General features: G+C 41.5%; 9 protein-coding genes and 1 long non-coding RNA gene across 18 annotated transcripts; 5 read left to right on the top strand and 5 right to left on the bottom strand.

The window, feature by feature from the left end:
* Nucleotides 1-1,184: 1,184 nt before the first annotated feature.
* abcg4a (ATP-binding cassette, sub-family G (WHITE), member 4a) lies at nt 1,185-16,767 on the bottom strand. Its single transcript, XM_046411708.1, has 16 exons — nt 16,611-16,767; nt 15,984-16,516; nt 13,945-14,182; nt 9,433-9,550; nt 9,181-9,313; nt 9,054-9,104; nt 8,401-8,546; nt 8,167-8,290; nt 7,836-7,950; nt 7,618-7,757; nt 5,960-6,058; nt 5,660-5,828; nt 5,454-5,554; nt 5,196-5,354; nt 4,396-4,514; nt 1,185-4,249 (listed from the first exon to the last, which is right to left on the bottom strand). The coding sequence occupies exons 3-16, from the start codon at nt 14,171-14,173 to the stop codon at nt 4,024-4,026; spliced, it is 1,929 nt and encodes a 642-aa protein (XP_046267664.1). The 5' UTR covers nt 14,174-14,182; nt 15,984-16,516; nt 16,611-16,767; the 3' UTR covers nt 1,185-4,023.
* Nucleotides 16,768-22,495: 5,728 nt separating this feature from the next.
* LOC124070850 (histone H4 transcription factor) lies at nt 22,496-26,689 on the bottom strand. The gene is made up of 9 exons (XM_046411129.1): nt 26,207-26,689; nt 25,560-25,786; nt 25,150-25,261; nt 24,840-24,992; nt 24,649-24,726; nt 23,903-24,023; nt 23,652-23,790; nt 23,439-23,563; nt 22,496-23,341 (listed from the first exon to the last, which is right to left on the bottom strand). Exons 1-9 carry the CDS (start codon nt 26,364-26,366, stop codon nt 23,047-23,049), a joined length of 1,410 nt encoding a protein of 469 aa, XP_046267085.1. The 5' UTR covers nt 26,367-26,689; the 3' UTR covers nt 22,496-23,046.
* Nucleotides 26,690-27,408: 719 nt separating this feature from the next.
* dpagt1 (dolichyl-phosphate (UDP-N-acetylglucosamine) N-acetylglucosaminephosphotransferase 1 (GlcNAc-1-P transferase)) lies at nt 27,409-31,458 on the bottom strand. The gene is made up of 9 exons (XM_046411130.1): nt 30,990-31,458; nt 30,717-30,837; nt 30,418-30,631; nt 30,003-30,149; nt 29,663-29,747; nt 29,391-29,579; nt 29,187-29,274; nt 28,545-28,700; nt 27,409-28,454 (listed from the first exon to the last, which is right to left on the bottom strand). Exons 1-9 carry the CDS (start codon nt 31,142-31,144, stop codon nt 28,389-28,391), a joined length of 1,221 nt encoding a protein of 406 aa, XP_046267086.1. The 5' UTR covers nt 31,145-31,458; the 3' UTR covers nt 27,409-28,388.
* A 509-nt stretch (nt 31,459-31,967) lies between these two features.
* Nucleotides 31,968-49,848, top strand: c2cd2l (c2cd2 like). 2 transcript variants are annotated; one of them, XM_046410770.1, is made up of 15 exons: nt 31,968-32,395; nt 32,698-33,147; nt 42,169-42,264; nt 42,509-42,628; nt 43,220-43,330; nt 43,956-44,069; nt 44,194-44,281; nt 44,369-44,501; nt 44,935-44,999; nt 45,250-45,371; nt 45,870-46,041; nt 46,161-46,253; nt 46,630-46,724; nt 47,321-47,534; nt 47,988-49,848. In XM_046410770.1, the coding sequence occupies exons 2-15, from the start codon at nt 32,782-32,784 to the stop codon at nt 48,239-48,241; spliced, it is 2,043 nt and encodes a 680-aa protein (XP_046266726.1). In that variant the 5' UTR covers nt 31,968-32,395; nt 32,698-32,781; the 3' UTR covers nt 48,242-49,848. The 2 variants fall into 2 exon arrangements, with proteins under 2 accessions (XP_046266726.1, XP_046266725.1); XM_046410769.1 differs by having other exon boundaries at nt 31,973-32,395; nt 46,591-46,724.
* A 521-nt stretch (nt 49,849-50,369) lies between these two features.
* LOC124070667 (histone H2AX) lies at nt 50,370-51,019 on the top strand. The gene has a single exon (XM_046410771.1). The coding sequence runs from the start codon at nt 50,453-50,455 to the stop codon at nt 50,879-50,881; it is 429 nt and encodes a 142-aa protein (XP_046266727.1). The 5' UTR covers nt 50,370-50,452; the 3' UTR covers nt 50,882-51,019.
* A 2,651-nt stretch (nt 51,020-53,670) lies between these two features.
* Nucleotides 53,671-81,668, top strand: phldb1a (pleckstrin homology-like domain, family B, member 1a). Of its 8 annotated transcripts, none has more exons than XM_046411009.1 (24): nt 53,671-54,037; nt 59,091-59,189; nt 59,836-59,959; nt 60,944-61,114; nt 62,566-62,685; nt 63,627-64,711; nt 67,350-67,586; nt 67,663-67,794; nt 67,895-68,032; nt 68,610-68,738; nt 69,639-69,794; nt 69,920-70,030; nt 70,143-70,232; nt 70,916-71,038; nt 71,178-71,339; nt 71,542-71,682; nt 72,841-72,948; nt 73,056-73,134; nt 73,397-73,541; nt 73,726-73,816; nt 75,333-75,479; nt 76,495-76,714; nt 80,061-80,146; nt 80,727-81,668. In XM_046411009.1, exons 2-24 carry the CDS (start codon nt 59,130-59,132, stop codon nt 80,865-80,867), a joined length of 3,996 nt encoding a protein of 1,331 aa, XP_046266965.1. In that variant the 5' UTR covers nt 53,671-54,037; nt 59,091-59,129; the 3' UTR covers nt 80,868-81,668. The 8 variants fall into 8 exon arrangements, with proteins under 8 accessions (XP_046266965.1, XP_046266963.1, XP_046266968.1 ...); XM_046411007.1 differs by lacking the exon at nt 53,671-54,037 and adding an exon at nt 54,608-55,246; XM_046411008.1 differs by lacking the exon at nt 53,671-54,037 and adding an exon at nt 55,275-57,218.
* LOC124070787 lies at nt 74,876-77,523 on the bottom strand. Its single transcript, XR_006845241.1, has 3 exons — nt 77,399-77,523; nt 77,004-77,089; nt 74,876-76,603 (listed from the first exon to the last, which is right to left on the bottom strand). It is a non-coding gene; the product is annotated as an uncharacterized LOC124070787 (long non-coding RNA).
* A 5,861-nt stretch (nt 81,669-87,529) lies between the features above and the next one.
* On the top strand, nt 87,530-92,712 carry atf5a (activating transcription factor 5a). Its single transcript, XM_046411643.1, has 4 exons — nt 87,530-87,788; nt 88,760-89,008; nt 89,308-90,496; nt 90,593-92,712. The coding sequence occupies exons 2-4, from the start codon at nt 88,867-88,869 to the stop codon at nt 90,777-90,779; spliced, it is 1,518 nt and encodes a 505-aa protein (XP_046267599.1). The 5' UTR covers nt 87,530-87,788; nt 88,760-88,866; the 3' UTR covers nt 90,780-92,712.
* Nucleotides 92,713-93,448: 736 nt separating this feature from the next.
* Nucleotides 93,449-99,860, bottom strand: stk36 (serine/threonine kinase 36 (fused homolog, Drosophila)). The gene is made up of 20 exons (XM_046411540.1): nt 99,311-99,860; nt 99,078-99,218; nt 98,894-98,971; nt 98,669-98,799; nt 98,329-98,578; nt 97,950-98,043; nt 97,649-97,836; nt 97,417-97,565; nt 97,244-97,328; nt 96,950-97,081; nt 96,671-96,847; nt 96,495-96,586; nt 96,335-96,398; nt 96,137-96,247; nt 95,973-96,047; nt 95,788-95,893; nt 95,570-95,696; nt 95,278-95,458; nt 94,153-95,067; nt 93,449-93,819 (listed from the first exon to the last, which is right to left on the bottom strand). The coding sequence occupies exons 1-20, from the start codon at nt 99,392-99,394 to the stop codon at nt 93,715-93,717; spliced, it is 3,285 nt and encodes a 1,094-aa protein (XP_046267496.1). The 5' UTR covers nt 99,395-99,860; the 3' UTR covers nt 93,449-93,714.
* Nucleotides 99,861-100,623: 763 nt separating this feature from the next.
* adamts15a (ADAM metallopeptidase with thrombospondin type 1 motif, 15a) lies at nt 100,624-113,245 on the top strand. The gene is made up of 8 exons (XM_046411338.1): nt 100,624-101,970; nt 106,168-106,300; nt 106,421-106,588; nt 108,849-109,132; nt 109,241-109,418; nt 109,518-109,690; nt 110,269-110,444; nt 110,583-113,245. Exons 1-8 carry the CDS (start codon nt 101,035-101,037, stop codon nt 111,373-111,375), a joined length of 2,841 nt encoding a protein of 946 aa, XP_046267294.1. The 5' UTR covers nt 100,624-101,034; the 3' UTR covers nt 111,376-113,245.
* The last annotated feature ends 960 nt before the right edge of the window (nt 113,246-114,205 follow it).

Genomic DNA, 114,205 nt, shown 5'->3' with positions numbered 1-114,205 from the left:
AGATGTTCGTTCTACTGTACTTTATCTGAGTCTGAATCAACTGTATGTTCAAATACATAATGAATTCATATTTCATGTTTTCATTTTGCCCCACTGACTCTTATGTTAGAGCTGCTACAACAACCTTATTATCTATTTTTCTCACATATTCAACAGGCAACCATGAAAGCAGCTAACATCCCAGGTCTGAAACTGAATTTCTTAATTTGACCCAGTCTAGCTACCTGTCTTCTTCTATCCAGGGAGAGGATTGAGTGCAGCAGTGTGACTGAGGCAACAAGTTCAAGTCTTTGTGATAGTCTCAGTGCCTTTTCTTCAGTCACCTGCTGTCAGCTTTTGGCGAGACATGTCATGTAATGATGAATAACTTGCTTTGCCTCTCTGAAGGAGAAGAGCTGCTTTTAGTGCAATCTTACATTTTACTGGTGAAAACTGAGAAATATAATATGATTTACAGGGGGTTTTAAAACTGAGATCAAGTTAACAGTAATTTAGATAATGGATTATGATTGCAGTTAAATACATTGTGATATTATTTTTTGGCCAGATCACCCATCCCTGTAAGTAAGTAATGTGAACCAGCAACAATGATTGTTTCAGCAAATCATCTCACTAACCAAGGGCAAAGGTTATAAATGATCTTTATTATAATCCTTGGAGCAGCGTTCAGTATACAGAACTTGCATTTTTTGAGTTGATAAACCATTTAGTTTATTGTAAATGATAAACAAATCATATCAGATCAAAAAAATGACAACAGCCTTGATTTACTAATTTTCAATCTGACAATTCTAGCTTCCTGTAGGGATAGTCTGATCATTATTATTATTATTATTATTATTATTATTATTGTTATTTACCATGCATGATAGAGTGCACTTAAGTCAGGTGGCAAACAGGTGAAATAGGGACAAAAATGAAAGTGTCAAAGAGAGTGAGAAAAACTCATTTGATTTGAACGTGCACTCATCAGCTGTGTCTCGCACAATCACTTCCAGAATACTGTTTCCACATGATCACATTTGATTAAGATTAAATTATGTTGAGCTAGATTGTATCTCTGAGCACTGATCACTTTTCTGACCTGGAAGGGCCACTGAAACAAAACAAACAAACAAAAACAAAGCATGAATGAAAATCCAAAAATCAGGATGAATCATCCCATTGTGTTTGAACAGGTTGAATTCCTGCAAACATTGTGGACATCTTTTCAGAGCACTTTCTTTGGTCAGATCTTTGACATTTTTTAAAACATAATCTCGCTGAGAAGTGCACTCACTGTTTTTCACATTTTGTAAGTAGAGAAGGGATGATTTGTTTTCTTCTTTGGTACCACAGGCCTTTAGACTTCAGGATGAGACTTTCCCAGAGTGGCTAATGACTTCAGTGCTGCTAATTATCCCTGCTTTTCTCCAGGGTTGAAACTGTTTCTTTTCTGCAGTTAAGCTTCTTTTTCCACATCTTCTTCTACTTTTTAATCATAATACATCCTACCCGCAGGCCTGCTATGAATTTCTGGCTTTTTGATGTCATTTGGGGAAGGCTAAAACACATATCTGTCATACTGACATTATGCAACATTTTTCCCGTGCTGCACAATTGCCTGCACCCACCAATTAACTTGACAGGATCTGACTTCAAAATAGCAACATCTGCCCGGTGGCTTAAGCTTATCCAGCATCCATCTTTAAGAGGGTCATGTGGTAAACATGTCCATTAAATTAGTCTGTGTTTCTGAACAACTGAAATAAAAAGATGAGAAAAAAAAAAGAAACTGAATGCAGCATCACATTTCCCTTCATACCTTTGGATGGTTATTGCACATGATAAAACTGGTAGTAACAAAAGGATCAAGTTCTTAATATAAAACATATAAAGTGACTTATTATCACAGCAGGAGGTATAACAATGAAACATCACAATGCTGACTATTGCTATTAATGACAGAATCCAAACCTCCATCAGTGATTACTGATCTGCTGTCTGGTCCAGTTTGTTCTTAAAGAGAGCGTCAGTCTCTTTAGCTACGCAATGATACATTTGGTTGTTTTTTTCTTGCCTTCTTCCATCTGCAATTTTCACACCTTTTACCTTCGCACTGATTCTTTCTTTTTATATCCACATCAGTGACGCACTCAATTCCAGATCTTCTAAAAATGTTCAGCAGAAAGAAGAGGGTTCACATCTTCTCAAACATGGCAGGATGCATACGTTTGGATGAGAAAATAAAATTGTTATGCCTTACTCTGAAATTTAATATTTCATAAATTTCATTCCTTAAGTGAACATGCAATGTTCGGTTGCTGTTTTCCCCTTATACTTTCGAGCAGAACTCATGACATTGATTAAAAAAAAATCAAATACAAATAAAAATTGTTTAAATACGAATAAATAAAAAGAGAATAAACTTACATTGAAAAGTGCAAATATACATCTTGTTTACAGCATGACATATTCACTGTACAATCATTGATTATATACTCACATTATTTTATGCAATATAATGAGGATTACTAAGTAGCATAGATTGAGTAAGAAATATGTCATAGCATGTCTATTGGAAAATCTTTGCGTTGCCCTGTGAGGAGAGGTTCTTCTAAACATTTCCAGTGGTGAATTTGTGTGCTTGCTTGTGTGTGTGTGTGTGTGTTTGTGTGTATGTCTGTCATGTACCTGTGTGTGTGTGTGTGTGAGAACCTGCATGGATGTTGACATAAAGTGTATGTGCAAACAGTTAAGCAGAAAAAAACTCAAATCATTCTAGTTCAGAGGCACAAAAACTGCCCAGCCTGCATTTCAAGTATCTAGCATTGTTTTGGACAACTCACATCTGTCACACATCAGCAAAGCAGAGAGAAAGAGAAGAAGAGAAAAAAGGATATTTCCTTTTTGTAGCTCAGGGAGGAGGCAGCTAAAGAGGCATACAACCAGTGGAAACAAGCAGTTCGAAGAATCGTGTCAAAAGAGAGACACCTATTAGACAAACATTACTTTCACTAACTATAGAATGGGCTATTGCACATCACCTAAAACACTCTCGTTGTAATCAGTACAATTAAGGCAGCCCTCAGCATCAGGCTGTTAACAGCAGTCACACTTGCTTTCACATTGTGCTCCCAGTTCACTGAATGCTTCCTCATGTATGGCAGAAACAAACATATAATAAGGAGCAAGTTTAGGAATCGTAGGCTCTTCTCGCAATGTGAAACCATATCAGTCTTTTTTTTTGACATTTTTACAAACATTTCATCCTTTTCTTCTGCCACCTTCAGTGGTATGGAAAAATGATCCACACTGGAGAAGGAAAGTGATCAAAGTCATCCAATGGCAGTTGTTGTTTTTTAAGGATGTTGTCTGTAAAGGAAAGTCATCATGTTCAGCGTCTTGGTAAGAGTCCCCAATGAGATGATCCTACAGGAGAGTGAAAAGCCACACAAAGGTTTTGTGGCACTAAAAGCTTCCACTTTTCCTGATGGCAATAAGAGTTTATCCATCTTGAAATATTGTCCCTGGGGCATCTTGATGGGTGCTTACCAAGTGAGTGTTTAACAGTGTGGACCTTGGATGACCTTAGTAAACACCGAATTTAGTGTGGCTCTGTATAAACCCAGATACTTTCTTATTTTATTTGGAAATCAGTAGAAATCCAAATGTCTCACTTTAAAGAAACATGCTTTCTGTTACTTTGTTGGGTGCTCTGTTTCTGTATAATGCAGATACACAATATTTCTGGAAGGTAATGGTGATAGTAATAGCAATATCCTCCAGGAGACAGGACTACTTATAATGGGCAGGGAGTAGAACAACTCTCCACAATCTCTTTCCTTTTTCTTCAACAACAAACCATTTTAAGGTAATATTATACTGTACAGTTTGGGTAATGGTGCTTTCTGATGATTTTATGTGTATGCCTTTTTACATGATGTGAAATAGAGACTGAGAAGACTAAATGTTCACATACTAACTCACACTGCCAGGATATGTGTGTGCGTCCAGATCCATCAGTGGCTTCTTCTGGATGGCTCAACGCTCTGACTTGACTTTGTAACGCAGAACTAGGTAAGTAGCCAGCCTGAGGATCAGGAAGAAAACCCCCAGCACCATGAAGTCCACATAAAGCTTTGCATCCTCCACATCCAGCAGCTGCAGGACCTCCTCTGGCTTCTGAAACTTACACACAAGGCCTGGACACTCCAGCTCTGACCGGTTCATCCCGTAGATAGAGAGTATCACTCCCTCAAAGCCGTACCTGAAAGGGAACACTGTATGAACCCAGGCTTATTTAAAGAAAATCATTTCATATAGAAAGCCTACAAATGGCTACAATACATTTTGCAAAAGTCTAAAAATAGTGGTTGAACTATCCTAGAAACTGGTATTGCACATAGACAGTACCTGACATAGGAAACGTAGGAGCTCCACTGTAGGTATTTGGGAATGGTGTCAAAATTGACAAAGAAGCCAGAGAAGAGGAGTACAGGTATGGCTGTGACTGGACCCACGAAAGTTGCCACCTGTGGAACAAATGAACACTATTCAGTTAAAAAAAACTGTCTCAAAGATTTTCAAAGATGATGATGATGGACAGCAGTTTAGGTGAATGGGTCGAAATCAATGCAACAGAACCAGATATGTTGTCTTTTGTATTCCACACATTCTTCCTTCTGGTGCCTACGTTACCCACAATGCAACACATTCACTGCCAGAGATTCTAGTGTGTTATGGTGGCGGTAGCCTCAAGCTGTTAGCATCAAGCATATGAGTGGACTACAGAGATCTGGTAAGATCATTTGGTTCTAACCTCACATCGATCTTAAGTTAAAATAACAGAACATTGTTGGGATTGGCAATTATAATGTAATTACATAATTTCAAATTGTACTCAATAACACTGCTCATTACTGGAATTACATTACTAAGTGAACAATGCTGCTCTAAACCCCTAGATTTTCTTTTCTCTATTTTCAGTATGTTTGCACTTGAAGTTTCAAATCTGCTCATTGCACTTGTATAATTTGCTTATTTGACCGTAATTGGCCAACAAACTGTTAGTTGTGATGTCTGTTGACACATCTTAAACTTAATGAACAGATGAATGTGAAAACTTCTAGTGTCAAACTCTGCACATACATCATTCAGCACAGTAAGGGAGCACCCAGTTGGCCAAAGAAAATAAAAAGCCCAGGTTTGCCTACCTGCAGAGACGTGGATGCAGCACCTATAAGCAGACCTAAGGACTGGGCTACCAGAGCCGTGGACGTGGACAAGGCCATAAAGAGCAGGTAGCGACCTGCCTCTGGTGGCTGTTCAGTCATCCAGTACACTATACTACAGTACATGATTGGACAAATCACCTGTAAAAGAGTTTTGTAGTAATGTTAATTTGAAACATACTGTGTGATATATTGTATGTATTTTTGCAATCTTTATGTGCTCAATTATTCAAACAATACCTGGAACGGTACATCTGCCATGGTTTTGGCCAGGTAATAGGCCTTCAGGCTGTACCAGTAGTTCAAATGTTCCCTTATAAAGACGGACATCTCCAGAGGAACTGTGAAACAACAGCAGTGTTAAACAGTCTGCATTTCGACACAAACGAACAACAAAAAAAAAACAAGTCAGTGTTTCTAATTTCTGACTAGATTCTACATCTTACAGGTTAGGATGGTGGGCATCAGGGCAGCAAACATGAGGAACAGCATGGAGAAAAAGAGAAAGCCAGTGTTGTTGAAGACCTTGCTGGCATCATTTCCAATATTGAGATAAAGCAGGCCAATAAGCACTCCAATAAACAGATGGGACATCACCCTGAGGTGGGTCAGCACCTTGAAAACACACAAAGTAAACACAACTCAAAAACCTTTCATTGACATCAAGAATCAAGTTAATCATTTTCATAATAGGTCTTTTGTCTATCATAATTCAGGAGGGATAGTTCATAGAGTAAATGTTTTACCATGTCCCTGCATATCGTAATGAAGGTCCTTTTAAAGAGGATGCAGAACTGTGTGAATGTACTGGTGGCAAAACTATGCTTCTCAAGGGTTCCTGTGTCCTGTGGAGAAAATCAGGAAGAGCAAAAACTTAGTTAATTAATCCTAAACTATGTTCTGTTGTAAATAAAACTTTAATTGTCAACAGAGTAACTGGCAACTGTTGCTCACTATTTATTTTGTTTGCTGTAGTTATATTTAGCTGCAGCTTTGTACTGTTCACCAAGTTAACCATGGAGCTAGTAGTCCTATAGCTGATCGGATTGTGCCTGGACAGCACCTCTGATCATTGGAGGGGTGGGGGTGGGGTGGGGGTTGTTGCTACTGGCTGCCTCCCAGTAAACACAACTGGGACTGCACACACCCTCCAAAACGCAATGACAGGGGATACCATACAGAGGTGATATACAGTTTCTCCAGCGAGGATTATGACTTAGGAGACTGGAAGATATGACAGGCAGGGACAGGAGAAGGGCAGAGCAGCAGAGAATCAAAATGGTTTTTAAAGGTAGTTGCTTTTATTAAACTAAAATTCTAATCATTATATCCTACAAATTACACCTTTAAATCATGTAATGAAAGAAAAAGTTAGCGGTTAGGACACATTAGCCAAAAAATTAAGACAAATCAAGATGATCATGGACTAATAGGAAGAATAGAAGACACCATAATCTCTTTTTCTATGGTAAAGGTTAGTGGCTGATGGTTACACAGACCAGCCCAGAAGAAAACAGAAAGGGCAACAAAAAAAATCAATGAATAGATAAAACGTTTAAAGAGTAGAAGGGCAAAACTGCATCATGCACCATGTAGGAGTAACGATGGCGAGAGCTCCCGGTGGTTTACATTTACAGTTTTAGCATTTTGCTGATGCCCTTATGAAAAACACCTTATGACGCTGAAAAAGAGAGCGAGCGGAAGCTAAAGAGACAGACAGATCGATCTGGAGGAGAGGTGAAACAGGCAAAATAAATAATATTGTGGATAAGAAATGTAACGCAGTTCACAGTGTGTTAAATTTTGGGGTAGTTTAGGTCAGAATGGACGCAATGCATGAGAACATTTATCACCCCTACCACACTGACAAAGCAGATTTGTAATATACCACTTTTTCATGTGAATAAGGAGGTCTCTTTCTGATTAATGAATGTGGTCAGTTCATCAAAAACCAGGGAAGTGAACTGATGAAATCTGTAATTTCCTGTCATCAAATCTCTGAGATCAGTAAAGACAGATATTTTCAGTGTTCTGTGGTTATAGAGGTTGCATGTTTTCATTATTATATGTGGGGCTATGTCATCTGTAAATTAGGGCTGTGCCGAATGGAGGTTTTTTTTAATGTTCAAAGGCTCTATCAAGGTTTTCAAATGACGCTTTGAACGTCTGTCATCATATTTTATTACTTTGTCGCCCTGTAATATTTAAAAATCTTTAAACAAAATCCTCAGTTTGAAAAAAAGTGACTAATCAGATTAAATGAGTTAGGAAGGCATGCACAGACTGGAGCACAGACTAGAATGTCAAAGTCATAAATGAAGCTTCAAACTATTCAGTACAGCCCTACTGTAAAGATAAAGACATATAGCTGTGGTGCTGTGGAGAAAGGGCTGGTGTCACTCACACTGTGACATTGAGAAGGACAGGAGGAGTCACTTTTGTCTCTGGAGTTCTTCTTGCTCTCCTCTGAACACAGTCCACCCTGGACAGCCTCAAATAATACTGGATTCAGGTCCCCATACTCCCCTGACGCTACCTCAATGACTGGAGAGAGACGGGACAAGCTTGTAAGAACAAAAACACCAGACTCACATATGCATTTACCTGGAGGAGTTGACTTACTGAAATCAGCAGGATTGTGATATGTTGGGCAGTGAAGGCCCAGGTTCTTCAGATACGGGATGAGGTACGGGACTGTACCCTTGTATATGCACTGACCCTGACTGAGGATATACAGCTGGTGGAGGAACACAGGTACAGAATAATCAACATATTTTCCAACACACTGACTTTCTGAATAATATATGAACAACGACAGAACAACAGGCCTGCATATCGACTGCTGCACTGCTTGTAAGCTGGATAAAATAAATCATGCAACCTGTAATGCCCCGGTCTGAACTGCGGCTAATGGAAGGCTGGACGTGTCCAGCACTTTCAGTACTCAAGTTACCTTATCAAACATCTCAAAGAGCTTAGCGCTGGGCTGATGAATGGTGCAGATGATTGTCCGTCCTCCCTGAGCCAGAGACTTCATGAGGGAAACGACCTGGAAGCAGGACGCACTGTCCAAACCACTGGGATGGGACACAAGGTGAGACATCAAAAACGGGAGAGACAGACGCACTTGTTAATCTGGATTTCTGTTGAGACTACACAGGCTCAAACTTGGTTAGTAATATCCAACCTGGTGGGCTCATCAAAGAACATGACAGGAGGGTTGTTGACCAGCTCGAGGGCAATGGCCAGTCTTTTACACTGACCCCCAGAGAGACAGCTGGTGCGTGTCTGAGCACATTCCAGAAGACCCAGTGCAGTCAGGATCTCATCCACCTTAGACACAAACAAGAAAGAACGAGGGTACTTAATGACACACGTAGCAGACTATAGGGGTGGGAAACATGGAGAAAATCTTGTATTATGTATGTGTGACCGTATTATGTTGTGATGCAGAACAGTTTGACCTGGCTGCAGGGCATCAACCAGGATCATGTGACATGAAGGACTGTTTAGTTAGCTGGAACATGTCATGAACTTGTCTGCAGCCAGCTTCACTTGGTGTAATAGTTTTGTTTTTTGTTTTAAATGTATGTATTTGATTAATTCAATTAGTTTCCTGAAAAAAAAAACAGGGTTTGCATTGTTACATTCATTCAAAAATATTGTTAAGTTAATTTTAACTTAAAAAGTGCTGCTCATTAATATTCAAAGGATAATGCTGTGATATAAATAGCATGTGAATCACTGATGTGAGACAGATTTATATTGTCTTGCCCATCTTTGGCTGAAAAATAATGCAGCACAGAAAGATTGCAATTTAATCACTATATTGTGACTTACAAGTTCTTTTTTGACCTGAATACTTTCATTCAGCTTCAGATTGGCAGAAACCTGAAAGACAGACAAAAGTAAGCAATTATTATCTAATATTAGAATTAAATTTTTTTCATTTTACAGATGACCTCACCATCATGGCCTCTCTCGCAGTGAGGTGTGGCAGCAGCATGTCATCCTGCATGATGTAGCAGGACATCTTCCTGAAGGTCCTCAGGTCCCTCGGTCGACCGTTTACCATTATCTGGCCCTTCATGCCCGTCTCCCTGTTTCCCAGCAGAAAACCAAATGACACTGTGGCCATTTTCTAAGTAGTAAATTCAACCAAAAATATGATCTTATACAAGCAGTTTAGGAGCCTGTACAAACCTCGTGCACATCTCACCTGTAACCTGCTAGAATATTCATCAGAGTGGATTTCCCGGCTCCTGAAGGACCCATGATGCCAATCAGCTCTCTGCTGTTGAATCTCCCAGACAGACACTTGAGGAGAGCTTTATAACCTGACAAAGAGGCAGAGTTGTTTTTTATAGAGATGCAATTCTTATCGATCATTCTCAGACATTTTACTGCAAAGCTTACATCTGAATATTAGGAATTGTCAATTAATGAATTGTATCTACAATTAACAGCCTTTTGTCTTTTTTTTATATATAAAACTCAGGTTCAGGTCACATTGTCCACCAGTAACATTCAGTAAGAGCAATGCTTCATGTCAAGAGAAGAAATGACTGGTTAAAAAATGTAACATGCACAGTGAGCAAAGACAGAAAGAGAATAATTTCAAAGTTAGGTTTAACTTCAAAATGAATCTTGTCTGAAATCAATGTAGAGTTGACTATGAACAATAAAAATGTAAAAAGATGTTAAAAGAGCGAAAGGGGAGCTGGGCATTAGTGGCTTCATTTACAAAAATGTTGTGAAATTCATCCTTGAACTCTCTCATCTCATCATTTCTGATAGTAAATAAGAACCCTTTTTAGAGTTTAAGCACCTGTGATCTATACATCTCAATTCAAATTGAGAGTTCACTGTGAAAGGAATAAATGATGCATTGTGTCCAAAAAAATATAAGTCGGCTAATTCCTCACACATTTGAGTGATAATTACTATATAATGCATTAGGTGAGGACTTTGGTTTTAAGATCATTTCTACATCAAAATAAGGTTTTATAAATATTTACTTGCTATACGGCAGTAAGGAGTGCAGTAAAACACTACTGTAAATGCACACACACACACAAACACCATTAAAAAAAAAGATATAGAAGATCATGACCCCCTCAGTGGCGCCAACAGAAAAGCCACACTTGTTACTCTCTGGTATATGCTTTAAAAATGGTTGTAGTGGTGTGGCTGGCCTGCTAATGAGGACCCTTTTTCATGATGCACTTTCTAACCATTGTGGTCCTCAAAAGAACAGTGTAAACGGTGAAACAAAACATAGATATATAGATTAAAACATAGATAGATAGATTCTGAAAGCTTCCTGTTATGGAAAGTTAAAAATGGGCTGCAAGTTTCCTGCCTTATCGTCACCCCTGTCTCCCTCACCTCACCCATGTCTCCACTGCCTGCAGGTCTGCTTCTACCCATCACGAGCTGTATAATTAGGGTCTTAGCAGAGCAGCCAGCCCTCTTCTGCCCTCCCTCCATGAGTAAAGTAGCCTAATGGCTGTGCCCCCTCCTCCTCACATAGTGTTATTACATCAGGGGCCTCCACTCAGACAGAAGAACAGCCTGCTGTCAGTGTAGCAGCCCCGCTCTGGCATGTGGTGCATACTGATGATCTAAGTCGGTGCTGTAGGTTGCATAAAATAATGGTCTTATTTGTGCGAGGCTGGGTGATCATGATGTGTCTCATGATCACCCAGTCAGCTCATGAGAGCCACAGAGTACATAGCTCAGCTCACTGTCCAGTCCCACCCCCACAAAGACATACTGACTTAAAGGGTTAGGTCAGATTTTTTGATTTGGGGTTGTATGAGGTTCTTATCAATAGTGAGTGTATTACCTACAGTAAATGGCAAACAGCAAGCCACCAGAGAGGGAGGAGGAGGAATACAGGACTTCTGGTGTAGGACACTAGGCTATGCACCGCTGTGGGCAGTGACAGCAATAAAACATATTTTAACATCTAAAATAAAATCAGTATCAGAATATCAGTTTAAGTATTTGCTGTATTTAGCGAGTGAGACTTCTCACTGCTTTACCTTGTGCTCAGACAGAAGCTGACGTCAAACTTAAGCCATTATATCTCGCTCTGCAAAGCCAACAGGCCCCTTTGACCCAATAGAAATTTTGCCTCACAGAATACAGGAGTTGCCACGATCTGTTAGTTTGCTTGTATTTTTGTGTGACTTACTTGTCTTAGCACGTTTGTTCAGATATATACTGACCGTTAAACAGCACGCGGCAGGATACAATTCCAGTCTGATATCACATACTGTTTTTTTTACGTGTCACAGTTGAGATAGGGTCATCACATGCCTCAGATTGTCTATCTTCTAAACCCAAGATTTTCCTTATTTTTAAACTTGTAGATGCTGACTCAAGTGATCTCAGATTTTTCAGACTTCATGCTCTTTCCTCTGGTGACATTTCCTTAAATATCCAAGCTATGGAATTTCACATACACAAAAATAAAAATGAAGGTGTGAAAGAACCAAAATGAAACAATAATATAAGATAATTTTGCAGTGGTACAGTATCCACAGATAGTACTCAGACTAGACATGGATGGCTACCATTCTTAAAATGACAAATACATGGTGTGCTGCTTTGACTTTTGTTTAATTTTTATCTGTCCATGTAGTCTACAATATAAAGGATAAGTGGGCAAATACAAGACTGCTACACATCACCGTGAGCTGCATGCAGAGTATTTCTTTTCAGATCTGATGCATTTTCATTACCATTCTGCAAGAAAATGACAAAATGTTTCTTTGCATCACAGTCTTAAACTGGAGTGATTCTGTTCATATTAATGCATTTCAAAGGGAGCAAAGCCTAAGCAGCACAGAGCATGTTAAGTAAAAGATGTGATTTCACCTGTGATTTTCACCACACTCCTCTTCCTCCTCAAAACCTCACATCATCCGCACAGGTGCAGAGATGCAGATGCAGTAAATAACAAAACATAGAGCTGAAATCACCTGGAGACATATAAATATTTTCCTGCTCTCATTTCCTCTCTCCCTCCCTCCCTCCCTCTTCCTGGCCTTCCCCTTTCACGGCAGGGCTAGTGTTTCACCAGGAGAATACCTCAACAGGAGGAGAATACCCTCAGTATGAAAGCAGGACACGGCAGCATCATCCTAACGTGGATAAATAGACATCCTCACCAGGAGTGCCTACAATAACAAATGTGAACAGAGAGCAGCTCATACATCACTAAACCTCCCTAAAGCCTTTTTTAATAAAAGGTACAACTCTATATTTATTGTGTTTACAGTGTCTTCCTCTTGTTAATCTCTTCCTGTTCATAACAGATGTTTTAAGGAGTGACTCATAAGCAGCACGCTAGTGACTCAGAGACAAAAATCACATTAAATTAAAAATGACATCACGCATTTAAGGCTCATGGTTCATGCTGTACGTCATCCTCTATAACAGCTGTGTAAGTTTCTATTATTGAGCAAACGTGACATAAAATTTTGTGCTTTTTTCCGAAGAGAAGTAATCAGTGCATACAAAACCACACTGCAGAACAAAAGCCCTAAGCTACTGCGTGATTACACCTGTTTTACAGCTTTGATCAAGCAGAAAGGGGCTGCAGAGAATCAGCTCTGAGCTTAGCTCGTTAAATGAGACACAAACACTGACAAGCCCCTCAGAATGAACTACAGTTAGGTGTGGCTTTTTATTCTGTGTGAGTGACAGCGGTAATTAGAAAGGCAGAGAGGGAGTACAAGCAGTAGGATGTATATGACGAGAGCTTTGCTGAGATTGGAAGCAGAAAAAAATGGCAGGCGAGCCTCTTTGTGAAAGGCACCGTTCAAATAGTAAAAGCTGAGACACTTCCTGTTCACACATCATCAGTCTGATGAGCTGAGGCAGGCACCCCGAACAGGCAACACAAACAAAAGCAGAAACCACAGGTTTGGTTTTAACGAGGCTACAAAGGGAAAACATGTGCATCAGTGCAACAAACAAAAGCTGGTTTACTGACCACTGCTCAAAAGCCTTGGGCTGCTCCTCTTTCTAGCTGTGATCTTGATGTAAACTATCCATGCACTCAGGCTTTCCAATGGAACAGCAAACTCTCCTCTGCCAAGCTTTCATAATATACATCAATATTACACAAGACAACCAGCAATGCATCATGTATGACCTGTCCTTCTATGTGGACAATGTAAATAAAAGATCTCTCTAACGTTCCCACCCTGCTGAACGTATAGAACATTACACAAGCAGCTAAACAGAACAGTTTGCAGAGGGCGGGCAAGCAGAGATGACTGAAGGTTGGAGGATCATCAATAATAAGGGTGGTGAGTTTAAATGCTGTCCATATTTCATCAGCAGATCAATCGTGGGTCTGACTCACTGCCACCGCCTATCGTCAGACAACACAGGGAAAAGAGAGGCAAGCAGTGTGCCAGCCGGTGAGCGTAAATTATTTACCATGTCTAAACTCTGCTGAGCGCAGCAAAGCTAACAGGCACACTGCCGGCTACAACACGGTGAAAATGTCTGTGTGAGGACTGGGCTGGGCTACATGTGTCGGAACAGTGGAGCAAGGCCAGAAAGACAAACCAACACTGAGGGGAAAATACTGTCTTAAATGTCAAACAGGGCTTCTAATGGCCTCCCTTGAAATTTCTACACTATTGATCGTCATGGGTGGTGCTGGCTTGCTCATCTAACATGGTTACTATGTGAACTGAGCTTGCAGTACCTCTCCTCCTCCACCAGGGACCCTCACGGATGGTGTACGAAAGCTCATTGAACTCCAGGTCCACAGCAGAGCGGCGTGGGAGGTGGGAGAAACGCTGAGCCTCAGTAATGTGGTTCTCCACTTTCTTCAAGTGGGTGAGCAGTGGCGCCTCTTGAGGTCCTCCACCAGGGAGTTTGGTCTCCTCCATGGGGATGCTGACCTGGCCCTGCTCCAATGTCCTCTCAGCCATGCTGAAAGGCTGCAAAAGAGGACAGGAATGTTAGGTTCTCAGGCTTAATCAATCCCTCCTGCTTTGAAAGACGAAGTGTGCAGTCCTGCCTCATATCCAGATGTTTTTATATATGAAAAAACTCACATACTGATTATTTTCCACTCAAGAAATTCATCAGTGTAAATAATTTCCTTAGAGATCTGAAACAAAAATCGGCCCATAATCAACAGAAACATTTCATTGATTGATCCCTTTGTCTTCTAGTTGACTGACTGACTGACTGATATGCCTCTATAGAAAACTGTTGGCTCAGCAGTTGTGTGGACAAAAAGGTGTGTCATAGGAATGACTTTAGGATGACTCCAGACATCCTAAAACTAGGTGCTGCACATAATCTGATTATAGTGTATTTTATGGAGCAGCTGGTTGAGAGGAATAAGATTCTGAGTGTGAGCAGTCAGGATCTGGTTTCAGCCCAGCAGCACACTTATACTGCTGATTCACATAAATTTCCTCCTAGACTAAGTGTCTGTTAAACAACATAGAGGCTGCTGATCCATTAGCTTCCCAATAATCTGAAACTGAAACGACACATGTTCTCCCTAATATCAGCATACTGGAGATGTCAATACATGTGATGTCTTCAGAATATAATTCAATAAATTAGTAAGATAAAAATCAACAGTTCTTCAACAAATAAATAGTCCAGATCTGAATGACATAAAGAGGATTAAGAGTATGATTTAAATGAGTTTTCTAAAGTTAATCAGGTGGCCTATTTCAGATTCAAGCTGTAAATAAAGCTCAGCGTTTATGGATGGTCATGTTTAAATGCTGCAGGAAAATTAATGGGATGTGTGTTTTAGTGTTGGTTCAACGTGAGTAGCTGGAAAGGTGATAATAGAACACATCTAATATACTAAACCACATGATTCTGTCAAAATACTATTTTAAATAAAATGCACACATATTCCAGAAATTGGCATAGAAATCACTCGAACACATTTTTGATTTAAACAGATAAAAGACGTAAACAGCACATGGTGACACACAGATACACACAAATAAACAGTGACACACAGATACACACACATAAACAGTCTGTTTGTGTCTGCCTCTCCCAATCATAACATGTGTGGACACAACACCACCGTATGTAAGCATCCTGCACTATCATGCAGTCATGTAGTACTCTGCACCTACCGTCTACTCCCCATGACCTACTGTACGTGTAGTAAAATATCCCCATGTGAAGAGGACCAGCAGGAAAGCTGACCATGACTTCTATTGACCACCCCACCATTAGTGACTTTCCATTACCAGCCTACATATAAGCTCTGTAAAACACTGACAAGCTTTAATGGCCTCTTAGTCAGATGAAGGCCTCCATGTTCTGTCATGTGTGGCCCCAAAGCCTGGACACGTGAGCCACACACACACACACACACACACACACACTCCGAGCTACAGTAAAAGTCTCCTACAGGGATGAAATATGGTTATTAAATGTATCTATATGGCTTTGCAGTGGTGGGGTGATTCTGTACTCTACTCTATAAAATGACCTGTCGGTGATGAGGGATGCTCCCAGCTTTTCAGAAAGCACCTGTTAACAACAAACTGATGAGAGTGAAAACATGCATTCAGGCTGGAAAAAGACAGAGCAGTGGTGAAGTGACTTTTATTTTTAATGCTGATGAGTCATAAATTAGTGTGTTCTGAGGACACATCGACAGTAACATAGCTTTAGCAGCCAGTCCTGTGCCGCTGTATGTTGCATTGCACACACACACACGCACACACATGCACACTCATTCATTGCACATACTTATTACTGTGTGTTGAAATGACCAGGTGAGCAGCTCCGTCCTGCTTCTCCTCTCTGGCTGAGAGCAACAGTGCTCAGTTGATGCCTTCAGACAAAACAGCACAATCCCTCCACATCAGAGGGTTCCCCAAACAGTCCCAGACAGCTAGAACAAAAGAAAAGAGGAAAAAGAAAGAGAGAGAAAAAAGAAAGGAAAAAAACCTCCAAGATGCTCACGGTGCGCCACAGTCCTGGAAAAATCCGGATGGGTTCAGAGGCATATGAAAGGACGGAGCTATGTTCCCCTCATCAATATCTCTCGGGGTGCGGCGCACATCGTCCCGCATCCACTACAGCAGCTCCTGTGATTAAAATCATGTCCGGCCTCAAACTATGACTGCATCCCAGAGAATCATCAGGGGAACAGGATGCCTGTCATGTTTTGCTTTCTCTCGGTATTCCCTTCATGAAATCCATCCGTCCCGAGCTCACGTCGAAACACTCACACACATCCTCAGCAGCAGTGGTGATGACGATCTTTCAGTGCATGACATCTGGAAAGAGACAGAAAAAGGCAAACAGTGCTGCAGATGCTTCAGCGGCAGCAGCAGCAGCAGCTCGATAAAGCAGCCGACGTTTCCCTCTTACCGCTTAGTGCGTCTGTGTGTACGCATGCCGGTCTGGGATACAGGGCGTTGCTGACAGGATGCTACTGGAGGGGGGAAAGATACTGTTTCTGGCTTTTATTGTTTCCTCCTAATCCTCATCCTAACCAGATGTCTTAGAATGAATAAAGTCTCACAAGAAACGGTGAATACAGATTATTTTGTAAAGGCACCATAATAGTAGATAATATATGCACTTTGCGTCCACGTAAAGACGTTTTATTAGGGTGATTAAAGGACATAAAGTTGGAATAACTTCACAGTAAATTAAATTTAGTCTATTCTGGGCAGAATCTGGACCGTCGTCTCTGAGGAAGTAAGAGAAATTGCAATGACCCAGTGGAATCAGGATAAAACGCTGTGAATAAGAGTTGTTTTCATTTCTCATTTTGCCACATAATTCTCAAAAAGATAATCACTTCGGGCTACATCGCTGTCTGGGCTCTGTTGTTGACAGTCTGTAAACATGGGGGAGGTTTAGGTGAGATTTTAGGCCCCGCTGTCCCTTTAAAGTCCGCACCTGCGCAGCTGCCTGGTGCTGATGCTGCAGTGCCTGGGTTATTTTCGGTAAAACAGCCTAGGTTACTCGCGTTCAAGCGGGCCCCACATGCCTTACATCACCCCTGAGAGGAAATCAAAACCATTTTTAGCCAATCGCACCTGCCTCTTAATCAGACCAATTTTAAGAGCTCCCACGTCGCCATATGAACGGTTTCAGTACAGCAAACTATCTCTCTCTCTCTCTCTCTCCCTCTCTCGCTGTGTGTGTGTGTGTGTGTGATTTGCCTGCTTGTAGCTGCTACTATTATCAACCAGGACCATAATCATAGACATGTAACACACGTAAACCTGACTCCACCACGCTGATTGCAGAGCTCATTTATGAGTGGGCCTTCAAATCTGCTCAGGTTTGCATCATGTTGTCAGTCACACAGGCAGCCTATTTTTTTTTCTATAACTCAGTGTCAGTCTGATTGAGACAAATTGATATCCAAAATAAAGATGAATGCTTTGTTATATGGCTTCAGTAAATGCATGGCCGTGCTCAAGCCTGACTTATAAGACCACTACAGAGGTGCTGCTTCAAACTATTTTTCCACTTCAAAGGTCAAATCCTGATTGTATAAAGCAATATTTGACTTGGGGAAGGAGGGATGGCCTTTCTTACATTCTCTGTAAAGTTGAATTAAGTTTGCATACATAAATTATCAAAAAACCACCAACCATTCTCATTCACGCCTTCTGAGAAACCACAAGGCAGGCCATTAATCAACTAAATGATCATGGAGTCGCTTCAGAGATAACAGTGCTTTTCTGTTCATAAATCACACATTAACAGTGACTGACTGCTACGTGTGAAATAAGAGCAAACACTCATGTTAGTTTTAGGTTCAGCCTGTGATGGTGGATATTTAAACAAGTCTTTGCATTGTTACGCGATGACTGCAGGAGTGAAGGTATTCTAAGACTAATGAGGGTTAGGCACACTATAAGTACTGAGCTGATGTGTTTTTAGACGGAGGAGAACAGATTGTACATGATGGCACTAAGAACAGCTGCCCTCCACTTTGTGGCCTTTCTTCTGTTGTTGACCCAAAGAGCTTCGACAGACACAGGTATATATTTAAGAAAATATGAAAACACACTCTTTAATGACTCACTTTTTTACAGCTGTGTGTAACATTGCGTGCAGGACCAAAGACTCTTCCTGTGAAACTGTCTGTGGAGAATGACCTGTCAAACATGGCTCCCGAGTCCTACTCCAGCTCTGTGGTGGAGGGAGGTGTGCTGCTGGGCGCTCTGAGGAGACTGCAGGAAACACAGCACGACTTCAAGTAAGACCACCCATGACATCCCCTTTCATACGCCGGCATGGCATCTTTTATTCTTAAATGTGGCTCTGCTGTTCCTGCTGCATATTTAAGCTGGTGACAGCTGGTCTGATTCTGTGGTTCTTGCCAGGTTCACAGTGAAGGAGGACCCAGACTTTGGCCCATTCCTGGACAGTGTGAATGGAATAGCTGGGAATGAGCGTGAGCACACATACTGGGAGATCCTGTCGGAAACCTCGGGAGAGTACCACAGACTCGATGTGGGTGAGTATTCTCCTTGGAGTTTCAGCACAGCATATCTGAGGGAGTCTTAATGAGCTGTAATGAGGCAGGAGAATTGACCGTCTTTTCACTTATTGCCTCTGGATGTCCTTTAGTGTGATTATTCTAAAATCTTATTGTTGTGATGGCATTAGTTACTCTGGGTCTTAAATATATTTGACATGGTTTCCATCGCTCATGAGCTGAAATACAAGATTAAAGTCAGTACATTTGATTATTTTAGAGTGTCTTCTAATTGCTATTACTGAAAAAACATGTCAACTTAGCTGCAGAACTGCACATTGTGTTTATGAACTAATATGTCAGAGTTCCTGACCTAAATTGTCCCTTTTTGTAGGACTTGGCTGCTACAAACCTAAAGCAAACGAACACATCATCCTCAGGTTCAGCACTCGGCCATGACAGTGATGAATGAACTGAGGTGTTCAGCTGTGATTCTTCAGGATCAGATGTGGCAGAGAATCAACCTATATTTTATTTTTTTCACTTGTGGTTGTGTCTGGATTATCGCATTTACTGTGCAGTGCAAAGTGGTGCTAAATGTAGTGAGAATAAACAAAACAGCAACATCTAGTGGCTTCCAGGAGCAGTTTCATTTATCAAATCAAAGCCAGGGAGTCCGTGCATCAAAATTGACAAACTCCACCTAACTGGCTCGCAAAATATCAAACATATGACCAAAATCATCACATGGTGACGCTGATTGAAAAATAAACATGACATCTATGCAAATTTTGTGACTGCAACAAGTATTTTGAAGACCACACAGACAACGAGGGCAGAGAGGTGGAGTAACACTTGGATGTGAGATGCAGACAAATGCTGTGAGTGGCGTTTTTAAAGTCTGCTGGATGAACTGGGTGTCTGCAATAGAGTGTATGAATGCTTTGACTTCACATGGGGGCAGGAGTATCTTTTTCATCTTTTCAAATGCCAGAAATACCAGACATCACATAAACGTTTATACAGTCAATCTACATAAATGTTGGATTTCACAAGAAAATGAGATGTTTTGTGCCATTTTTCACGATAAATAAATTATGGATAAAAAGCATGCATAGCCTAACCCCTTTAAAAACAATCTGCTTGTAAGGTCTGGGACCGTCTGTGTGTTCACTGTGACCTCTGAGTTCCTTGACCAGCGCTCCTCCCTTTGTAACAAGATTAAGGTTTCATCTCTGATTGCAAGACAGATGGACTGAGAGGAGCAGCAACGAGGCGAGGCAGAGACTTTAATCTCTGTTCTTTTCCGCTCTCCTTGTCTATATTTGAATTTCTTCCTTTCTCTTTGAGACACAAATATGCTTACAGACACACATACATGAGATGGTAATATTGTGACATGAAATTACAGCACCAAGTTAATTCAGCCAACCAGAGAATGCTATGAAATACTGCCCTGTGAACAACTTTTTAACAACAGACCTCAACCAGCTGGCAATTCAGGTTCAACTTTTTATTTTAGGTACTTCAAAGTATTATTTGTAATATTATTTACTAACATGACCTCTCAGACTGAGTAAAATTCAATCCTGATCCTGTTGCCCCATCACACAGATTGACTGAATTTATCTGTTTCTGTTTTGTTTTTAATTCACCACTGACTCAGAGGAACGTGAATCTGAGGCACTGAAATCTTCCTGTCAGAGAGTAAACTCCTACTGTATATGTAAAAGCCATGAAGACACTGCTGGCTGCGGTGTACAGGCGGTCTGTGAATTTCCTCTTCATGTGGTGTCTCACTGCACTGTCGACTTAGCGTTTTCTCCATGTGTTAGCCTGTAGGTGCAAAAAATAAAAGGACAAAAAAGTTCTTTGTATGGACAACAGTATTACAGATGTCCTTCAGTTATGCTTGACAGTTTTGCTGGTAAGTGACTCATGACATGAAAAAGCGCAGTCACAAATGCAAGGGACACACTGTGTAAAGAACCGCTTCCAGCCAGTCTCTTTCTTCCTACAGTTGTCTATCCGAGTGCAACCTTGTTTAGGTGGGCCGAAGTAGCTCTTGTTTGTGCAAGTGGAGTTGCATGTCCCATTGAGCTCCCTCTCACTGACTTCAACGCGTCCCCGCTGACACATTCCTATAAAACAGGTAGAAAGAAATCATGCAATAAGCTACAGGGACAATAAGGGATCGTAAAACTTTGGGTCATTGTGGTCAGCGTTGACTCACGGAGACAGATAGGTTTTGGGGTCCACAGGCCATTAGGCTGGCAAGTTCGGGTAGGGTTTCCCACCAGCATGAAACCAGAGCGACAGGTGTACCTCACCAAAGAGCCGACCCACCAGTCATTACCATACACTGCTCCATTATAGTCCACGTCTGGCCTCCCACAGTTCACTGCCATGCGAGGCAAGGGAAATGCCAAAGCAAATCATGACTGAAGCTCCACAAGTTGATCAGACAGGTTGACTTCAGTTGTTCTGTCCGATGTTGCTGTTGTTATGGTGGGCTTACCTCTGCACAGGGACTTGTAGCCCAACCAGCAGCAGCTCGAGTCTCCACAGCGATCTCTTCTCAGCTCCTGGTGTTGAGCCTTACAGCCACCTAAACACAAGGGCGCTGACCCGGACCAATAGACATCATCTATGAGATCTGGTTGGGGAATCCATTCTGTCTCACCTACAGTAAAACAATTTTATTAGCTCTGTCATACAACACAACTGGACAAATCACAAACATGCATATAATTAAAAAAAAAAAAAAAAAAACCTGGAAATACTTTGAGGCTTCAGGGCTAAGATGAAGAAATATGTCATTGTTCCGTAAGAAATCAGTGCATTTAGCTCTGTCCCACGGCTTAGAGACCAGGGCATGATTTAAATATCACATTACACTGGCATTGTAGGAGGTCTTACCACTACCTTCGTCCTCTCCAATCCACCCAGGAAACTGAGAAACCGTTCTTTGGAAGGACCCAAACAGCAGTAGTTGCAGCAGATATAACCTCACGGTGCTCATCTTCTGATGCAGTCAGTGTCTGTGATGAACTAAAGATGGATCTGGGAATGGAGTCTAAGTCATATTGCTATCGAACAACATTCTATGCATCCTCATATTTGAAAAGTCAACAGACACGAAGCCACTAGAGGCCGTCCCTGTAGAGATAAGTTCGCTGACTACACAATGAAGTGACAGAGAGCGGAAACACTTACACTAAGCTGTGTGCCGCCTAATCTTCTACACACAGCTAATGCCACTGCGTGCTGCAACTGGACGCACCACTTTGGCAACACTTTGTCATGATTCAAGTCACCTGATCACAAGAGCTTTTAATAAGATCAACACAACATGAGGATGAGAACATCACATTGTATTGTGAGGTGTAAGACTAAGCAGTAACTGTGCTGTCAATTTGCCATCAAAGTACTGATTGTATCTGCTAGAATCAAAAATATAAATAATATACACATTTTTAGGATGAGAATAATAAAAAAAAAAAGTCTCATTCACTTCATTAGCTTAAATTAAACAATTTAGTTCCATCCCCTAACCATAGTTGGTCTACTGAGAGCTCAGTCAATACATTTTATATAATAACGGATCTATTCTAGTACAGCCTGATACAATCAAGCCGCAGTGGAAGTTACCCTCAGCAGGGGGCGCCATAACAGAAGTACAGACTGTAGAGATCTGTAACTCTTCAGAAATAAATTCAAAATAAACTGCAAATTCCTCTCCTAATGACCTGTTAAAAGTAACAATGCTTAAATTTGTGCAGTATTAATATTAAAGACAAAAAAAAATACATTTTGAAAATTGTGACATTTTGTCATGTTTATTGCACAGCCAAAAAAATACACACTCTCTGAGCTAATAAGGTAAAGGCCTCTTTGCTGGATTCCACGTTTGGTGGAATGTTTAATACACCAATTTGATGGACTCGTGCTGAGGCATTTCTGAAGTTGACAGATTTCCCATCTAAAAGAGACTGACTACTCACTATGTAGTGCAGCATCAGTATCCATCCAACTCTCTGAAGACATCACAGTAAAAGATACAATGAAGTGAAAATAATCTAAAAATACTGGTGAATAATTGCAAACAAAACAAATTAAAACTAGTTTATTACCTAATATAGGCTCAACATGGATCATGATGGAGTACACGTACATTCAATTAGACATTAATTTCTTATTAAGTCTAAAGTTCTTCATATGTTTGTCATGTGTCTGTGAAACAGCACAGCTGGTTACAGAAAGTCCGGTCATGTGTCGGATGCGAAGGCAAAGTCAATCCATCTGCATTCCTTGCCGCTGAGCAGCATCCTGGAGTTGCTGCATGACAGATTCCTTCACTGTTTACGACAAACCTCCACTGAGAACGTACAACATGCCCTCTTCCTGACTGCCCTCCTCAGTACTGATGGTTGGTTCCTCAGCCCTCTGCTCCTCCAGCAGCACTCCTCTCAGTTCTACCTGCAGCTCAGAAGGTGCTGCTCCCGCAGATTGTTCCTCCAGCTCCTGGCCCTCAGTCTGGTCGTCATCCTCGTCTGCTTGCCTATTTTGTCTTTCCCTCATGAGCTGCTCTGTCAGTTCCACACTCTCATAGCGAATCAGCTGCAGCCGTAAGAAGCCGTCCTCATGCTCCTTGTACCTGACAGAGTGATGAAGAGGCCATCAGTGCTGGCACACCCCACCGCATCTCAAATTCAGCATTACTGGACTGAAATATTTACCAATATAAGAAATACCTGAATCTGGGGTGTCCAGAGGGCCATTTGAATTGGTGCTTTTTGTGCAGATGAACAGTTAAGCTGTTGCCCCTGGTGAAGCACTTATCACAAACATGGCACTTGTAGCGAGCTGCAAAATTCCCCTGATTATGGAAAGGAAACGTTAGAGAATGATAAACGATTCCATACTGGAGTGCAAATAAACATTAATTTAAAAGATTCCACTTTCACCTCATGCTCTCTTTTGTGGTGAATCTTCATAGTGCAAAGGGTACGAGCAGTGAAGCTGCAGCCAGGAACGTCACAGTGAAAGGCTGGCTCGCTGCTGTGGGTATCCAGGTGTTTGCGCAAGTCAATCATATTTTTACACCTGCAAATACAAAATCAAGTGTGGAGGTATGAAGAAAAGAATAACGCAACGCGAGTGTTTTTAAACAGCTTAATCTCATTTTGCATTGATGCGGTCTCTGAGAACGTTGTACCTGTATTCACAGTATTCGCAGCTGTATGGCTTCTCGTTACTGTGGCGGAACTTAATGTGGTTGCGCAGTGAAGATGGTGATGGACATGTCATGTCACACAGCGGGCACTTGTAGTGGCTCACTGTAACATAGAGAAAAAGACAAATCAGAGACAGGATTAACTTGTCTAATAATAATGCAGAGCTGTCTGTTGTCAACAGGATTACCCCATCAAAATGTATCATACAGTCACAAACTGACTTCCTAAAGGCTCCCTTTTTGCTTGTGTTAAGTAAAGAAATCCTGGCGACATATTATTTTAAAACTAGACAGCGTTGCTAAATAACACAGACTTGTCACAAAGGTTTCTGTCCATTATGAAGAGCTCATAGAGATGCAGGGGTCTAAAGAGTTGAGACCCAGTTACTTATGTTTATGAGTACACAAACACACCTGCGCAGAAGCTCAGCTGGCAGTGTGTGAGTGTATGTGGGTGGGTACAAACTTGTAAAGAACAATTTGGAACCAAATGTTCACATGGAAGGAATAGCTACTTTATCAGTTCACAAATGTCACTTTGTATGGGTATTAGCTGAAACCAGTGTCTACCTGGCAGGTAAAATCTAAAAATATAAGGCACAGTTTACAAAATGGTTGTACATGATATAAATTATGCATGATTTGAAGCTATTTGGCTCAAAATACCAGAAAGATCAGTATGGACTAACAACTAGTAACGCTGATAGCATGATGGCGGCGGGACTGACCATGGGTTCTCATGTGGTCTCTCAGTAGCCGTTCCGTTGCAAAACGCTTAGAACAGTGAGAGCACTGGAACCTCTGACCTACACCACACATAGACACAAAGCAAAAAATGACTCAATGATAAAAATTTGACATTAAAAATGTTAAAAACATTGTTATTATCATTCCTGTCAAAATTCAGATACGTTTTTACCTTCCATGGCGTTCTGGCGTATGATGTGGTCAAACAGCTTCGTGTTGTTGGCGTACATCCCCCCACAGCCTGGACATGCCACTACCTTCTCCTGGGTGTGGCTACGCAGGTGCTCCCGCAACTTAGGACGTCCCTTAGCAGTGGCTTCACAATCTGTAAAGTGACTGAACTTAAACTCAAGAATCCTACATTCTTTGCACTGAGCATAAAACATACCCAGCATTTTAAACTTCTTCTTTGTTGTATAACCTTCAGTCGCACTGATATTTCTGTGCTATAATCTCGAGATGAATCATGTTAAATAGCATACCTTTCCATCCACAGCGCACTGGGAATTCACAGTCTCCTGCTGGTATCTCCAATAACAAGCTATGCATCTCAACATGGCGGTAGAACCACTCCGGGTTTTCAAATGGTGGTTGCTTGAAAGAAGAAGAATATAGCCATAAATATTTAGAGTTCAACGAGGCAAAGTTTAAACTGTACTTCACGGATGCTTGAAAGGAAGTTAAGTTCAACCGTGTGTACATGGAGTTCAAGTCACTGTTGCTTAGTTTCTAAATCTAACTATTATAACATGTCAATTTATCAAAGCAACGTAGGCTATGATTAAAAACTGAGGAGATGTTGTTATCTGCATGCATGAGAGGTTTCATGGATGTAGGCTGGTGCTAAGAGATGTCTTTGCCTTCCACACACCACACCTTCTGCCAAGCTTACCTCACATTCGCTCCAAAGGCAGACAAAATTGTCTGGGATTTCAGGGATGCTGTTGCGGTTGTGGTAGCCGATGGAGCAGGTGCCAAGTTCTGGCTGGGCGTTAAGCACCTGTTGACCCAGCTGCTTCAGCTTCGTATGGTAACAGTGAAAGAACAAATGTCTTCGCAACTCTTCAGGACCCTCCACAGAGCAGAAACCGCAGTCTCTCCAAAGACAGTTTCTCTCCTCTTTGCACAAAGAATAGAGTTTGAATTAGCTGGTGTTATCTTTAGAATATGCATATTTTCTTTATTATCAGTCAATTAAAAACACTTCAACACACTGGATGTAAAATAAGGGAATAACAATTAGAAGTAGCTGTAAATCCTTGGTAATAAATGATGCCGTGCCTGGACTGCAGACATCTTCACTTCTTTCTTGGTCTAACTGCTGACTAAGGAACATTGTGTTTATTGTTGTATTTGTTTATCAATATGTTTAGATACTTTCTATTTATGTATGTCAATGTCCTCCTACTTCCAGGCTCGCTGTAATGTCCGAAGTTATTCTTTCTTTCCACATAACTAGCTGCATCTCTTAAAAGAAACACACTGGGTTAGATGAGCCACTAGCTTATTCTTCGAAGCATAATACTAAAAACTCCTCACCTTCTGCTTCTTCTTCGTCTTCCTCCGCCATGTTCAAAGCATTAAGGTGACCCTCTGCATGCTTGCAGAACATCTCCATCCGACTGAACGACTCCTGACACGAACCCCATTCACACTCCAGTTTAAGTATTTTCTTATGGATCCGTTTGTTAGGCGGCATTTTTCTGTGTCAGAGGTGAGCTAAATGTTGCGTGGTTTAAATAGACTGAAACGTCAACCCACGTCTGACCATCACCTGGCATGAGCAAGCTATTAGCTTACACAGGGTGCTGGTTGCTAAACGTGAGCAGGGTGTCTAAAATAGAGCTTTATAAATAATTTTCCCGGACCAACTTGACAGACGAAAAAACATAAAAAAAAAACACAACCTCAGCTGAGTAGGAGCTTCAATACAATAGCTTGCTATTTAAATGCAATGACATGATGTAAACACGGGAGTTCTATGGGCAGTCACAAGAGCGCGGGCTGTGTGCACCACCAAAGTCTCCCCAGAAACAACGCTTATTTCAACAGGTCCGGATGTAACATGTTCCGTCTCAAACCTTTTTGATTTCATGTATTATTATTATTATTATTATTATTATTAGATATTTGACTGTCATGGCTTAGGATAATCAAAGTAGATAAGCGAATTACGCCAATATTATACTTCAGTGTAATTTTGAAGTACGTGTACTTTAGTTGAGTATTTTAATTTCTATACTATATTGTACTGTATATATACACGCATATATAATCACATATACGACATCTCAGAGGCAAATTTGGTATATTTACTCTACTTCATACATTGAGTGTTAGTAGTCATTTGGCTGTTGAAGTTACAGTTTGTAGATTATGATTTTAAAAACAAAATATCTTAAGTTTATGCAGCATATAGTAGCATGGTACAGCTTAACTGATATTTGATTTTTAAGGCTGGCACTGATATTTCATTATTTAAAAAAACGTGATAACAACATCAGCCGCTATTCTTATATATAAGAGGGATTTTTCGAAAAGATCCTCAAGGATTTTGACTAACAAAGAATTGTAATTATATTAATTTCTCCACCGATTTCAAATGTGTTGACAAACTTATAAATTAATACGGATAAATCTGTGACCATTTAGCTGGTTTTCCTGTATTTATACATATAATGAGGGTATGCATAAAGAATGAACACTTTAACCATTGCAGTAATAACAACATTTGTGCAATATTATCTTTTAATTATCTTTATTTCTCAATTTGAGCTTTCCATCTCAACACTGAACAGTTTTTCACTTGTAGCTACATTCCTAAACAAAACAGTCCAGTGCCACTTGAGTTCACATTGTCTCACCTGCTGAATCCTTTAGGGAAAAATATATATGCATCCAGTAATAAGAAAGGTATTACTCAATGTCAATCAATTTTCAACCTTCACCTTCCATAGACCTTAATTTGCCTTTATAACAATCCAGATACTATAATCTCTTTTCATCTTTTTATCATCTTTCTATTTACCTGTCTCCACCCAATCCCCTCCTGTGATAGTCTTCAGTCTAAGCTCCTTATGTTTTTGCTACTTTTCTTCACAGTCACCATTCTGTGTGCGTTTGTTGAAAGGTAAAAAATAAAAACCCACAAACAAAGAAAGATACGAACCCATCTTGCATGGCTTGATAGTTATGAGTGGGTACATTTTTCCTTCAGCAACAGATTCAAACATTGGGCCACTGTGTGGATATTTCTAGATTTTAGGGCACTTCTACATCCATAACTCTGTGATCTGGTAGTAACAATTTAGTAGCAGTCAACCAGTGATGCTAACTGCCCTGAGCCCACTTACTACATTTTCCTTAAAAAAAAAACAAAAAAAAAAACAAGTATAAAAATATACTTTCAGGGAGGACGCACAAGATGACTAAGACCCAGTCACTATTTCCCACTTGTAATTACTGAAACCATCAGAATAACCAACACTACATCTGTCAGATCCTTAGTCATTTATGTTTGTATATGAAAGTGCTCTACAAAGTGGACTCTAGCTTTGAGCCTAGCACTGGGTCTTTACTGCATGTGGAGCCTGAGGCAGAAAAGTAACAGCGAGGTAACGGACTCTTTTAAAGGCAGATAAACTGTGAGCCTGTAAAATAGTTCCACAACAGTGTCATGTTGTCTCAGTCAGTCATTCTCTCCTGTCTCCTGACGAGCTGTCTAGACGTCGTAGAAGAGACGCACCAGATGATAACGGATGCCGAAAGCCACTGCACTGCCCATCAGCTGAGGGAGACATAGAAATAAGAATCCAGTGAATATGAAATATTCATATATTTTCCATGTTGTTGGGGTACAGCGGGTGCTTTGCTATACCTGTATGATGAGCATGATGACTGTGAGGTTTCTCTCATGGATGGGACCAAGAAATTTCAGGACAAGATTTATTAAGGTCATGTTGTTGCACTCAATAAATTCATCATCTCCCTCCTGGCCTCTTCGCACCTCTAGCAGTTTCAATAACTCGGCCACCTGTTGAGGATTAAAGGCATTAATGTTATAAACTAATAAACACAGTTTGAAGCCTGCCACTGGTCTACCTCATATATATATATATATATGTTTACCCACCAAGAAAAGTCCTCAGTACAAGCACTTTTTTAATATGTGACCTAGTTTGAATTGTACGAAATCATTCCTCACTTCAGTTTTTTTCAGTGATTTAAATAGTAACATAATGAAGTGAAACAGAATGGCAGCTCTGTCTGATAAGCTAAATAATCAATAGGAGAATTCAAATTTCATCAGGAGATAAATGTATTGAGGGTCCTGTGATTGGATTTCCTGATAAACATTTTAAATTAAATATCTTTGAGTTTCTGACTATTGGTCAGCTATAACAAACAATCTAAAATGTTGACCGACAGGCATTTTCTACTATTTTCTAACTCAATCAGGCAAAACAAACAAATAAAAAAAACAAAACAAAAACACATGCCTGAAGTGTAAGAGCTTTACCGTCATAATGATGTGTCCTAATTTAGAGAGGTCCTTTCTTTTGAATTTAGAATAGCTCATCCCCAGTTTGCCCGTGCCTGGATTCAGCCTTTCATCAGCAGTGACAGTGTGAAAAAACAAAAAAGAAGAAAGACAGAGTATATAAATCAGTATGAACGATCAATTAAAAAGGTGTCACAAACAATTTTGAAGGTTGCAGGTTACCTGGGCAGTCGGTGTCTGGGACAGGGGATGATATGAAAAAGCTGAGGCAAGGAGTAGACAAAGTTCACCACTTGAGGAATGAAGAACAACAGCATTGTTTTGCTGAAGTGTCCCAGGATTCCAACCACAGCAAATGTCATCCCAGCAAAGTAGCAGAAGGTATCTCCCACAAACACAGATGAGGGGTACCTGTGACAAAAATAGGTGGGAAGTTGACAGAACACAGGTGCACTGGCACATCATTGCATAAACCTGCCTCAGGTTTAACTTACCAGTTGTGGTAAAAAAGTGCTAACGTGGTGAAGAAGAATGGTATCATGAAGTAGAGGGAGAAAACATGGTCATCACGATAATCTCCTGAAAGATTATATAAAATGACAAACCAAATGTCAGATAATACATGTTAAGCATTGTGCTCGTTTTGAGGAATTTGAGAAAACAGAAAACAGCCACACTGTAAAAGTTTTAAATCATACAATATCACTTGCAATTTAAAAAAAAAATGTGGCACAATCATTTCACACTTTAGTCCACATCCAATACACTCAGGACTTGCAGTGTCCAGGGTGTGATCTCGAACACTGACAGTGACAAAGGAAACCAGCCACACACCACTGAGCTCCAGCAGGTTGAAGACGATGATGGAGCCGGAGATAAACAGGGCTTGACCTGACTCGATGCCATTGATGCCTGCGAGGATGTTGATGGCATTTGTGCAAAATACTGCAAGCATTCCCATGTAGACATAGTACAGGATACCTGCAGAAGACCATAAAATACACAGATCAGATTCCATAACTTCGGACAACTGCTTCATTTTTTTTTTGAGGAAGATTCATGTTTCATTTTAAGCAGCTCCCAAATGAAAATCAGTAGAAAGAGCCCAGAAAAAGACCATATTAGAGGGATTACATATCCCATCAGAGCTGGTAACATCTATCCCCCAGGTAGAGCTTGAGCATATAACTGGATGCATATAGATGGATGTCTGGGCTACCTTGCTGCTACCAGGACAAAATCAACTCACCCAGATCCAAATGCAGCCCAAGCAGGACTCTGAAAGGCTTGGGCACCACGATGACCGTGTTGCCAAAGTTGGTAAAATAGACCATGAGCAGCGGTAGGGAAGCCATGGTGGGAAGCAGGAGCTTGTGCCTCCATCGCAAGTTCAGCACATCATCAGCAAAGCCAAGGAAGATCATGCAGCAGATGGCCAGAAGTGCACCAATCAGCTGTACAAACTGAGCAGAAACAACAACAACTCGGAGAGTGAGGCTTCAGATTTGAGAGAAACACACAGGTTTACTTCCACATAAATGGACTCACCTCATCATGTGGAAAACCCATGCATTGATCCCCTACAAAGCAGCTGAGGAAAGGCACTGGGATAAAGCAAAAGAGGATGATGAGGAAGACCGTCCCACTGATGACCCCTTGGGACTCGGGGCTGCAAAGAGGTGTGACCAGGAAGAGAAACATGGCGATAATTAAGGCAGGAAGGAGCAACATCTTACTTACAAACAAGACATATTTTACCTAACATAACTTAATGGCCAAACGGAAGCACGTAATCACAAGATAGATAGGAAAATGACTCACACTTCCTTTTTGGTTGTTTTGTTTAGGTCCATTCCGTACAATCTCGCTGCGATGAAATGGTCTTTGAAAGCAGGAATGAGTTTCAGTGTAGCCATGCAGCCGAGTGCAGACATGAACCAGTTAATCACCAACGGCAGGACGGGAACTGGCGACATGTTTTCAGGCGTTTTGGTGGGGCTGCGTCTGACAGATCAAATCACGCTCCAAGCTAATATGACGTTCCCCCTTCAGTCGATCGATGAACGAGCTTTGGCTGCCTTTAGCTGAGGTAAACACATGTCATACCGCCATTTTAGAACAAACTACGCGAATCTGGTGTCAGAGAAAAACAAACCCACTCGTCACAATAGTCATCCATAACATCTTTCATTAAGGGTTAAGGGTGCCATTATCTGTTCACTGCCTGGCTGTGTTAACTCCACGTCTGATATCAGTTTAACCGTGAAGTGCCAGGGGTTAAGAGAAGGTTGTATTTCCGGAAAGACTCTTCGGAATAAAATGTTACGTAAAAGCTTCTTATTATTTGCTGGGATTGAAACAATGGTTGTATTCAAGGAAAATCTTAAGTGAATATCATTTGTTGTCCTTTAAAAAAATATACCTTTGCTCTGTTTTCTGAACTTTCTAACAAGACATGGCTGCAAGATTATGTAATAATGCAGGGCCCGGCTGATATTGCACTTGTGAATATGTGATGCTGGAAAATCAGAAACAAATTATCAGGTAATAAAAACGTTTTTTTTTTTTTTTTTTTTAAGTTTATGAGCAGGCGGGTTTTCATGTACAAGGAATTCACCTTGTACATGAAAAAAAATGATAAAATCACTGCAAAGGTCAGTAAACAAAAACATAAAATAGTGTTTATAACGAAGAGGATGGAGTGTGCAAAATATTAAGGAATGTGCAAATATTCACAGGCTATGGTATAAACAATATGTAAAATGTGCAGATAATAACCTGACACACAATGGGAACCAGGGGCTGATGCGTAGTAAGGTACCAAATGTGTTCAGGGTTCTATTTGAGTATTTTGCTTTTATTTTGAAATCCTGACATTTCACTTCCTATTTGCCGTTGCTGTCCTCCCCTGCAGCGCCTCCTGTAGGCCGCCGATGTTGTTTGTCAAATCATCGCTGGGGAGAGGTAACAGAGGCAGCAAGGTACGAGCAGCGGAGATTTTAAACATGCGGGAGCCTGTAACGCACTAACGGGGAGCAGACGGCTTGTTTTTGAGTCGATAAATGACGGCAGCCAGACAGCAGTCCGCACGCCGCTGATGACTCGGAGATGGGACAAACACATTTGTTGTTGGCAGCACTGCTCATCGCCACGAATCCAGTTTCATGTTACAGATGCCTTGCTTTGGATTACCTGCAACCTGCAGCTCCCACCGCTTAAGTTGAACGGTAGGTTGGCATGAAGCTACGATTGATAATCGGAGTTTGTTCCGTTAACGTGCGCTGCATCGTCCCCTTTGCTAATGCACGATTCCCTCTCGGATATCTACGCAACGTTACCGCGGTGTCAGTGCATGGACTCATGCTTCACATCGCATGTGATGTTTACGTGATTTAAAACAACCAAATTAAACTAATGCGGCCATAGTATAGCCACCATCTCTGTTTATCCGCTGTGTATTCCTCAGTTGTAATAACTTATAAGCACGGCTTGACTCAAGATGACTGAAACTGACTGCTGCCACTCACAGGCTAAAGGGAGCTGATCTGCCCTGACGGACAGTCCTGGTATTTCCATCTGGACTTGGTGATATGAGAGGCTCCGGGAGACGGTGATGGAGCTCCAGGAGTTGGGCTGGCTGTGTCTGGTGGGTCTCTTCCTAGCCTCCTTGCTCATTGTGCTGGGATGGCTGATCCAGTATTCGCTGGCACTACTGCGACTGCGGCGAGCCAGGAAGACAGCCGAGCGGGGCGGGAGAGACGCAGCCTGGCCGCAGCTCTCCCTCACGCTGCCCCGCCAGAGCCTGGCTGGGGGCGTGTGGGGCTTCCTGCTGAAGCTCCGCTCGGGCCGGGGTGGAGGATCTGCATCTGAGGCTGGGGTCAAAGGCTTGCTGACCTCCCTGTTCTCCTTCAGGTCCATCAGGGAACACTGGCAGAGAAGCTGGGTCAAAGCTCTGAATGAGCAAGCCTGCAGGCATGGGGTAAGTTGTTAATGTGATATCTTGGATAGGAGGAGGTGTAGCTCAAATCATACTGCAAAGGAGGACCTGAGTAAACACGATGGCAGCCTGTAGAAGAGCACGCCTAAGGTTACTCCACTAATCAGAGGCATGAATAGTTAAGGACAGGCTGATGCAGTTGGTGTGCCTATGTGTGCTGGAAGTGTGTGTGTGTGGGCAGGGAGGTGGAGGTGTGGGAGTTTGAGTGTCTAATCGAGGATGGAGTGGATGGGAGGGCAGAGCCTTGCGTAACAGCTTTGAATCAATGCACAGAAGAGCAAAGAGGCAAGACCAGTCAGCGTAGCCACCCTATGAACACCCACCCACACTTCATAAAAATAGCCTGCTGCCCCGGCCTGTGGGGGGAAATGGATGCGTTCGATCTCAGTGGGAAGAGAACAGAGGAGTCGATGTCTCACCTTGCAGCTCAAAACCTAAGGCAAAGTCAATCAGGTTGTTTTAACATAAATATTTTGCACATTTACACATAAATATCGGGTTCTGTAGAGAGTTGGTGCTCTGGCGCGTGTTAGAGGCTTATCTTAAATTCCTAAAGGTCTACCTGCTTTTAAAATAGTTTCTTTTGATCTGTGTGAATCAAAGTCTGCCACACAGTCAGATGTTTCCTATGAGCACTGGATGATAAGATGGATCCTGGACCTCCCACCTGGGAACCATGTGTGTGTGTGCTGTATGAGAGATGAGTTGGCGGGGAGTTTAAAGGGGTCAGATCAATCAAGCGTGCACAACAAACAGCACTTGAACCCGATTCATAGAGCGTCACCCCCACCTTGGCTGACTGAACGTCTCCCCTTCAGATGTTCAACTAAACAGACATACTGCGAGTGTTTAAAACAATAACTTTTCGAGAGGCTCCCCTAACAAATAAAGGTGTTTTGTGTGGTGTAATGCGTATCAGTCGAACATACTTCATAGAGATAACATTTTATTTGATGTTCTTAATTGTGATTTTCATACATACTATGATGCATGTATTGGAAAAATATTGTTGTTAATGTCATGATTATGAGTTAAACCTTTTCATCTGGCTCTACTAATCATAAACAAAGCGCTTAAAGGAATACTTTTTAGAGACGGACATTTTAGAGATGCTGTTAATAGATTTTTTTTTTTTTTAACCCTTTGGACAAAGCAGGCCTGTTTTTTTTGAATTTTTCCAGCCTTTATGCTAACTGCCTGCTGGCTCTAGCTTCATATATTGACTACAAATATGGTAGTGGTTTCAACTGTCTCATCTAAAACAAGAAAAATAGGCCTAAGCATACACTACATAAACTAAAGTATTGGGACAAATGACCATTACATCAACAGGGACTTTAATGACATTGCATTCTAAATGCACAGACAGCTTTGAAACCAACAGCTTCCCATCTTCTGGGAAGGTTTTTCACAAGCTGTTGCAGTGTTTCTGAGGGATTGTTTGCCCATTCATGCAGTAGAGCATTTGTGAGGTCAGACACTGATGTTGGACCAAAAGGTCTGGCTCTCAGTCTCTGTTCCAGTTCATCCCAAAGGTGTTGGGTGGGGTTGAGGTCAGGGCTCTGTGTGGGCCAGTCAAGTTCTTCCACACTAAATTCATCCAACCATGTCTTTATGGAGCTTTGCTTTGTGCACTGGGGCACAGTCATGCTGGAATAGAAAAGGGCCTTCAATAAACTGTTGGCATAAAGTTGGCAGCATAGCATTGTCCAAAATGTCTCGGTACTCTGAAAAACAGCCGCATCCCAACACTTTGTCTATATAGTATATGTCCAAAATGTCAGATTATTCCTGCAAAGTCCAACAGTGTTTGTGTTGGGCTTTAGGTCTTGATTAAAATGACAATGTCTTCAAGAAGAAGGATACATGATGGTCTGAAAACATTACTGTGATATATAAACTCTATATAACTGATGGTCAAAAGAGTACAAACTAGCCTTAAAGGAGCTCACAGAGATTTGGAGACTACAGTTGCTTCATGTTCATGTTTCCTCATGTGAACCCTTTCTTATTCTAAGGTTCTGTATGTATTTTCTCTGCATACCTTTTTGTATGCAGTGTTAAGCCTGCCGAGCTTATCTGTTTTCATCAAAGTGCTCATGATTCTTGCCGGGGTAAGAAGAGGTCAGAGCAATGTCATTTTGGAACAGCCTCTCTTTAATATATGATAGTAAACTGCAGTTTGCCAGTTTAGTTATCTTACAGTGACCTAATTAGTTGATCAACTGTGACCTTCATTGCTCTCAGTTATCACGAAACTCCACGACATTGGAATGAGCCTTGGGTGAACATAAGGAGTGTTTAATGAGCGTTAGATGAGTGGAGTCTCAAGTTAAGCTTGTTATTTGTCATATAAAGGCCTGTATTTGACAACTGCGCCGTATATGTCTTGCCAACCACCATGAAAAATAAATCACAATATGAGCTGTAGTTTAAATAGCCTTTTGGCTACAGGCAGAAATTGGATGAACCCCTGCTTTTCAGGGGTTGTGCTTTTTAAAAAGGAGGTTTATGTAGGTATGGAATCTTCATGGTTCTCCGTGGGTTTGATCTTTGGTGACTGTATGACCTTTAAGCTTATTAAATGCTTTAAAAGCCCAGAAGATACAAGACTTTTACTCGGCATTGACAAGGCATATGATGTTTACTGTAAGATAACTCTCCAGACTGGGTACAGGCGTCAGTGGAGGAGGCGACAGAGACAAGCTGTCCATGTCTGTTTGTCCATGTGGTGTTTAGTTTGTGAACTGAGGTTGTAAGCCAAATCTTCCCTGTGCTCAGCCATCACCATGAAAATATCTGTTAGTCGTTGTGTCTGCGTGCAGAACAGTCTGTTTTTCTAAATGTGTCTGGGAGAAATGTAAATCATTTAGAGTTTGTTAATGAAACGTGATACTGAGATAACAAATTGCAATCATAGCATGTTAAGTAGATATGCTTCAAGGACTTGTGTTTGTCTTGTAGTTTAACATGCTTGTTCTCCATGTTGTCCTTTTACTGACAGAAGCATCAGTGAGAAATTAAGTATTTGTAATATTACAATGGTCAGTCATCTGTGTGCTTTTGTCACACAGGCTCAGAGTTGTAACGCTTCTGTATTTTCTGGCTTTTCAACTCCTCCCTGTTGTCTGTTGTGGAAAAAAATGGCTGTGGGTGCTTGTGGCAAGTATTAAGTGGCCACAAGCGAGTCATGTCGCATTCTTTGCCTCTCGCATACAGTAAGCACCTGCCACCTGCCAGGCATGTTGCTGTGGCCACTTCGAAAACAGAAACTGGAGCAACCGTCCACACCCTGGTCGCCAAACACTCACGTTCTCCTCTGACTTGTATTTCATTAATTGTGTTTCTACATCAAGCAAAACTTGAGCTTCCCTGGAGGAACACAGCGTGATGAAGATAGGGCTTCAGTGTCATCATGTGGGGATTAACTCAAATCCTTTATAGCATTAACCTAAGTACCTCTGCGGCATTTAAGATTGATGCTGACAGAGGTCTTTAAATAATTATGTTTTATTCAAAACAAAGGCAAGTTGAGTGAGTCTGTGTGGAAAGTTCTCACTGTGGGCCCCATTTGGTTTGGTCTAGTATAAAAATAGCTTGTGTACTGTTTATGTTATTCATCTGTTACCACCACAAACAGCAAGTCTGTTTCTGTCCAAAGATAATTAAAAACCTGCCTCAAGTAGTAACCTTTGGTTGTAGCCCTAATTATATATATAACATCACATCAATTTCTCAGTTGATTTTTTTGTATTTTTTTATGTGACATTTTATCACAATATTGTGATTAAACATGATATATATATACATTATATATGTATATATATATATATATGGGTGGATAGTACGGAAGGCTGTCGTTTTTACATTTTTGGCTTCCCTAGCTTTCCATAGATTAGGTGCTCATGTGAGACCTCTAACATTTTGCTTAAAGACTAGTGAAGTGAAGGATGTAGCACTCTGCCATGCGCTTCCTGGCTCTTTTCTCATCATCTGTAGCAATAAACCCACATCATCACACACTTTTTGTTTTCGCTCATTATGAAGACTGCTCACATGTCAGTGGTTCACTGTCTGCAGTTTTCAAAAACACGCATTTCAGAAGTGTGGTTTGGCTTTCCCCATCGATATTCTGTTCACTGCAGCAGACAGTGACGTAATAGTGATGTGGGACCCTGTGAACACTGCTAGCTTACAGCTGATGTTGTCTCACCAATTCTGAGCATCATCAGTATCATCATGTGCCCTCGTTTCCCTGAGGGGAAATCCGACTCTGTTGAAGTCCACTATTCAAAACAGCAGGACAAGATTAAAAACTGCCTCGGGAGGCTGACTGCTAACAGGGAGGTTAGTAGGTGTTTCATAGAAGTAGTGAACAACAGCAAATGGCACAAACTAAATACATCACTGTTTGCGTTTGTAGAGACAGGGGACAAGGTCTTAGTGACAATGGTCCATTCAGCTGCAGATATTTTGTCAAGAGTTGTGTATTTTTATCCCCGCAACTTGAAGTCCAACATGGCAGCGGAGATGATGAGAGACTCAGGCTGCCTTTCTTATAAATTGGAGGAGACGTCTGCAACCCCAGGCTGAAAGGCAGAGTCTGTGAGCACTGGCCATGTGTTGTAGCTGAGTTCTTCACACTTTTGAAGACATGTCAAGTCTACCTCCGCTCTAATGAAGATGACTTACAGGGTTGTTAAGCAGACCCCGCTTCTCACTCTTCCTGTGTCCCTGTAATCCAGGGATTTGGTCTGAGGCTTCATCACAGCTGTTTATATGCAGCAGTGTCAACAGAAGGACGTCCATGTGCTGCATAAACACTCAAATACATATGTGTGTGTGTGTGTGTGTGTGAGTGTGAGAAAACTGACATTCAATTGATGGTGATTTCCGTGGAGTGTCCAGTTGATTTGATTTGATTTATTTTACACCCTTAAACATTTTATTAGATATATTTAAGTGTGATAATGATTTATTGATTTACGTTCAAAGGTTACAAACCATTAGTGTGGTTTGTACACTGCGTTTCCAGTCAAATATGAGCAGATTAAACAGAGAAATTAAAGAATCTGTTTGGCAGCATAAAAAGCAACTCCTGCACCTTTGGACAGTAATCCCATGATGCAGCTCGTTTCATGACTCAGTTGTTTATCCAGCGAAAATGTCTGTCTGCTGAAGTATTACTGCAGAAGCCTCTGGATGTAATCTTGCCTTGGCAGGAGCACTTGATATGGAACTATTCAGATGTCTTTGCCTGCATTAGATTGTGGAGGAGGCTTAGAGGACCGCGCTGGTTGGCTTCTTCAGAAATGAAGATCATAATGGTATTGTCAGACTGCGTGTGCATCTGCAGCTGACACATGATGCCAAGCCATCGTCACTGGGCTCAGTGGGTGGAAGAGGAGGACTAATAGGGCGTACGAGTGTGCATCTGCAGGGAAGGAAGTTCCCTGTCCATTCAAGATGTGCAATTATAAAGAGGCTGGTGATTATCTTGAGGCCACGGTTCACTTCTCCTCTCCCTGACTCTGAGCTGCCGGTAGATGAGCAATGTCCTGTGATTATGCTCAAGTAGATTTCCTCTTAACGACGGGGAACGTTAAGCACTCAGCACTCATGCTTGCTGTGATTGTACAGGAAACTAACCTCACTCACTGCAGCTGGTGAAATTCTAATTTACCAGACCAGTTTACTTTAACCAAAAAATTTAAATTGATTTTATAATCTTTAAATGTCTGATATTAATTTACAAGAAGACTCTTGACTCAGCAGTTGACATGGAGACACACATCAGGCATTATTCTAGTATTAAATAGTACCTGAACAAGTTATGAAGTGAAATTAAATCCAAAATATGTAGTATCGAAGCTTGCAGTCTTGTTCCATGCTATTGTAGTTTTAATGTACTATATTTGACAGATTATATTTGGAAGTTAGACCATTTCTCAAAACATTATAATAAATATCAAATAGAATATAAAAAATCAGCATGCCTGTTCAAAGTCAAATCTAGTAATGTGCAGTTAATGGCTGATGGGTTGATTGGTCAGAAGATATCAGCAGAGTTTAACGTCATTATAGAGACTAAATGCTAACATGCTTACAGTGACGCTGCTAACTTGCTGTTAAATGTTCACAGTTTTATTTTAGATGGTTATCATGCTAAGTTTGCTTTACCAGAAATGTTTTACTTTGTCATTCAAATGTAGCACAAATCAGCGAGGTTATGTGAAGTTCGGAAACAGAAGGTAGAGGACATTGATATAGATATCTACGATTTGCCTGAAAAGTAGATTGTCGACGTCTTCAGGACTGATCATGATTTAAAATAATTAGATCTTTCACCCCTATATGAATGTAAATGCTTGATTTTTAAGTAAAAAAACCATAAAAACAACATTGGAAATCGCTTGTCCTACACCACCTTTTTGTAGCCTGAACCTCAGAAACTCACCACAAAAGGAAAAGGCAGCAAAGGGTCAACAAAAGCCACAGGGTGAGTGTATTTCTGGTTGACCCACATGCTTTTCAGAGGCGTTTTGCCAGCCAGACCCAAAGGGGGCAACACTGACAAACCTGAAGTGACACCATGGATGTCCTCGGGAGCTGTCTCTCTCCAGAAATACTCTCCACATAAGCACATACAGTTGAACAGTGGTGGCTCACAAGGACAAATCCATGGTTATGCTCCCAGCTTTGCCCTCTCCATGACAAAATGAGCTCTGTAGCCTCTGCCAGGAGGATACACAACACCACAGAGCGCCAGATGCTTACCTAAGAAGCTAATGGATGTGAAATGTCTGAGTAAACTGCCTTGGAAGGAGTGGAAAACCATGAACATATGACCAGTTACATATTCTATGAGTTACCTTAAAGATTTAAATATTTTCCGGTCATATTTCATTTACGGGACATGACAGACCTAAAAGCATGGCGATGGCTGTGCTGATCTGGACAGATTTCTAAGCACGCATGCTTCTAGCATTGTGGTAAACCCCAAATCATAATGGGATGATAGTCCGGCCCACAAAGTGATTCTTAACAGGAAATTGTATCAACACCTCCTGGCAGACACAACTACAAGACTGAAAAACTGACAACCCAGCCTTCTCTCAGGCATGCGAAATTTTGATCGACTCATATGGCGAGACTGTGCAGCTGTGTGTCCTAAAGTAATTGGCAAAAATATAACGTTGTCAGTTTCATTTTGTCATGGATTAGCATGCTTGACATAAAAAACCTGAATCTGTGCTGTAAATGTGCCAAAATTGTCATGCTGGAGCCATGGTGGTTAAAACAAGCCAAATAAGTGCAACATCCCTGGCTTGAGTCCACCCACAGACATTTATGGATATCATGCACATAAATTGTATGTAATATACAAATATTTGTGTATATATACACAACTATATTTTTATAAGTGATGGTAATGCCTGGATATCTACAATATTAGATGCATAAGAAAGGCAAAATGCAGTAAAAAAAAAACTAAAAATGTATGCATGTGTATGCTGTTTTGCTATAAATTTTATTTGCTAAAAATATTTTTGCAGATTGTAGTCGTCCCGAACATTTATGACATTTATGAGAATTTGCTGACAATAGTGTACTGACTCTAATTACTCATTACTCTCATTTCAAACATGCCAGTGGGTGCTTGACTGCAGTGACACAAACTTTCGGCAGCGCACGTCTATGAGCCACAAACAATCAGAAGCTCGTGATTAACGGGTTTATCTAAAGCCCTCGCAATCTGAAATACATCACATCATATTTGTTCTGCACTTTGGATGTAATGAACGGTTGGGTGACTGACCAGTTTTTGAGGCTCCATTCAACCGAAGTAAACACAGCCGGTTGTACGCTGTAGTCATGTGACTGCGGTGTTGGTCCACGGAACCTATGTAAGCTTGCAGCACTGCACTTGGCTTCCTGCCCTCCTGGCTGGAACAGACACACACACACACACACACACACACACATTCTGCAAACTTTGTTGTATCATCCACCCACCTCTGCCCCGCCTCCAGTGTTGCATTTGATAGAGGTTGGACTTGAACCTGGAGGAACATATGCCCTGACAATGGGGGATTTGTTTTCTCTCACTTGCATCTCCTGAGCCAGTTAAAGCAGTCTATTGAAACAGATCCTCTGGCACACTCACACTATGATAGTAGGCCACTGGTGTTGCCACGGTTCTGGTGAATGTTTTCTTACAACCGAGATACTAATTCCTCTTGTTAGGAGTGTCTTCCAAGTTGGAAATTCATGCAGTAAAAGCTGCTCTGCTGTAGGCATGACTAAGCACTGACTGATGCAACCTTCATAATGGAGGCCATTATGAGTGTGAGACACAGTGTGCACTCAGCAGCCTCATACTGAGAGGGAATCCGCTGCTTCTGCGTTATTGCAAAAGCTCATGTTAACTTGAAAGTACTCCTTTTCACCCTATGGTCAGACATATGCTGCCATATTTTTTTTTTGCCAGTATCTTCAGGCACTGTTCATCTGAGTGCACAAATCCACAGAGCCTGGAATTAACCTCGTGTTTGCTGGCAACAGCATCTTTATCAGGGCTGTACACATTACAAGAGTCTGTTTACTGATACATGTAAATTTTGTGCATTCGACTTAACAGTCTCTCCTTGTAATGGTGAACCTTTAATATAATCACATATTGGTAATCTTGACTGGATCACAAAACTGACCTAAAAGAACATTTCTGCTTCTGAAAAGACTGTGAGAGTCCTGTGTGTCAGTGTAATGATGTTTTTTTAATGGTTGTACTCCGCGAAAAGCATGCAAATGATCATATCATCATCATGTGTGACGACGAAAGATCATCATCAAGCTCTTCACCATCTGATATCCAACATGCTTAAAATTCCTGACACAGGCTACATCACTGGAACACAAATTTCTCATTTCATCCCCAGTTCCCTCTCCTCTTTCTCTTATGTAATATTTAGGACATTTGCTCTCTTCCTCTGTCTCTCTCAGAGCTCCATCCAGATCACTTTTGACAGCAGTCTTCAGTTAACTGCTGCTTCTGCAATAGATAGTGTGACCTGCACTGACCAAACACCACATCGAATGGTAGGTAATCTTTGTTGTCCATTTTCATTACAACTGCAGGGATTAACTTCTGAAGCAGACGTCTTTAGCCAGTCAACCATTATATTTTAATTGGAGCAACACATGACAAAAAAAATTCCTGGACCAAATTTTTGTGTCAACTCAACTGAGATAAAGATGGAGACGTGGATTTTAACAAGCAAAGATAAAGTTAGTTTTCTCCCACTTCATCATCATCCCTCATCAACCTCTTCTTGTTAAACAGGTTTTACACTGTAAATGTTGGGTGGACACAGTGACATTTCCTGTGACGGTCACCCGGCAGTCACCCGCTGCTGTTTCCATGGACACCTATCAGATCACTATACCACCTATGGTGACAAAGGTACAAAAGCACACCTGGAATTTTACACAGTTTGTAGCAGACCACTAAAACAAATTCAGTGCATATTCAAAAGTGTAAATTTACATGCACATGTACTCTGCCATCGCTTCACTCAATGTGAAGTCTTAGTTTATTTTCAATGCAGTTCAATTCAGTTTATTTATATAACGCCAAATCACAGCAAAAGTTATCTCATGACACTTTCCAGTTGGAGCAGCTCTAAACCAAACTCTTTAATTTAGTTTTTAGTGAAGAGAAAACCAACAAAATCCCCCTCTTGTTTCCTGTCTGAGTGATGAGAGGATAATCATGCTGGAATTGTGTCTTTTCATTTCTCTCTTTAGCATTATGAGAATCTTTCATTGTTGCATGGGAGTGAAGCGTCCCAGCATTTTCTTTTATCATAAAACAGCAACCCTCCTGTTTCTCTGCCAAATAATATTGCATGTTGTTTTATAATGTAAAATGAAACTAAATTAAATCCTTACAATAATACTCATGATGCTCTGTTACTTACGTCTGTTAACCTGCTGTCTGCCTCTATGCCTCCATATGTTTACCAAACGTGCTCCACCTGTCTGTCTCCATCAGGTGGTGGTGTATCTGGAGGAGGTGGAGGACGAGGGTCTGCTGATTTCCTGGACTCTTTCCAAGCAGCCGTCGTTTACTCTTACCGTGTCTCCTTGCAAGCTGCAGAGACAGGTGAGAGCGTTGGAAATTGATAGCGCTGATATGATATGCCTCATGCAGTCAGCAGAGGCCTCAGATCAGACACTGTTTAGAGTTTACAGACTGAAAGGTTGCATATGTTTGAAAATGGAAGCACACATTATGCAGTGTTGTCTGGGACATACTTAATATATCAACGTGTGATGTTTTCCATGTGAGTCACTTTGCACCACATTAATCTCAACGTGACTAATTAAGGAAATGTTCTTGTTTCATAAATGTGCATGTCATTACTACCTTTTGTCTGAGATGGTAACAAATTAAGGAAGAAACAAATGTTGAGCTCAACAAAGTGCTTTCACTGCTGAGCAGCTCTCATGTATCCATTGAATCTGAAAACAAGAATATAAATGTCAAAATATTTATATTTTGTTGTCAAGGCAATTTGAAATTCTGTTTGAGAAAATTAAGTGGCTTTTAGATTAAAGCAACAGTGGAAAAAAATATTTTCTGTTTGTTTTTCTTGGATATTATTAGAAGCAAGAAGATATCAGGCATAAACAGTTACTAAAATCCCCATTTTGTGTCTAGAATTCAATTTGTTAATCCCCTCACCCACAATACATATTGGTTTATCAATTGCTTTTTTTCTTCTTAGGGCACTGAGAGTGAAGCAGACCTGGACATGATTAAAGGACTGATAGAGGATACTCTGTTCAGCACTCAGCCAGCCATGGTTCTCAACCTCAAGACTTCTGCCTCCAGTCCTTTGGTTAGAAGTATTCAGAAACATTCAAAGGATGCATTTCCTGAAAGAACTGAATTGCTATGGCGGTATGAAAGATCCTGTGCCTTAGCTGATTTTGCTGTTGAACCTTCTTTGTGCACACTCCCAGGCCCCCATGGACCATCTATCAGTAGGACTGAACTCCGTACTCCAGAGACGACTACTGCTTCGGCAGCTCAGGGCAACATTAAGTAAAGGTCAGATATTTTCCCTTGGCATCAGATCATTTCCATCAGACTTTCTGCCGAATGCTGAGGTCTCACTGGGTCGCTCTGTGTTGGCAGGTCAGTGGTCCAGGTCAGGGGAGCTGTGCTGTGTCCTGAGCCTGGACCAACCCTCCACAGAGAGGACAACCCGTTTCCTGTCTGTGCTCAGCAACGCCAACGCCCCACTGGAATGGAGTGAAGAAATTACTTTGTAAGCTTTGTATCTGCAGTGTCATGATTTTGTACGTTCGTGTCGGCATTAAAGGCCCCGAAGCTGTATTGTCTCAGTTGGCTTCAGGTGCTTAGGGAAATCATTCACAACTTCTGTTCACCAATCAGGATTCAGCAACATTTGAATCAGAATCTGATGACGGTTGGTTGTTTCATCAGATCTGATCAAACCACACCGACGCAGTCATGGTTAAGCCAATTATCTGTTCTTCATAAATAATAACTTTAGCACTTGCTTATATAACAATGAATATTAGTTGTTACAGATTTACAGATAAGATTTGAAGCCAAGTTTTTACTGCTTTTAAAAGAAAAGAAACTTATGAAAGAAGCTGCATTATTTTGTTTAATGTATTTTTTGCATTGTTGGGTTTCACTTTGATTCTAACACAGTTGTTTGCTGTGTGTTGAAGGGAGCTGGGTCTCGAAACCAAAGAGCTGAGAATCAGACTTCTGGAGCGGAACGGCAAAAGGGAACGTAAGGCTCTACTCAGAAGCAATTTACTACTGGCTGCTGTTCAGAAACCTGATCAGCAGGAATGTTTTGACTGCTTAAGCAAAATCATCGATGCCTAAAATGCACTGTTGGCAGGCTCACTGGAATGGCCTTTGTTAACGTTTTTGGGATGTACAACCTGCTCCTGTCCTGCCTCAGAAGAACATTTAAGAAACAGCTTTCATCCTATTTGTACAAATGTGTGAATACATTTTGTTTTAAATCTGGATAGAATTCCTGCCTGGCCACGCCTCCATCACTTTGGATCCCCGGTGCAAAGTTCCTACTGGGCAATTTATACTGTCAATAAGCCCCGGCCACGGCCTGGCACCAAATGCTACCGTCACAGCAGAGGTGAGTGTCAAGATGTAGTGCATTTTTGTAAAGTAACTACAGTCTCTCTCACAGTCATTCTCATGCTTTGAGTGTGCAGTTACATGACTGTTTATTATCTAACGTCGAGCAAGCTGGAATAAAACAAAGAATCGCAGCAACAGTAGAGGGAGTGTTGTGTAATAGTACATTATCAGGCCTGATTTCAGTCAACTTGTTGTCTTTTTTTCCCCTTCTTTCCATCACATATTCCATCAAAGACAGTGTAAACAACTGCTTTATCTCTGCAGGCTAATGTTTCATATTGATAATTCCCTTTTGTCTGCATTCATCTGATTATCTGTCTGACTTTGTCCCTGCAGGTCCACGTCTGTTGAAACAAAGTGTGCACCTCTTTAATAAAGTGCACTCTTGTATTTGTAATCTAATGAAGATCCCACCCCCCACACATTTGCACATTTTATTAACTAAATGAAAAATGAATTTATAGTATTTTTCTTTTCTTCTTTACTTCTCCAGCTGCTGTACTTGGAAACAGAGGAGCCTCGCAGTGCCCACAATGCTTTGCCTCTTCGCTCCTCTCTCACCCCCACCAAGAAAGTCGATGTGGACCGAACCATCATGCCAGACGGAACCATTGTCACCACTGTCACGACCGTCCAGTCTCGACTGAAACTGGAACGCAGTCCAGGTAAATTTGCAGAGTAAAGTATCACACTGTGCCAGGTGGGTGTGCAGCAAAGCATAAAGGGATACTGTGACAATATTAACACTGGCTTAAAATAGTTGTGATGCTGTGATGCCTTTCAGGTGATTCCCCTTTGTGTTCACCGTCTAAAGTGGAGGTGACTGAGAAGAAGCCCACTGTCCTGTCAGATGACAGAGACAGCCCCAACTCCAGCAGTGAGTTTAGACCGAAAGGCCAGACGTTGTTTTACATAAGAGATGCAAAGTAGGATAAGTAGGACACGAGATGAGAGGAATGCACTTTTCACTACATGTCATGCTGTCTCTGTGCAGATACCTCTGTTCAAAAACTTATGTTTTCTAAGACGTTTTCACGTGTAAAATGACTGGTAAACATGAAAGACAATATCTGATCTTTTTGTATTGAACTATTTACATATGATTCCTCTTAGACATTAAAATAATGTTCTTTTCAGTTTAATACAGTAGCTTTTTGTATATTTCTATATTAGAGTGCTGAGCTACATACTATATATGTGTTTCTGTTGCTCAGAGAGCAGCCGCCTCTCTAATGGCCTGGATCCTGTTGCAGAGACGGCCATTCGGCAGCTGACCGAGTCTGCCTCCAAAGCAGCCCGGAAGACACCAACAAAAAGGAGCACACTGATCATCTCAGGAGTGTCAAAGGTCAGAGAAGAGAAACAGTGTCAAATGTAGTGGCTTGTTGAAATTGTACCATCACTGGTTAAACAAAACAAAGATGATGAGCCTTTATTTAAGCCCGATGGATTTCAAAGCTTCATTTTCAGTCAGTTAGATGTCAGTTACCTGCAGAGATTTTTCAGCTATTTCAACTTGGTTTCATTTTTTGATGATTTATATTCATGAATCATCAACAAAAACCTCCTTTGAAAGAATCTAAAATACAATGACCTGGAGCCAGACGAAATGACTTTGGTCTAAATTTAGTCCATAGTCACAGCCCCCCCCCATTGGGACCACATTATGGCAGAATAAGAGTCTTCTGACCTCATTTTGGCCTGAAAGTCTTTAGAAATTAATTCACTGCAATAACCTACACTGGAAACCTGGCACAAAGGTCCCTTGAATATGTGAATAAGTGTCATGATGTTAAAAGTGTAAGAATGAAGGCTGATAAAGTGTGTATTTTCACAGTTAAAGTCTCACTTCCATTAGTCTTTCTATGTCCAGTATAACCCATTAATTAATTGCATTAACAGCTGCAAAAGAACATAATGTGATTGATATCTCATACTCATCAGGTTCCGCTCTCAGAAGATGACTGCGCCGTATCAAGCGGCTATGCTGCAGCCATGGACGCTGCCATGCATGGCAACCATTACGGCATGGGCCATCACCGGGACCCAGAGGAGACCACACCCTCCGACGTGTCGGAGCGTCCATCTGTGGACGATGTGGAGTCAGACACAGGTTCCACTGGTGCCTTGGAAACCCGCAGCCTCAAGGACCATAAAGGTAACACAGCAGCACGAGTTAATTGCTTGGTGTAATACCCTGTGCTTTTTAGCAATTCAGATGGTTTTTTTCTGCAGATTGTTTGATGTCACTTCTCTCTCTATCATTGAAACAAACATTAAGGACTAGATATAGATTCTTTTAAGCAGTACAGTATATTTCACATGCAAACATGTTTTTATATCCTTACATCAAAACTGCAAAGAACGTATAACATGACTGACTTTAAAGTGCTGCTACTGCCCTCTAGAGGCCATCTTGCAGCATACACTTAAGAGACAAGAGCAGTTCTGAATGAATGAGTACTAATTTCATTTTGATATGAGAGCTATGAATCAATTCACAAAACCAGTAGTTGGGTGTCTTATCTAACTGGTTAGTGTTCAGCAAGGTCCCAATTCTGTAATGATGCATTGGCACTTAAATACATTAATGTATGTCTGCCTCCTGTAGTGGGCTTTCTACAGAGCGGCTCCAAGCTGCTGTTCCGAAGAAGACATCGAGAGAAGGAGTCCTGCCTCAGCCAATCCCACGAAGACATCTCCAACATGGGCAATAACTTTGCTGCTGCTGCTGCAAACAGCAGCCGTAAAAAATCTGGCAGCTTCTCTCGGCGTCTCATCAAGCGCTTCTCTTTCCGCTCATCAGGCAAATCAAAAGGCAAAGCCAGTGCTACCAACGGAGGAGCAAGCTCAATGGATAACTGATTATCACAAGAGTAGGACATGGGCCATCCTGTCTTTAACAGAATGCCTCCATTACTACTGTCAGAAGAACAACTAAACCAGTCTTTGACAGGCTGACCACCCCAGGTGGGTTGTCACCTGTACATTTTGAAAGGAGGATACCTCTGGCAGGGCTTTTTCCTCTGGAGAGAAAGTTTTGCACCTTCAGGACAGAAGTCATGTTTAATCACATCACTGAAATTAAAATGTGATGATGAAATCTGTTTCTTTTGAGGAGAATTCTGCTGCTCAGTGAGAAGGTGGTTGAACAAAGTGAATGAAACATCTCGTGCCCTGTTTAAACACAAACTACAGTGGGAGTGTTTGATTTTTCCCAGTGGTGGTAATACTGTTATACTATTTAATGATGTAAATGCCAGAATGATGCTATTGGTTGTACTTTAGATTTATTCTTTTTTTTAATTCCTTGGTTGTATAAAGATAATTTATTATTATGTGGTTCTTATGAAATAAGTGCTATTTATTTTACCCCCCCAAAAACAACTCATCATAGTGGCATTACACTGTAAAATAGAGACATTGCCGTGTGTTTTTCATGCAAACATAAATTTAAACACATAGTTTAAGTAAGTTAACAAAAATCCGTCTTAATCTAGCTGTATGTATGTTGTTCAATGTTGTATCTTAAATAAGATGCAGGACAGATAATATATTTATTGTACTTTTTTGTAAAGGTACTTTCTGTGGAATATCCCAGTGCATTTTTAGTTTACTTTTGGAACTTCATCCAGTCTGGATCTCTTTCCGACTTCTTCAAGTCAGGCAGTGACTTTAAACTTTTTAAACTCTGATATTTTTCTGTAAGAAACCTAATTTCCTGCTCGCTTCTTGCCTCCTGTGTACTCTATTTAAGTCAAACATACATCTAAAACACATTATTGAGACTTCAGCCGATGCTCCTGTTCATTATTGCAATAACTATATATCATGTAAAATGCCTTGCACAGGTTGCAGGTAAAATCATTTGCAGGAAATACTACAGTGTGATCAGTTCACAATCATGTTAAGTGATCCTCTGCTGAGGCATCGCAAGCAACCAGATTGTCGAAGATTAAGACGACGTGAATAAAGTTGACACACTCAGGGGGACTAGAAGCGAAATTTCTAGTAGCAACTACAGATATGAGGAAACCTGCTGCGTCCTACAAAAGTAAGCAGCGCCAGTATGTAAAAATGTACATACAGTTTTTGGTCATTTTATGTTTTGTCAGAGAAAATGAAATATCTTGTAACTGACTGCATTAATTATGGGATTTCAGAACAACCAAATTAAATGATTTTGATTACATTTCAGGTTTATCTTTATGAATAAAAGAAGAGCTATTTAAAGGGATCACAGAGGTGGAGCCACTTCTATCAAAATGACTCGTGTAGACATACCATGTGCTTTAATCCAAACCAAGTCAAAATACTGGAAAAATGATCAAAGTCACTTCATTGTCTAAAGGCACATTATAAATGGCTGGAATGTGAAACAGCTCAATGGCTGCAAAGTTTAATATATATGATTTCTGTTGGTATATTTGAAATGTTTAATTTATTGCAAATAAATTATTTTTGAAGCATCACTTTCAAGTCTGTACCTGATTCTGAAATAATTTTGACCATTTTATTTATGTTTTAATAGGTGACATTTTTCAATCACCCTGCGCCTATGTAGAACTACTCAGGTTAATGTGAGCCCTCCTTTGTAATTGTCTAAAAGGCGAGTGAGTCTCTTTGTATCGCTCTTTTGGGTTTCATTATTCATGCAGACCTTTCTGATGAGAACAACCAACGTGAAGAAATTCCGCATTTCATTTGGACACCCAAACGCGCCAAAAACTTGAAGCAAGAGGGAAGACACTCGATTGGTCCTATCTGTCCGCCTCTTCACATAAGACCCACTCACGTCGAACAGAGAATGCTACAGCCAATCACCTTTGTCTCGTCTGTAGAACCCATCCTGATTGGTTTGATCCAGAACAGTTTACACCAATAGCCACTGACTTCCTGTCCCCTTTGGCTTCTCAAAGCTAATCGTATTCGGCTATTTTATTTGCAACAGCCAGTCACATCTTAGGGCGGGACAAAACGGAGGGTTTATATCCAGGTCGTGTAAGTGTTTTTCATCATTGCTTGCAAACCGACGATTACGTTATTTGCATCGAAAGATAAATTCAACAACCAACAATGTCTGGAAGAGGCAAAACCGGAGGAAAGGCCCGCGCAAAGGCCAAGACCCGCAGCTCCCGCGCCGGTCTGCAGTTCCCTGTTGGCCGTGTTCACCGTCTCCTCCGCAAAGGTAATTACGCTGAGAGAGTTGGTGCTGGAGCCCCCGTGTACCTGGCTGCCGTCCTGGAGTACCTGACTGCTGAGATCTTGGAGTTGGCTGGTAACGCCGCCAGGGACAACAAGAAGACCCGTATCATTCCTCGTCACCTCCAGCTGGCTGTGCGCAACGACGAGGAGCTGAACAAACTGCTCGGAGGTGTGACCATCGCCCAGGGTGGTGTGTTGCCCAACATCCAGGCCGTCCTGCTGCCCAAGAAAACCGGCCAAACTGCACCGAGTTCCGGCAAGGCGGGAAAGAAGGCCTCCTCTCAGTCTCAGGAGTATTAGCTTGTTGGCTAATAACTTTACCACAAAGGCCCTTTTAAGGGCCACCCATCTCATTGAAAGAGCAACGTCCTTTGTTTGTTGCTATCATCATGTTTGACTTTTCGCATTGTTAATTTAATAAACGCTTGTTTTTGCTAACGTGGTCATCACTATTTGTTGTTCAGTTAATGCTAGGCCAGCTGAGGCTACTTGCTAATTTTGCGGAGAAAGTTTGCTAGTCATCAGCATAATCCGTTAGCTGATGAGTTAATGCATTTTGGCTAACCTTACGGCATTCCTGGACCTCCACAGGCTGCGCTTCCCCTTTTAAAATGTGGTTGCTTCGTAATATAATGGGGTTGCCACACTGGTGCTACCATTCAGCATGCTGTTTTAGGGCTAGTGAGGAAATCCCCAGTATGATTGGCCGAGTAATTAACCTCGACATGTCAATGCACGGCACATTGTTATTTCATTCAAATTAAACGCTAACCATATACTCCAGTACGTGGCATTTGACATATTCTGCATAAACGCATTATGGGGGTTTTAGTTGAAGGACTTTGTAGTCCCTCCAAACTGCTCCCAGTTTAAGAACACATTGTTTAAACTATTTTAGTAGTCTCACAAAGGTTTCAAGATGGTCACAATATTCAATGTTATTTTAGAAATGCTAGAGGTACCTCTAGTCTTAGGGAGTTTGTGACATCTTGAATTAATTAGAGGAACCCTACAAACTACAGCCTGCAAAATGATCACAAAGGCTGACTCAGCACCTTCCTAAAATGATCACAATAACTGAATCGAGCCCCCATGTAAGTAGGATTTGTTACACTGTTGTTGTATTAGACTGCATTAGTGTTAATTAAAAAGACACTCCCTATTGAAAGTAAGGTGACGTACAGGCTCAGACCGGCTTGTATAGTTAGGGCCACACACTTTGAACGGTCTAAATTCGTTAAAACAGCTGTGCTCAGGAAAACATGCCCCATTTTGAGTGTTTTTGCATCTGTGTGGTTAACGGCTGTATAACATACCAACGGTTCTGTGAGCTGCAGGTGTGTCCTTGTTACATATACATACAAGAATGTCATCACAAAATGTCATCTGGTCCAATATATGTGGCTCCAGTGCAGTGGATGTGCCATTGTGAATTAACTTAATCCTGCATAATGTCTTCTAATTCTAAATATATCAATTAAATTAATACAATATGTGCTATTTAATCATTAAATTAAACAAAAGCTTTTCTGTTATATGAGACAAAGGCCATCAGTCTGTAGCAGCATTTGGCCATGTGAGCCATTTTTGGTAGGGCATTAACCATGCACATTAACCATTTTCTACCTTTAAGTTGACAGTTAGTTCTCATAATGTAAAATGTGCACTAGTATTGTGGAGAGATTAAGGATAAAGCACTCTGTCCAGTCTGAAAGGGATGTGGCTTATTTAAACCAGGATCAGCGCAAACCCCAAAACCTCAGCTTTCCCAATAAAGTCCAAGCTGGAAAGAATCTGTCCACCATAGCAAGCCAAATCTCTGCATCGCACACTTCAGAGATATACTGTACATGGCTTATGATACCTTGCTTGTTAGCTCCACAGTGCAGTGATTGGACTGTAGACACATGGAAGCATCCTGGGGAAAAAAAAGCAACAGCACCACTGAAGTGGTCTCAAATATGTCCAGTCCTTTTGACTAGAATATCTTTTTCCTTCAAAATGCCTGCTATGTCACTGCACTTTTCAGTTGCTCTTTTCATATAACAAATACAGTTTATTCATAGTAAAATTATAGTATGTAGTTGCACCTAATCACACAGTGCTAACACATGTCAGAACAGCTGTGATAATAAAGGTGCACTTCACTGACTTTGCCGCTAGGGGTCATTTGTTTCATGTCTGAAAATGTAGGGTGTGTGTTTTCATTTAGTAACGATAGATAACAGCTCATTGAGCATATTTTTCCAACAGACATGAAAGTAATGCACCCTCAAAATAATATCAAAAAGAGACTGAATGAATGAAAAACAGAATGTGTCGTGCTGGGGATGAAAAATTAAGAGCCATCCAACCTCATAATTCTACATGTTGGAGCCATAAGAGGTTCATCTGCTGAGGATTACATCACTGTTACATCTGTACATCCCAGACATGTGCACTTAAAATCACCCCTATCCTCTCCGTTGCAGGAGGAGAGCATGCAGATATTTCTGTCTGCTCCGCCTGTTTTATTAGTGGCAAAAGCAGCATGAGGCTGAACCAAGCCCAGGACAGGCTGAACCAATTACTCAAGTCTTGACAACGTGTCCAACACCAACATCCAGGCTAAAAATTCCACTCTGAGGGGAAAAACCTGAATATCCATTGGCTGTGATAACTATAATTTCCTGGCTGGCACTCTGTCAAGTGCTTTAAATTTTAAATGTTTGTGAACACTGCGATAGGCAGTTTTTTTAGTTTACAGTTTGATTTTTCTGTGGCTGCACAGTGTTTTTACATTGTCATTTTCATGCATGCACTGCATGTCGCATGTGTGTGTTCAATCAGCGATGGGTTAAATGCAGAGAAGAATTCTGGTGTATGTAAAAATATACTGACAAATAAAGTTGTTTTTTTTTTTGAAGATGTAAAGCCACTGAAATCATTGCCATGAGGGAAAGTATGTGTGTGAAATGTCACTTGTGTTTCTCTGAAAGTGTAAACAAAATGGGTATCCCAGTCTAATCCTTCATTAGTTTGAAATCATACTTTTTCCATATTTTGTTTACTATAGCTTGGTGAAACAACAAATGGAAAAAAATATACGTAGCTCATGGATACTAAAACGAAAGATTGTTTGAGTTACTAAATAAGCACTGGGTTTTGTCTGTACATGTAGGAACATCCAGAGATCTAGAGAGCAAATCTGTCTTGTGTGAATCACAGAGCAATGTGAGATACAAAGGCATGATAAGTGGGGAGAGAAAAAGGACTGGAAAGAGGGGTGGACCCAGCGTAAAGATGTATGTGGATGCACTGAATGTTTTACTATTCCAACAGCACTGACCGGCTGACAGCATATTTCCATCCTGGCGCAGAGAAATGGGAGACCTTTCTTGTGAAGAGTTTGGAAGATGTTTTTAATCTTTGGACTGAATCATTCCACAGACAAGAAGATGTTCCTGGCCAGCTCTGGTAATGAGAAACAAAAATATTTGCTTGTGCTTGATGGTGTGTGTGTGTGTGTGTGTGTGTGTGTTGAGAGAAAGAATAAGTGAGAGCCAGATAGAGGGAGATAATGAGGCTATTGTGGCAGTTTACACTCATGGTGTACAGCCTAATTTGACCCAGTGATTTCTCACTCACAGTGCACTATGTGTGTGAGATTTTACACGCTTTCATTATCATTTTTGTCATCATTTATCATTGTCTTCATGCCCATTTATAACAAATAATGCAGAGCAGTCAGAGCAGGTGGAAGTCATCTGGTTTCACAGAGAGCCCGGGCTGTGAATGGACACTTTTATTGGCGTGTGAGATCAGGCTGCCTCTGGGACTCATTTGGTTAGTTATGTATTTTGTTGAAATTACCAGCTGATGAAGTGTTTTCCTGTTAGGAGCAGGAGGTGCACAAGTGTCTGAGTGAGTATATTTTTAACATCAAAATGCCAAAAAGCTTCCAGTGTGGTGAATGTTTGAGTGACTGGGACGAACAGGTAAAACTTCATTACAACCAGTTTGCATTTTAAATTTGTATTCACTCAATGCACATGAGTGAATGCGTATTTGAGACACTGAGCCAACTGGGCAGATGTTCAAAAGGAAACAGCACATCTGTTTGGTGGGAGACTCCGAATAAGGGTTTGGGAATATCAGCAGCTTCCTGTTGTTGTTCTTCTTCAGGCGGTCTGGTTCATTTGGGCTTGTGGCTTATTTGGCTGATCACATGAAGTAAGCTGGTACTTTCTGTACTTTGTGATGATTGTTGCAATATGTGGGTGTCATACCAAGCAGAGCAAATCAGAAAATTTAAATAGGATTCATGTGTGCCACAGACATGAGTTAGTTACAAAAATACGACTGTGTTATCCCTGCAACTATGTGAGTCTTCTCTGTAGATGTTGATAATCTGTGTAACCCATCTGGGAATCAGTCGTTTATCTCTTCCGCCCTCAGGACGAGGGTCTGTCTCGTCTTGAGTTGAGTGTCTCATGCAGAATTCCTCAAACAGAAGGTCGAGGTTAGGGTAAAGGTGATGTTTTGGCCTGTCAAACTTAGTGGAAGGAGCAGGATTTGTGCACAGCCCGAGAGGAAGTGCTGACTGTAGTACCTGACTTAACATACGAGAAGGAAGTGGAAAGCTGTTCCTCATCAGACTCCCACGCAGTCCTCAGCTGCATGGAGGTAAACTGCTTCTATCTGTCTTACTGTTTTCTGCTCAAGCATTTTTATACCTTTTGCCTGCCTTCACCTGTCTACTGTCAGGTCGTGTCGAGACATCTGCTCCACAGGTCAGATTAGACAGTATGGAACAGTGTGTATCTACAGGGCACAAAAGCAACCTGAACCTTTCACCAGACACATAACTCAAGGCCTGGAAGAAATTGTCTTCCAGTAGCGCTGAACATTTATCATCCTCCCTCAACGATCATAACCTGTTCGAATGCTGAGGCATCTCTCCAGTCAGTTCAAGTTTAAAACCAAGACCACGTACAGGGAAAACAACATTGCATTAGGTCATTGTATTGGCTAGCAATCAACATCAGAAGGCAAATAGACATTAATATTCATTCTTATTCCATCTGGCTTATTTTGTTCAGTTCAACTGTCCAGTCCAATGTGTTAGAAGTTGGAGGCAAAATTTAAAAGAAAATAATTTCTCATAGATTTAACAACCTCTTTCACAAATCTCTGTCTTAATATCTAAACGCTATCCAAGGGCACTTCGATTTGCTTGAAATACTTGAAGAAGCCTCTTGGATGAGAGGTGAAAACGTCTTCAGGCAAGTCCAGTTGCTTTCGGATAGAGTTTAGATATACTATGACCTGGGCGACTGAGAATCTTTTCACCGAAATATTACTACACACAGTGTTAATAATCTTTTAAGTCACAACCTTAATGCTAATGCTAATGCTACTGGACTGGTAAAAAGCAGCATCCTTATTTTTCAGCCTCACTCGTGCATTTGCTCCAGTTGATAACGTAAAATGTGACACAACAATAAGATCAAAATCATCAATATGTTGAATTATGTGCTTTTGTAAACTAGATTTTGGCCTGGACACTCATCATATTTTATTCTGTTACTTAGTTTGCAGAAGCTGGAGTGACTAATCTACACACAAAATCACTATTTAAAGGACATTCTGCAACTTTTTTGTGCCCTCAGCTGTAACTTCCACATCACGGATGAGAGGGCGACTGACTCAGAGCATCAGCCCTCTCTGCAGACTTTGCTCCGAGTCCATCTGGTTACTTAGCTGCCTCTGTTTGTTTGTTTTCATTTTCCTTAGTGACTCATCATCTGCTTCATTTCCTCCATCTCCTCTCTGGCCCCCGACCATGGGAAAAGCCTTGAGAGATCAATAGCAGAGTCTTTCTCCCACTCTCTTTCACTCTCTCTGACTCTGGGCCATATCGTTCCTGTGAGACGGCTGGAAAGATGGCTCACATGTGTTTGCGCTCTTCCTGTGGAACATAGTGTTTCTCTATCTCATCATCGTTGATGTATCAAGCACAGTGGATACATTATAGTCCACCATGCTTAGTCATATTCTCATAAATTGTTGGTCAGCAGTTTTCCAGAGTGGAAATACCCACTCTACAGTTTACATCAGTGGCACAGAGCTCAGAGCAGGAAGTTCCACCTCCTACTCCTACACCATGTTTTATTTCCTCCTAGGATCAGACTGTCAACACCTGCTTTACCAATACACAATGCTGAGGAGACTCACTGCACTGCAGGGCTTAGTTTGCAGCCTCCTCTGATCAACAGGTGTGGTCCATCTGATATCCAAATCAATGGAAACCCTGCAGGAGCCAATGCATCTCAGAGACTGTCTGAGGATCTGAACTTTGACCCAGCGTTTTTAAAACCGGAGTTGAAGTTCTTTCCTCCTAGAGTTTATTTTCTAAATGGGAAAAAAATGCCGATGCTGTTTCCCCCTCTGCTGCAAGTTGTGGATGTAACTCTGCACCGAGATGGGGAGGAGAAGGGGTTGGGAGGAGGGAAATAGCAGAGCAGCCCAGAGAGTGAATGAAAACAGGTAGGAGCAAGACATAAACAACAATGTGGACACTGCTCTATGGATTAACAAACTTCAGACAAACTCATGGATGTAGCTGTTGTCTGGACTCGCTAAGAATAGAGAAATGGTAAGAGCTGCATGTCTCCATGAAGTGAGGGAACTGTTGACTGTGTTTGTTTTTATTGTGTTTTCTTTATGTGAGGCACTTTGTAACTCTGTGTTTTAAACAGTGCTGTAGAGATAAAAACTTACTTACTTACTTCAATTTTATTCATCATTTTAAATGTACATTTTTCTTTGTCAGTGTTCACTCTCAGCAGAAATCATTTCTCTTTAAAAGTAGAAGCCCAGACTGTGTGGCTGGTGGTGTCTATTTTCAGAAGCTCATGGCAACTATGAAGGGCATAACTGCCCCCATAATGACAGGTTACTGTGGAAGGCCCTGCATTTGTGAGCTTTAAAACTGTTCTCCGGCCTGGGTGTGTACACTAAATCACTGAGGTTTGTGGGAGTAGGACCATGTGTGTGCATGTGTGTGTGTGAGTGAGTCAGACAGCCAGAGACACATTACCCTGCCCACTCTCCTGTCCTGTGTCTGAGTGCGTGGCTCAAAGAGGGCCAGTGTTGACAGTCAGTGGGCTGACAGCGGAGGCGAGAGGGGTCCAGTGTCAGCGCTGAACAGAGGGGACGGTGTGTTCTCCACGTCACTGGGTCCTCTGAGACTCACACACTGGATGTGATTGTCAGATATGTGCGATTTCACCCAGCGGCTTTGTCTGGAGTGACATCAGATGCTGATAGAACGCCCTCTTGTCTTACTTGCGGCTAAACTTGGAGCACAAGCAGTCATGGATGGTTTTTGGCTATTTTTGCAAGAATTTTAAATGATCAGTGATGTCAGCATGGAATGACAAAGAGCTCAAGCGTCATGTGTTGGTGTATGAATGGGCTGATGCTTTCATTTCCTGCTTCAAACAGTGGTGAGAAATTAAAGGAAAAAGAAATAAATAATGAGAAATGGTTTGAGGGTAAAAATAACTGACTGACTATTTTTGACAGACTGACAGCTCTGTCCAACAACATAAAAATAATAAATGAGGGAATATCTTTTAGAAAGTTGGTGTTAATCCCTCCGGTATGGTTTCAAAATTATAACCACTAAAACTTATTGAGACACTACATCGGTTAGTTCCTTAATGAGCCGAAATTAATGAATTAATGGAAATGTGCACCTCAACAGTCAGACATGACATGCAGTAATGTAAGCTTGGTCTGTGGTAGACAAATAATACAGATAGTATGCAATTGTGTCTATTTCCATTTTGCATGGAATGCTAAGCTGACACTTAATTGTTGCCAGGACAAGAGGCTCATGTGGGTGTTAGTGAAAGACATGCATAGCAGCTTTTAACAGAAAAATATGGTGAGTCATCTGTGCTGCTTATGAGTCTGTGTGTGATTGTTTGAGGTCTGTCTGGTCCTCGCAGACTGTTGTTTCCCTCTTGTCTGATGTGAGCGCTGATGAGCACACAGCTGGATCTAATCTGCAGCATCTGTCTGCAAACATTGAGTTTGTTTGTGTTTGTGTTTGTAAGACCTGTGTGTGAGTCACAGTGAGTCATGAAGGAATCTTGATCTAACCTCTAATTTGCACACCACCTGCAGAGCTCATTCACACCTTATGCTCCATCTCAGAAGTACATTTCTGATAACAAATGCTTGTTGTCAAATGTGTAAAATCAGTCATCTTCCTTACACTGGCATAACTCAATGGCAGCTTTCTTGATGGATTGCTTTGTGTCACTAGTTCTGAACAGACAATTACCCACTATAATAGTTTGGTCACATGGGCTTAGAAGTGGGCCAGAAGGTTTCTAAGGAAAGCACTGTTCACATTGTAGTACAACTGTAGTAGCAGTATTCCCAGAGTCCCATTCATGCCCTGCTGCTCCCTCCTTCCCTCTCTCTCTCTCTCTCTCTGTGTGTGTGTTTGCTTCAGGATCTTCATGTGTCAGATAATTCTGACAGTACAGCCGACATGGAGCGCATGAGCAGGAATAAAGTGGAACATGAGCGTCAGACACATCAGGTCTTACAGGTGAGTTATTCACTCATTTCTTAGATCAGAGTCAAGGACCGTTTACAGCCGATTCAACTGGTATGCTAAATCATGTGAAACTGACTTACTTGCGATCAGTATCAGCTGTGAGTCAGTGTTACGCAACCTAAGTGAGAAGTGAACGATTTTTGTAAAAATTTAAGATTATTTCTATGATCTGTGTCTCTGATATGGAGTCTAATTTCTCTGTTCCTTGTTATTTTTTACAAGTCTGGTTTTGAATCAAATGCTGAATAATTAATTAAAATCATACCATGTTCAGTCTTCCAGCTGTAGACAGACAATTGGGTTGTACATGAGGTTATTTCCAAGATCAAAATCTGGATGTTTTCAGAACTGGCCTCTCCATCCCAGTGTTGGTTCATCAGATTAACATATTCTGTCTTTTCTCTGTTTTCCTAATTTGTGTATCTTATTCAGTTGTTAAAGTTCAAGTTCATAAACTGGACTTAGTGTTTGAGCATTTTAACATTTATCTTTTGCTGTTTAATTATTCCTTCATGGGTTTTCACTGATACCCAATTCACCTGGTGTTCAGACTCTGTAGTGCAACTTCACAGTCTTAGTGACTTAATGGTGTCAGGATGGTGGATTGACTTTGTTACCACTGATTATGTTTTGACAGAGCACTCCTTTAGACCTGATTGAAACAGGCAAGTCCCTGAAAGTCCAGGCAGAGCGCCCCCACCTGGTTAGTTTGGGAAGTGGACGCTTGAGCACTGCCATCACTTTGCTGCCACTACTGGAAGGTGAAGACCTTTGTGTGTGTGTGTGTGTGTGTGTGTGGGTGGGTTTGTTCAAATGTAAAATACATTGTGCTCATCACAGAGCAATAACTGAAAACGATATGTGTGTGCACACCAAAGTTATGCAGTACTTATTTAAAGATATTTTTTTGCTCTTGTTGAATGGACCCTTTCAAACCTCATTAATAGCTTGCTGAATAGCCTGATGCAGTCCATTACCATAATTAAGCTAATATGACCAGAAAAGATGACATAATCATACACTTAAACATTGTATAAGTCCAGACATCTCTGTACTGACTGTAGGATCTGTAATCCATGCTATTGTCAGTGAAGACACTGCCATAAGCAGATTTTTTGAGTCAGTTATTCTTTAATAAGTGAGAGGCACGACTTGTCTCGAGTGATGTAGTGACAAAAACTGATGACACATTACCTTCTAACCGTGTTGTTGTTTCTCATTATGTGCCTCAGTTGTGGCTGTTCCCTTGTCTGTGATTTTCTTCCACCATCTGCCTTCCACTGAGTCTAGACGCCGCAGAGAGGGTGTGAACGTAGCGCTCCAGAGAAAAGCCTTCTGGGATTTTCTTTGTGCTCCATCTTGTCTGGGCCATCACATAAGATTAAATAGCACATGTGTTTGTGTGGAGTTAAATCTTATGCACTCAGGCACTCATATAAATATAACTGATAATCAAATTACAACACATTAACTATTTAATGTGTTGTAATTTGGTGGTGGTTATGTTAATTCTCTTTGACAAGATGCCTTTCATCTGCCAGTGTATCTCTTGAGACTGACATCTTCTGTTCAGCATGAAATCACATGCTGACTTTGCTTGTGAATCTGCCCACATGGCCTTGACCTCTGAGATGACACCGGTCACCTCTGGCTTTGAACCACAACCTAAGAATACTTCACAGATATATCCTCTGGTCCACACGAATCTCCTGTAACTGAAGCTGAGGAAATGTTTGTCATTGCAGGGAGAACCACGCTGGGCAGCGAGGGGACAGATATTCCTCTGCAGGGCCACGGCATTGCAGCTAAGCACTGCTACATTGAAAACAAAGCAGGCAGCATCACCTTGTACCCATGTGGAAACCAGTGCTCTGTAGATGGGCTTCCCATCAGCAAACCATATCGCCTGACACAAGGTAGACCTGTCGCAGGATTAAATGACTGCTGTAATATTATTATTGGTTTTAACTGTCTCATTTTCTTCTTTGCAAATGATTATAAGTGAGAAGGACATTAATGCTTATACGTGACATGCAAGTGAGATTGACACTGCTGATCAGCCAGCTGGTTGGTCCACCATTTGTTGAGACATCACTGGGTCAAAATTCAAATGCGCCCGTCCATCACTTTAGTTTATTACTTAATACCTGCAAAACTAATTGACGCTGATGCTGACATTCCCATCAGCCTCAACTGTGTGTGATGTTTAGAGCTTGTTTGTGGTCAACATTGCACCTGTTTGGCGTCAGCATGATGTACACTGATTATCTGTGAAATCACACTGATGTATACTCAGCAGATTAAAATGCTAAATGTAGTGCAGTATTACATACACTTGCATAAACCAACTTTACACAAACAAAACAGTCAAAAGAGTCCCATGTTTTTCCACTAACACGCATACTTACCATAAAAAAGGCATAAGAGTCCCACCCCCTTCAGTCCCCTCTCCATGGGATCCCAGCCAGCAGCTACACCAGAATGTCATTTGAAGCCGGGTGATCAGCCGGTGTGTGTGTGTGGAGGCAGCAGCTGCTGAACAAGAATACTTCAGGCTTTGCCTCATTCAAGGGACGCGTCAAGAAATCCTGAATAATACAACTCTGGAAGGGAGGAAACTGCTTCATGTATATCATAAGGAACAATGCCACAGCCACATGGACCTTTGACTTGACTTTGAAGGATGAAGTAAATATTAAACCCCCTTTGGAATATCCATAACTGGAAACATAAATTCAGCGTGTGACTCTCAGGGAACATATCAGGAATTCTCAAAAGCCACCGGAAATGCAGGGAAAGAACAACGAGTTGATTTCATTTACTGGTTAATTACATGTGAGTTAGTCAGTTCATTTATGTCAGTCAATACACTCCCTACTGTTTAGGAGACTGAGTACTGCCACGACACATATAACCACGAGTAGGTTTGTTTAGCTCTTTGCCACATCTGTTTCACACTTTACAATTCCTGTTTCTTCTCTCGTGATTGACTACTGCTTGCTGTCAGTCTTCACATTATTTTATTCATTTAACTACATGCCACAAGCTGAAATGTGGTTTACTTTCAATGTTAAGATAAATCTCACAAAACAATTGTTTGATAGACGTTAAGAATTTAATGCAGTTCACCAGGATGGCTTTGCAAATTGTTTGCAAAGACACGGCACATGTAATATAGCCTGTGCAATCTAGTAACTGCAGCCATTATAGACCTGTTAGGTAAGCCACTGAAAAAGTGATTTTGTGTCACATTTTAACTAGAATTAGTTGAATGGTTTACAGTTAGTAATGCTTAAATTTGAACAAAGCAAAACAACACTGAATCAGCAATAATTTATGGTTGGTCCACGGTCTTCTCTCCTGGCAGGGTGCATGCTGTGTTTTGGCCAGTCTGCCTTTTTCCGCTTCAACCATCCTGAGGAGGCCCTGCGGATGAAGAGCATGCTGCCTGGAGGAGCAAACACCACAAGAACTCAACATCCAACAGGTAAAGATCCTGCTTTGATAATTCTGCAACACCCCAGATTGTAGTGAAAAACACACAGTTCATGCTCATACTCACTGCATACAGAAATAAGCTGGTCAGTGACAACTGTGTATATGAAGGCTGTACAGTTTCCTCGAGTGTTGTGGACAGAGCAAATGCTTTTGCTGATGACATTTAGTCACAGTCACAGTAAAGTTTGACTGAAATACTGGCCAACATCCTTGACTGGATGCAGAAATAGCTTGTATAGGACTAATTATCTGTGGCCTACATTGTGATCTGGTTCATTTAAATCTGTGGTTTTTGCTCAAGGTGTGACCCCATTGTGATAGAGCATTGTTGTAACATTTTCTTTTCACAGTTACAGTGAGATAATGTTATTTTATCCCTGCCCATTGCTTGCTGTGACTGTTGCCTTTTGATGTTCATGATATTTTGAATCCATTCTCCTCTGACCTTACTGGTTTGGCTGTCTGTGCCTGAACAGTACAGTGAGAGCCACCACACCCTACCCAGTGTGTATGGCCCACTCTTTCCTGACCAGGCCCTGATTTCATCAGCTCTGAATGAGGTACGCGACAGCAGCTTTTATATTTAGCAGCTCCAGATCCCTGGAGGATTACAACAGAACAGAGGAGCAAAACATCCCTCATACAGGAGAACATGGGCCCCAAGACATGTTTCACTATTTAAAGTGAGCCACAGAGACACTGTGTGTGAATATGCTGTCAAAAACATGTTCAAGCGTGTGTATTTTTCTTTTTATGGGTCTACAGCACTGACCTGAGGTGTGGTGGTGGACAAAGATGACAAAGATGACACAGGACAGATCCCTCCCACTGTGTTTGTTTGTGTGTGTTTTTGCAACTGTCTTTTCAAGTGTCGACGTCCTTAATTCAGCAGGAATGCTCATGCCCAAGTGTTTCTGTCTTCCTTTGCAGACTCCTACAGAGCCCAGAACGGGAACCATCAGTCCCTTTCGAGAAATGGCAAAACCAAAATCAACAACATAGAAATCTCATCATCCTCAGTATCTGGTAAACAGCTTATTCATCAGCCCGCTCATCCAAACATGCTCAATGGAAAAAACGGCTCCATGACACAGGACTCTATTTACGAAAACAGCAGCAGCTTTCTAGGCAAGAGCCTCGGTAGCAAAACCCCTCCAGTACCTGCCAGGTCCACTCATACCAACCGCTCTCCTATTCCCCATCCACGGACGTCACTCTCTGTGGCCTCAAGCAGTTCTAGTGGTGGTCAGACAGCCAAGGAGAGCCCGAGGCTTCCTAGGAACAGAAGAGCAGAGCCCACGTCAGGCCTCACACTGCCTAGCGGGGGGTCGGGACAGGGCACAGAAAACTCTAACCTAAGCCGCAAACAATCCCCCATCAAATTTTCCCCGACAGCTCCATCTAGCCCTCGAGTGAGAGGTTCTTCCCTACAGAAGAGATCCCCCAGTCCTTTGAGAAATCAGCCCCTGTCTCATGGAGATGTCCCTCAAAGGATCAGGACTCCAGAGCCAATAGGTTCCAACAGAGAACCTCCTAATCTCAGCTCTTACGCCTCCAACAAAGGGACTCCAGGATCACACTGCTTGGCTTTCTCTCTCAACTCACAGGGCCTCACTGTTAAACCTGTCCCCAACAGCCCCCAGCGCCCCCACAAGCTCATAGCTCCTTCAAAAGCAGAAGCCATAAGGGCACAGTCTGCCCAAAGTCCGTCATCAGTCTCTGAGGTGGAGAAGGATCTTGGAGGTAGGCAGTTAAGGCCTGGCCCTGGTTGTTCCATCATGCCAGGTCTGGATTCTCTATCTGGGTTGTCTCCTCCTGCTAGCCCTCATAGCCAAAAAAAGCCCAACTGCATGACAGTGTCAGGATCTTCCAGCAAGGAACAGAGTCTTACAAAACCATATACTCGGGAACGCAAAAACAGCATCTCCGAGATCAGTGACAACGAGAATGATTTGCTGGAATACCACCGCTGGCAGAGAGAGGAGAGGCTGCGTGAACAGGAAATGGAGAAACTGGTAAGTGATCAGCACTCAAGATATAATTTCACAATAGATACGGCAGGAGAAAATTCAGTATCATAGGTTCACACCAAATAAGGATGATGATGTGAACTTCACTCAAGAACTCGTAAAGAAAACATTTGTCCTTTACGGCTTTTTGTTTAGTCTATGTCCTGTGTAAGGGTGGGATCTGTATATATCTGCAATAATCAGTATACACTAAGTCAAGTTAACCATCTCTTGGTTGGGGCTCCATAATTAATGGACAGGCATGAGATTATCAAACTTGGCAAGACAAATGCTATAGAGTCGATGAACACCATGATTTTAAAGAACATGAAGTGGAGAATGTTAGCATGGCAGACATCGTGTCTGCATTCAGATATCTTGTCTAAATCTCTTGGCATACAGCCACCAGCTCATCTCCCCAGAGCATTACTGGCATCGTCAGCCCACGTGGCCTGAGTAACACGGGGTGAACATTCTTCCACCGGTCTTAAGGTCCAGAGTGGAAGGCGTGGCTGGTTACTGCTCATGACTATATTTATCAAAAGGACGAGTGGCTTTTACTTTCAAAGCTGCTTCTGCTTTCTTATTTGTACCAGCGCTAGATCATAGACTGCATACTTGTTATCCATCCTCAGTCCACACCCATTAGCCCTCCCCTTGACCGCCATTCTTCAGCCCCCACCGTAGGTTGCCTCTGACAGCTGAAGGGATGATAAGAAGAGGAGGGGGTGGGGTAATTCCTGACCGTCTACAGACTATTTCAGGAACCAAAAGGTTTCTGGTAACAAATAAGAGAGTTACTGACAACGTGCATGCAAGTGGGAATAGTTTGACTGCTGAGGATACAGTATGTTCATGTTGCATGTTTGTGTAGGCAGTGTAAGTCATTAACCCTGCAGATAATGGTCCAAGGATGTGTTGAGTGTTTTTGCTTGTGATCAGTATCACAAAGAAAATGATTTAACATTTAGGTTTAATTTTTTTTCTGTAAAACATAGCAATGTTGTGCTATGTTGTTGGCACTTGGAAAATACAGAATGATGATAATACAGTTTAGCTAATATGTTTAAGCAGTAAAATACACATAGGACACACACACACACACACACGCATGACATAGATAACCAACAGGTGAAAAACCTCAGTAAACACATTGGCATCCACATTAGTTTGACATCTGTTTCACATTTGACTTTTTATTCTTCTCGTCTTTCTCTCAGCAAGATATATGAAGCATATTTTCCAAAATGTAGAACTATTACCATACAATGTAAGGGGTCCTGGATTAGTAGTCTTGAAACTCCATCATATGACAGCACCTCTATACTTCCTGTTATTTCTGCTACAGTTATGTTTAAAAGATGCATATTCCCACACAAGGTAGTTTTAATGACAAAGCAGCTGGCATCTGGTGAGCTATGTTTGAGGTCCTGGACTAGCTCAACTTGCCGTTACAGCAGCCTTGAAAGAAGCTCACAAAAGTGATAAATTGTGGACATACAGATGAGAGACAAAGAGAGGATTTCCTGTCACTGAAATGAATGCCCTACATGTGGCACAGCGCTCGCTTGGCACAGTTGGCACAACTATGCAGGACTTTTTTCTTTTATCTCACTTCACTGAACCCACCTGGATGTTTCTGCACTTTAAAAACCCAGGACAAACTTTATCGCTCAGGAAAAATAAAGGGCAGAGCAAGAGAGGAAGAAGTAATAGAAAAGTTATTTTTAGCGTCAGTTTCACTGGGAAAAGGCCAAACTACTTTTTTGCAACCGAGTATGGATGGTTTTGTAGGGATTTGGGTTAATTTAGAAGATTTCTATGGAGTTACATGAAAAAAAATTGTAATTAAACTGCCACATTTCAGAAATAATGAGATAGAGGAGTTTAATTTGGTATTACAGTATGTTGATTCTCCAGGTGGCTCAGTTAAATATGGTTCACAAAGGGACATTCCTCATTTTCATGAAGGATTGAATTGTGCAGCTGTAAACAACTGCCTATAAATTACAGTTACAGTCAATGCTCATGATAGAATTACTGTATAATTTAAATACAAGGCAAACGTAGACTGGTGATTGTAGAAACAACAATACCGCAGCGAGAAACACACAGGGTACAATTGTTCTTGGCCTTGCCAGACTCCTACTTAATGTTCCATATTCTGCACTTTTATCTGGGCAGATTAAAGCAAGCCTCCCAGATTTGGAGTGATGGGACACAACAGACTGGCCACAAACTAGAAGCAAGTGTTGTATCAAAAAATACAGGACACGATAAAGAAAATTAAAGAAGAAGAACGAATGAATCTGAAAAAGAGCAACGTTTAAAGCCGACCGTAGACAGTAGTAGTCAGCAAATAAATCTCGTCTTATGTCTCTCATTTACAGTTATCATAGTCTGTCAGATTCTGTTTTTGTAAACAGCTCTATCTCTGACGGGTTTTACTATGAACCCCCCTCCTGAGAGACAAACTACATCAGCTTCTGCCTTCCTGCTATCAGGTTACAGTTGTCTCATGCCAGTGCCTGGCTGAAGGACAGCTGCCTAAGTGGGACAATGTCACACAAGGACACTTGAAGCCGATCTGCAATACGATCTATAATGTAGAACAATGTGTTTACATGTCACGTCTCTGCTATAGGAGCGCCAGAGGCTGGAGACCATCCTCAACCTTTGTGCAGAGTATAATGATGAGGACAGCGCCGTGGATCTGGCTGAAGTGGTGAGGAGTGGGCTGATAGGGGGCCCTACGGGATCCTACTTGGACACAGGAGGGGGGATGTCTCTTCAGGGACTAGACAGACCCCAGAGGGCCAAAGAGAATGATGAGGAAACCCAGAGAGAGGAGTCCAGTAGCACAGAGAGCACACATCAAGAGGTAATAAACACTTCATGTTGTCTGTGTTTTCCTCAGATTATGAACCTTTTCAGAAAGTGCTTTCATCTGCCCTCAGTGTGATGAGCCGTTAGCCGGTCAGGAGCAGGTTTACCTGGAGGAGGAGAGGAGCAGAATCTTGGCCAGGGTTGATGACTTGAAGCAAAGAGTTAGTGAACTGGAGCTGCAGCTACAAGAGACCAAACAGGAGGTCAACACACACACCAGCAGATAGTGTTGATGAAATATGATATTTTAGCTTGTGTGTTCTCTCTGTGGTTAACAGACTCTGACTCCATATTTGTCTCCAGGTGGAGATGGAGCAGGCTCTGCTGCAGGCGGAGAGACAAGCAGAGCAGGAACAGGTGGAGGCTGAAAATGAAATCATCTCCCAGCTGCAGCTCAAACTCAGCCAGCTGGACAAGGCCACCCAGAAAGAGAAAGACAAGGTGAGCGCTCAGGACAAAACCATGTGAAGCAGCAAATGCTGTCAGTTTGTTCAGAGCTACTGCACGTGAAGGTTGGACATGTTCCCACATATAAAAGCTCACTCTTCAACAGTTTAGATGTACAGTATCTGTAGAGCCTGGACTGACTTGCACTGCTCATGTATTAGCTGTTTGTTCTTAAACTCAAAGCACAAACTGTCTTCACACTGAAATTTCCATCAGCTCTTGTGTTTAAAAAGACAAAAACACCTTTTAGCTGGATGTGACCAGCACTAAAACGTTGAGTCAGATATGCATATACACCACCTTTAGATTTTTCGACGAAATGTGTCCCACACCTAACTCTGCTGCCAACCTAACCTCTGCTTCACTTCTCTAATACTTTAACTGCATCAGCCTTTTAGCTATAAAGCTTTGGTTGCATGGATTTGAGTTGTCTGTGATTTTTTTGTTTTGTTTTTGTTTCTCCATGGGTTGGTGTGTGTGTGTGTGTGTGTGTGTGTGTGTGTGTGTGCGTGTGCGCGCATGAACGTGTACCCAATTGTGCGTACATGTGTGTGTTTTTATGTGTTTTTAGGGGAGGGCTAATGTGTCGGCTGAGCGGAAGGTCCTGGAAAAGCAGAGGAATGAGTACAATGAGCTGAAGAGGCAGTTTGATAAGTGCCCCTTGTCTCTAAGGGAACAGTTACAGGAGCAGCTCAGCAGGGTCAGTGTTCTCACGCAGCCCACTGGCTGGCAACAGTGAGTTATAACAAATACCACAGTACTGTATGATCTGCAAAGAAACGGCTGCGAGCGTGACCCTGAATCTGTTTTGAGCCACTCATAGATCTGCAGACTGCGCATTTCCTCTTTTTCTGCTGTCGCCCTTCATTATCTAAACATAAGATATATTGTGTCAGTGCCATTTGTAAGTGTGACTAAACAGTCACCAAGGCTTCTGCTGCTCCAGCAGCAATTTTTAAACTGCTGCTTAATCTCTGCTATTCCCTCATTCTGGATGCCTGAAATGGCAAATGCAAATAGTAATAATAAATAATGACATTAACAGCTTTGCTCTAAAATTTGCATGCCTTTTACCACAAATAACTAAATGTACACCCACACAGTTAATGTTTATAGGCAGAGCACTGTCAGTTTTGACTGTATGATATTTTGGCTATTTCATCAGGGACATTAAAGGATAAGGCTGGTGTTTGAGTTTGAGTCTTATTTTGAACAAAGTTATAAATAAAACAAAGTTATATAATAAAACCACCAAAGCCAACAATGTCTCTCACCTCTCCAGCCCCATCTGTGGAAGCATCATTTGTAACCAAAAAGGGAAATCTTCAAATTTAGGTCACAATTGCACAATTGTTTTTAGTAAATGTTACTCAGAGTAAACAGTGCATTTGTGTGGGGACTATTTTCAAGCCCTGGGGAGTATTTATAACAGCTGTTCCTGTGTTCATCATAAGGAAGAACGTGTCATTTGAGGGAACAAATATATCAAGTTTTGGTGTTTACATGGGATTTTGTTAATAACAGGAGAAATATCAAATACAGTCAAATACTTTACCTCTTACCACCACAATAACCTGCATGTATATCTGTCTGCGGACAGAAAACTGAAGCTCTGGAAGTTGGGACCAAGCAGTTTGAGGAGCTGGAGTTTTGCCAGCTGGAGGAGGAGAGCAGTCTGGAGGAGAAGAAGGAGACTCAGAGCTCGCAGCTTTTCCAAGAACAAGCCGAATATCACTGCAGAGTGGCAAAGAGGAAGGTGTGCATGCGTGTATAACAGAAAACGCATATATTTGTGTGTGTGTGTGTGTGTGAAAAATATGATGGATGACAGGAGATCATGTGCCAGCATGACATGACTAAATTGTGCATGTTGATTTGCAGGAGAAGATGGGTGCTCTGGAAGCTCAGGTGAAGCAGTTGGGTTTACAGGCAGCTCGAGACTGTGAGAAGATGGCTAAAGACAGGACACTGACTCTGCAGCTGGTGCACGAGGTCTGTCTTTAGCTGTTAGTAACTGCCTATACAGGAGGCATGTGTTTAATTAAGTGATGCATGGCATGCCCGTGGTTATGACAAGTATGTGTATGTTGGTTCTGCCTTTAAGGAGTTAGAAAGGTTGTGTGCCCTGGAGAAGAGGTACCTCACTGTGACTGGAGGGAGGAACTTCCCAAAGCCCGACAGCAGCATGAAAGAGGTGAGGAGGATGAGACGTGGTGTCACAACCTGAGGAATAGTGAAAACTTCCTTCCAAGCAGATTTTTTTTAACTTAGATGAACTTTTTGAACAGGATTTTCTTCATATCAGTGAACCTGACCTTGTTTATGAGGACGGTCCTCCTCATAGCCCCTGTCTCTCCTCTGCCTCCTTCTCCTCCTCTCACTTGCCCTCCCCTGAACTCCTTCCTGTTAGGCTACAAGAGGTAAATCTCAATGAAATCCTTTTTCTAACAAAACCTAATGAATCCTTAATGCCTGTGGTGAAGTTCCTACAATAAGAAATCTGGGGAATGATGGCGTGTTAGCAAATACTGACAAACATGAGCAAGTTTGCAGCGTGTATGTTGGTAGGTCACGTTTTTGCCTTTCTGTAGATATGTTTGTTTGAGGTTTGTACATTCCCCAGATTTTATAGTTATACTATCTATATCTGTAGCATTTGTGGAGAATTGTCCATAATCCGATGAAAAAAAATACACAGAAGACAACCTGCGGGGTGTTTAAACCACAAAGAGACTGTAATCCATACCAGTTTCAAAACATAGATCCAGTGTGTTGTGTTGCCCACATGTTTGCTTTGGGCATCCTTGCATGACTTTTGTAAGTGTTGACTATTGCAATCTTCAGCTTCCTTATCCCTGTGTTTGGCTGTTGATGTAGGAGTACCTCAGGCTCTCTGATGTCTATAAGATGTATGGAAATGCTTCCATGCAGCCTCGCTCTTCTTCCCCTGCTGCTCTCCACTGCCTCTCCCTCGCTGTAGCTCCAACTCTGCCGTGTGAGGTAGACACCCTGCCTGCTCTCTGCCATACTCTCTCATATGTTTCTCTGACGGCTTCTTAACTTCCTTCTCCACTTTATTCTCTCTCCCTGTCCTGTAAATGTCTCTGTGTGTCTTGTTTACCTGTGTATCCGTGTGAAGGAGTACATCACAGTCAGTCAGTTAAGCCAGATCTTTGGGATGCAGAGAATTGATCGCTCCTCTTCCGCCTCTATTCCATCATTCCAACTCTCCTCCTCCTCCCAATCCACCTTGTCATGCCACACTACAGCATGTGGTCCTTCCACCTTTCTCTCTGCACAGGTTTGTTGTTGTTCCCTAATTGGCAGAGTCCCATTTTGGTAACTGACAACACCATTTCAGTGTTTTGTTCTACTGGAAAACTGTGATTTCCAAAGCAGCTTGATTTTGCTACGAGAATGTATTTCTGCTTGTGGCTTCTGTCACTGATGCTGGTGCTGTACTGGCTCCCTCTCCTTTGGCTGGATGCTTTTCATCACCTCAGAGTCAGCCTGAGCTGCGCAGGAATGCAATGCCGCCTATTAACCTTGAGCGCTGGTACCAGGACATCATGGCTGCCGGAGAGCCTGAGTCATGTCCACCACCACTGCCTGCAAAGTCTTTTTCCACACGCCGACAGGGGCAGGTAAATTCTCAGTTCTTTCTCCCTCGCTGCTTTGTGTTATGTTGAATTCAGTATCTTGCTTGCTAAAGGGCACTTTAAGCAGGCCAGATGTACTGCCAACACACTGTCTCAGTCTCAAACTGCAGAATCTCTATATGACCCTCTCAAAAGCCACTCAACTATCCATATTCCTATGACTAGGAGTCCCTCTAGTGGACAAAAGGTGGGATAGTCTGTGAAACCTTTCCTGCTGCCAACCATTTGTAATAAACCGGAGAGTCAGACTGAGATAAGACTATATACATATGGAGCTTTGGGATCATATTTAAATAAAAATATAGCTTCAAAGGCATCATAATCTAGTTCATTTGTTCAGATGAGTTAGTTTTCAATAGTCAGACTTTATGTACTTCTGAGTGTGCAGAGGTGGAAGAAAAACTTATGACTTTCTCTTGAGTAAAAGCACTAAAGTTTTAACATGAAAATGTACTAAAGTAAAAGTACTCATTTTGTATCTGGTAAAGCTGGAGCTAAATGTAGTTACTTTGTTTTGTGAATTTCCCCCAGGGATCAATAAAGTTGGGCGGCACGGTGGTGCAGTGGTTAGCACTGTCGCCTCATAGCAAGAGGGTTCCAGGTTCGAATCCCGGTCTGGGCCCTTCTATGTGGAGTTTGCATGTTCTCCCTGTGCCTGCGTGGGTTTTCTCCGGGTACTCCGGCTTCCTCCCACAATACCAAAAACATGCACATTAGATTAATTGGCTACTCTAAATTGCCCCTAGGTGTGAGTGTGAGAGTGTGTGGTTGTCTGTCTTTGTGTGTTGGCCCTGCAATTGACTGGCGACCAGTCCAGGCTGTACCCCGCCTCTCGCCCGTAGTCAGCTGGGATAGGCTCCAGCTCCCCCGCGACCCTGACGGATAAGCGGTATAGAAAATGGATGGATGGATGGATCAATAAAGTCATATAAGTCATTTAGTGATTTTATTTTGTACTATTAATCTGAATTTGCAAAATAGCAAGTAACTAATATTATAAAATAAATGTAGTGGAGTAAAGGTCTAAATGAGCCGAAAATGGAAAGGACCTCAAAACTACTTCTTCATCTTCCCTACACAGGAAGAAAAGAGTGTAGAAGAGAGGAACGTGATGAATTAATGATCTGATCCTTCTTCTCTCAGCTATTGAAATCCAAATCAGATGGTGAAGTTGGACTGGCAGCATCATGCAGCACTGCAGCCATGACACCTTCTAGTGGTGTTGCTCATGACAAAAATGCATCCACCAAGGTGAGCATATCTCTCACTATCTATCTATCTATCTATCTATCTATCTATCTATCTATCTATCTATGTAAACACATGTGTGTGTGTGATACTTATTATGTACTTTTCAGGGGTTACAGTTAATGCTGAGGGAGATGTCAAACCCATTAGACATGGACTCCAGGAGGCAGTTGGCCCTGCAGAGTAAAGGTACTGGAGTCACATCTCACATGCTGAACATACTGGTGGCAGGCATTCCCAACTTTTAAACAGATCAAAGTCTACAAAGGAGAGATGTGGTCACATATTGTGGAGCATGGGGGAAGACTACAGACTCTTTAAAGTCTATGGGTCAGCTCTGTTTTGGTGATCTGATCTAATTCAAATCAACTCGTAGCAATGACCTGGCACTATCAATAGAGGGCACTGTAAGCCTGTGACAGCTGTCTCTGCTCGCTGTCTGACTGCACAGATCTGTCTCCCACCATCCATCACTCCATCCTGCACCATCAGTCGCCACCGAGTGGCAGCCAAGCGTACGACACCCTCAGCCTGGAGAGCTCAGACAGCATGGAGACCAGTGTCTCCACCGGCAACTCCGCCTGTACCCCAGAAAGGTGAGAGACTAGCGCTGTTTCCATGGGAACACTCAAGTCTGCCCCGTCTCTCAGGAGAGGGGTCACTAGACTCTGTTCAGTTTACTGCTCTTCATGAAGCCTTTGTCTTCATATCCTGTTTTCAGTGTTTGGTTTCCAAGCGTCTGTTGGTTTATCACACGCTCCTTTCCTCTGTGTGTTGTAGCGCCTGTGGGTTAGAGGCCCAGAGGATAGAAGAGATGGAGAAGATGCTGAAGGAGGCGCAGCAGGAGAAAGCCAGGCTGATTGAGACCCGAGTGAGTTCCCAGGTTTAGCGCTGCAGAGTTTTGACTTTACTGGACGTCAGTTATCACCACTTATCCCATCACTTCATTTACGGTTTCAAGTAAAGTCAATTATTGAAAACAGTTGAGTGCCCGAAAATTATAATAACTACATTAATCATAATCAACTAATTATTCCACCAGTTTTCAAGCAAACATGACAAAAAAAAATCACATTTGAAATGAGTTGGTTTCTGTGTCATGACATTGAGCTGAATATCTTTGGGCTTGTTGGCTGAATAAAACAAGCACGAAGAGAATACTTAGCATATTGATCAATAATGAAAACAATGATCACTTACATTCATAGTTTCAAGTGGAAGACCAGAAGGTATCTGGAATAACGAATGCTGTTGTTAGAACTGGGCAATATGGATAAATTCACACAATATAATTTTGTTATGATATGACTAATGTATGAAAATCACATACAATCCTGATTCCAAAATAGATAGGAACTGTGTAAAATGTAAATAATAATAAAAAAAATCTCAAATGAGCTGTGTTTACCAACGGCAGTGTTCCAAAGTGTTCCTGAACCCTTATAATAACCTTCCCATGAAGTACAATCACATATTTGTCAAAGCGGTGAAACTCGCCCCATCCTCGCCTGTGAACGACTGAAGCTTTCGAGGACGTCCCTTTCATACGCAGCCATGATCCCATCACCTGTTACCGATGACCCTGTTTTCCTATTGAATGTTCCAAATGTGTATTTAGAGCAGTACACAACTTTTCCAGTCTTTTGCTGTCCCTGTCAACTTTTTGGAAATGTGTTGCTTTCAGGAAATTCAGGACAAACATATATTTAAGCAAATCAATGAAGTTGATGAGGTAAATAATTAAATATATTGTCTTTGTACAGCTTTTAATGGAGTATATGTCTAACAGATTTATCACTTTTTTTTGGAATCGAGGTTGTATGAAATAATCACAGTCGATGCTCAGTGCAATAGACATTCAAAAGTTACAGTGCTATACATTTCATCAGAAAAAAACTTAACAAATGCAATAATAATAAAAAAAAAATCAGTCTTTAATTTGCACCACACATTTTGTAAAGCAGTAATGATATGATTACATACAGCTTCCACTGAACGTTGATGAACGGTAGCTTTGAAATATCACAGTATGTCATTCTCAAAGTGATCACTCAGCTCAGAGGTGGTGAAATGAACTTTGTTTACCTTTGTATCATTTCTACATGCTGAAACAAAGTAGACCTGTATGTAAGTATCTGAAAGCTGCAAAGGATCATTTTACATCAGCAAAGCTTGCCCTTCTATATACAGACTTAAGGGATATATTTTACAAAACCCTGGATTGGGACTTGAATTCTCCTGTGCCTCTTCTGACAGTCGTTCACTTTGTATTGCAATATTTGCCTAAAATTTACATATTGTCCCCGTCTCACTTTTTCCCCCTGTCTTATTTTTTTTTCCTCTCTTCTCTCCATCTGTTCCTCTGTCTCCTCTCCCGACGCTCCCAGGAGAGGGAGGTGCAGGCTCGGCGGCAGATGTTGGAGGAGGAGCGGAGGAGGCGAGAGGAGGCCGAGAGGAGGCTTCAGGATGAGACGGCCCACAGGCAGAGGCTGGTGGAGGAGGAGGTGAAGATGAGAGAGAAACACTTCTCCCAGGTCAGTGGAGCAGCGGGAGGAGACGGGCGGCGGGAAGAAGAGAGAGGAGGAGGGAGGAGGGAGGAGGGGACGGGAGACTTGGGGGAGAGGATGAGAGGCGAGACACTAAAGAGAGGCTGGGTATATGGGAAGATCAAAGATTGCCAGGAAAGGGAGAGAAAGGGGAGACAACAGATAGGAGAGTGGAGAGGGTGAGAGGAAGAACAGAGAGAAAATGGATGGGGGGGTTGTACAAAATATATAATGTACACATAATTAAAGCTTTAATCTTGACTGAGTGTATTTAATTAGTAGTTCTCTGTGGTATGAGCACTGCAAGCAAACAAACACCATCAAATATCAAATAACAGACACACCTTGTTCCACTTATCTTCAGAGTTGTCTTTGTTCTTGAGTCCGACATAAGCTGTTGTAGTCAATATTTTTTAATGAACCTAATGTACAATTTTTAACCCAACTCATTTCCCCACAGCTCAAAAGAGCCTGCTAGTGTCTTTTAGCTCATCGTTTTGGTTTTACTGATGCAGTTTTACTGTTTTGGTTTGCTCTCGTTAGCGTCATTTTCAGCTTCCGCATTCAAAACCCAACACACACTGCCTGCTCAGCACCAAACTGCAGACAAAGCTGGCGACCATAACTCCAAATGACAGCATGTGTTGCTTTGTGACAAATGTTTGCATGCTTGTCTCCACTGCTCCCAGGTAGCCAAACACACAAAAATGATTGCAGGTTTAAGTCACAAAAATTCAGAATTGAGATCTGATTTGACTTGAGATTTGAAATCAGAAGTCTCATGTTTTAAAACATAAATTAAAATACGTCAGACAGGTCTTGTATATCCTCACATGTTAATTTTTTATACGGGCTACAGGTATAAAACACAAAACTGCAGTCTGAAACATCTGAATCTTAACTTGGCCCAGAAAACTTAAAACAGCCCTTCTGTTTCCCCCCACGTCTTTCTCACTGCACTTGGTTAGCGGCATTGAAGCTGTATGAAACTGTTTCTTCACAGGCCCGTCCAATGACGCGCTATCTGCCGAACCGTAAAGAGGAGTTTGACTTGCGTGCCCACGTGGAGTCGTCTGGACACAGCATAGACACCTGCCCCTATGTCATCCTCACTGAAAAGATGTGCAAGGGACACCTGGTAAAGATGGGTGGCAAAATCAAATCGTGGAAGAAACGCTGGTTCGTTTTTGACCGTCTCAAGAGGAACTTCTCTTACTACGTGGGTGAGGATACAGCGACATTTCATGCATGATACGAAGGATTATTGGTTCATCTGCTGCCTGAGCTTTCACTACTCAGAAAGTCTTACTGATTTTCCAGAGAGACCAGAAGATAAATCACAAGTTTGCATGATGATTCAGTCACACACAGACACAAATTAAAACAATCCTCAGTTGTTTGAACTGAAAAATCTTGTGGACTTCAGTTTATATGTAATGTAAAAATACATTCTGAGGTGAGTGCCTGGTTCGGAAAACATTAATTAAAGTTCAACATTTGCAAATTTATTACCAAGACAAGTGAAGAAGGCAGGTGCTCACTCAGTTTCACATGCAACAAGGCCAGGGATCCTCAAGGTGCTCTCGAACGTGAATAAACTGATCACAGAAAAAAAAATGTTCTTCAGAGCAATGAGAAGAATTGTGTGATCCTTCATTGATTAAAATGCAGAAGAGTTTACAGGTTCTCCATCAAGGCAATCACAGTAAACTCACATATTTAAACCTGGTGCTCTAAATAGACGGACAAATACAGACAACAGATATCACAATGACGTTAGACTGAAAGATCGACTGAAAGATCCCTCAAAGTCCCGTCTATGTGTGCCATTAAAAAAGGTTATGTTTATAAATCGGGTTCATAAACTGTTTCCTCATTCATAGCCAGATAAGGCCTCCATTACTCACCTTCTCTCTCATCTTTCAGTCGTACTTGGTATGTCCACTATAAAAACATTTACTGTGACCGGTGAGGCGATACACTACACATGTGGTGTTTAACCAGATGTCTTTCTAGTAGGTTTGGAGCAGCTGACTGCGCTCTGTGGACTTGGCTTTCTTTAGAGCCACAAACACTACATCTCAAAGTCCATTTCAAAATTTGTTAATTTGTAAATAGAGAGCAACTTAAGTAGTAAAACTTTTCTTATGCCTAAGAAGTCTCAAGTTACAGCTTGTGTTATGTCTACTCAATGGCTGGACTTCACAGGATGAAGGACTAATAGCAGTACTAACCTTTTGGATTCACTATAAAGGATCCTGTTGGGTTCAAGTTCTCCTTGTCCAATTTAAGTCTCAAACTTCATGAGCTTCAGATTAAATGAAGCCAATGTGCTGTCATAAGAATCTGCTCGTATATTAATTCAGAAGTTATAAAAGTTGATGTACACCAGGCTTAGACCTGATTTATTCAGCCCAGCCGACAGCAGTGCTGAAGTTGTTCTGAAGAGTGCACCCCTCGCTCTCTTTGTTGTGTTTTTCAGTAAAACTCGACTTTTGTCCAAGCCAGCATCATTCATCTGGAACCAACAAAGGGGCTAACAAATTAAAGCTGCGCTAAGTGTGATTTTCCGCCTTGTGCTTGTGTGTTAGAGCCAAAGTCAGTTCATAATTCACGTCTATCAGACTGTCCCCTGACTTTGAAACCAGAACAGTTTTCTGAATAATAGAGTGTGTTTTTGGGACATTATTTTACAATCAAGTTCAAAATAGAATCCAAGGATATTTTCATTACTGTCGCCTCTGTTCTCTTTGCTCTTCTCTCTCCACTCACTTGCCTAGCCTTTTCACCCTCTTACTCCTGACGAAGATGATGATGATGATGGTGATGAAATAAGATGCAATACTTTCTCAAGATGTGTTTTTCTCGGGGAGGAGGCTAGCTCCTGGCTTGTTCGTGACTAATAAAACGAAACTCACATTTCAAAAACATTTATCTCATTACTAAGCAGATTTGACTTATGGAAAAAGAAAAGCAAGAGAAAGTGTCAGACGTATTTTAAAGACCTTTAATTGTTGCTGGATGTTTGTTTCTTAGCCGGGCGCTCCAGCGTAATCACTTCAAACTGATTTTATTTGAAGACAACTAATCTTAGTTGTGAGAAAAGTCTCCTCTACACTTAAACGCCTGTAGTTTAGCCCCAAAGAAACCCGTCAGTCCAACCACTGTGTCCGCTGAGCTTCATCCACAGGTTTCCCTAACTACCAAGCACCTCAGTGGGGAGTGACTTTAAAAGGCTTAAGGATACTCTGTGAATAGAGAAGAGCAATCGAAAAGACCGGACAGAAGGTCTGACCTGCCTGAGGGGAAATGTAGACCTGAAAGCTCAAATCTCATACACAAAATAGAGGCATTTCTTTTTAAGATTTACAGCAGATCTCAAGAAGTGAACCTCGCTGGCAGGGAAAAGACTAAAAAACCACAGAGGCAAAGTACAACTGAAGAAAACAAGTCAAATTAATAGGGTGCTAAAGACTTCAGGCATAGCTCGAAATAGACTTGCACTTTTAATTAACTTTTCCTCTGACACAGTGCTGCTCATACCTATTCATGGGTTATGTGTTGCTGGGAAAAAGAGTTAACACCTTTCTTCTTGTTTTTGTGTCTGTTCTCTCCATCTGTATTTAAGTTCATATTTTTTACTTCCTCTACAAACTTATTTTTATGACAGGATCTGATCTTTTGTGCAAACTACCAAGATTAAGAATAGTTTTAATTAATATAAAAAATATAACAAATTCTAAGTAAGCTAATTACGTTATAACTAACAATCCACTCAAGTATATCTGATATTCACCGCTGAATTGTTTTCATTCAAGTTGTCCCTCATAGAAGAGGCAGACCACAGTTTGTCTCAAAGTATTTGGCTCAAGAAGGACATTTAAGACAAATGATGGTGAATCACATATTTTCATTAGAATATAAAATGAATCTTTGATGGTTTTGAAGCGGTGCTAGTAAAATTAATTTGCAATTTGTGACATCATTTTGGCCAAGCTTCCTGAGGAAAAGTATATTTTGTCTGCGTGGTTTGTTTACAAGTCAAGTCTCAGGTCCTTTGAATGTACAACTTTTACTTTGCCTGATCCTTCGTCCACATGGATTTCTGCTCAGACTCAATAACTGACTAGTTATGGGTTTTACATTTTCTGTGTTTCACAAAAAAATATTCTTATATCGTTTTCGGCAATATTTATTTCTAATATTTCTATATTTTAGGAGTATAAAGACATTTGCTTTCACTGTTTATTTTGATGTTTCAAATTCATCTCTGTTTGCTCATATTTCAGGGAAAAATGACTCAAATGTGATTGAGAATGTAAGACCACATGTTTTGAGACAGAAAAGTATCTCTGCTGTACTTCTCTACAGGTGTGACCCTGGGCCCAAGACTCATATTTTAAAAAACTGTCTGTTATTATTTGACCAAAAACAAACATGAAATGTTTCCCCACATCACTGGCTGATTGTGCCGTCTCCTGCTCGGGCTGACAGAGGTCTTGCATCAGTAGGAGACATAATGTAATGTATCTTAATATGTTTTTTTTTTTTTTCTGTTTCTCCTCTCAGACAAGCATGAGACCAAGCTGAAAGGACTCATTTACTTTCAGGCGATAGAGGAGGTTTATTACGATCACCTTCGCAGCGCCACCAAGGTAACCTTTTCATTCAAAACTTCAACTGTGATTTTATAACCCTATTTTGCATGGCTGTTTCTCATTTTTTTACTTTATCAATAAATATAGTGAAATAAAATCTGAAGATTTTAATTCCAAAATGTTATGTATTTACATTGAAAAAAAATGTGTTCAGTATTTCAAAATGCTGATTCTATATTTAATAAAGAACATTTATAAGTAATGAGCTTGATTTGCTCTAACAATTTCCCATAATAAACTTCATTTCAGCAAGTGTACTTTTATTTGAAATGATACATTATACTCATCTTGGAACAGAGCAACATCTTTGCAGTCACTCACATTTTATTTTACCTGAAAACATTGTCACAAGTGATGCTGTAAACGCGCTGCTGTCAAATTGGGTGTCGATGTTACAGGAGAGTGGGACTACTTTCAATTGGAAATATTGGACTGGACTCTTGTTTTTTCTTCTTTTGAATTTTGGAGTCTGTTATCTGTTCTTTTGTGTTGACAAATTTCTGAGGAAAAAGATGCAACAGGTGCAGCTTGCAGCCTTTGGAATAAAAAGTCTCCCCCTCTTCCTGTAATCCTCCAGAGCCCCAACCCATCTTTGACCTTCTGCGTGAAAACCCACGACCGCCTCTACTACATGGTGGCCCCGTCCCCGGAGGCCATGAGGATCTGGATGGATGTCATAGTAACGGGTGCCGAGGGGTACACGCAGTTCATGAGCTGAGGGACCACTGGGTGACAGATTTGGAGGATGACATCCAGACTCCTGCTCCCGGACGGAGGCAGAGCTGGAGTGGAAAACACACAGCCTGATGGTGTCTGTAACGGATGGACATTTGAAGAGATAAATAATCTGAGGCTCTTGTAAAACGCCCGATGCCTTTGAGCAAATGAGGGTTTAGTCATGACAAAGGTGCATTTGTATTTACCTGTAAGGTGCTGCCAGAAGGAAAACACTTTGAGCAACCTGCCAACGGACCTATGGGGAGTTCTCAACTAATCACCTTCTGTCACCTAAACGATAACAGCGATAACATCATTTCTGAGGTTTCAGGACGAACACTTACTTCATATAAGCTCAAACTGTTCCCACCAGTGAAGTCGATCTATGCATGCAGTGTTATCACTCTAACCAATGCCTCTGCTTTTTTCCCCCTTTTTTGATACATTTGTACTTCTTGGATGACAAAATAATCTCATAACATTTCGCTAAGAAATAAACACAATTTAGCTGCAAATATTCTAAAATATTTTAAAATATGTTACTTATTCAATGAAACATTACTTGGTGCCAAATACTTTATGTAATGTTTTGCCAGATTTTTACAAAACAGATGTCAACATCGCTCTATATATTGTTCCAAGGGCTTTTCATTCAGGCAAATAGTAATATGGTATGTTTGTATATCACCTGAATATGTCAAAGAAAACCTTCTATTAACATTTTAACAAAACTCATAAATTATATCCTTATAATGATATTGTAAAACTACCATGTACATCTAATAAATAAATATATGATGCATCTGTGGGTGTGTTTGTCTGATAAACTGGTTTGTTGCTGACAAATTGGCTTAACTGAGGACATTCAGATACAAACCAGCTCTTGCTTCCATAATTAGTGTTTTTGGGAAACAAGTTGTTAATTACCAGCTTTCTTTAAATAATCTCACATGCCCTAATGAGCTCCTAGAGTCCCCATTTAAATGAGAGCACACAATAGGTGTCTCCTTTAAGACATTTCTCTATTTACATGAGAGTAGTCAGGTGGTTTAATTAGTTAATTGTCTCATTAAATTTGGTTAACTACAGAAGTACTGGAAATCTCCATGTATGTACTCCTGGCACACTGTAATTAATTATATGGTTTGCCCTGCACTAGGTGGGCCATATGAAAATAGGAAACATGAAGTGAAATTACATGCAACTTAACATGTATGATTCAACATCGAGAAATTTGAAATCATGTTACAAAAAAAAAAAAAAAAAGATGCCTCACAAAAAACCCCATAAACAAGTTCTTGCACGAATTTTGCCATAAAAAGATATTCACATGTCGTGTCTTTGCTCATGCTCCTGGTTTAAATTGGTGAGAGAGAAGCACGCATGCAGATAGATGATAATTTATGACTGGGCTGCGTGATTAATTCATAGCAGGGATCAGTGGAATGTTTAACAGACATGTAGGTAATCATGGAAACACACCTTACCCCTGAGAGGTACCGATTAGATTCAGCACTTGAAAAATTTCATTTTTAATTCAACGGTTTGAAATGAATAACATGTAATGTATGTTTAGTGATGTCTTTTAAAGGGAACATCCAGTTCATCATCTATCAGTTCAGTACAGGTGAAGGTAGAAGACTTTTTCTGTTTGCAGCGTCAATAACAATGTTCGCGTTTCTCGGACTTTGGGAGGAATTTTCACACACCATGCCATTCTGCATCTTTGTAGTCTCTGGTGTGCTTACTGAATAATAAACAGATCTTTGGTGGGGGGCAGTGTGAGCTCATTTCAATGGTGATGAGTGTGAGTGACACACAGACTTATTGTTGGTGAAATATTAATGAGCCAAGGGTGATCTCTCCTCACTTTCACACACGCAGACTGGCCTTTTCCCCGAGCTTTTAGACAGTCGGGCTGCAAATTAACACAAATCTCACATGCATTTTGTCATTACTGATGGGAGATATTAACCTTGTCTGAAAACAACCTTAAAAAATTCTGATGAAATGGAGATATCGCTCGGCTAAGAGGGCGAGTTTATCATCACATGTCAAAGACTTCCACCCAGACATCCTTCGTAACATTTCAGGGCTAGACATTTATAAGTTTTCATATCCACATGTGAGTTCAGCGTAATTTAGAAGATTAAAGAGAAATATCTCCTGCCCAACCCCGAACATGCCCACACACACACATACACACACACACACACACACTCAGGCGTAGCAGATGAAAGAAACTTTCACTAAATGCATCTGATACACCAGTGAAAGTTCTACTCTTAATGTTTACCTCTTGGAACAAATCATCTTCGCTCTCTTTGAAGGCAATTTAATGTGACAGCCGTTAATTCAAAATAGGGTACACAATATATACAAATCATTAAATTACAATACAAGAAACATGTTTTTGGATGTCATGGCAAGCGCAACAACGCTATCTGAAAAACATCCAGAGGGAAAAATAAGGAGAAGCTCCAACGCTGACCTAATGAGGCAAAGACAAAGATTGTGAAAAACCACAACTGCACCCCAATGTGGGAGATTATTCTGTTTTGTTTTGTTTTTGTTTTGCTTTTTTTTTTATCAGCCACGAATGTGAAGTACTTTCAAATATCATTTCTATGTGAAAACTTGCATATATGCATGTGTTTAGTCCTAGTATGCTATAATGAAAGAAAGCAGTTGATCATTACTAAACTGTAATGTTTATCTGTTTCATGACCATTCTGAGGAACACTGCAGGGGGACTCAGGCCATGAGCTTCAGTTTTGATTTAATAGTCAAATACCAAAAAGTAACAGTGAATAAGAGGATCACCTACATGACTTTCACTGTGACATGACTGATGAATGATGAGGAATAAAAATGTCTTGTTATTGGGCAGTAAAGCCTCATATTTTAAACTGACAGACTTTGAGAGATGAATTAACCTTCAGAATTTAAAGTTCAGCTTTAATGTGGAATAAAGTTGAGTGACTGTTGGGTTTCTCTCCGATGGGTGAACAGTGTGAACTGTTGTGAGCATGATGCATGCGGCCTGAATGAACACTGGCTGTGTAAAACTCAAGAGGTGACAGACGTTGAGCCTCTGAAGTTTAGATGGCTTTGCGGGGAGGGATTTCACACCCTGAGTGCTGTGAATGACACCGAGCAACCATTTGGGACCTGTTTGTTTAAAGAGCTAGAAATTTGAAAAGCACAGTCAATGGGCGAAAAGCAAGTTCGAGTTAAATCTGTGACCCTCGACTATTAATCTCGGCTGTTCTGCTGTTGTTGTTGTCTTTACCTTGTCTGTTTTTTGTTTATTTTTAACTCTGTGAGTTTTTCCTCCCACACATTGATTTTTCCATCCACATGAAGTTCCATCGGAATGAGGTAAAGTTTGACAATATGCAGCTCCGTTTGTTTCGTGGGGCTGAGCTTTGTGAAGCACGCACACCTTCATTCAAGATGCCTTTAGGAGTTACAGCTAGTTAGCAGTCATCCCCTAAAAGCTGAGACATCCCACAGGAGGACAAAACAGATGCTGTAGTCCTTTACAAACACCTCTAATTTACCATGAAGTCCTTGAGGAATAGTAAATAAACATAAACCTATGACTGACTAAATCAGATCTGTCATAGCTGAATGCAAATTAAGTTAGCCTAGATAACATTCATGAATGAAAATTTTATGATGCTTGTCACTTTTTTGAGACTTGATTAATTGTTTTCATGCCAAACATGGAAACAAATGAGGGTTATTTGTAGGCTGCACACACACACAAAAACACCCACAAATCCCCTCTGAGAGGCTTCCATTCACAAGTTGTAACTGAATTCCATGTTTTCATCGTATGTTCAAAGAGGGGCAAAAGTTGAGGACAATAAATTCAGAGAGAGATGATGATGAAATGATGGTGTAACCCCAACTAACGTGCCATACGTGCACTTGGCATGCAGCATCCACATTTCTGACTTCTGGGCTCATACACAATATTCAGACAATGAATGTGGATATCAACTGGTGGACAGCTCGCTATGGGAAATCATGATAAATATCTCAAATATATCTGAAGTGCAGTTTGACTCAAAGTTTGATAGCCTTCCCTTGAGTTGTTACATTTGGTTGTTTTGTTTAATCAACCTGGAAAATTTGGATTATCAGGATTTGACTCAGAGACACTGAGCCCATTGGATTATCCAAAGCAAGAGGGAGAATTAAACTTATTCTGTGCTGTAATTTACACATTTTACATCTTTTCCTAAATAATGACAAAAGAAATTGCACTTAATAATAGAGACAACAGGGAAAGCAGCCGTGCTGTCATGAACACCTTGGATTTCTCTCATGATGCGCAAACAGGAAGCCCTCAGTGGGCCAATTAATACAGACAGAGAGAGCAGTCAGCGATTTCCTGGGAGACCCTCTAACTTCAGCAGCTACTATCTCAATCTGGTCTCCATTACAGCCACATTTATCTAGATTGCATCAGGTTGCCTTTCTACAAATCTCTCAAAACTCCACTCACATGGCAGCTACCACTCAGTGGGCATTTTGCTGAATTGCTCCACTGTAACGGGGCTGTCCCTTTAAATGACTCAGATTAACACAGATAGACTTGTGTATGTCAGAGTCCTGCCCAGAATATTTTAATACGATGTACAGACACACACAGTTTGTGTAGATTAACTGTATTCAAAGAGATGATTGCCTTTGTGTAGAACTAGTCACACTGCATCCGTTCAGGATATTGTGATTAAGTGCAATCGATTCAAGTTGGATGTTTCCTAACTTTTAATCAATGCACAGACATGCTGCTCAGTGGACGAATTTGTTAGAGGCTAAACGCCAGTGTTTCGTCAATATGCAAATTCAGCAGAAGTGGAAATAAGTCCATTGGTTTTTGGCAAAATGATAATGTCACAGAGATGCAACTCAGCAAATCAGATGGAGGAATGTTTGGACAAGGAGGGGTGCAGAAACAGAGGTGAGGTTGAAGAAAAAGAAAAACAGTACAGGTATGAAGGGAGAGAGAGAGAGAGAGAGAGAGAGAGAGAGAGAGAGATGCAAATCCCATGGCAACAGCAACCAGACAACAAGTCTAAAATAGGGGGCAGTGTCCGCTATTACTATAGCAACAGGAGAACAGCGCATTCACTCAGTGCTGGGATTTGCTGAAAGGAGAAAAACAAAGATTTATTCCTCACGTAATTGTTATTGACAGTCTTTACACGTAAATTAATTTGGTTCTGACAGCTGTGTCTAACTAAATTAGCCACGAAAATAAGTATTCTCACAGTATATTAGGATAACAGTCAACAACAAATATTGAATAATTCATCCCTCATTATTCACTTACTGACTGTCGTTTCATCAGTCAATGCCCTTGTGATGTTGATAGCTATATGAGCTGACACATACTGATTAAATAAGACAAAAAAAGAATATGAACCCTTGACTTAGAATAATTAGGCCGCAATAGAGTAACTGTAGAATAATAACACAGGGATACTGTATGCCTTTGATGAAAGTAAGTCTAGTAATAAATCACACACACTGTCATTTAGTTGTCTTAGAATGTCTGATGAGTCAAGACTTGATGAACACAAGCTGTTCTATTTTGGCAGTATATTAATGAGCTTGGTAAAACCGAAATAGAAAATGTCTAAGCTTTTCTCAGCTTTGAAAGCAGCAGCACTGTTATCCACGCCCGGTTTGTTTACCTGAAACATGTGCAGAGTCTGCATTGCAGGAAAAAAAAAGATAACAACACAATGATGCTTTGCCTTGCCTACCATCGACCAATCAAATTCCACATGTATCCGATCCCAACCAATGACAGAACGGCTGTCTGAGCACACGCAGCCAATCGCTATGAGTGTGGACCACTGATGCAACGGAGATGCAACAGACTTGTACTGAACAACAAAGTGCGCTGTTAACCATATAGTCCCTCTCCAAAACAATACCATGCTATGTGGTAAGGTACAGTCCCCCAGCTGTAGGCCTGCTGTTGTGTGTTTGAGTGCTGTGTTCACGTACATCAAGCCCTTATGTTATCGAGCTCAGAAACTACAGGCACTGCCCCATCTCTATAGCAACAGTGGGCTACACGCAAAACAATGGCTAGTGTAATGTGATTACTTTTAGGATTACTGTAGAGATATAAACACTTAAACGAGTCGGAACCACTTGATGTTTTCCTCACGTTTTGAACTTTCACGGTTGCATTTTATTTTTAACAACAATTAGCATTTGGCCTCTGCCCATAGGTTATTTCCTTAAGATTTTACAGCTTGGTTACGATAAATTTGAACCACCCCCCCCCCATTCTTCTTTCCAAGGGAAGTTACCTGCCGTACACGGCATTTTCAACAACATTTTTGTTTCGTAAACAGTGTTAGATTTGCTTGCCTTATTTATCCTTTCAGGCTTCCTTTTCACAGTAAATATTTGTAAATACTTACTTCTGAATTTGAAATAATTTGCACTTCGTATGAGAGCAGTACTGCAAGAAATTACAGCTAAACATAACGTAACACATTAAGTGATGATAATATTTTTGAAAGAAGCATAAAGAAACGACTAACTTATTTTTATAACATCCAGCAACGGTAATAAACTTGTGGGATGTCCTTCAGTATGAAGCGACGGGCGGGGGCGGAGGGATCTTCACTCAGTAGCGCGGTTTGTCCTGGTGACGCAGTTGGTTGCTAGGTGTGAGTGAACTGATGCTTTCTCGCAATTAAGCAGCCTCCTCAGTTTACAGGTCGACCACAACAAAGCAACAACTCGCCCTCTTTGCGCTGTTCCGGATATTCCGAGCTCAAATATGGCTCTTTAAATTCGTTAAGTTGTCGGACCCGTAAAGAAGTCGTGCTTTGCTTTAGCAACGCACCCCCAAGTGCTCTACATTTTTCTCTGCAATAATGGAGTAAGTCAGACTCTCTCTACTCGCTGTCCATGCAGTTGTGTCAAGTTTGTAGTGTGTGCTCTTTGGGTTATTACTAATCCGTTTGTGTGTCACAAGTAGTTGCAGTTGCGGAGTGGTCCGTTTCTTGGCTGTTTTATCTGCTTTATGCAATTTCTTCTATTTCTCGTCTATGTCTCTTCATGAAGACAATATGTCTAAGTAGTTCATGTTTGTCTAATGACGTGCCTTCCGGGGTTTTGGTTGTTTTTCTTTGCTGTGATAACAGTAAGTAGCGGAATTAATATCAGATAATATCAGAGCTGAGTTAGCCAACCATATGATAGGTAAGATGGTAATTACAGTTCATGTAAACATATAGACACTACGCTGTTTTAGCTGTACATGTTACAGTATCATATTTCTGTCACTTTCAGCTGTATGACTGCCATGTTCTTATTTACCACATCACCTAAACTGCTTAAGTGATCAAAGAGAGGTGATTAAAAGGAACAAGCGATTGGAAGCAGCTGATTTGCATTAATGCGATTTAACGATCAGGGTGTCTCTAGAGTTACTTCTTGACAACAGTTGGGCGGCAGACAGCGTCACTTGGTCCCACGTGTTTTCAGGACGCCAAGTGCATTTTGCTTTGAGGCAGGTCAAAGCCCAGAGGACGCAACTCTCACTGACTGGGGCTTGGCCTTTGAAGTAGTTGATCTGCAATGCTGTTTTACAAAGCTGATGTTTCTATTGTATAGACCTATTGATATATGATTAAAGATGCATGTTTAGGAGAGTTAATTGCATATTGCTCAAAACCCCACGATACTTACATGATAACTTGCAGGTGTAGCAACCATCAACAGACTGAGTCATGTTGAGAAACTTGCTGAGGACAGCAAGAGTGATATTCCTGATTCCCATCAGTCAACTGAATAAGTTACATCCACGTAGCAGCACTTTTCTCATCCTTGTTTCTGTTTACCCTCTAGGTTTCATTATGCTCACCCAGCCCTGCTCTCTGTGGCCCATCTGTCAGACCCTTCTTGCTTTCAGCATATGTTTGGACTTGGACTGAATCAAAGCACCAACAGACAAAATGATGGCAACATCAGCTCCTGTTTGGAAGAGTCTTCGTGTCTGCCCGGCAGACCCCCTCGCTCTCTCTCACCCACAGGCTAACCACAGCCAATCACAGGGGTGCAGGGGGGAGGTGTCAGAGGAGAGTCAGCACTTAATTGGTGAGTTGCAGCGAGTACGCTTTTTTATATTTTTCCCCATTTCAGGTGGGCTCGGCACTGCAGCACATTCGTCCTTCTTGAACAGTAAGTAAAAACTAGCTACGTCTAATATTCTGATATGTTACAACTATATTTAGTAAAAATCTGGCTTTGCATTTACTGTTGTTGTTCAGATTATGCCTTTAGAGAGGTGCTACGTGCGATGCTGGATGATTTCTATAACGTTTGCATGAGTGTCATTTGGCAGTAATATTTTCCCCCAGTATGTGACTATTGCCTTTATTTCCTCTTTTCAATAGGTGATGGTCTTACTGACTGGATGACGGAAGAAGTGGATTTCTCCTCGTACCTCCCAAACCCTCCTTCCCCTCCCTCCTCCACCAATGCCTCCCTTCCCCCTTCACCCCTTCAGAATGATATCCAGGTGCCCTCTGACTTGGAGGTCATGACCTCTCTGCTGCAAGAGGAACTCGCCCAACTAGAGGACTACTTCCTGTCTGAACCACTGCCAGATAAAGGGCAGAGGCTGGGAAAATGCGACAGGGGTCCACTGCCGGCGGGTCCTCAGCCGTTCAGTCAGCTGCCATACGCATCATACTCTACATCCAACCAATCGGAATCCAGCCCCCTCCTTGTTACCCTGGCAACGGGAGAACTGGACCTGCTGAGTATCTGTGGTGGGCCCATTGGGCGATCCAAAATTCCAAGACACGCCCCATACAGCTGCAGTCGCCCCAGTGGGTGTGGTAGGAAAAGAGTTCCTGATGGCATGAGGTTTACCGAAGGGTACGATAACAGTTTGTTGAGTTCCAAAGGCAGTAACTCAGGTAACTCAGTGGTGACCCTCACCACTAACTATGGCTGTGTAGAGGACGAGCAGGTGGTAGGGAAAAGCTACTGTCTGGGTAGCGCAGTTGAGGTCAGAAGATGCGCGGTTCTACCAAAAGAAGAGAAAAATTGCTGTTTCAGTCAAGATGTCATAGGTGGTACGAAGGTTGTTGGTGGTGGATTTGGCTTTGGTGGATCACTTGAGGTCCCACATAAGAAAGAGGATTTGCTAATGTATAGCATGAGGGATGTCAGCGGAGGCACCGGTAACAACGAGCTGCTGAATAGTATCAAAACTAGTGTGGAGGTAACAAAAGCCAGTGTTTCTTGGAAATCAGAGAGCGGCGAGGGTTGTTACCTTCCAGCAACACCACAGTCTGAGGCCTATCATAGCTTCTTCGGCAACATCAACGAACAGGTGAAATCAGAGAGTCTGCAGATAGGGCAGCATGATCTACATTGTAATTTCCTTGAGGATCAGGGTGCAGAGTGTCTTCTTATGGCTAGGGAGAGTCTGAACTTGGAGTCTTCAGGGCGCAGACAAGCATGCAGGCTGAAGGACGAGCACTGTGCTTTAAAATACGAAGTGGACATCATTCCAGCTGAAGGTGGCGAGCGCAAACAGAAGAAGAGAGATCAGAACAAAACTGCTGCTCACAGGTAACGTTGAGATTGTGCTTGATGGTGTAAATTTTGACATAACTTGACAGGCAAAGATCTTTACTTTTCATTGTTTTATTCTTTTCTTAAATGCAGGTATCGCCAGCGAAAAAGGGCGGAGCTAGATTCTTTGGAGGAGCAGTTGCATTGCCTTGAAGGGAGGAACCGGGAGCTCCGCGACAAGGCAGAGTCTGTAGAACGCGAAATTCAGTACGTCAAAGACCTACTGATTGAAGTTTACAAGGCCCGTAGCCAAAGGCACAAGCAGGACACAACAGCATAACACCAAGCTTCTGCAAGTACAACGTAACAGGGCGTAACAGGGCGTAACAGGGAAGATGTGTGTGTGTCTTTAAAACTGTTTAGTTTTTTTTTTTTGTTAGTTTTTTTTTCATGGCAGGTGGGGTAAGTGCATGCTTTGCTAATGTGAATTGTTTTTTATATTTTAAATCAACACTCTGTCCAATGCTTCCATTGCTTTCGCACTCTGATCACTTGAGCCTGCACTGTGGCATTGCGATGCTTTAAATGACAATCATTTTTAACAGATCTCGCACTGCGTGAATCTACTAATTGAAATAGGGTTATTTATTCAGAAGTAATGTTATTCATTATGCAGGACTAATATTTTTAGTAGCCTTACATTGAAATTGATGTCAGCAATAGAAGTTTGTTTTTTTTTTTCTGTTTGAAATTTTTATTTTTCCACGTGTCAACATTTTCAGTAGTTGCAGTAGTCAAATATTTTATTGATGTCAACAAGCGGAACGGCGTCATTACATTTTGAACACATCTTTCAAACCAAATACTTTTCTAGAATAATTTCTAGCCTCCCTTGATCAGCGAATGATATTTTGAATTCTATGAATATTTAAAAATATTAGAACTGCAGTTGAAGTTGACTTTCACAACTGCCGAAAGAACCGCCAATATACAGAGGAGCTCTCCATCATCAGCTTTGGGAAAGATTTACTATTTCTACAATTTTTTTATTGTCACTTTTTTTTGTTGTTGTTTTGACAAAGCTTTTGATTGACTTCAAGTCTGATGCAGGTGTAACATAACACTCATAACAGTTGATGGGATTCAGTTGGTATGTTTTGAGCATTTGTTACTTTTTTTTTTCCTTTTTGCCAAAAGTCAAGCATAAATGTTTTGCTCAGCTTTGCTTGAAACGACACTTTGTCTCAATTTACCTTTGTCTTATTTTCCTGATAGTTGAATTACTTTTAATATAACAAATCATCAATTCCTGTCCAGCAGTGACTGCAAATAATGTCCAAATTATACATTCTGTGACCAAAAGAGAAATAATCATCTGTTTTGAAGGTGGAAAGTGATATTTTATTGTATTTAAGGCAATTTTGAAAATTGTTTTCTGTTGACTAATGCAAATTATACAATCTACTTAGCAGCTCAGGATATGCAGTTTGTCCTCCAGTCCTACGAATGGTAGTCACATTTCTGTCCTTCGTTTCTTGTGGGAAAGATTTCACTGCTATTGACATACAGATTTTCCTAATGTAAAAAGAAAAAGTTTCCTTAGGCTACTGTACAAATATTGTATCTAGTGGAGCTTTAGCTGCATGTTTTTCCATAATTATACTCTCACTCTCTTGGAATAGAAAATGTAGGATTTCAGAAACAAGCTGGAGAATCTTTCTCTAAACTGCTTGTTAAGGCAATAAGTTTTATAGGCCTCTGGCTGATCTGCACTAATTTGTAACAACTTTTGTATGTTCAGGGAGTGGAGTGTGTTAGCCTTTTCTTTGTAGAAAATTAACAGAAAAAGTCTCATTAGATTATTTGTTGAGGCTCTTGCAGGTTTAGCTTTGGTGTAAACGGATAAGGTCGAAATTATTTTCCAATTCACGTGTTGCTAAAGAAGTGACCACCACCGTTACTGTTAAACATGCCTACACCGACGATAGATTTTTTTCTATGCATATTTATTTCAAGACAATCTCGGCTGTGAGCGCTGACTTATAGACATTTATTTATAATGTTTTCTCAGTTTGAAGAAGAAGAAAGTCATGTCACGTTGTTTGACCCCCTGCGGTGTACTATCAGCTCCGATTGTTCAAACCAAAAATGTGTGATGACGGAACATTATAACGCTTTGTGATTTGAAGTTAGTTTAATCATATATGCATATTTCCTTTGTGTGAAGTCGGCTTTTTTTCCCTTTAAAAAAAAATAAAGTGTTTCATCAACTCAACAAGTCTGTTGTGATTATCCGAGATTTTCTCTCCGACATGGAGAACTGAATGGAAACGACCCCCCTCCTCCTGCATCGACTGTCATAACAACCAAAAATTACAACCCGCTGTCTGATTAAAAACAAATCCTGCTTTCCTTAGCGCAGGCTAATAAAATTCTTATTTCCGTTTGATAAAGTGGAAACCTTCGGGGCCTGATGGACGCCAACAATCGCTGCTGTGTGATCCGAGCGAGCGGCCCTGACACTGAAGAGGAATAAAAACTTGTTTCTATCATCAGTCCGTCTTGTTTCGTGGATCTTAACATGGAAAATGAATCATTTTAAAAAGAATTCGTTAAGTCGACGTCCAGCCTTCCGAAAAATGTTTGCATTGGCCCGACAGTTCAATAGATCAAGTCACATTTTATTTGTGCTGTCTAAAATGGAAAAACAACAAAACAAAATAAAAAACCAAAAACAACAAAAAACAACCTGCAACTTGCCTCAAAGAGCTTTAAACCAGTTTAACACACGACACTATTTATTATTACTTTATCGATTTGGATAAAAAAAAGAACAAAACAACCAAAACGTGCGCTGCTGTGACGGCAAAGACAACAGTTAATTATCAATTTTTATCTATTATTATTTATATCAAATATCCATGATTATTATTGGGGAGTGGGTAACCTAACAAGAATCGTCAGAGTGGTTTTCTTCTTATGAAACTGCTGTAATGAAGAGAAGCATCGACATCGTGTAACTACAGACTCTTTTATTTTAACGCAAACAAACACAATATGCAGCCAAGATATTCATTAAGAAAAAGCCAATTTTTATTTTCAACATTTTCATTCCATGTGTTAGCCTCAACTAATCTTACATCAAAGACAAACAAAAAAATAGAGAATATGGTTATTGGCTGTAGTCGACAACCACACTGTTTAAGACACTTGGAAGCAGTACAACAAAGTAAGATGTGATAAGAATTAAATCCACCTGGCATTTAAACCTCCCATCACTCCTCACACAGCTGTCCAATGAGCTGATGATAGTCACACTGTGGAGGCGCACGTTGCGAAGCCTCTAGAAGTTTCTCACTGGCATCGAGGGATTTCAGGACCTTGACACAATGGAAAAGAAAATTATAAACTTTAAATCATTGTAATGGTGGCTACAGTGTGAAAACACATAAAGAGGTATGACTCACTGAGAAATGCTTCTTTTTGTCCAATCCATAGAAGAATATGTAATGAATTAGAACGAATTCGTATTAAGGAATGAAAGAGCTAAAGGATATAGTACTGATTAAGAGGGAAGTCAAGGATGCATTAAAAGGGATTTGGAAACGTTTTCTTGCACAAAGAAATTAATATCACACCAAATTCAGAAAACAGCAATACACTCATTGTAATGTTGACATCTATCCTCCTGTAAACTAAATTCATTTCGTTACCTGACGTATTACGTCCTGTCTGCTGTACAGGCACAGGGTTTCTATGGCAGCTCGTCTCACTGCATTGTGGGAGTCTGTGCACGCAGCTCTCAGAAGTAAGTCGGACACGTCTTCCTCCAACAATAAGGACACAGCACCGTCAACATTTACCAGGTTTCCCAGGGCTGCACAACAGTGGCGACGTGTGAGGGCGTCGGGGTCAGTGATCAGAGATGCCAGCATTGCTACTGTCCTCCTGGCCTCCTGTATCCACCCCTGCTCATTGTCCTCTCCCCGTTCTACTATAGTAGCCAAATCTCCTGCCGTCTCAGTGTGTGAACACTTGTGTTTATTTTGTTCTTTCTCTTTGCCCCACCCTGTAGTGTCACTGCCCTTTCCATTGGACCTACCTGTTTCAAACCCTGCCCCTGCTGCAAAATATCCCAGCCAGTTCCCGACTGCCCTGCAAGCCATCCTCCGGACAGGCATGTTAGAATCATGGAGACAGTCTATCAAGTTTTTGAAAATGTCAGGTTGCAGGGTATGTTGCGTAGGAGGCCTGAATGGATCTAAATTACCCAAAAGTCTGCATGCAGCAGCCCTGATCTGGTCGTGAGAGTGAGTCAGCACCTGTTGCAGCACTGAAGCTTCCAGGTGAAGCTGAAGTTGGGAATGCCGTGGGGAACAACGGGATAACTGGGACATAACATTTAGGAGCTCCACGGCAGAATCCCACAACATGTCTAGCTGCAGCAACTTGGACAGCAGAGAGCTGGCGGTTCTGGTCTGTGGAGTCTGGCTGTTTCTGGGTGGTGCGAAAAAACCACAAGGGGCTTTTCTGAGGTGTGAACAGGAACCCTCGGGGTCGCACAGGAGCAAACGGCTCAGCAGGGAGAGAGGCAGCTCCAGTAACGGGGGAGGAAAAGTTTGAATTACCTGCCAAAGCACAAAAAAAAAAATCATCTAGACAACCTGTCACAGATCAAACAGCTGACAACAAACAACACAATGCTCTCTCTCTCAAGAGACATTAAGATGTACAGTTGTGTGTGCCTGATGTGAGCCTGTTTCAAGAATTATCCCATGTTGCATCACAGAATTATGTTTGTCAGTGAGGTCTTTATCGTAGAATGGGAAGGCCCTAACCTGCATGAGGCTCGCCACAACACCACAACTGTCATACAACTGTAAGATTGTGGACAATGTGTGTGAAGGCAGGTCCAGGGCAAACGGAAAGCACAACAAGTGGCAGCTCAATGCAGACACGCTGTCGTGACTCACATCCACCTCGAGTCTCTCAGGACTGCCTGCAGCAAACAAATGAAGACTGTGGGGTATAAAAGATGTTTTTGTTAGCTCCAGGCATAGTAGCTGTGCTGCTCTAAGAATGATGGCACAAATAAGACACTAAGTAAACTAAGGAAACTTGAACACCAACCAGTCAGTGCCCAGCAGCTGGCCAAGTGTGTACACACATTTTGATTTGCACTCTGTAAACAGAGGGATGCATGAGTATGGATCCTTGGTGAAGGCAAACAGCACAATGGACAGAAGGGAATACAACCCTGAAGTAAAAAGAACACGAGGAAATAAGTTAGAATTATGCAGCTTCTTTTTAATATGTTAGACTTCATGGGATATGTGCAGTATATTTACCATTCGCAGAGCAGAAGTCTGAGTCTGGTGTTGTCTTTGCTAGTGAAGCACCAATTCTTTTCCAAAGATCCAGAGACATTGCTGGGTCTAAACATGAAGGTTCATGCTGTTCAAAGAAAAGTTAAAAAATTAAAAAAAAAATGCACCCAGTTAAATGCTTTATTACACTGTAGTTAATGTCCGACCTCAGAGAGCTTGTGTAGGAATAAAGACAGGAGTCCATCACAGACTCCCCATCCAGAGAGAAGAGGAACCTGAGGCTGACAAAGCAGAGGAGAACATGCTGGATCACTTTCAACTTTCATCAAAAACTGTCAAACATACAAATGACTCCTCGCAGCTTCAGTACCTCATATGAATCCAAAAGCAGGTTTTTCATCAAGGAGGTTAAATTGTCCACACTAACTTCGACGTCAACATCGTGTTGTGTAAACAGAGACAGAACAGAGGCAGCCAGAGGCTAAAAAAGAAACCACAAAGAATTTTCTCACACAAACGGCAAGCGAACAGCAATCTATACACTAAGTTCACTTCACTGAGCACTTACTGCCAAAGGAATGAGATTTGTTTGACAGAGAATTATGATGAAGGGCTTGGTGAACTCTTCCAGTCTACATGAAGAAAAGATTTTATGAGTTGCAACAGTGGTGTCCAGCATTCAAGAAATCAACAAAATCAGCTCTGGAGAAGAAAAGGAATACACAAACCTATGCTCTTCTTCCACCCAATCACTGTGTTTCTCCCAGTAGATTCTGAGCACAGTAATAATTTCTCCAAGTGCTGCCACACTCCATGGTTGCTGCACAGGAAAATACAAAAAGAATTAAATACTATTGAAGGAATAATGCATCATTGAATATGATTCCATTCCCCGAACAGTAACCTTAATGAAAAGTGAGGTTTTGACGGTATCATGGACTAGATCAAAGAGGGCGTGTGGGAGTCCAAGTTCCTGGCCAATGTCATACGACTTCTGAAAGTCAGAGGTCAGAATCAGGTTGCGCAAGACCTTCAGCGGCTGGAGAATCTGCCACGCATCTTTAACCACACCACCTGTCAGCTGACCGAGCAAAAAAAAGACAAAAAACAAAAAGAAACCACATGTAAAACAGCTCAGAGATATAATCAATTTATGCTCCGTTAAAAACTGCACCTTAATTACCTGCGCTTTAAATGCCAGGATTTTTGACTTAAGTTGAGGTATGATGACACTGAGGTTTAATGGTTCTTTCTGCTGCCCGCTTGGATCTGATTCTTTGGCCAGTTTCTCCCAATAATCCTCACTGTCAACATCCTGAAAGAAGAAGAAATTACTGATACTGTAGGGCAGATTTTCCTGAAAGAAACCAACCAGTTTCTCTATTATTAGGAAGAGCGTGTATACTCTGTATTATGGAACTACACAGAATTTTTAAACGTCAATTTTTTTTTTCTGTCGTTGGAAAAATCAGCTGACACTGACCTGCCTGTATCTCCACACTATTCGTGGTCCAACCTCAATGGAGGGGAATTCCTGTTCATAGTCCCTGCTGATCTGACCCCTGCAGACAAAATGTACATAACCATGAACAAGCACATTAGTCTGTTGGGGTTGTACAAGGGATCTTTATTCTGAGCTTCCATTAAAACCTGTCTTTTGATGTCACGCAGACTTGATTTTTCGGGTTGAAGCTTTGACTGGCAGCTGTCATGACATCACTGGAGGGGGGATTGGCTCTAGGAGATGCAGATGCTGTTGCAGAGTTGGCCTTTTCATTTCCCACCCCATCCTTCTTTTTCTGTCAGTGTACACAGAACAGCTTACAGCTCCTCCATGAATTGCAACATTAATCTAAGAAGGCAAAATCAATTTGTGACTCACTTTCACACCATTACTGCCTGCTGGTTTCACTCTGTCGCTGGTGTCCTTCTGTTCCCTGGCCTTTCGCAATAATCTGCTCCCTCCAGAAGTCGGCACGGTCTTTGCCGCCACTTGCTGAAGTTTCAGTGCCAGCACGTCTGGGCTGGGTGTGACTGTCAGAGGGCTGAAAACACTCGCGTCTGACAGCACTGTGTCAATACATCAACATGGGGAGAAAGTTAGACATCAGAATCATCTCAAAAACAGGCAAGTGTTGTACATATTTGGAAATGTTCCATTAAAATTAGAGGTTAGGCATTACCTAGAACACCATCAGCAACAAAAGGATGGTGCAGGAGGTCTGGCCATGACAAGCGCTTTAGTGGGTCTTTGGTCAACAAACCTTTCAGGAAACTCTGTAAAGGAACAATCAGATAAGGTAATACATTCTGTTTCTCATATGTTAAAAAACTAAATGCTTTCTCTTCACTAGCAAGTCTGTAACTATTCCAGTAGTTTTGTTGGGTGTTTGTGACAGCTGACAGCTACACATGATGTTTTTTTTGAAGACAAAAGGATCTAAAGTATTTTGGACGAATTTGTATTAGATCTTCAACAGGGAAATAACATCTTTATACGGTGGAGATGTTCTGCTTGAACCAAATACAATACATCATGACTAAGCTGTAGCTGTACTGTACCGTGCAGGTGTCGCTCATAGTGTCCGGCCATTTGACCGGATCTCTCACTATAAGCTGTACCAGGTGGAAGATGGAGTTAGTGTAGAACGGAGGCGCCCCCGTGTGGAGTTCATAAAGGATGCAGCCCAGAGACCAGAGATCAGCAGTGTGGTCATATGGCTTCTCCTCCACCAGCTCAGGAGACATGTACAGTGGTGTTCCCTTGATAGAAGTCAGCACTAAAGTGGAGACGCTCATGGCCCTAGCAAACCTACGGCGAAATGGCATCACATACAGCTGATTATCGTGGAAATGATTAACACAGCTGCTTTCCCCAAAAAAATAATCAGTATCTACCTACCCAAAGTCACACAGTTGCACCACCCCACTTTTCCCCAACAGTATATTTTGTGGTTTCATGTCACGATGAAGAATACGATGGGAGTGCAAATAATACAGAGCCGATACCAGCTGGCAGGCAATCTCTCTGACCTTGGAGAAAGGGGACAATAAGCAAATGTTGATCATTTGAAAGCATGATAAATCTAATGTCAGGCTTATCTCTGAGCACTGCAAATAGATATACCTGGCTCTCTGGTAAGCTCCCATCATCCTCAAGAATCTGGAATAATTGACCCTCTGCATATTCAGTTACAACCACAACCTGTCACAAACATATAAACTCAGATTATAAACTCAGCTGTAACCATGTTATATTGAAAGATAATTTGATCTACAGTAAGTGAAACAGAAGATTGAAGTCAATGTACCTCGGTTTCAGTCTCAAAGCTGTCATAGAGTTGGACAATATTTGGATGTTGAAGACCCCTCATTATCTCAATCTCCCTCTTGAGACTTCGCAGTTCCTTTTCAGAACGACCCACCTTTGGCATGAACTTAAGTGCCACCACCTAACGGACACACATGAACGGGTGGTAAAACTATGGCTGAACAGTCCTATCAAACAGCTATCAAACCTACTATTCCTACACAACATACTTACTTGGCCCGTAAATCTTTTCCTTCCCTTGTAAACTCGACCAAACGAACCCTCTCCCACCAGCTCCAAAACGTGGTACAAATTCATGCTCGACGACGGGCAGGAGGCTAACGTTAACTTAAAACTGACCGAGAGAAGACCAACAAGTTGTGTTCGGGCAGTTGGTGCGCGGTCGTTTCATTCATTGTGTACACATACCGAATACGTGTATAGTTGGATTCAAAACTTTTGACTTTTACAAGCCAAAAGTTAAGGCTAGTAGCTTAATAAACAATTCATACACATCATAGTTTAGTTAGCGTTACCGAAGTGTGCCACTACATTTGGATGTGGTAACAACAAAAACGATTCAAGCCAGAGAGTAAGACTGCCCTTTTACAAAAGTAACAAAATACGTAAAGTTTGGCTTGCCACACACATACAACCGGTATTCGTATGCGTGACATTTTAATGGCTTGTTTGACAGCGAATAATTATTGTGAATTATTTCTTTAAATATTTGTACATACGTGTATTACAAAAGTTAAATCTGGCTTTTCAGTGGACACGCTTAAGCAGGGGTCCTTCGCATAGCAACCACAGTTGCGTTCCTGGCAACAGCCTGAGAGCGGAAAACAAAGCAGCCGGCTAGGTGGAAAAAGTTGAGGGCACCGCACCCTTGATGTTCATGATGGAAAAAAAAGAGTATGAAAGAAATTAATTATGCAGTTTCGCGTGTACTGCAAGCTGAATTTTATACACTGTTGGGTTGTTCAGTCTATAACCGTTTTTTTATCAACAAATATTCACGTACAGTACAAGTACTTCAAAATACAGTGCTTCCATAAACATACTTAGCTACCTTTCCAAACGTGTGTCACTGCACACGACACTCAGTCTATGACCTGATGGATCCCACTTCCTTTGCTGTCCACCAGATGTCGTACGCGATTTACACCGAAAAACAGGTTGATGAAGAACAGTTGCCTAATATTCCTCCGACGGCCCCCATACTGCAATGTTATAGTGACAGGATTCAAGAAAATAATTATAGTGACTGTCTTATTTTCTTATCTCTGTTATATCCCTAAAGCCCACTAATGCTCCATTGAAGATGCAATGTTTGTAAGTTATTAAAGAGTTCCTCTCACTTATATATTAAAAGTGTGGATGGAGTTCATAGCCTATGTCTCATGATCCAGCGTGCTCATGAGATAAAAAGAAGTCATTTTATTAGTCACATTTATGGATATGTGGCCAAAATTTTCTGCTTAAAAATGACTTGATTTCTGCAGTATATACAGTATGGAGTCAGTCTCAGCGTACAAATCCTCGCTACGTATGAGATTTGAGTATTTATCACAGCGTGGGACATGATGACAGGCCTGCTGTTCGTTCACTTTCAAGTGGCAGCAGAAAGAGCGCATCTAATAAGCACCTCCAAAGACTCCCCCCTCTGAGAAAGGGAGAGATTGGGTTTCCATATTTATACACATGACGAAAATGCATTAAGTCCACAGAAGGCAGTCGGCTCAGCACACGCAGGTGGAGAAAAGGAATGGGTCATGACCAGGAGGAGTTTGCGCTGATTGGACTTGTACGACCTGCATTGTTGTAGAATCCTGCGCACTGGATTATGCTCTTCATCCTGATCTGTGGCTCTCACCGCTTCTTCTGAGCTTGCAGATTCGATATAGTTTTGTTTTCTCTGTTAGTCATTGCATTCTTTATTGAATGCAAACTTCGTCATGTTTATCAGATCATCTTTTCTCCTCTACTTCGTGGTGTCACTCTCCAAGCTTGCTCGTTGCATGGAAAGTGAACTTTGCTTCCCGGTTAGATTGGATAACCCTAACCATGACAGGAGGGATTCTGACAATGACGTGGAAAACCTTAATGGAAAAAGTGTTCTTAAAATACGAGCTTTCCAGCAGGAATTAGTGATCGATTTACACCAGGACTCTCATTTCATTGCCCCTTCAATTTCTAACCAAGACGCATTCTGGCTCCCAAACACCGACGCAACCGCTGACCTGAGCCGGTGTTTTTACTCCGGATATGTGAATGCTGACCGCTTTTCTTATGCTGCTTTGAGCCTCTGTAAGGGTTTACAAGGTGCATTTGGCTTCCAAGGTTGGGAATATTTTATCAGCCCGGTGCAAAATGACACGAGAAGCGCAGAGAGCGCGCATATCATCCGGCGCAGAGCCAGCAACAACCTGAAGCCCAATTCAACCTCTAGATGTGCGGTGAACAGCGACATCAGTCTCCATGTTGCGCAATCGCTGGAGAAATACAAGCGACTTAAAGATTACAGCAATGCGACCGAAACGATGCTGAAGAGGATGGGCAGAGCCAAAAGGTTCGCTTCAGTCCCCAGGTACGTGGAGACGCTCGTGGTGGCAGACGAGTCCATGGTGCAATTCCATGGAGATGACCTAAAACACTACCTCTTGACACTGATGTCAGTGGCAGCGAGGCTCTACAAACACCCAAGTATTCTTAACTTCATCAGTATCGTAGTGGTGAAGATCGTGATTATATCCGAGGAGGACAAAGGACCCAAGGTGTCCGGGAACGCTGCCATGACGCTGAGAAACTTTTGCACCTGGCAAAAAAAGATGAACAAACAAACCGACAAGCATCCGGACTACTGGGACACAGCAATCCTTTTCACTAGACAGGTAAAGTATGCTTTATTTGAGGTCACATTACAGGGTCTGAGATAAGGCATGCGAATGTGGTATTTTAGTGCGCATAATTACGCACACAAATGCAAAGATCTAATTGCTTTCGATGCAAATACGTCATCTGATCTTAACATGTTCTAAATAATGATGATGTCAATGATTGATGAAGTCATAGCGTTAGCATATGAGCCATTGTGTTTGGTAAGAGATGACCTTGGTTCAACAACTGCTGTAGACTTTACATGACAGGCTTCCCCTCAACCGTTCCTGCTGTGTCGGTTAATTGGTTTGCTCCCAAAACACACTGACCAACTCTGGCGAACTCAGGGAGCAGGAACTCAGTGAAAATCCAGTCCACCACTATTATCACAGCTTTAACACTGAGGCTGGGTCACTAAGGGAATTACTTCAGCTGAACAGAGCAACAGTCTTGTTTGCTCTTCATGGAACCTCAGAGGAGAATTTTATAGACTTGGAGTACAACTCAGAGTTCTCTCTGCACTCCTAACTATTTGGCAGATGAAACAAAGTCAGAGATGAAGTCATGGCTCACATTCATAGTTCGGTGTGTAACCCACTGATCTATGATGAACTGTTGGCCTTGTGCAGTCTGGCCACTTTGATTTCATTTTGACATTGGAGACTAGGAACACAGTTGACAAATCAACCCAGCAGATCACATATTCAATAACTGAGAAAGAAGTTGTTTGGATATTGTTCAGTCTGCAGTCAACTGCAGATACAGTCACAGTCTCAAAGCCTCCATCAAAACAAGGGTGCATTACTGTAAGTATGACTACATTCCTGAAAATGCCCACTTAAGATGTAGAGGACAAGCCATAGTTGATAGATGCTTCAAGAAAACTCCATAGTCATGTTCTTTTTCTCAACTCTTTACTGAAAACTTTCTTCTTCAAATACAGGAAGAAAAATGACAACCAAACAGTCAAACATACTACACAAGTATGATATGCACAGTAATAACAGTAGGGGGACACATATCAAACAGACTAATGTGCTCTCAAGGCTTTACTTTAGGCATTACTTAAACTAATTAATTTAACAGTCAAGCATGTTGTACCTTTTAGCCAATCACAAGCCGGTGATGGCTGCAGTCCTGATTGGTCCTAATTAAGCATACTGCAATGAAACTATGGAAGTGCTTGTCCTTAGCAAATTAAATTAAACTATTTCCAAATATTTTTCTACTGATGCTAGTGTCACTAACATGACACAACACGACCAGAACAGACCTTAAATAAATGCCTGTGTTATCTGTAACTTTGTCACATGTCAGGTCCCACATTGCCCTCAGGGATGCACTACTCGGAAGTGTTTTATTTCTCTCAGTCGTTCCCATTCTTCCTCCAGCTGTGGTTTTCCAGCCCCCTACCCACCACCTAGCCTGCTCCTCATTAAACAGGCCCCTCAAGGGGTGGAAGGAGTGAAGGGGGAGTGTTATTGGAGGGGCTGGGAGATCCTATGTGCATATCAGTGTTGTCACATCCCTTCATGTTTCTACCCCACCTGCTCTCCCCAAGTCTGAAACAAGCTGCTCCAGAGGTGCAGTTCTGCACAGCTGCAGACAGCCTGCACTGCCACATCTTTACAACATATTTTTCAATCTGTCATACACTTCCTCTGTCATTCACTTTTCCTGCTGTAAGGCTCATATGTATGTACAGTATGCTCTTCCTGTTTATGTCATGATACTTCAAGGAGAGGCTATATTTTCCAGAAGAAGAATTCCATAAGCTCAGCGCGCAGTTCTGATGTTGTAAAGTCTATAGCCAGTTTAGACGATCCCATTTTTACTGTACTGGACTTGCCTACAGACAGTGAGTCATGTGGCTGTAATCTGCTATATAAAGACACTCATCCTGGGATTCTGTCACTGTCTGATTTAATGTTATATTGGACTGAATAAGTGACCTACACTGCTTTCTCCAGAGGTTTGACAAACTGCAATTTGTTGTATTTCAGAAGCAGTTGACTTTACCAGGATAGGTCAAACGAAGAAAATGTCTTGCCAGTTTCCTTAACTTGTGTGTGAAAAACAGATTCCTGCTGATGTAATTTGTTGCCTGGACTGTGCAAGAAAAGCAGAACAGTGATAAACCGGTAAATGTTGTCTTAGTGTAAGTGCACAGGGCAGCATTTAGAGTGGACAGTTAACACAAATGTGAATGCACGTCTTCATTTATCACCACTCACCACACCAAGCTCCTGTTGATGTACAACAGGGAGGAAGCCACAGCATATATGCTTGTATTGACATTTCACTTTCACTCTATGCAACAAACCATCACATTTCACCTCTATGTATCAATAAATGTAATACCGAATCCGCTGGAACAAACTGTCCTTCCTAAAGCAATACACAAAATTGTTTTGGGGTTGCTAACATCTTGCAAAACATACAAGGTGTCAACACTTTGAGAATTAAGTGCTTCCCCCACCTCACAGACTCAAGGTGCAGTAGAATAGTTTACAGCTTCAGATATCAAACAATGTGATACATTCTGCTCAGGAAATTAGCAAAGGTCAAAAAAATTCAGACACAGTTCATCTTTTGTTAATTCATGACTTGGTGACTCAGAATTGGTCAGCTTAGTCAGTGGTATTGTGTTGGTTTACCATGGCTTCAATGGGCATGTAAGGCATGTCCATTGTCTGCTGTTTACCAGCCCACTGTGTAATTTGTAGATTTTATGAAGACCAACTTGGTGTTGTCCAGAGGCAACTGCAGTTGTCTTTAAACTATAGCCAGCATGACTGTTGTGTAAAGAATGTTTATTCAGTTTATTAAGTTACACAGAAAGTTCATTGTATGTGAACAGCTAGTCTTCAAAATACCCTACTAAATCTAACTGAGCAACATAATAGTTATGAATATTGCACCCAAAACACAAACTGTAAAAAGCCAGATGGTTGTTAAATGCACTGAGATCTGTACACAAAATAAAATGGAAATATTTCTTTGCTGAGATAAGTTTAATATTGTTTTAAATTGCAGAAACACAAAAAAGATAGATGACAGATGTCAGAAGTAGGTCATAATGAAGGACAAACACGTTGACACTGCTGTTCCTTCACCCTTGTTCTTTGCTCATAAATGGCCCAAACATTCAGATGTCATCTGCACATGAACACATCTGGATTAGATTTGCACTGGTGAACAATTGTGGTTTTGTGGTTTATTCTAGGAATGATCTGTCACAGCGTTCGGGGTCATCAATTGGCATTGGTTTTTTACATGTACATTCAGTGCAGCAGAGGATTACAGGAGCGGTGTGACATTAAACCATTAACATAGTTTAGCTAGCAGACAGCCACAGGTTTTCTGTGTTCCTGGGTATGTAGAGACAGTGATTCTCATGGGCCCGGAAGACTGGCTGTGGCGCTTACTGTTGAAGTTATCAAGTGATTAGGATGCCCAAATGTATACTTGCGTAGATTAAGTTTTAAAACCTTGTGGTGTAAAAATAGGTCATCTGGAAACTCTGCTGTGGCATGGAAACGTTGTGATTGAGGACAGTTACATTACCTCATAGAAGAAGGTGTGCTCTAAACACTGTTGCCCACAAAAACTAAACTAAAAACAAACTGGGTGGTGGAAGGCCTTGCTTAATACTACTGAATCCTTTTCCAATCTCTAAAACAGTAATGACAACAAAATACGTTAAAGGATTATTCCAGCATGTTCTAACTTGGATTCATAGTTTTGACCAATATTATTGTTATTTATAACACTTTACTCAGCCAGGGAACAAAGTGACATCACTGAAAAGAAGTGAGACAGTTGCACACCAGACAGGCTTCAAATGAACTGAAAGCTTATTATAACATGTTCTGAAGAGAAAACAAAGTCCAACCACAAAACGATAAACCAGACCTTCCACTGGACATGATTGTGCACACAGGCTGTATGTGCTGTGACCATGTAATATGGATTTTTCAAGAGCCCTGATTTAAATAATTCAGCTTAACTGTTGTTCGATCACATTAAAAGATCAAATTTTCTTGCCCTGTCAGATTTTGTTTAAGCAATGTTGCCATGTTCATAGTTAGAAATAAAGGCCAAGGTTACAAGAATTGTATTGTCATGTTCTGCTGGCTTTTTCTTTGGCACTGAGCCACTCAGATGTGGGTACTCAGACGTACTAATGTGAAATGTTGTTTGGTGTTCAGGACTTGTGTGGAGCCTCTACCTGTGACACTCTTGGTATGGCGGATGTTGGCACCATGTGTGACCCCAAGAGGAGCTGCTCTGTGATTGAAGACGACGGCCTACCTTCAGCCTTCACTACAGCTCATGAGCTTGGTAAGCCCACCATCCATCATACACATTAGACCAGTTGTGTTCCCTATAGTTTGAGTACATAAACACAGTCGCAGATAAAAGTATCCACACATTCCTGACATCTGACATCTTGTTTGGCAGGACATGTGTTCAACATGCCACACGACAACGTGAAGGCTTGCGAGGACGTATTTGGGAAACTGCAGGACAACCATATGATGTCTCCCACCCTCATTCAGATTAACCGCACCAGCCCCTGGTCCCCCTGCAGTGCTGCCATTATCACTGAATTCCTGGACAGTGGCCACGGTGAGTTTCTACAATCACTGATCCATGTCTTTGACTGCAGCATTCTGGTAATGTGCTTGAAGAGGTGCAGAAGCCAATGCAAGACACAGACAGTTACTAAAGGGAAGCTCAACCAACTTTCTATTTGATTTTGTAAAGACTTTTGTGCCATCAGAACAGATTTAAATGATGTCAGCTGCCTCAAGTGATGTCACCCAAGTCAGCATTTTTATATGAAAAAGGCTTTGGGGTGCTCCTCATCTCTCCATGAGAAGAACTGGCATACTAGCATAACTACTCTTACTAGAATACGACACATGAATCTCTGCATTGTGGGTAATGCAGATGTCACTCTTCGACAAGGAAGATTCTGTTACTTTTTCTTTTAAACTTTCCAAGTCTGACAGTGTTATGGGAGAACAAATTAAAATCAGTTTAATACTCTTTCAAGGGACCTTAAGGTTGCCAACAGGGTTGGCAACAGTGGCATTGGCCTATTCATTGTATTATTCGAATAATCAGACCCTTCACGGTTCTGTTTGTCAGTGGATCAAAGTGTGATCTCAACACAGCTGTTGAAAAGGAGGACATTTTCTAGCTCTTACTAATTTTTCAAGGTTAACAGCCTCTAGATGTGCAGTTTGACTATAACTGTTTGTGTTGAATGCAAGTGAGAGCATGATCGAATTCCAGTGTCCATCTGTGATTCAAACTTGACATCTGCCTAACTTCTTACAGTATAGTACCCTGCACACTGAAAGGACTAACAAAAGCCAAAAAGAAATGTATTTGGTTGAATACAGATTGTCTGCCAAGCAGGCCAGACCACAGAACTTGGCCTTGGAGCAATGCTAAACATTTGTTTTAAAACTGCCCCCACATCTGTCCCAAATTAGAGGGCTTGTTCTGGGGAGAGTCGCCACGGCGGTTTGGACAGAGAGGTGTATCTGCCCAATGTTTCCCATGCAGGTTTTCTCCAAATAGATGAATGTTTTTGCTTCTTTCTGTGTCCATTTTAGATATGGTCAGAGAATAAAAGAGTACAAACTGGTCCAGAGCGAAACACAGAAGAACATTTTTGACTTGACAGGGAATGATTTCTCTCTAACAATGTTATAACTTGGCTTCTCTTGGCCATCTGTCATAAATCTAGACTTCAAAAAGCAGTGGGGAGAAAAAAAACACACGTTGCCACATGTTTGAGGCAGTTTTCATGCAGTTCTGCACCAAAAATCATTTCTGTACATACATACAACACCAGCTCGTGGTTTTAATGGTTGCTCTTTGGAGAGAGCGTAGGAAGAAAGAGGTGAGGTTCAGCTTATTCAGTGTAGAGTGGCTTGTTTATATACTATTGTGCTATCAGTTAATCAGTGTGTTTCTTCTGCCAAATTTGCGGCGGAATGGGAGGAAACAAATCTGTTGTGAATTCACCGCAACACGAATGGCATAATAAGCAGTTATAAGTAAGTAAATAATATAAGTAAGTAAACCCAATGTGTAAAATGTGGATGTAGAAATTCCTCATGAAGGTGAAAAGCTATGTGTGTTGAACAATAAAATCCTCCTCCTGGAAACCTTTTCATGCAGTGACATTGATCTTTCATTTTTCCAAGCACCTGCTTGTCAAACTCATCCTATTATTAGCCTGTTCCTGGAAAGGTTTCTGGGTGCCATTTATTGTAAATGGAGTCCATGCCTTTGACCTTTGCCCTGCTTGCTAGCTTTGTGTCACTTTGGTAAAGGGTGTAGAGCTTAATTTAAAGGTTTCAAGATCAAATTATTTTAGCATAACCTTATCCCTGCAAGCCATCCAACAAGGGTGGGATCAAAGACGAGAGGACGAGCTTGTGAAGTTTTAGGGAGAGTTTGAGGAGAGGATAGTGGTGGGTGGGACTGTGTGTGGAGCACTCATGCATGTTTGTGGGGATGTGTCTGTGTGTGGTATGTAGCATACACTGCATGCATCCAACTTCAAGATGTACTTTGACTTCAAAGAGCCCAAATCATAAGGGTAATGGCTGCTTACTGCCCCCAACCCACACGCAAGTGCATTTAATGAAAAGCATGTTGGAAATGTTGATGCATATATATAGAATGCACTGTTTTTCGCCAATTTTTAGTCCAGTATAATTTACTGTTGAAATGTTGGAATATCCATCTCTAATAATAAGAAATAAGTGAAATAAGTGATCACATGTAACAGGTAAAGAAAAGCCATAAAAGCGCAGATGACAGTTGGTTTCGCTTCAGTGTGACTTACTGAGTCTCCCTCCTTCAGGTGAATGTTTGCTTGACCAGCCTCAGAAGCCACTGGTCCTCCCCGATGTGCTGCCGGGAGCATCCTACAACCTTGATCGTCAGTGTGAGCTTGCGTTTGGAGAAGGCTCTAAGCCCTGTCCCTTCATGCAACCACCATGCGGCCGTCTTTGGTGCACAGGAAAATCCAATGGCCACTTGGTGTGCATGACTCGACACTTTCCTTGGGCAGATGGCACCCATTGTGGGGATGAACAGGTCTGTGACCGGGGAATCTGCTCAGGCATGCAGTCCCAAAATGTGAAGGTAAGGTTCACAAGTTTTTGATGTTAACATACACCTTAACTGTGGTGTGACTAAGAAGGTCTTTGTTGTCGTACTTTTTGAAATATGCCACTGTTCGTATATTTCCAGGTGGACGGCCGCTGGGGTAAGTGGGGCCAGTTCGGTTCCTGCTCACGCACATGTGGAGGTGGCGTCCAGCTGTCTAAAAGGGAGTGTAACAACCCAGTGCCTTCAAATGGAGGCAAATACTGCCAAGGGGTTCGGGTCAAATACCGCTCCTGTAACCTGAACCGTTGCCCTGACACAGGTACGAGTCCTTCAAAACACATAACTATATACAATGACATCTTTCCCCCCAGAGCATTCCCACCTCTCACCCTCTGTAACCTCCCTCCCCTCTGTGTAGGTAAGACGTACCGTGAGGAGCAGTGTGAGACCAGTGGCCTCAATTTCAACAGCAACCGTATCAGCCCCTCTGTGGTGTGGGTACCCAAGTACTCTGGAGTGTCTGCAGATGACAGGTGTAAACTCATCTGCAGGGCTAACGGCACTGGCTACTTCTATGTCCTGGCGCCCAAGGTAAACAGCAAATCCTCATGTATATTCTCTGGTTTGCCTGGACAAAAGAAAAGATTATTTGATTGAAGATTACACAAAAGTCTGAATAAATCAAATGTTCGATATGAGGCCAGGATAAAGGGCTCCATGTGGGTGGAAGTGAATATGTGTCAGCCAGCTGCCTCTGGTCCAAGCACAAAGAGTGAAGGAAGGAATGAAGGAGAGGAGGAGTACAGTTTAGCTCTTTCAGATAGCAGGGTGTGGAGTGAGCTTTAGCAGCAGTGAGACGGAGTTCACACTTCACTCCATCATTCTGGCTTAGGAAGAGTAGATAAGAGCACTCAGAGGACACATAGTTCTGAATCACCTAACAGCTGGATGTTTTAACTGCAGAGTCACAACTTTGAACCAAAAACGAGCTGTATTTTCCCAGCACAGTTTAGTTTTAAGAATGAACTGGAATTTGGTTTATTTTGTGTCAGCTTTAAGTCATGATACATCTTTGTTTTGGGCACATATTTGAATACAGACCAGCAGTGAGGAAAATTATAAAGCAAGGTATACTCACAGGGCTAACCTTAAACCTAACCTTACCCTAGGTTGTGGATGGGACACCATGCTCCCCAGACTCCACAGGAGTGTGTGTCCAAGGGAAGTGCATTAAGGCTGGCTGTGATGGAAAAATTGGCTCAACCAAGAAGTTTGATAAGTGTGGTATCTGCGGAGGTGATAGCAAAGGCTGCAAGAAGGTGTCGGGACTCTTCACAAAGCCTGCGTGAGTAAAACCCACATCATCATGAGATAGTCTTTAGAGAATATTCTTTACGTCATACTTTCCCCCCTAATCTTCAACATGAAAGCATTATTAACTTCACTCCAACTCTCACTGACTGTAATATGTTTTGGCATTCAGGCACGGCTACAACTTTGTGGTCATGTTACCAGAGGGCGCAGCCAACATAGACATCCGTCAGCGAGGCTACAAAGGAATGATGAGTGATGACAACTACTTGGCAGTGAAGAACAGCGAGGGCCATTACCTGCTCAATGGGAACTACATAGTGTCAGCTGGGGAGAGGGACATCATTGTGAAGAACAGCTTGCTGCGATACAGTGGCACAACTGGCCTCTCGGAGACCCTGCAGTCTGTGAAGCCCTTAGGAGAAGCTTTGACTGTGGAGGTGCTGTGTGCTGGCCAGATGACACCTCCTCGCATCCGCTACTCCTTCTACCTCGCCCGTCAGACCAAGGAAGACAAGGCTCTCAAAAAGGACAGCCGTGCAAACTCCCATAATAGTGTCCTGGCTGAGGACAGCGTGAAGGAGAAGGGAGGTGACACCCTGAAGAAGTCTTATAACAAGGAGGATCCTGCTCATGGGAAGTGGATATCTGCAGTTTGGGACAAGTGCTCAGTTACCTGCGGAAGCGGCATCCAGAGGAGGATGGTGCAGTGTCTGAGAGCAGATGGAAAGCCAGGGATGGACTGTGATCCTTCACAAAGACCCCCAGCCACCAGGGTTTGTGGAGATCCATGTCCTGAGTGGCATATCGGGCAGTGGTCGCCTTGCTCCCGAACCTGTGGGAAGGGTTTCAAGAGAAGACCAGTGCACTGCAAAACCGAAACTGGGCATCTGCTCCCAAGGGACCACTGCCTTGGCTTAAGGAAGCCACAGGAGCTGGACTTCTGTAACCCAAGGCATTGCTAGTGTCCAAAACCTATATATCACAAATCTGTTATGTTTTAGATGGACCGAACTGAATAAATTTGCAAGTATCGCACACAGTGTGTCTGTCAGGTGCAGATTTTTACACCTGTATCATTGGACACTTGCTTGGAAGAACAACAAGAATATTGGGATGAGAGTGAAACTCACAGGATGAATGCTGGAAGATATTTTTCACTGCCATCACTCTGACTTCCAAGGACATTATTCAGGTCCAAAATAATACAATAGTCAAATAAAATTAAGTCAAATGTCTGTCAGAATGCCCTCTTGCCGCAATTAATCTAGTTTACCTTATGAGCCTGGAACCCATTTCATGTCATAATATTTCAGCTGTGCATTTTTCAAAGTGTAAGCCTAACAAATAGATCAGAAAAGCCTTCTGGTTGTCCAAAGAATGGGTTGTGGGGCATATATATTTTTTTACATTCTGAACTAAAATGTACTGCCTGTGTGCACATAGAGAAGGACAATCCATCTGACAATTAATGCAATAGAATTTTTAACTCAAATTTTCACTTCTCACTCACATCTGCTAAAACTTTCCCCAAAACAGACAATAACGACGCAGCCAGCTTCGCAGCCACCATTTCTTCCTGTGATACTAGAAAGAAATCACCTGTGCTGACGATACTGATTTTCTGCAGACCTCACTCAGCACCAGTCTTGGAAACAGTTTAAACTAGCATCTGAAGTCACTCTGGTGGCTGTCATGACAGATCCGACTAAACAATGCAGGGCCAGTGGTTTTGGTTCCTGTCAGCTGCTATGGCCGCCAGCTCAGTGATTTCATCACTTCACCCAACTTTGCACTGCTCATCTGAGATATGGACTCAGGCTGATATCACACATGCACATGCAGACACACACACACACACACATAGACATAGACAGAGAGAGAGAGTCTTGTTTCCATCACTTTTGGGGACATTACATAGACTTTCATTCCTTTCCTGGACGCTTAACCACCACCTAACCATAACAATAAACATAACTTGCCTAACCCTAACCCTTACCTTAATCTAACCCGAATCTCAACCACACCTTAAAGCAAGTCTTCACCTTAATATTTAATGATTTATGTTGTGGGGACTTGCATTTTGTCCCCATAAGTAAGGCGGGTCCTCACAATGTGACTGTGTAAACATATTTTGTTATCACAACTACAGGAATGCGCACACACACACACACACACACACACACGTGCACACATACACGCACACCACGCGCACACACATACACACATATATTCACACACATGCTCTGTTAAATTCCTGTATCCTGTTTGCAGCATGTTTGATTGCTTATTTAATTTTTTTTATCATTTGACTAAAACTTCTCAGTTCATAGTGTTCATCCATGTTAAGTCATGCCTGTCTGGCACAGTTACCACAGATAGTTTATTATCAATGAAACAACAAAGCAGAGAGGGGAAAAAAATCTGGCAAGCCCTCTGTTATGCTGTACAAAATGTGTGTTTTCCAGGATCTCCTTGTTCATGGCCCCGCAGTCTGAGCCAAGCTGTTCTTTCTACACACTCCATGAAATTCTGTAATCCATTATATTCTTGTTTTGTTTCTTAAAGGGGCCACATTGTCCAACTGCAGCATGGATCCTGTGTTTGTTGGATTATCATTTTTATTTTTTGTTTTAATCAGCTTTTGCACTTTGTACAGCAAAAGAACCCTATGACATTTGATACATGGGCTGTATTGTATACTATGTATACCTTAATTCAGCTCTCTGCAAAAAATAATGTAAATACTTTTTTAATCTCTTTTTTTTTTACACAGTCATTTGTAATTGTCTTTGACTCTGGTATATTTATTCCAAAAATAAAGCCATTTAGAAACAAGTATAAGTAATATTGTGTTTATTCTCTGATCTGCAATGATTAAGGTCAATATGAAGGCCTGGTCACAGCAGTATTTGAAACAACAAGATTTTTACTTGTGAATTCTCTTCTTTAACAAGAAGCCAACCTAACAGTTGTGACATTTGAGGAAGCGATGAGTCATTGCAGGCCTATCTTATTAGCTGTGTTACATCATTCACTTTTACTTAACCTCTTGTGTTGGAATAAAAAGTGTTCCAAGTAAAGAGCCATGGTTTACAAAGAATCATGATCCAGTTGTCCCTTTAGCTCCAAAGCTAAGCTACTGAGCTCACTGGCTTGCTAAGTGACTTGGCGAGCTCATCAGTCCAGAGAACCATTTTTCCCCTCTTCATTAACTTTTTTATTTAATAGAATGTAGTCCTTAACCAACCATTCCAGCCAAAAATTTACTACTGCACCACGTTTCTCTGTAATGATTGTAATCAAAATATGCACCAGAGGCCTTTTGAATGAGAGGAAAAACATCTCCAAAACCTAAAGCAAGTCCAGCAGCATTAATAAACTTCTTGATAATAGCAATTTTCATCTGACTGCTCAGAGATGTCTGAACCTTCTAACAAAGTCACATTTGTACCCTAGAAACTTTGAGCATGTTTTTTCCCAAAAATGTTTACCACTGCCAGAGGGAGAAAAATGACAGAACCCATGCTGAGAAAACTCATGCATGTAGAATCAGTCAGCATCAAACATTAAACAAAAACAAGACAAGCAGAAGACAAACTGTGGACTGCAAAACATGTGCCAATACATAAGCAGACATTCTCTGCCTCCTTTGTGTAAAATATCAAAATTAATTACCAGCTGTCACATCTGCAGCTACAGTAAAAGAATGCTTTATAGCAGTTCACTGTAGCCTATAAACTCTACTTTGCCATGCATTTGTTTCACAGTCAACATCTCAGCCATGCAACTACA

This window comes from Scatophagus argus, chromosome 14, assembly GCF_020382885.2.
Source record: "Scatophagus argus isolate fScaArg1 chromosome 14, fScaArg1.pri, whole genome shotgun sequence".
Lineage (NCBI taxonomy): Eukaryota > Metazoa > Chordata > Actinopteri > Scatophagidae > Scatophagus > Scatophagus argus.
This window is presented reverse-complemented; position numbering and strand designations above follow the sequence as displayed.

What these genes read in the sequence shown, in the direction of transcription:
- abcg4a (XM_046411708.1), bottom strand. Translation starts at nt 14,173, where the DNA reads ATGGCTGAGAGGACATTGGAGCAGGGCCAGGTCAGCATCCCCATGGAG. An exon ending in CTGCGAGAGAGGCCATGATG is followed by an intron (nt 9,105 to 9,180) that starts GTGAGGTCATCT and finishes TCTGTCTTTCAG; the next exon opens with GTTTCTGCCAATCTGAAGCT. An exon ending in TCACAATCCTGCTGATTTCA is followed by an intron (nt 7,758 to 7,835) that starts GTAAGTCAACTC and finishes GTCTCTCTCCAG; the next exon opens with TCATTGAGGTAGCGTCAGGG.
- atf5a (XM_046411643.1), top strand. Translation starts at nt 88,867, where the DNA reads ATGATGGCAACATCAGCTCCTGTTTGGAAGAGTCTTCGTGTCTGCCCG. An exon ending in GGAGAGTCAGCACTTAATTG is followed by an intron (nt 89,009 to 89,307) that starts GTGAGTTGCAGC and finishes TCTTTTCAATAG; the next exon opens with GTGATGGTCTTACTGACTGG. An exon ending in AACAAAACTGCTGCTCACAG is followed by an intron (nt 90,497 to 90,592) that starts GTAACGTTGAGA and finishes TCTTAAATGCAG; the next exon opens with GTATCGCCAGCGAAAAAGGG.
- adamts15a (XM_046411338.1), top strand. Translation starts at nt 101,035, where the DNA reads ATGTTTATCAGATCATCTTTTCTCCTCTACTTCGTGGTGTCACTCTCC. An exon ending in CAATCCTTTTCACTAGACAG is followed by an intron (nt 101,971 to 106,167) that starts GTAAAGTATGCT and finishes TTTGGTGTTCAG; the next exon opens with GACTTGTGTGGAGCCTCTAC. An exon ending in TGCAGTCCCAAAATGTGAAG is followed by an intron (nt 109,133 to 109,240) that starts GTAAGGTTCACA and finishes GTATATTTCCAG; the next exon opens with GTGGACGGCCGCTGGGGTAA.
- LOC124070667 (XM_046410771.1), top strand. Translation starts at nt 50,453, where the DNA reads ATGTCTGGAAGAGGCAAAACCGGAGGAAAGGCCCGCGCAAAGGCCAAG.
- stk36 (XM_046411540.1), bottom strand. Translation starts at nt 99,394, where the DNA reads ATGAATTTGTACCACGTTTTGGAGCTGGTGGGAGAGGGTTCGTTTGGT. An exon ending in TCCTGGCATTTAAAGCGCAG is followed by an intron (nt 96,848 to 96,949) that starts GTAATTAAGGTG and finishes TTGCTCGGTCAG; the next exon opens with CTGACAGGTGGTGTGGTTAA. An exon ending in AAACCTCACTTTTCATTAAG is followed by an intron (nt 96,587 to 96,670) that starts GTTACTGTTCGG and finishes TTTCCTGTGCAG; the next exon opens with CAACCATGGAGTGTGGCAGC.
- phldb1a (XM_046411007.1), top strand. An exon ending in ACCATATCGCCTGACACAAG is followed by an intron (nt 61,115 to 62,565) that starts GTAGACCTGTCG and finishes CTCTCCTGGCAG; the next exon opens with GGTGCATGCTGTGTTTTGGC. An exon ending in CCACCTTTCTCTCTGCACAG is followed by an intron (nt 71,340 to 71,541) that starts GTTTGTTGTTGT and finishes TCATCACCTCAG; the next exon opens with AGTCAGCCTGAGCTGCGCAG.
- LOC124070850 (XM_046411129.1), bottom strand. Translation starts at nt 26,366, where the DNA reads ATGCCGCCTAACAAACGGATCCATAAGAAAATACTTAAACTGGAGTGT. An exon ending in ACGCCAGAACGCCATGGAAG is followed by an intron (nt 24,727 to 24,839) that starts GTAAAAACGTAT and finishes TGTGTGGTGTAG; the next exon opens with GTCAGAGGTTCCAGTGCTCT. An exon ending in TCTGGACACCCCAGATTCAG is followed by an intron (nt 23,342 to 23,438) that starts GTATTTCTTATA and finishes TCACTCTGTCAG; the next exon opens with GTACAAGGAGCATGAGGACG.
- c2cd2l (XM_046410769.1), top strand. Translation starts at nt 32,782, where the DNA reads ATGGAGCTCCAGGAGTTGGGCTGGCTGTGTCTGGTGGGTCTCTTCCTA. An exon ending in AGCAAGCCTGCAGGCATGGG is followed by an intron (nt 33,148 to 42,168) that starts GTAAGTTGTTAA and finishes TGTCTCTCTCAG; the next exon opens with AGCTCCATCCAGATCACTTT. An exon ending in ACCAAACACCACATCGAATG is followed by an intron (nt 42,265 to 42,508) that starts GTAGGTAATCTT and finishes CTTGTTAAACAG; the next exon opens with GTTTTACACTGTAAATGTTG.
- dpagt1 (XM_046411130.1), bottom strand. Translation starts at nt 31,144, where the DNA reads ATGTCGCCAGTTCCCGTCCTGCCGTTGGTGATTAACTGGTTCATGTCT. An exon ending in CAACCTGCTGGAGCTCAGTG is followed by an intron (nt 29,748 to 30,002) that starts GTGTGTGGCTGG and finishes ATAATCTTTCAG; the next exon opens with GAGATTATCGTGATGACCAT. An exon ending in TAGGACACATCATTATGACG is followed by an intron (nt 28,701 to 29,186) that starts GTAAAGCTCTTA and finishes AATCCTCAACAG; the next exon opens with GTGGCCGAGTTATTGAAACT.